The sequence below is a fragment of the Lactuca virosa genome, chromosome 6 (genome assembly GCF_052849685.1).
Source record: "Lactuca virosa cultivar CGN04683 chromosome 6, Lactuca_virosa_CGN04683_v6, whole genome shotgun sequence".
Lineage (NCBI taxonomy): Eukaryota > Viridiplantae > Streptophyta > Magnoliopsida > Asterales > Asteraceae > Lactuca > Lactuca virosa.
In genome coordinates, this window is record NC_136431.1 from 23,030,255 (window position 1) to 23,173,282 (window position 143,028).

General features: G+C 35.4%; 13 protein-coding genes and 3 long non-coding RNA genes across 24 annotated transcripts; 4 read left to right on the plus strand and 12 right to left on the minus strand.

Moving 5' to 3' along the window:
- Nucleotides 1–12,958: 12,958 nt before the first annotated feature.
- LOC145122623 (large ribosomal subunit protein eL37z) lies at nt 12,959–14,239 on the plus strand. The gene is made up of 4 exons (XM_079058190.1): nt 12,959–13,065; nt 13,172–13,307; nt 13,882–13,983; nt 14,071–14,239. The coding sequence occupies exons 1-4, from the start codon at nt 13,063–13,065 to the stop codon at nt 14,115–14,117; spliced, it is 288 nt and encodes a 95-aa protein (XP_078914316.1). The 5' UTR covers nt 12,959–13,062; the 3' UTR covers nt 14,118–14,239.
- Nucleotides 14,240–15,341: 1,102 nt separating this feature from the next.
- LOC145118666 (P-loop containing nucleoside triphosphate hydrolases superfamily protein) lies at nt 15,342–16,884 on the minus strand. Its single transcript, XM_079054361.1, has 4 exons — nt 16,351–16,884; nt 16,019–16,088; nt 15,719–15,881; nt 15,342–15,642 (listed from the first exon to the last, which is right to left on the minus strand). The coding sequence occupies exons 1-4, from the start codon at nt 16,841–16,843 to the stop codon at nt 15,424–15,426; spliced, it is 945 nt and encodes a 314-aa protein (XP_078910487.1). The 5' UTR covers nt 16,844–16,884; the 3' UTR covers nt 15,342–15,423.
- A 6,668-nt stretch (nt 16,885–23,552) lies between these two features.
- Nucleotides 23,553–28,126, minus strand: TKI1 (TSL-kinase interacting protein 1). Of its 4 annotated transcripts, none has more exons than XM_079056599.1 (12): nt 27,896–28,126; nt 26,239–26,463; nt 26,057–26,139; nt 25,794–25,951; nt 25,628–25,712; nt 25,420–25,531; nt 25,191–25,313; nt 24,978–25,120; nt 24,658–24,899; nt 24,163–24,538; nt 23,990–24,085; nt 23,553–23,917 (listed from the first exon to the last, which is right to left on the minus strand). In XM_079056599.1, exons 2-12 carry the CDS (start codon nt 26,354–26,356, stop codon nt 23,705–23,707), a joined length of 1,749 nt encoding a protein of 582 aa, XP_078912725.1. In that variant the 5' UTR covers nt 26,357–26,463; nt 27,896–28,126; the 3' UTR covers nt 23,553–23,704. The 4 variants fall into 4 exon arrangements, with proteins under 4 accessions (XP_078912725.1, XP_078912721.1, XP_078912722.1 ...); XM_079056595.1 differs by having other exon boundaries at nt 25,191–25,334; XM_079056596.1 differs by having other exon boundaries at nt 25,191–25,334; nt 26,239–26,477.
- A 3,687-nt stretch (nt 28,127–31,813) lies between these two features.
- OXP1 (oxoprolinase 1) lies at nt 31,814–36,474 on the minus strand. Its single transcript, XM_079054646.1, has 2 exons — nt 36,315–36,474; nt 31,814–35,774 (listed from the first exon to the last, which is right to left on the minus strand). The coding sequence occupies exon 2, from the start codon at nt 35,767–35,769 to the stop codon at nt 31,984–31,986; it is 3,786 nt and encodes a 1,261-aa protein (XP_078910772.1). The 5' UTR covers nt 35,770–35,774; nt 36,315–36,474; the 3' UTR covers nt 31,814–31,983.
- Nucleotides 36,475–50,063: 13,589 nt separating this feature from the next.
- LOC145121373 (uncharacterized) lies at nt 50,064–60,423 on the minus strand. Its single transcript, XM_079057128.1, has 4 exons — nt 59,020–60,423; nt 58,855–58,948; nt 50,510–50,807; nt 50,064–50,439 (listed from the first exon to the last, which is right to left on the minus strand). The coding sequence occupies exons 1-4, from the start codon at nt 60,421–60,423 to the stop codon at nt 50,064–50,066; spliced, it is 2,172 nt and encodes a 723-aa protein (XP_078913254.1).
- Nucleotides 60,424–62,881: 2,458 nt separating this feature from the next.
- On the minus strand, nt 62,882–64,024 carry LOC145118697 (uncharacterized). The gene is made up of 2 exons (XR_013713418.1): nt 63,821–64,024; nt 62,882–63,130 (listed from the first exon to the last, which is right to left on the minus strand). It is a non-coding gene; the product is annotated as an uncharacterized LOC145118697 (long non-coding RNA).
- A 2,320-nt stretch (nt 64,025–66,344) lies between these two features.
- Nucleotides 66,345–67,912, plus strand: LOC145121011 (pentatricopeptide repeat-containing protein At3g61360-like). Of its 2 annotated transcripts, none has more exons than XM_079056797.1 (2): nt 66,345–66,650; nt 66,789–67,912. In XM_079056797.1, exons 1-2 carry the CDS (start codon nt 66,436–66,438, stop codon nt 67,786–67,788), a joined length of 1,215 nt encoding a protein of 404 aa, XP_078912923.1. In that variant the 5' UTR covers nt 66,345–66,435; the 3' UTR covers nt 67,789–67,912. The 2 variants fall into 2 exon arrangements, with proteins under 2 accessions (XP_078912923.1, XP_078912922.1); XM_079056796.1 differs by having other exon boundaries at nt 66,793–67,907.
- Nucleotides 67,913–67,949: 37 nt separating this feature from the next.
- On the minus strand, nt 67,950–69,714 carry LOC145121012 (uncharacterized). Its single transcript, XM_079056799.1, has 3 exons — nt 69,232–69,714; nt 68,842–68,930; nt 67,950–68,530 (listed from the first exon to the last, which is right to left on the minus strand). The coding sequence occupies exons 1-3, from the start codon at nt 69,385–69,387 to the stop codon at nt 68,125–68,127; spliced, it is 651 nt and encodes a 216-aa protein (XP_078912925.1). The 5' UTR covers nt 69,388–69,714; the 3' UTR covers nt 67,950–68,124.
- A 3,346-nt stretch (nt 69,715–73,060) lies between these two features.
- Nucleotides 73,061–75,321, minus strand: LOC145118620 (Rhomboid-related intramembrane serine protease family protein). The gene is made up of 7 exons (XM_079054316.1): nt 74,957–75,321; nt 74,457–74,581; nt 74,275–74,360; nt 74,140–74,180; nt 73,897–74,063; nt 73,753–73,815; nt 73,061–73,345 (listed from the first exon to the last, which is right to left on the minus strand). The coding sequence occupies exons 1-7, from the start codon at nt 75,168–75,170 to the stop codon at nt 73,181–73,183; spliced, it is 861 nt and encodes a 286-aa protein (XP_078910442.1). The 5' UTR covers nt 75,171–75,321; the 3' UTR covers nt 73,061–73,180.
- Nucleotides 75,322–84,761: 9,440 nt separating this feature from the next.
- Nucleotides 84,762–89,943, plus strand: LOC145120025 (potassium channel KAT3-like). Its single transcript, XM_079055811.1, has 13 exons — nt 84,762–85,058; nt 86,419–86,634; nt 86,947–87,108; nt 87,388–87,445; nt 87,539–87,856; nt 87,955–88,194; nt 88,337–88,435; nt 88,518–88,550; nt 88,727–88,912; nt 89,055–89,132; nt 89,215–89,281; nt 89,368–89,514; nt 89,647–89,943. The coding sequence occupies exons 1-13, from the start codon at nt 84,871–84,873 to the stop codon at nt 89,748–89,750; spliced, it is 1,896 nt and encodes a 631-aa protein (XP_078911937.1). The 5' UTR covers nt 84,762–84,870; the 3' UTR covers nt 89,751–89,943.
- Nucleotides 89,944–100,722: 10,779 nt separating this feature from the next.
- Nucleotides 100,723–101,990, minus strand: LOC145120911 (uncharacterized). The gene is made up of 2 exons (XR_013714416.1): nt 101,542–101,990; nt 100,723–101,006 (listed from the first exon to the last, which is right to left on the minus strand). It is a non-coding gene; the product is annotated as an uncharacterized LOC145120911 (long non-coding RNA).
- Nucleotides 101,991–105,098: 3,108 nt separating this feature from the next.
- On the minus strand, nt 105,099–106,380 carry LOC145121375 (uncharacterized). Its single transcript, XM_079057131.1, has 2 exons — nt 106,158–106,380; nt 105,099–105,544 (listed from the first exon to the last, which is right to left on the minus strand). The coding sequence occupies exons 1-2, from the start codon at nt 106,378–106,380 to the stop codon at nt 105,099–105,101; spliced, it is 669 nt and encodes a 222-aa protein (XP_078913257.1).
- Nucleotides 106,381–120,734: 14,354 nt separating this feature from the next.
- On the minus strand, nt 120,735–123,536 carry LOC145119066 (uncharacterized). Its single transcript, XR_013713645.1, has 2 exons — nt 122,994–123,536; nt 120,735–120,968 (listed from the first exon to the last, which is right to left on the minus strand). It is a non-coding gene; the product is annotated as an uncharacterized LOC145119066 (long non-coding RNA).
- A 2,274-nt stretch (nt 123,537–125,810) lies between these two features.
- LOC145119575 (branched-chain amino acid aminotransferase 2, chloroplastic-like) lies at nt 125,811–128,637 on the plus strand. Of its 4 annotated transcripts, none has more exons than XM_079055248.1 (10): nt 125,811–126,105; nt 126,308–126,405; nt 126,499–126,676; nt 126,772–126,948; nt 127,059–127,190; nt 127,278–127,376; nt 127,820–127,936; nt 128,016–128,111; nt 128,181–128,293; nt 128,419–128,637. In XM_079055248.1, exons 1-10 carry the CDS (start codon nt 125,971–125,973, stop codon nt 128,534–128,536), a joined length of 1,263 nt encoding a protein of 420 aa, XP_078911374.1. In that variant the 5' UTR covers nt 125,811–125,970; the 3' UTR covers nt 128,537–128,637. The 4 variants fall into 4 exon arrangements, with proteins under 4 accessions (XP_078911374.1, XP_078911376.1, XP_078911375.1 ...); XM_079055250.1 differs by having other exon boundaries at nt 126,311–126,405; XM_079055249.1 differs by having other exon boundaries at nt 125,813–126,105; nt 126,502–126,676.
- Nucleotides 128,638–128,661: 24 nt separating this feature from the next.
- PPD5 (PsbP domain protein (Mog1/PsbP/DUF1795-like photosystem II reaction center PsbP family protein)) lies at nt 128,662–131,288 on the minus strand. Its single transcript, XM_079055252.1, has 11 exons — nt 131,190–131,288; nt 130,914–131,083; nt 130,654–130,762; nt 130,367–130,416; nt 130,166–130,233; nt 129,970–130,068; nt 129,705–129,764; nt 129,576–129,635; nt 129,382–129,436; nt 129,095–129,144; nt 128,662–128,930 (listed from the first exon to the last, which is right to left on the minus strand). Exons 1-11 carry the CDS (start codon nt 131,255–131,257, stop codon nt 128,832–128,834), a joined length of 888 nt encoding a protein of 295 aa, XP_078911378.1. The 5' UTR covers nt 131,258–131,288; the 3' UTR covers nt 128,662–128,831.
- Nucleotides 131,289–135,044: 3,756 nt separating this feature from the next.
- Nucleotides 135,045–141,819, minus strand: LOC145121041 (SPOC domain / Transcription elongation factor S-II protein). 2 transcript variants are annotated; one of them, XM_079056820.1, is made up of 6 exons: nt 141,666–141,814; nt 139,963–140,460; nt 137,528–139,213; nt 136,767–136,887; nt 136,152–136,211; nt 135,045–136,071 (listed from the first exon to the last, which is right to left on the minus strand). In XM_079056820.1, exons 3-6 carry the CDS (start codon nt 139,150–139,152, stop codon nt 135,181–135,183), a joined length of 2,697 nt encoding a protein of 898 aa, XP_078912946.1. In that variant the 5' UTR covers nt 139,153–139,213; nt 139,963–140,460; nt 141,666–141,814; the 3' UTR covers nt 135,045–135,180. The 2 variants fall into 2 exon arrangements, with proteins under 2 accessions (XP_078912946.1, XP_078912947.1); XM_079056821.1 differs by lacking the exon at nt 139,963–140,460 and having other exon boundaries at nt 141,666–141,819.
- Nucleotides 141,820–143,028: the final 1,209 nt, after the last annotated feature.

Genomic DNA, 143,028 nt, shown 5'->3' on the forward strand with positions numbered 1-143,028 from the left:
CAAAAAAAACCGAATAACTGCTTATTATTTATTTTTAATATATATCTTTAATCATTTATAGAATTACTAAATTATTTGTTTAAGTATTATAAACTTTCATCCAATATAATACCATAATATATACTTTTTATCAAAAGTTTTTTGTCAATGAAATATTAAACTATAATCAATTTTTCTTAATAGTTGTTTATAAATTATATTTCATAACTAACAGCCTTTTTAGTTACTTTTATAGAGTTGGCTAATACTTTATGTTATATATTTTTAAAATGTCTCGCCTCTTAAAAACCGAACTGTAAAAACTGATCCAACTGAAATGTAATCTGGTTGGATCGGATCGGATTTGAATTTAGTTTGGACATATTCGGATTCATGTTTTGAAAACCGAAATCAATTTGGATTTATTTGATCAGATCGGATTAAACTGATCCATCCAAACGAACACCCCTAATTGGATCTATCCACCGATCTTAGCCAGATTCACCGTTCATTTCATGTCTCTTAGTTGCGGAAGCGTGTGTCTGATGATTCCGCAGTGGATTCACTGGATTATATTCAGGTTGATGAGCGTTTGAATTATGTGAAGAGATTGGTGGCAATTTTAGATAGAAGGATGAAGACTTAGCTTAACAAGGTAGTGTGATTATTTGTAACACCGTCATTTTTCACCCATTTTTTTATTTTTAAAACATTTATTTAACATAATACGTTGGTGGAAGTCTTATTATGAGTTTTATGAAAACATCACCAATGTTACTTTTATTTCTAAAAATACCATTCATCAAAATTAAAGTTGCAAACCGGTACCAAAACAAGTACCCAAAAACCAAGTATAAAATGAAAACATCAACCCATGTCTCGAACTGGTATTATCTCTAAACAACATAAATGAAACTACCCAAAAAGACCCAACCTCACCAAGCCATCAATATCAAGCTACATGTACCAATGCAAGCCACAACAACAAGCAAGAAACAAGTGTCAGCATCAACATAATGAGTCAATCTCAAGCACATGGATAAGGAAGTAAACATACTTCATATATTGTGTTTAACCATGCGATCCATCCATACCAAACAACAAACATCGATATAATTATTAATATAATAAGCATATATTAATCTGGACATTCTTTCATCGCGTCTATTCCATCGCTAAAACTCCCCAAATAAAAACCCCCGTTCGCTATTAATGTGAAATGGTGACCCAGTGTGCCAAATGGGGCACGACTCCCACCCGTAACATTGTCCCTCGTTCTCAGTCTTCACTACTCCGACTATGCATGTACGAGCATGATGCTTTGTCGTTCGAGGATAGTAATCGGCACCACCACGAGCATACCTACACCCAAACATGACGATTGATCCGGCGTCTCTGCGTAGCCTGCATTACTCTAGTTCCCGTACACAATGTCCACCAAAACCATGTTTCGAAATGATTACCTAGAAAACCACTTGATATCGACTTGGCTTAAGCTCTTTTCTTCCAACGATATCCTTTCGTTGTGATATCCCATAGGGGACGTACCTAGTTTAGGTTTCTATCCTTTTTCCCCTGCTATGTGTATTCCCCTTTTATTTTAATTAATTTTATAATTAATTAATACTCTCATATGGGTATACACACACCTCACCAATATCCTTATGTAATCATGCTTGTTTATTATTATTATTAATCCAAGGCATATTACATCTCATATCATACATCAAATGTATATTCTCAAAAATTACCACATAACATCAATTTGTAGCATATAGAGAGTTACACCTTTTAACAACCAACTTCTTTGACCCTCTAAAGATAACTTTAAACAAATTAATATATTAGTTTAATAATAAAACTTAACGGAACACTAACAATGATGACAAATAGAAATTCGGTCGTTAAATTATTGAAGGTGAAATGGCAACAACGGAAGGGTTCAGAGTGGACCTGGGAACCCGAGGAAAAGATAAAGGAGCACTATCCAGAGTTATTTGCAGCAACGTATTTCGAGGACGGAATCTTATTCAAGTGGTGAGAGTTGTAACATCCATTTCCAGGTAATGCTTTTCCCAAGTTAATTATTTTAATTATTAATTGTGAAAGTTTTTGGTGGGCCACGACGTGGTGGCTAAGTCCCCACGGCGTGGAAATTATCCGATTAAGAACACGAAGCTGCGTAGTGCCACAACGTGGCAACCTATTTGTCACGACATGACGACCATTTTGGTGCAAACCCTAGTCTTCGGGTTTGTATCCTATTTAAGGGCACTAAATCCTAGGGATGCCTCATTTGGTAGCCTCCATCCTATGAAATCGACCCCCACCCCAAACCTTAGTCTATTTGTGTCCTTTAAGTATGTGAAGCCATCTTTGTGAAGTTTGAAACAATAAGAAGCTCATCTTGTGGTTTGTTAGCTTGGTTCCAGCTTAGATCCAACATTCTCATCTCATTTTAGACCTTGTTGATGTGTAAAGTCTCAACCTTCGTCCTTGTTTCTCTAGATCTTGTTATAGGTATTTTATGAGCTTTTTAATCCCAATATTCTTGTCCTTGTACTTTAAGTGTACTCCAGAGCCTTTGGGTGCATATTTGGCTTATAGACCATGGTGTTGGTTGAAAAGTGGTCTTCATGAATCATATTGGTGTTTATGCCTTTGGTGCAATCATTAAGAACTTTGGAGTAGAGATCTTGACTTATTGGGGTGTCTTAATGGATAAAGTTGAAAGTTTTATCCATCAATACCTTGAAGAGATTCAGATATGATCTTTGGAGCTCTTAGGATTTGGAGTTAAGAGTTTAATCCATTAAGTTGTCTCTGTACAATTTCCACAGCATAACGACTTGCTTGTCACGACGTGGAGACTGGTCTGGTCGCGACGATGTTGTCTGGATTCTACCACGACATGATAGCATGTCTGGCACAACATGGTAAGCGGAGTTTAACCGGGATCAAACTGAATGACCACGACATGGCCATTTGTTGGGCAAGACGTGGAATGTAGATAGTTGACTTTGACCATTGACTTTTGACCTAGTTTGACGTTTAGTCAAATGGATAGCTTTAGAAGGTAGATTGAGAGTTTACCTTGTGTGATTTTTTAGGAGGTGTGTAGCACCCTCTTTTTCTACCATGTGAGCCTGCTAGCTGTTGGCTGCATTTGTGAGGTGAGTCTTCTCACTATACTATTTAGGGTGCTAGTTGTCTTTGTGACTCTTGCATGGAAACCAGGATTTGGCCCCTGGAATTTGTATCAAGACCAGGGGTTATCCCCTGACATTTGCATGAAAGACTAGGGATTGGCCCCCGATAGTTGTATGGAAGACCACGATTCGACCCTTGACACTTGTGCAGGTAAAGACCATGATTTGGCCCATGATAGAAAGTGATGGTAAGACTATGATTTGGTCCATAACATTTATTTAGGTTGAAATAGACCCATTATGTTTTATATGGTATGTGGTATTTTGGGGAACTCACTAAGCTTTGTGCTTATAGTTTTGTGGTTATGTTTCAGGTACCTCTGGTTCCAAAGGGAAGGTCCCGACATGATCACACATCATCCCCTGAAGTTCATTCCACACTATTTATCTAATTCATTATGATGTTTGAGAATACTTTATACATTGGTTGGTTTTGGAAACAAATGGTTGTATCGTTTTTGGTGTTTTGAAAATGAAAATGTTTACTTGTATTTTGGGACATTACATGAATGTCCATGAACACACTATATTAATAATCAAAATTAAAGTTTATGATAATTAATCATGAGTAAAAATAGCAAAAGAAGCGACACCTTCATACACGACATGCAATGGTTTTCCTTTGGTATCCCTAGTCTTAAAAACTATCCTAGTTATGTGGAAAGGATTGGCTTTGTAAAATTCAGATGTATATATGGTAATGCAATGATAAATGACTGTCACACCCCCGAAACCAGACGGCGGAAACGTCTGAGGGCTCGCGTGACTTAAATTGAATATCATCACAATGAATATACATGAATCATAACATAAACATCACCATGCATCAATACATTACAACTGATATTGTTCACATCCAGTACATTGTTTTAAATATTACACGTCCACAACCCTAAATTGTTTGAGAGTTTTCAAAACATAATATCCTAACATACTTGATATTACCCTTCAGCTTACCTGTTACCTGAGAATGCCAGTTATTTTGAAAAACGTCAACATATGACATGTTGGTGAGTTCATAAGCAAGGTTGTGATAAAAATGATTTGTGTAGTTTGTAAAACCCAGAAAATCCGATATTTTCTAAAAGGCAATAGTTTATCAAAGTGTGAAGATCCATAAGTTGATGCATGAATGATTTCAAAACGTGTATATAAAAGGGAGTTTTGTATTATAGTTATAGAAATTACAAGCGAGTGGTGTTGATTTCCTCGAAAAACCCGATGTTTTCCGATAACGCGAAATATACTTGTTTACGAATTGCTACACCGCCACAACAAATGATTTTTGATTACTCTTCCTTGATTACTCGGGTGGTGTTGGATTAATTAATTCCGTGAGTCGTTATAACCATGCATGATAATGACTAGTTATAACTACAGACTACGAACGACCCTTAGAGGTGTCGCCCGTTATTACTCATTTAATCCAAACAACATTGATTACTATTGATTAACGACCTGAATTTGTTTACTTTGATTACACATAAGCCTAACAAACGAGGTGAAGAGGAATACAAAGTCCTGCTACTTTTGTGAGTTATTTTAGGCTGTTGGGTATACGAAGGACACGTTGGCCCATTTCGCATTTGATTACTTGGACCTTACTAGCAATGCTAATGGGTCACTAAGGTCCAATAGCACTTAAAAGCCATTGAGGGTCCCTTTAATATGAAATTGGGTCATAGAAGGCCCAATAACATTTATTATTATTATCCCTTGGGCCCAAAGATCATGTTAATGGATCACAAAGGCCCAACAAGCATGATTGGAGCTTTCAAGCCCAAAGTTTTGAATGTTTACTTGTTTTAGGTATTGTATAATTGTTGGAAGGTTTGATTAAACGATTGATATTTTTGGATTGGCACGAGGCCGTTCGGTTGTTTATAACGATTTTTGGAATTATACATATATTCCTCTTCCCATTTTCATGAGTTGTAGTTTTTGGTATTTTTGACTCAAAAATCTTAATAGTGAAATTATTGATTCAAAATATTGGTTTGACCTATTCCACCTTTCTTTAACAAAAATGACAATTTTAGTCCCTTATATATAAAAAAAGGACATTTTAGCCCTTAAACCATTTTCTTGACACATTTGACCCATAGACTTGTTCAAGTGATATTTTTAGCTCAAAACTTATTTTTTGGCAGTTTCAGCCCTTCCGGAAAAGTGTTTTTCGGTTAAAGTCCAAACTTTTTGCAACTTTTACAATTTTGGCCCAAAATCCAAAAACTTTACATTTTTTATCCTTTTTGGAAAAGAAAAGCATTTTAACCCTTGAAATAGTTTTGTTTAACTTTTTATCCCTTGTTTTGAGGAATTTATCATTTCATCCCCTTGAAAATCATTTTTTTCGCAATTTTGGGCTTAATGGGCCGAAAAGCCCAAAATTTGGCCCATTAAGCTACAATTTACATTTCAAGTCCCTTGAAAAGCATAGTATTCATAAAAACATTTATTTTAACTGATTTGACTCTTTTGACCCTTAAGAAAACCGTGAAGGGCAATTTTTAACCCAACTTTTGTTTATTTGACAATTTAAGCCCAAAAATTGGTTTTATGTTGAAATGTGTTTATCATAAACTTAGAGGGTAATATTCTTGACTTGTTTAGTGTGATATTTCATAGATCATGTTTGTTTTCCTTATTATGCCATATATTTTGTGATTTATTCCCTTTTTGTTACATATTTACCACATAAACACATATAATCTCACATACATGCATAAAATCATACATAACATACACATACACGTAGATCTACACATTTTACTTGTATTCTCCCCCATAAAACTTATGAAAACCGAAAAGAGAGGGGTATGAACTCACCTTGAGTTTGTGGGTTCGGTTTTGAAGAAGAATGGAAGAAGTTTGATGCTATTCTCGGCCTAGCAAGCTTCTTGGAGGATTTTTGGCTTAGATGTGTTCTAAGAGGCAAGATCACAAATTTTGTATGAGTTAAGGGAAGATTTTTAAGGAAATCAAGAAGTTAAAGTATGGATCAAGCAACAACTTACCAAAGATTTGTGATATTAAGAAAAGATCTCATTGTAGCCCTTGTGATTCTCGAAATTTTGAGGGAAAGTATAAGGATGTTCTTGTGAGTGTTTGAGAGAATTTGGAAGAGTGTGAGTGTGTGTGATGTGTTCTCGGCCGAAGAAGAAAAGAGAGGGGAGAAGAGAGAGTGTGAAGTGATAGGTGCTTGGAAGTATGAGATGTTGCATGGATATCCTATGTGTAATTGTGAGGTGGCATGTAGGAAAGTCAACTCTTTCCCCCCCCCCCCCCATTTGTGTAGTTGGGCCGAGAGAAGGAGAAGAAAGAAAAGGAATTGGGCCTTTTTGTGCTTAAGTCCATATTTTGGCCCAATTAGTCTTTGGAGAGCGTTCACGGCCCAAAATAAGTCAAGGAATGAGTTTTATGGCCCATTAGGGCTATTTAAATTTGTTATGGCCCAATAAGGCCCATTGAATATATCCTAGTTCATTTTAGGCTTATAAGGCCCAAAATATTAAGTTTCATGCATATGGGTCCAATTAGGGTCCCTTTAAGAGTTCTAAGCCCAAAATAGTCAAATTGGAAGCTTATCGGTCCATTAGGCCCAATAAGAAAATCCTAGTCCAAAATGGACTTAAACCGGGATTTCTAGGGTTTCCAATTCTTTGTTGACTATTTGCAGTGCTTGTATAAAGTGTTTGATGGAAGTTTTGTTGTTATTGAATAAGCATCATACATGCTTTCACATTTTTGGTTCACAAATGTTATCATTGTTGTTGTTACAAAGCATCAAAATTCCTAGTTGAGACAATGACCTTCCCTATCCCTGATTCCATATCAAGAATCACTCCCACATGTATGTCCTTGTAAGTAGGATCTTCATGTGTTGTTAAAGGCTTTGAAAGCTAAGCAACATCAATATCAGAAATGGAAATAACCTGCAATTCACCATTGGTAAACGAAAAGGAATCTTAGCTAGTTATGTGTGTGAGAGAGAAAGAGGGGGGGGGGGGGCATGGACAAGAAGTGAAGAGGTGAAGTGTATTTAATTTAACTTTTTAATTAAGCAAAAGTGATCTGGTACATGAAATTGGTAATGGTAGGTTATAGGGACCAAATAAGCAGGTCACTAACAACTTTGTTCTCTCATAAAGCATAGAAATAACTTAAGGGACTGAATGAGCAAATGTGTAATACATTGTAGGGCCAATGTGTCATTTTCCCCTTCAATAAATAATCATACTATAAAAAAAACCACTTAAAACATTTTATGAAAATTTTATTATTAATTATAATTATTATAGTTATACGATAACAATAATGATATAATTTTTCTAACTAACACACTAAAGAATGATGCATTCAAAAAACACGCACATTCAACGAGCTCAACTCGTTAGTGGTTTTTATTTTATTTATTCCAGTGGACAGTGGTGAAACATATAAGATTAGGACTTGAGACAGTCCTATTGAAAAATTCAAATCTTAATTGATCACCGTTATGTTAACTTGTATGTGGTTTCGCTAGCCTAAGAATCTCATGATCATCGAGAGATTACACAACCTCCAAAGATAAATATTGGAGACTTGTGATTTTGCTTGAGTTGTATATAAGATCAAGACTTCATTTGGTTTCTATTGACGAGCAATACAAGTTTCCTCTCAATTTGGTTTAAGTTGTTAGGTTGCCTTGTTGTTAAAAAAATGATGAAAAATTTAAATTATTTATAAAAACTAAGGTGTGCATCAAACCACATAAACCACCCGCACCACATAACACGGTTTAGAATTAGTGTGGTGCGGTTTGCAGTTTTTAATTGTAAAACCGTGGTTCAAACCGCATGACACCGGGTATAGGGTGAGGTTCAATAGAAAACCATAATTAACAAGTAACTAATAAACCAATCGTAAGCGTCGAAAATCATAATGATTAACGGCCAATGAAATAGATGTACACTTTTATATGAGACGCACACACACCGGATTATACCAAAAAATCCACCTCCTTACCAAAAAACTCGTTTAAAATTTTTTTTAGGCCACATTTTTTATCAAAAAAAAAAACCGAATATACCGTTGCTCTCGATTTTTCGTCATCTTTCCATAGAGATCCATGTTAATATATAAAAAAAGAACTTTTTTTTTCAAAAAAAACTCCACTTCATTTTGTTAGTTTTTTCAACATTTAAGTTTATTTTTATCAAAAAAAAAAAACTAATTATACCAAAAATATTAATTTTTTGTACTTTATTAATAAACATCAACACCGACTAAAAAAACCCTAAACTGTAAATATTTCAATTTTTAACATTCACAATGTGAAAAAGCTCGATCAGTTCAGATTCACATTGTGAATCTGACTTGCTATTATGCACACTATGAATCTGAGAAGGTTCACAAAAAAAAACTCTATTAGTGTAGATTCATACTGTGAATATAAACTGTAAATATTTTAATTTTTAACATTCACAATGTGAAAAAACTCGATCAGTTCAGATTCACATTGTGAATCTGACTTACTATTATGCACACTATGAATCTGAGAAGGTTTACAATGTGAATCTGAACAGGTTCATAATATGAATCTGAACAGGTTCACAATGTGAATCAGAACTGAAATAACGTTTTTTTTTTCAACATGAATATGAATATATGTTTAAAAATTACAAAAAAGTATAAATTTTGATATATTTATTAATTTTTTTCTATAAAAAAATAGACCTTAACTTTTCAACAAAAAAAAATGAAATGAGTTTTTTTCGAAAAAAAAAGTTCGTTTTTTATATATCATCATAGATCTCTATGGAAAGAGCACGAAAAATCGTGAACAACGATATATTCGGTTTTTTTTTTCGATAAAAAACATGGCTTAAAAAAAATATAAACGAAAAAAAAATGAGTTTTGTTATAATCCGATGCATGTGCGTCAATTGTAAAAAGTCTACAACACTTCTTTTTGCCGTTGATCGCTTTAAATTTCGACGTTTTGGATTGGTTCGTTGATTAATAATGGTTTTCTATTGAACTTTTATATATATATATATATATATATATATATATATATATATATATATATATATATATATATATATATATATATATATATATTGTAAAAAATACAAACACAAAATACACACATAATCATATGAATTTGGTTTATTACTAATGAATTTATATGTAATTTATATGTAAGGAGCATTGATGCTTTAATAGGGTTGATACTTTAATTTTTGTAAACAATAGTTTAGCAAGTTATTAATTCGGTTTGTATTGAAGGGAGTGTTGATTCCATCAACTAGCTAGTATATTTGTGTATAAAGTATACACTAATTCATGTACAGCAATATTAAAAATATGGATGTTTCTCAAACCGCACAAACCACAAGCACCAAACCGCACCACATAACGCGGTTTAGAACCTTCGCGACGCGGTTTGCGGTTTTCAAAAATCTCAAACCGTACATGCGCTGCGGTTTCGACTCGAAACCACACCAAACCGCATCACACACCCCTAATGAAAACTAGGTTTTCAATTACATGAAATCCAAAATCAACAAGTTAGAAGCATCTATCAAACTTCAAAATTTCAATTTGCTACCCCACAATCAATTACGCAAAATATTAGCAGTCAAAGATTATATCAAAGCACGTTCACATGCATTGTTCATTTGTATACTTTAAGGCATATCTGTACAAATCATGATACATGTTAAAACGTGAGGGAAACAAGAAAGGTAAGTGATTAACAATGAAAATGAAAGGAGATATGAACATTTACTTGAAACTACGACTTTTGCCTCCAAACAAAATAATAAAATACTAAAATTTATTATGGTTGTTGGAGAGTTCATATCTTGGTTATGCTCATTGTACAACACTTGTGAAGTCTAGATTTTATTAAATAATTAGAACTGCTGAAAAGGAAGGATTGTAGTGGTTGTATCACAAGTCGGCATGAATTTACTATTTAAATCAATTATTTTTATAATTCTACTCTTCTTTTTTATAGTTCTACTCATTGCCTAATAATTTTTTAAGTTTCACTACATAATCTTATTTGGTGTCCATCATTGACTTGTTATTATTGAGTCTGGATAGGTCGTAGCTACGATATCAGGGGAGTTTTTGGTTTAAAGGTTGTGTCGTGTACCTTCTATCCGGTTGATCAAAAGTTCGAATCCATGAAAGCTGATTTTCGTCGTCGTTCTGAAAAAAATAGTATCAAGATCAATCTTGTTCGAGATATCTTTATCCATACATAAAGTAGTCAAATCATTCAACATTTCGTATGATATCGATGACGTAATCTTTGATAACTTTAATTTTGAAAAACTTCTATACGAATGCTATAGTGACACGAATGGTTAATACGATTCTATATGCAACGAGACTCTAACATTTGAAACTTAGGAATTAAGAAGAAATAATTGATTAATCAATTCTATCGTTACTTGATTGCTTCATAAGCAATGAGTTTACAATTCGTCGATTCGATTTTCCACATTTTGATTGCACCTACCCACCTTCTTTATGAACACTGATTCGTATGATATTGCTTCTTCCTGCTTAAGTAACATACAAAATTTAGGCCTTTGAATTTGTCCTCTTTATGCTTCTTGTAACTTATATAATTATTTCTTAAAATAGACTAATGAATATATATTAATATTACATAGCTCATAAAAGTTTTAGGCCCCTTGGAATGATGGACCCTAGGCGGTCGTTCCTATCGCCCACCATCTGGCCGGGCCTAACGGCTATGTGAACATAAAGGAACACAATATATAACATTAGATGTCACGGTTAATGCCACATAAGGTATTGAATACCATTTTACCAGGTTGAAATCCACTTTAATGGTGTAAGGGTGAAAGGAGTCGAGCGAGGGGATGGAGATGGGTTGGCTGAGGTGGCACTCCGGTACCGATGTATACACCACCCCACCTTACCGGTACTGGAAAAGGGTGTCTCTTGTGGGTTCAACAAACTGCTTGAGGTTTGAAGAAAAGAAAGAAATAATAAAGACACGTTGGGAGGGAGCCGACTTGGGCAGGTTCAACGGGAAATCCAATACATCTACCATGGGTCCGATGACTTCAACGACTTTAACCGATTTGGCGGGAACAACTCCCTACACCCTAATGAAACATAGAGAAAAACTTTATTTCCCTGTTGAGTATAACTTAAAAGATGAGTGACTTAATAAGTAAATTGAGAGTTATCGATGATCATTCTGCAACATTAATCCTTATAGAAATTATATTATTATTATAAATAGATTTTTTAATAAAAAGTTATTTCAAATGTTGTAAGTGTTAAAATAAATTTCAATGACTTTCAACTTGTTTGACATGTTTCTTTTTATCTATTTTTTCTTTACTCGTTTGAACCATAAGTAATAAAACATAACTCAAATCGATCATGACTTCCCTAAAGAAGATATTATGATAAAGGCCAACATGTAAGGTAGAGGTGAGAAAAAAGTTGGTTCTTGATCTGAAGCTGGTTTGAAAACGAAACCCATCTAAAAAATAAAATCAGTTTGGGTGAAACCGGATCTGTTTGAAACGTATGAGCTGGTTTGGACCAGTTTGAGAATTTTATACTTGAAACTAATTTAGGTGAAACGAATTTAAAAAAATTGGTTTAGAAACCAGTTTTCAAACTTATAAAAAAACTGATTTCCATAAAGTAAAAATATATTGTTTTCATACATTATTTCTTCAATTTGTTGTTTATACAATGTTTTTGTAGGTTTCTCAAGACCAGTTTTCACCCTTTGTACTTTCCCGGATGCCCAAAAAATACTTTTATAAAAACTCAAAGTTGAAAAATACCGCTTTGAACCCCCTAAACGATCTTGATTGCCCAAAGAAACAATTGAAAACCCGAAGATTTGGTGCAACTATGATTTATGCATAATATCGAGCGGTCCAAATAAAGCGTGATGTAAGAAATGTAGTGCTTTTAAAAAAAAACGGAATTCAACATTGAAAACTCATATGAACAAGATATGCCCATCGGTGAAATTTGGGCTCGGGCATAATCAAACAATGACGAATGATACTACATTGTGGAATTATGAAACAACTAAAGTCTGGAATAGTCCATTGCATATATGCCTACTGTTTTTTTTCTTTTCTTTTTAAAATTATGAATGGATCAGTTTGAAGTAAATAAACAAAACACACTACATCTAGTATCCAAACTAACCAAAAACAAAAGCCAAATGAAGAATAGGCGAATGCATCGTTTTTTTAACCAGTTTCGACCGAATCGAACCGGTTTGCAAAGTTTCGTATATTGTTATTGAAGAACCGGTTTAGCCTTGAACCGGTGTTAACTTCTTTGGCTTGAACCGAACCGGTTTGGAATAAAAAAACGGGTTTTTTCAGGTCTATCTCTATGCTTCTACGAGTAGCTACTAAAATATTGTTTGCAATATTTTTAGCATATGGCAAATAGTAAATGAAACAATGAATGGAAACAATTTTTGTTTTTGTCGATTTTTTTGTAAGTTTGAAAACCAGATTCTAATCCGATTTGATCCAAACCAGTTTCTAAATTGGTTTGGATCTCAAACCGGTTTCAAAACCAAATCTGTTTTTTTTTTTTTTTTTTATGTACCTCATCATAGTTACAAAAATAAATAAATAAATTGAGTGACACGAGAAATTGAGAATAATAAAATAGCCCAATATAAACATGAACAAACAAGAAGCAGCCCAAAAATCTTATTGGCCTTTTAAACCACGACAAGGAAACCCTAGACTAGTTCCACCGCATCGTATAAGAGCCATAAATGTTTTCAGTCGTCTTCTTTTCTTATTTGTGAGATCAGCTACCGCTAGGGTTTTGGTCATCTTCATTTCGAGACATGGTAGAACCCTCATTTCTTTACAGATCTTCTGATTACATCTAATTTGAAATCGTTCGATTTTCAGTACTGATTTTCGTGGTTTTTGTTTTGGAATTACTAATTGAAGGGTAAGGGAACCGGGAGTTTCGGAAAGAGGAGGAACAAGACACACACATTGTGTGTGAGGTGCGGCCGCCGCAGCTTTCACCTTCAAAAGAGCCGCTGCTCTGCCTGTGCCTATCCTGCTGCCCGCGTCAGAAAATGTAAGTCTATCGAACCTTTAAATGTATATACCATATAGTTTGCTTTCTCCGATCTACAGTTATTGTTTCTTTGGATTTTAAGAACATGTATTCTCATCAATCCGTGGATCAACTATAAATTTTGTTTAAAACTTTGTTAATGAAATCTGTTTGCGTTTCGATTTTGATCTGTTGTTTATTTGAACTCGTATGATCAACATGGAAGCATCACTGCTATCGTCTTTATCTTGGTTTTGACTTTTTTTCGTTATCGCGTTGGTTCTAGTTGATGCTAAATTGTATTCGCAAAATTAGCAAGTAGATATTTCTCCATTATAACTTGCACAAATCGTATTAGTTTTTTTGATTCCTCACTCACTAAACTCTTGATGGCATCACCAAACAAAAATCCATTGCACAGTGATGCAAATCAATCCCTAGTTTTGATATGATTGTTCTCTTGTTTCCTATTTTTTCCTCATATTGGCTTATTTATCTTGGTGTGAAGTAAATAAGACACACCCACTTTCAAATTGGAGTGTAATCTTGAAAAGTAGAAGTCTTGATTGATTCACATATGTCTTATTGGATACAGACAACTGGAGTGTGAAGGCAATCAGAAGGAAGACAACAGGAACTGGAAGGATGAGGTACCTTCGTAATGTTCCACGTAGGTTCAAGAGCAACTTTAGAGAAGGTAAAAACTTGTTATGCCATAAAGATTTGTAATTTGATCTGTTTTTGGATATTGATTTTGTTTTTATGAATGATGTTGGTTAAACAGGGACTCAAGCAACCCCAAGGAGCAAGGGAGCTGTTGCCAGTGCTTAGGTTCAAATGAAGATTTTCATGTATTTTAGTATCGGAACAAGTTTTGGATTTTGATGATATGTTTGTTTGCTTATGAGATTTTACTTTTGATATGGAAAAGAAAGCAGCTACTTTCTATTTGATTCTTGCTTCATTGTGCACTCTATGTTTTTAAGCCTTTAATCTTTAGAACGTTGTAACTTCATATTGTTGAAATGCTGGTTTCTGTAATCTGTTTTCAAATTAAAGTCGAGAGATATTCACAAAAGTCGCAACATTATTACAGGAAATGTAGGTGAAAATTTGGTATGGTTTAGTTAAATTTTTACGTGTGTTTGATCTCATTTTGATGTTTGGTTGTTTGTATTATATGTATGAACTCCTTAGTCAGTAACTTTGGGGAATTTTTTTCCTACGTGGCAAAGCAACAAAAAAAAAGTTTATTTTAACCTTTTTCTGTCACTAAGTTAATTGCTTATGATCCTGTGTTCTTGGTGAATCTTCGTTTTGAAAGATTTTTGAGAATTCAGTTACAATCTGGTGTTCTTTAAAGTCGGTTTTGTTTTAAAGTTAAAATAATTTATTTATTTTTCTCATTCAAAAGTTCAACAATCTTTTCAAACAGCAATGAATCATTAAGACGTTTGAATCATTTAGTTTCTACTATAGACTAAGAGCCAAAACATGTGCGGAATATACTCATTTTGGGCATATTGATCAATTTTGCAAATGGTTTGATTATAAGGAAATAAACTTGTATTTTAAATGGTCATTTTTCTGATTATCCCTAAAATTAAAGTTGACCAACAATTCCCAAATTAGAATTAAAATGTTGGTAACCAGTTGTGAAGCAAATCGCTGACATCTACCTCCTTTATCCCGTTTCAACGAGATTCCCTGGATATGTTGTTGCATTGTAAAAATTTGTGGTACATATTTTATTAAAAAAATAAAACAAGTTTATTGTAGTAACAATTAAGAAATAAAAATGTTATTACAATAACAAACATTTAACACTATAGTTATAGATAGAAATTATGAATTTTTGGTTTAATGGGAAACAAAAATGGGATTGCATTTGGTTAAGTTAAATTAGTTTGTTTTTCTAAACAAATCAAAGGGTGTTTTGATTGGAATGAAGCTCTTGTTAAGCTATGAAAATTAATATGTTTTGCTATACGATATCTTTGGATTGTTGTGGGAATTGCTTACCCTGGATATTGTATTTACTTGGAGAAACTTGAATAATGCAAATGGATAATATCATTAAAGTCTAAATTTGTAAACCAAAGCAACAAGTAAATAATGAAGAAAAAAAACATGTAATCTAATGATTGAGCCAGTAGTTTCTAAGCTGAGACATGTGCAACAAAATCTCATCCCGACCTTGATTTGTAAGACTGCTGGTCATAATCCAAGGTGGCACTGCATCAAAGTATTTGCTAATCAAGTCTTGAAAATCTTGCACGTTTTCTTCCGGATGCTTTCCACCATTCTTTTTCTTTTTCCTCTTGTCACATTTTGTAAATACTATTGTCATTGGCACCTTAAACAAATTAACAAAAGCGTGTTAATAAGAAGAAAGACGAGTGATTATCTTATGACATGTTTTAATGATGTACCTGATTCTGACCCAGCCAACTTGCATATTCTAGGTCAATCTTTTTGGCAGGAATGCTGGCATCAATGAGAAGGAAGACTGACACCAGTGTTGACCGGTTTAAAAAATAGTCTTTTGTGAACTTGTTCCAATCTTGTTTAAGTTCATGTGGTGCAGATGCATATCTGTAAAAACAATAATCAATTTCAGTTTCAGTTTCATGTCAAGCTACTTTATCATCATTGATAAGCTGAAATACAACAAAAAATGACTATATTTTTGCAGGATAATTACATTTAGATGTTACTAATAAAACTCTTACCCGTATCCAGGCAAATCCACCAAGTACCAACTGTCATTAATTCGAAAGTGGTTGATGCATTGTGTTTTCCCTGCAAAACAAATGAAAAGCACATGAAAACAAGATGCAATTCTTCTTCTTAGTGTTTAACTTAGTGGAAATGGCCATGAAGGTATCAGAAGGGCAATGGATCAGACCCTAATAACTGAAGTTGATCCGACAGGAGGAGGAAGACAACAAACTAGTACTACTATATTCCTAAAAAGACGATTGATGAATCATTCGGGTATAAATTGTAATTTGCTTGTTTTTTCACTCTCAGAGACATAAAATCAAACACATGGTATGCTCACCTGGCTTCTTTGAAGTAAGCGCGAGCTTCTTCCTCCTAACAATAGAATTAAGCAAAGATGATTTCCCAACATTAGAACGCCCAACAAGAGCAAACTCCGGCGACCCATCAGACGGACACGCGTCTGTTTCAACACTGCTCTTCACGAATTCGGCTGAAACTATTTGAGCATCTCTAGCGTATTTGCTGAGGACAATGTTGGAACCTCTCAAGATTCTGGGAGGTTTTTCGGAAGATATTTCGGTGTCTGGAGGAATAAAAAGCTTCTCTTGGGCAATCTGTAAGGGGGTTTCTTCTGGAAGTGAAATTTCTTGAAAGGTTTCGAGAGAAGAAGAAGGAGAGGGTATTATTGTGGATGTTGACGAGAAGTGAGACGGAGAGAGTGTAGCGAAAATTAAGAGGGTTTTGGGTTTAGGAGAAAGGAAGAATCGGGTGAAGAGAGAAGACGAGTGATGATGAATCGGAGCAACAGGGAAATGAGTGAGGAATGCCATTGTTGATTGTTTCTCGAATTTTTCGTTTATCTATCAAGAAAGCCATGGCATAAATATCTTTTAAGCACAAATTCATATTTTATATCTTAGGTAAAAAACCAACTGAATGAACATAGAATTAAAAAAATGATTTTTTATTTTATTTAATATGTATACATCTTTAACTTGGTAATTGATAGGCATTCACGAATTGACAAAAAAGTTCACGAAATATTGTTACATGGTTTACAAGTTTTATTTTTCTCTTTTTGCATAATTATATGATTAACATTACTAATACATGCTTCACGGATTTTCATTTAATCTTTTATTCCGTCAATTTTAGTCTTGTTTGTTTTTTACTGAATGTGCAAACAAAGTCAAATAACCAACTCACGAAGATACCTTAATGTAATATTGAGAAAATGGAGAAATCTGAATAATTTATGAAAAGGGGTAATGAATTAAAAGAGTAATATATTTTTTAATTTGTCCACGTTTGGTCACTAAGTTTTTTTTCATCCATATTTACTTTCAACTTGTTAAACTATATACATTCAGTCCTTGTGACTGGTTATTCCATGTTAGCTGAGAAAAATGACTTAATTTTTTTTTTGGAAAGGGAACTTCCCTAACGAGGGTTTCCTGGCCAGCTTTCGCGCACCGACTAATCCCCCGCTGCAAACATGAGACTTTGCCTCATGCCTTGGAGTCACTGCAGACGAACTTCCATGACCACAAGGGCTGAGTAGTGCCATGATTTGAACATGGGTCAATAGGTTATCAACCATATCTTCCACATGTCTTACCAAGTCACCACAACCCAAGTGGTTAATATTTTTGTACATATTTAATACTTAATATTTTTGTAATATATTTCACATGCCTTACCAAGTCAATAGGTTATCCACCATATTTCAATAGTTTATCCACCATATCTTCCACATGTCTTACCAAGTCACCACAACCCAAGTGGTTAATATTTTTGTACATATTTAACACTTAATAGGGTAATATATTTCTCATTTGTATATATTTAATCCTTAATATTTTTGTACATATTTAATATTTAATATTTTTGTTTCAAAATAAGTCTTTTTTGTTTTTGTACTCATTCAGTACTTATGAATGATATTTTTAGGTTTTTTTTTCACGACATCTTACGTAGGATAATCATTGATGAGGTGTTTGGGGCTATCGATTCTTATGTCGATCGCGATCTCGACTACTCGGTTGCTTAGGTCATGTGTTCTGAACGTCATAATTTCTTCATACGATCTCGGATTTTAACGATCTTTATATCCATGCGTTCATATTTTAGTCAACTACAACTTTCGTTTAGATTACTCCCGTTAAAAAGTAATATATTTTTATTTACGATCTTTATATCCATATGTTTTTTTATTAATGCATGTATGAATGTTTTTTTTTATTTATAAAATTGTAAGTAAAAATATATTACATTTTAACGGGAGTAATCTTAACGAAAGTTGTAATAGACTCAAAAAACGAACACATGGATATAAAGATCATTAAAATCTGATATCATCTGAAGAAATTACGACGTTTAGAACATAAGCCCTAAGTCAAACTACAAAACATACGCAACCAAACAGTCGAGATCGCGATCGACGTAAGCATCAATAGCCCCAAACACCTCATCAATGATTGTTCTACGTAAGATGTCGTGAGAAAAACCTAAAAATATCATTCATAAGTACTGAATGAATACAAAAACAAAAATGACTTATTTTAAAACAAAAAAATATTAAGGACTAAATGTGTACAAAAATATTAATGACTAAATGTATATAAAATGAGAAATATATTACCCTATTAAGTCATTTTTCCCGGCTAACCTGGAGTAACCGGTCACAAGGACTGAATGTGTACAGTTTAACAAGTTAAAGCGGTAAATGTGGACGAAAAAAAATTAATGACCAAATGTGTACAAATCAAAAAATATATTACCATTTTAAGTCATTATCCCTTTATGAAAACTATAACGATGCAAAAGAATGTCTATAAATAGCAGAAGTGCATGATGCTTGTACCAAAGGTTATAGAGGATCTTTGATGTCAACAATTTTCCTCCTTGTGGTGGAACTATCTAAATTAAAAGTACTAAAATGAAAATATGTCAGAAAAGGAAGAAATTTAGATAATTTTGTTAAATTAATAATGCACATTTCATGAAATTTATAATGGTTGTAGTTGGGTCAGCCTCTCGCAAATTAGTTTATCTCGTCGTTCGCAAGCCATAAATATGGTAGTTGAGTTGACATAAAGTGAATTTATAGATATAACATCTCGTAATGATCTTACGGACAGGCTTTTGTTAGAAAATATTTCATTACGAATTTACAAGACATTTTTAGCGAAGTTGATGGTCATTTTGTGATAGAAGACGAAAGTATGGTCATCTTGATGCATTTGACTTCATCATATAATCATTACACCTCCCTCTTATACAACGCAGTGTTAGATCATTCACATTAGTGCAATCTTAATTATATTTCGATTGTGCCACATCAGCGTTTGCAATTAATTCTACATCAGCGCAATAACAATCGTCTTTCAAAAATGATCTCACTGCCATATCAACAACAACTTTTGTAAAACATTATTTATTATTAATAATAAGTAATTATTCGATAATATTAAAATTTTATTTTAATTTAATTAAAGAAAGAAACGTTGAGAAAGTTTCTTATGTTATGCTAATATTGGTTATAATATATAAAACAATCGATTTTAAACACATAAATAAATGATGTTTATTATATAAATATATTATATAGAAGTAGATATATTAAAGTAAATTGAATAGTAGAATAAAGTTAAAAGTAAAAAACAATCTATTATTATTGTTATTTTTGAACGAGGGGTAAACAATTTATTAATATGTTTGCACTTCTTTCAAGTTTTTAAAGATGTAATTAGTGGCCTTTCAAATGGATTTGCAAGAGCCGGTGGGGTGTGGTATATTTGTGTAGGTAATAATATTCCTGATAAATTATATATTTACATTTTAATAAATATAAATTAAATAATACATAATTTCTTTCTTAATTCGTAATAATTGGAAATAATAAGAAATTAGAAATTGCCCTTTATCCCTCTTCGCGGGGAAGCACGTCAGTAATCTATCTATGTCCGATTACATATATAATTTCTATTAGGCACTGACCATAGACCTTTTTATGTAAATTACATAGACAATTTTTGTAATTGATTTTCTACATAGGGACTAAACCTACCAACATATAAAAGTATTGTGGTCAAAGTCGAAAATTCAAAGGTAAAAAAATGAACATGACCTTCTCTATAAATTATAAGGATAGTTTTTGTAATTTATTTTCTATATAGATACCAAAAATGCCAATATAAAAAACTATTATGGCAAAAGTGTAAAAGCCAAAAGTATATATTGTGGCAAAAGTGTAAGTATGGTGGCAAAGTGTATAAAGACAAAGTATATGTTGTGACAAAAGTGTAAAAAGGAAAATACGGTGGTAAAATTGTGAAGTCCATAAACTTTACTATTGCTAAGAACTTTTGGTTTAATATATAGTATAATTTACAAAGGAAGGCCACCAAATGATATATAACCATTGTAACGTGACATTCTTTGGATTGAAATTAGTGAAACAAAAAGTATAAATTAAGATTAATAAAAACTAGCAATTATGAGAAAATTGACAAAAAAATGGTGATATCCAATATGAATGATATGTAAATTTATAAAATATGTTTCCTTTGGATGTGAAATTGTCCATCTATCAAAAGTTCATAATAACATCAAAGAAATTCATTTAACTACAAATGTTGTGACTTTATTACTACAACATCACAATCAAATTAAAATAGAACCCCTAATACGGAACGTGCGCTTGGTGAATCAGAATTCACCGAATGTTAGATTGTTCATCCACCTATAGGGAACATGAGTTAGGTTTAGACGGTCGTGAGATAGTTTTATTTTACCATTCTGATGAAAATGTCATAATAGTAATTCAACCTAGTACCAAAGAAACCCTTGATTCACACAACAGGTCATCACACTTGGTTGAAAAGTCAGTGACGTGAAACAACCATGAACTAGATTATGATCGGACGTCTTTAAGTCAGAATTCGGGATAGAAGCGAAGCGTGTGCCCGCCGCCTGTTTGTCGACCAACAGTAGGGGCCTCGGCCGTCAAAGACACATGTCGTGGCCAAGCATATGCGACAAATGAGTCGTGTAGGCTGCCATGAAGTATAATTTTCATCAAGCAGATGGTAAAATCATTTGTAGACGGCTTAAATACGCGATGAACTATTGTAAGTCACAGAGTGACCTTGCTGCCAAGATCCACTCTGCATCACTCAAATTCTTCACTCGCTCTCCCCCTTAAAACAAGCCACTTAATTTCATTTCCATGTATATTGACAAGAGGTTGTCTCCATACACTTAGTAAAATAATAGGCTATGGGAAACGGCCCAACGTGGTGGCTTAGTTTTGGGTGTTATGCATCCTCATGGAAATTAACTCATATTCATGTCACCACGCTCTTTGTGCAATATGTATATAGGGGCACCATAGGGACCACCACCCATTGGTGCTCGACAAGGGTATTTGACGACCAAGGCAAACGAGGTTGGCAAAGCTTGGCCATGCGGTCAAAGGAACTAGGCGTCGTCCTAGCATAAACCAGTTAATGAACTCCATGCAAGCCAAACGTTCAAGGGAACATGGGTACTTAACGACAGGGCATGCGAAGTTGGCAAGGCTTGGTAATGGCAAGCCAAACAATCATGGGAACTAGGTGTCGTCTCATACACAAACCAGTGAACGACCCTCATGCAAGCCAAATGTTCAAGGGAACATGGGTACTTGACAACCAATGCATGCGAGGTTGGCCAGGTTTTGTCATGGAAAACCAAACAGTCAAGGGAACTAGGCGTCGTCCCACACACAGATCAGTGAACGCCCACCCATGTAAGAAAAACATTCAAGGGAACAAGTCATCGTCCCACACACCGACCCATGAACAATCAAGGGAACAAGGCTTCTTCACAAATCTATGAACGAACCAAGCCAAGCCTAACGATCTAAGGAACAAGGCTCGTCCCACTGACAGGCCTATATAAGCCAAACATTTAAGGAAACAAGGCGTTTTCTTCCCACACACATACTGATGAACGACCCCAAGAAAGCCAAACGATCAAGGGAACTAGGCGGCGTCCCACATACAGAGTGTAGGCTTACTCTGAGCGCTCTAATTTCTTCAAAGTAACAATATCGAAGGCACAACCAGACCAATTAAGGTTAGAAGCGCATCGCTAATAGAAGGGACGAGGAAACCAATGCACACCTAAATAGACCCATCGACCCAACCCAAAGTCCACCTACAAGCTTTTTAACGACAATAACTTAAATATACGCCATTGGAGCTGGAATTACCGTGGATCTGAATCTTACATTAACGGATTCACATCAAGCTCTGTATCCATTTCATGATAACGACATAGGTTGTACAAGAAAGTTTTAAATGAGAGGTGAGTGAAGCTAGAGAAGATGTAAAAAGGGGAACGACGATTATGAGGTCAAAGAAGAAGGGGAAACTTTACGAATCTTCTTTTGGTGCATGGTAGTACGACATGTTTGTTGATTCTATAGATGTAGATGTGTCGAAGGAATCTGTGATTCATTGAAGTGAAGTCGTAGAGGTGAAATTTTTGTACTGCTTTAGTTTGGGTAAAAAAAACGAAAACAGAAATATAACACTATTTAAATTATGTTGGTGAAAGAGACGAACATAACACATGTCTTACTTAGGGTTGGCAATCCCACCTGACAATCCCATCGAATCGAATAATCAAAAATAGATTTTTAATCCGTTTAATTTGTTTAATTGAATGGATTAACTTCAATTTAACTAAATAGGTTGATTTAGGTTCAATATGATTTCAATTCGTAAGCACTTTAAAACTCTTAATGTTTTTAATTTATATTTATTAAGTATTACTATGTAATCACTATTTTTATAATTAAAAGCTTTGAAAATAGAATAAAAATATAGATAATACAGTTGCATACCAACCCTAATTGCACACAATCTTAGTTAGTTAGTCATCTACTTTGTTACTCTCACTGTCTCACATAGTCCTAATCGCTATTATAGATGCTCTTCCATCTTATAAATAACCTTGAACATAATAATCACAAAATCGTATTAGGTAATTGAAACTCAGCCAATCTCAAACCCGATAAAAAGGGTGTAATATGATCAAAGCTGAAAATGATAGTCAAGCTACATAGAATTTAAAAATTAAACATTTATAATGTTTTGCGAACACTTAAATTGTGTTTGTATTACAGTTGTACTATTTTCAAACATAAATGATTATTCGAGTTTTAAGTTTTGAACGACTTTTGGATTTTTAATGTTTTTTGGAAATTTAAATGGATTAACCTATATTTAACCCGTTTATTAAACATGTTGAATTTGAAGAAAAAAAAAGTTGGGGTTGGGTTGGAAAATCTCAACTCGTTTACTTAAACATGTTGGGTTGGATTGAGATTTTCAACATGTTTGAACTGAGTGCATTACATTACAACCAAAATAACATCATGTTTGATAAGAAAGAAGACATTCTATGATCCGGAACAAAAAAAAAAAAAAAAAAAAAAAAACTGTGTGTAAATACAACTTGACAAATTATGAAAGATGCTAGGGTCAAATATGTAGAGCATGAAACCCCTGGAATTAACAGTTACTTTTGTACAACATTAACAAAGTCTCCTATGATTAAAAAACTTGTGTTGGGTTTTAGTAAGCAAAAGGTTAAAAGTGAGATGATGGGATATTATATTAACAGTAAAAAGTCAACAGAAGTCAAACCTCCCCATGTGAGGAAGAAGCAGGAGGTCCTAGAGTTGTTAATGTGGTGGTGTCTTTCTTCTCGAGCCCAAAAAAAGAACAGCTTTGAAAAGCATCAAGGCTGCAATTCAATCCACCAAGTCCAAGACTATCACTTAAAATAACATCACCAGTGTCATGATATCTACACGATGCTACATCCAAATCTAATGCTCCTAAAGACTCCGGCTGCAATTAATTAAAATCCATTATTTCTGACTAAAAGATAACTAACATTTAAGACAATACAACAATACATACCCAATACATATCAGTAAGTGAGGTGAGATCCTTTGGGGGAGGAATATGATTTTCATCAAACTCACATTCTTTCGGCTCCTCTGGTTCACGTGATTTCTATCGACACACAAAAAAATAAATATAAAAAGAAATGGTGAGTGGTGAAAAGAAAATGATGATAAGTTTTAGTTTACCTGATTGAGAGAGGCTGATGGAATCATCTGTGGTTTCTCAGTATTATTCTTAGGGAAGGAAAAGGCATCACATGTTTCCTCTGCATCATAAATTGAAGATTGAATGGCGGTGCAATGGAATCCATTATTTTTGGCATCATGATTTTTGTTAATGTGGGCAGCAATTGCAGCATCAAAAGAATCACAGCTGTATGAAATCTGCTGATGACATGGAGTGGGACCCACTGCATTATGAGATACCTCAGAGAGCAGATCACCTACACTTATGTTAGTAAGACTATCAACCCATTCCAATGTAGACAATCCCATTCCCACACTTCCACCAATACCATTGTTAACATTGTTACTTTCTTCACCCTTACCAAACCAACCATACCTTAAAAAACACAAAAACCATGATCAATAATTTTTCTTAGAATGTTGTAGAAATTGTTGTTAAAAAGAAATGAAAAATTAAAGAGAGAGAGAGAGAGAGAGAGAGAGAGAGAGAGAAACCTTAAACGGAAAACCGGAGGGCTTCCGATTAGGGCGTATACATCTCCAGCAGTTAAAGCGGAATCCTGATTCCATTTCTGAGAATTGGAAAGATTTGATGTTTGAACATCATAAGGCACCAGTTTTAATTCTCCAGATGCTGCTACAGTAGAGCTACCCCATTTACGTGTCATATGTTCCAAAACCGATGATATTTTCTTTCGTGTACTTAGAGTCAGCTCCAAATGCGGGTTGTGATTGTCCTAACAAAAAAAAATATTATTATTATTATTTTATTATACAGATAAAGTTAAAGTACATAATTTATTATTGTTTCTTACCATTTCCAAGGCTCTTCGTGTAGTTTCATCAACAGGGAAGAGTTGAAGTTTAAGTTTCATTGAAGACAAGATGTTTTGATGAAAAATTGGCACAGGGGGGATGATACTTTTGGTTTTGGGAATAGGATCCGAACCTTTGTCTCCTGAAAGCCAAGATTAAATATTTAAAATTACAGGAAACTAAAGTGTGAGTTTATTATTTGGTCAACTCACCACCCTGTAAATCCTGTACAGTATCAGCTAATTTATCCAAGGCTGTCCTTTCCAAATGTTCAGCAGCATCAGCAACTAAAGAAACACCAGCTATTGCAGCCTTCTCCCATTTCTTATACGCATCTGTGGTGGTGGGGGCAGTACCTTTAATATAATTAGAAAGTAGAAACAAAACATTAATGAATGACTAAAATACCCTTGATGAGAAACTGCGAAGATAAGATTTTACCTGATCTACGGCGCTGTCTTGGTGGTTTAACAGGATGTGAACCGTTTCCTCCTTGTGTTGTTGTAGATCGTTTTCTTATATTCTTCTTTCTGTCTTTCAGTAGTTGGTGCTCCTTCATGGAAAAAATAAAATGCAAAATTAAACATGATATATATATATATATATATATATATATAAGTAAATATAAACGTATAGAGAATTAACTAACCAATGTCTCCAAGAACATCTTAAACCTTCGAGGCTTTAAGTGAAGTTTTGAGGCTTTACAGCTATGTTTTTCAAGTAACGACCACCTGTCAAAAGCAAAACAAAGACGTTTTATCTTTTATAATTAATAAGAGATGAATCACGAATATTGTTATATTGTAGTATACCATCGAAGCATAGCAGCATTAGTATCCTTAGAGTTTTTGGCATCAAGAGAAAGTTCGGGTCCCAGTAACTTGTTCATACGCCTTACAAGACGATAATAATAATGTCTAACTTGATCCTTGTTTTTACTTTGGACACGAGAAGTTATCTTCTCAAAATTCTGCAACAAATATTGGTAAAAATTACTTCCTTTTTAAAAGAAATCAAATGATACATGCATATAAATATAAACATAATAATGGAGAAGAGAAAACTTGTTGCTTGCCTTGCCAACTTGGCGTAGTGCAGTAAAGAAGCTTTCCTCTTCCTGACGTGTCCAAGCTGCCCATTGTCGTGTTGCTTTTTTCACTATATTAAAAATTATTAAATAAAATGTGTATACAAATAAAATAACAAAGGCAACTTGATAAGATAAGAAAAATATAACTATTCCCTTTCTTAGTATACCTGGCTGACTAGAAGCAACATGGTTTGTTTCAGATGTGATTACGTCTTTAATGAATACATCATCATGTTGTTGTGTGGAAGTGGAAGCCTCTTTGTCAAAGGGAATTTGTGACTCCATTTTTGTGTATTCTTGTCAAGGGAATGTTGGTGTTTTCATGACCTTCAGACCTGTAAACTTGTAGTGAAATGCCTCCTTCAATGTCCAGTTGAATCTCGATGCAAGATCTAATTCATACAAACTACATATACATTAGCATTCATTCATGTTCTTGATGCCCTATAAAATGCCACAAACAAATTCCTGGAGTGAAATGCAAGTAAAGGCTCTTATTGGAAACTAATAATGCAATATAAAAGCACAATACATCATCATTCTGGAATCAAAACTTTGGTAAACACAGGTGCAATGGAAAAAATATGGACTAAAACTGGTGAAATGTAAGCTAACAGTTCCATACAATAATTTAAATTTGATTTTGGGGGGTAACAAGTAGGATATTGAAATTTGTGTGTATTTTACTTTCCTATTCCTATTCTAGATTTTTCTTTCTGTTTGGATGGATATTGAAATTTCGATTTGCATTCTACTAGGAAAAGGGAAAGTCACATGTCTAAAGATAAATGTTTGGATAATTTCCAAGGGTCAATCAAATCTACATGTTCAAATAACACATACCATAACATTTTTGGTAAGCTTTGTTTCCTCTAATTTAGGATTGAAACCACATGAAAATACATCCCTCCAAATTAAATGTAAGCCATTCGAAAATATAGATATCAAATATCAACTAAATCCCAATTGCATAACCAAATAAATATATTTTAGTATCTATAGCTAGAGAAGAAAACCTGACCACTTACACAGCCACACATGTATTGATTGATACACTACGATAGATATGAATAAGAAAAATAGCATATGAAAGCAACCAAATAAGCCCTAAATAAGCTCACAAGGGTAACGAGTAAATAATTTAATTGAGAAAAAACAATACATTTGGTTGTTGTAATAAGGAATGATATGGATGATTCAGGGAAAGAGATCTTGACTCTGTTTCTCTCTATGAAGATCGAAAAGTGCAAAAATTGATGCGTTTGCTTCAAAGAACCTCATGAAGACATCGTTTTAGGTAATGTTCGTAACTTTTAATTTGCATAGATATAGATTTTTTCAAATAAAAAAATACGTAGCATTTTCGTTTAAAGAACCTATGTTGTATATGGTTTAGGGGCATTATCAAGTGTCTTTGCCTGGGGTGTGAAATACCTATAGACCTGCCATGCTAACATTACATATTGAACATTGTGAACACACAGTGACACAGATTACTGATTATACACAGTAACCAAACAACTATTACAACTGTCATATGATATCACCAAATCAACTATTCAACGTTAGGTTCTGTAATGCATGATTTCTAACTAAGTTATATATATGCCGAATTACTTATGAGAATGGGTATGAGTTTATGATTATGGAAAATTTAACCCCTATAATGTTGTGTAGATCCCCAGCTGACTTATTGAACACACACACAGTGAACAAATTGAACACATACACATATTCAACACACATAATGACACAGATTAAACACACAATTGTACGTTGTAATGGTGATTTGTGAAATGCTCGAAAAAAAATAGTACAAGGTACCTTAAATTCTTAATAGATCAGCAGGAAGCCAAGAACAGCCACTGAACACGACGGAGGAGAAGCTGTGGTCGGTCGACGGTTGCTGTCGCTGGTGGCGGAGAGCCGGCGACCAACGAAATTAGAGTTGCGACTTGCGATTTGGGGTATTTTGTGATTTTAGGGCAATGGTCGATGAGGCGATGAAAGCCTGTGAGGGGCAAGAGTTGATCGATTGATTACAATACAAAGGCAGGCACATGAGTCTCAGCCAACCCCTTTATTTATTTAATAAATATATAATTTTTTTAACTAATAATATAAACGGGTCATGGGTCAACCCGTAATTTTTTTGGGCAAACCTGAACACGACCATATAATAAATCGGTTGGTGGGTCGGAAAAACTTCACCCAAATTTGTTTATTTTCGTGTTGGGTTCATGTCGAGAATTCACGGGCATAATCCTTATATACTTGTTGTATTTCAAAAGTCATCTCGCTTGAGAATTGTCGGGCCTAATTTTTAACTTTGTAACAAAGTAGGAATTACCATTGTAGTGTCTTGTGTATGGATATTGAAATTGATACAACAAAACGTACAACAGACAAAAGATAATAACCACCAAAAAAAACATGATTACAGGAGTGTGTTAAACAAAATTAATCAACCTATAGGATATTAGTTATCATACCTCATACAAAGGACATTGTGTTGATATAGAATTAAAATTCTAAAAACAACACATATATTTTGTCCACATACCTAACAACATATATGTACATTACTCGTCAACAACATTCAAACCAAGAGTCTATAAAACTTGGTGTTACGATAGAGGTAAGCATGATCTATATCGTCTATGGTTTTATGTGTAGTTTAATTTTGATGACTATGACACAAATCCCATATAGTTCACATTGAGATACAAAAAATAAAATCTTCATGAGAAAACTTGTTCTATTGTCCTTGTTATTGAGATCTACTAGTGATAGAACCATGTCGACCTTAATGGGATGCACATAAATATGATCTTTAAGGTCAACATGGGTCTATCACTAGTAGATCCCAATAATGACACTAAAACAAGTTTTTCATAAAGATTTTATTTTTTAGTATCATAATGTGAACTATATGGGATTTGTGTTATTTTAGACAAAATTCTACTACACAAAACCATACACTATATAGATCATGCTTACCTTTATTGTAGCACCAAGTTTTATAGGCTTTTGGTTTGAATGGTATTGATGAGTAATCTAATGGGTTTTATAGGTTATAAATCTATGCATAAGGCGGAAAATTACTTAACTCTTAAGTTCACATGCAACCTATTTGAATCTATGTTTTCTCTATTGGTAGCAATAAACTTTGAACATTAAGAACCCTAAAGGAACTCTATAATAATAGAAATAAACATAGAGTTAGGGTTTACATACCTTTTGATCATTATAATAAATAACCAAACAAATTTCTCTCTTGAAAACCTTAGAAACAAGCACCAAAAATTTAGTGTCTCTAATGGTTTGTATCCAAAACCTTGGAATGATGAGGAGAGAGAGAGAGGAAAAAGGTAGAAATTTCGTTCCTATGCTTCTTAGGAATGTCATGAACGAAAATAATGAGCCAATGGATCCTATTTATAGTTTAGGTAACTTGCAGACAAAGCTGGATTTGAATTAATTGAATAATAGATTTGATCACAATTCTAATCATTTCCTTATCTGCATCCAGGAAGCTTCCAGAAACCCTAAGAACCCCTCCAAAACCGTCCATGTAGGGCTGTAAACGAACTGAACGTTCGGCGAACCGTTCATGAACTGTTCGGCGGGAAGTTCGTTTATGTTCGTTTATTTAATAAATGAACGAACATGAACACAAATTCTCGTTCGTTTAGTTAAACGAACGAACATGAACAATGGTCTTGTTCGTTCATTTACGTTCGTGAACGTTCGTTTATGTTGTTAGTTTACGTTCGTTTATGTTCGTTCGTTTAAGTTTTTTTTATGTTCATATATTTTCAATTGTTTTTTTTATTACATTACTATATTATAGTTCGTTTATGTTCATATATGTTCAATTGTGTTCGTTTATGTTCGTTCATTTATGTTCGTTCGTTTATGTTCGTTTAGCATGTTCACGAACATAAACAAACGAACATGAACAAGACAATTTGTTAAACGAACGAACATGAACAAGAAAATTTTGTTCGTTTATCCGTTCGTGTTCGTTCGATTGTTCGGCTAACTTAAACGAACGAACATGAACAAGCCTTTGTTCGTGTTCCTTCGGTTCGTTTACAGCCCTACGTCCATGTCATGGAGGGTTCTAGAATTGTTTCTTTTATTCAACTATTAAACAATTATAATTCACCCCTTGCACCTTTAATTAATTGCAATTAATCCCAAATTAATTATTGATTAATTATTGATTAATAATTAATTAATTCTTATTAATTTATTAATCATATAAATTAAAAAATCAATTATTTAACTATTGATCTCATGTTAATTTATTAATCACATAACAAATTAACATATCAATTATCTATTTCCAATTACTACATTAATCATATAATATATTAACAAATTATTTTTCTCTCTCACTCTCCTAATACCATTTCTAGTTATTTCTGGTTATAAGGATAACTCAAAAAGGATTTTGCTTCTATTTACAAATTTATACAAATTTAATTATGAGCTTAGGCACCTTAATCCAATATAATCTACATATATGTTGTTGCAAGTGCATGTATGTGGACAAAATAGGCATGTTGCTTTAGTGGAAGTACATTACTTTAATGAGAAATGTGGGACAAGTATGGTATTAAAGATGAGAGAATATTTTGTTGCTAATTAAACACAATTAAAAGTTAGATTATGTTATCGGATGGTTTGTAAGGGTTATAAATAGATACACTTGAACTTGTATGTATGTTGAAGTTCATGATGGAATTGACCATAGTTGAAAGTATAATGCCTAAATTGGAGGAAAGAGTGATGTTTGTATGGTTTGGGGGATTTAATAATGTTAAGAAAGGTTGTAAAAAGGGTTAAATGTGGTTGTATAAAGGATCAAGAGGATACAACTTGACACCAATGTAATTACATACTAAAAAACATAATATTAGGGCTTTGAATATGATGTTGTTATTAAGATAAACCCACAAATATAAAAGGATCCTTCCATGAAACACAAACTAATTACTGATATCAATTTCACAATACAAGAAAAAAAAAGTTGACCGAAACAAATTCACATTCACTAAACATAATAAACAAAACATATTCACATTTAATATAGACATATGTTCATATCTAAAAAGTATGCTCATAAATGAACATAAGTTCATATTTTATAGAAGAGTGGATGAGAAAATAGAGAAAACAATTGGAAGAAGAAAAAAGAAAATGTGATGTTCATAAATGAACATATATTCATACAGGGAAAGACAGAGCATATACATTGTATACGAACATATGTTCATTTATGAATATTTGTTCATATAAGAACATAAGTTCATGTGGGTTCATGTATAGCGTTGACTCTTTAGTTTTTCCGCCTTCACTTAATTAGGAACCGCATGCTATTCTATTCTAGATTCGCCGGTGAATGACAATATGACAAAAAAAAATAGATATAAGAAAGAGAGATTTTGTCTTTCAGATTGTTCAATTTATGAATTTAAAATGCAAAATTCATGAAATTAATAATGTTGGTGAGCCATAAATATGGTAATTGACTCCACACGTCATAAATTAGTTTCTACTATCGTTGACGAGCCATATTTATGGTAGATGAGTCAATATGACAGAAAGTGAATTCATAGATATAGCATCTCACAAAGACCTTACAGACTCGTTTTTGTTGGAAAATGTTTCAATACAAATTTACAAAGTATTTTTTATGGAAATTGATAATCATTTTGTGATAGAAAATGAAAGTATGGGTCATCTTGATGCATTTGACTTCACAGCATATAGTCATTTTAATGACTATCAAAAGTTCATAATAACATTAAAGAAAGGGGGAATCCATTTAAAAAACTACAATGCCATAACTTTATTACTAAATTTGAATTCATCTTCTCCGTCATAATAACCATAATATGAAATCAAACAGAACCCCATCCACCTCCACCAGGAGTAAAAATCTGAAGAATTTCACCAGCTTCAACCTCAACCGTATTTTTACCTCCAAGATTCACCACCCGTTTATCTTTCTTCACAAGATAATTAACCCCACGTGCCCCATCCATCCCGCCCTTCAACCCCCTGGGCGCATGCACCCGCCTCTCAGACAGCACACTCACCACCACCCCCCGCCTGAACTCAATCTCCCTAACCACCCCATCACCGCCTCTCCACACCCCACCACCACCACTCCCCTCTCTCAACCCAAACCTATGCAAAACAACCGGATACCTCTGCTCAAATATCTCCGGATCCGTCATCCTCGTATTCGTCATATGACACTGGACCCCACTCGTCCCCTCCCACGTGGGCCCCGCCCCACTTCCACCCGCAATCGTTTCATAATACCCAAAAGTGTCATCACCAAAAGTCAAATTATTCATGCAGCCTTGTGAACAAGCGCAAGCTTGAAACGCCATGAGAACGACATCTGTAATCCTCTGTGATGTCAAAACATTGCCTCCAACAACAGCAGCTTTATCACTAGGAGAGAGAAAGGATCCGGAAGGTATAAAGATTGTCACAGGAGCCAAACACCCTTGGTTTAATGGAATATCGATGTCTACCAAACACCTAAGACAGTAAATAACCGCAGCTTTTGTCACGGCTTCCGGAGAGTTCCAGTTCCCGTACACTTCAGGGGTAGTTCCGGAAAAATCGAAAAAAGCTTCGCCTTTTTTCGTATCGATTGTGAGTTTTAATCGGATTGTAGAACCGTCGTCCATGTAATCTTCTTCTTTTATTACGATTGAATCGGTGGAATTGGAATCATCGGAATGGAATTGGAGTTTCCCCGGAATTGACTTTAGCATTTCTCTTACGGCTTCTTCCGCGTTTAATTGAACGTAAACCATGTAAGCTTGAACTGTTTTTAACCCGTAATGATCGATTAGCTCTTTGATAAGAACAATTCCTCTTTGATTTGCTGCTACTTGTGCATGAAGATCCGATAAATTATCTTGAATCCTTCTAGTCCCTGGAATCTTGTAACCCAATGATTCCTCCGAACTCGGGAATTGAAGAAGCTTTGTGATTCCTTCTTCTTGAAAGATTCCCTTTTCGACTAGTTTGAATGCTTTTATAGCAGCTCCTTCCTCGTGTATAGATTTTGAAAAAGGCGGCATACTTCCGGGAGTGATTCCGCCTATTTCCGCGTGATGCCCTCGACTAGCAACAAAGAAAACCAACTCTTTTTCATCAAAAACCGGGGTTATAACTGTAATATCAGGTAAATGACTCCCACCAGAACACGGATGATTTGTAACAAGAACATCTCCTTCGTGTAAGTTTTCTCCCCAATATTTTAACTGCCATTGAACAGTGCTAGACATGGCTCCTAAATGAACAGGGACATGAGGTGCATTAGCAACTAAACCTCCATCAGGGGCAAAAAGGGCACATGAAAAATCCAATCTTTCTTTTATATTTGTTGAAATTGAAGTTCTTTGTAACGTACGCCCCATCTGTTCAGCTATACCCATGAATCTATGGTTAAAGATAGACAGCTGGACGACATCAGCAACTTTTTCAGATACTTTGACATTGACCGAAGTTGACTCTAGCTCAATCTTTATGTTTCCATATTTGGTGATTATGGATTTGCAGTTGGGTTCAACTATCACAGTGCTGTTTCCATTCATGATAATTGCGGGACCCGGAATGACATGGCCAGATCCTAAAGTTTCAAGCTTGAACAGAGGTGTATTATGCCATTTATTTCCGAAAAAGACCTTGTATTCACCTTGAGATTTAGGGGTAGTGATGGAATTTTCTTGTGCTCGTGGCTTTAAGATATTTGTCACTCCAATCCCACGAACCCTAACATCACATATCAGAATGTTTCTGTTTTCAAGTTTAAATCCGTATTCCTGCTGAAAGAGTTTGACAAATTCAACAGCATAATCACTTCCTGACTTCCCTTTCACCATTATAGCAGTATCAGTCCCTTCATACCTCAAATTTAAGTAAGATTCTGTTGTGATACTACTTTCTCCAAATCCTTGATCTTTAAGCTTCTGCTTCACCTGTTGTAGCAACAAAGTTTCTCTACGTGAAGCTTCTAGAACAGATTCATGACTATAAGCTGCAGAATACGGCTCTTGTGCTTCTTCAATAACATCTGCTAATCCCATTCCATATGCACTCAAAATCCCACAGAATTTATGTACTAAAACTTCATTCATACCTAAAGAACGTGCAATGGCACACGCGTGTTGTGGGCCCGCACCTCCAAAACAAGCAAGAGCATGATTTTTCGTTTCATGTCCTTTCATTTCTGTTAGTTGTCGAATTGGGCGACACATTGTCTCATTAGCAACATTAATAAACCCTTGTGCGATCTCTTCAACTGTCATTTCTTTTGATAATGGATCTTGACTTTTTCTATAAAGATTAATTTTCTTTGCAAGTTTTTCGAATTCTTCTCTGGTTTTGTTGATGTCTAAAGGCTGATCTTCATTAGGTCCAAAGATTGATGGGAAGTAATCGGGGATTACATAGCCTAAAACAAGATTAGCATCTGTAACTGACAGCTCACCTCCTTTTCGATAACAAACGGGGCCCGGATGTGCACCCACGGATTCTGGGCCGACCCGGAAAGCTCCAAACTGAAACTTCAACTTAGAACCACCACCAGCCGCCACTGTGTTGATGTCGAGCTGTGGTGCTTGGATTATAGCTCCAGCTATCTGTGTTTCAAGAACTTGTTCATAGCTTCCTGCATATCTGCTCACATCAGTAGAGGTCCCACCCATGTCAAATCCAATGAGGGGCTTTTTGGTCTCAAGCCCAAAAAGTGTCTGAGAGTAGCCAACAACACCGCCAGCTGGACCGGATAAAACCGCTTTGTGGCCAGAGAATCGACTTTCCGGTGCAAGACCGCCATCTGATTGCATAAAGAGAACATTCACTTTTCCTAAATCATCATCGAATTTAGAAATGAAGCCTGATAAATACTCTTTGATAACTGGAGTCAAGTATGCATCTACACTAGCTGTTAAACCTCTAGGAACAGCTCGAACCATTGGAGTCAAAGAAGAAGATAAAGAAACATGTTTGAATCCCATGCTTACAGCTAATTTGTTCACAGCAATTTCATGATGTGGGTATGTGTAAGAATGCATCAAGACAACTGCTAAACAATTGATTCCCTTTTCTAAAAGACCATTAAGTAAAGGCCTCAAAGTTGCTTCATCAACAGGCTTCACGATTCTAACCTGCTCACCTGAAATACCTGTAACTACATTTGATCCAGACTCTTTTTCATCCTCAAGAACAAGTTGGATTCTTTCATCAACTTCTATAACCTCTTCATATAGATTAGAAGGTTTTGAAACAGTAAGATCAAAGATATTTGGGCGAGCCTGGTTACCAATTTGGAGTAGATCCCTAAATCCATTGGTCACACACAATGCAATTCTTTCTCCTTTTCTCTCCAAAAGTGCATTTGTTGCAACAGTAGTTCCCATTCGAATCCACTCAATGTTGTCAGTAGGGACTTTTGAAGTCCTGGGGATTTTATTCCCTGTAAATTCTTCCAAAATCCTCCTGATTCCTTCAACTGGAGCATCTTCATAGTTAGATGGATCAACAGATAACAACTTCATTGCTTTGCCTTCAGGTTGACCAGGTATTTCAGCATAGACATCAGTGAACGTGCCTCCTCTGTCTATACAGAACCTAAGCTTTCCTTCATTCACACTTCCCATGGATCCTAGATCATAAAACATAATATCAATACAACAAAAACTTAGCTTTGAGGATATAGATGAATTTATACTACTAGAACCATTCAGAAGTGATGAATTTTAATGAAAGTAAAACACCATAAAAGCATCTTTAGATGTCGTCATTGTCTATATCTGCTTCATGGATTTGCAGGTGCAACCCGATCTGATTTTTGACAGTTAAATCAATTTTACAAACTGAATATTGAAATGAACTTATTTACAATTTTCAAAAGCTAAAATTTCCAATTTCGACCAGTATAAAATTACTAAACACTATTGAAGGAAGCCTTCGCCTTGACAATTGACATTTTAACAGGTGCCATGACGGTGGACAATTCTTAGAACAAATAGTGCTCTAATGGAACAGAAAAAGTAAAACAGGAACTCTTGCGATGACATTTGAGTATGTCGATCAAGAAATCGTATTCATATGTAAACAGTCGAGCAATCTAATACATAATCCATATTTACTAGAATCGATCAAAGTGTATTGATAAATATCGACAGTGGAAGATTAAATTAACCTTGATGAGGTGGTGATTTTGAGTTCTTGAAAGAGGTTAACGCTCTCGATTAGATGAAGATGAGGGAGTAGTATAGAGAAGGGCCGCGACGACTGGTAGAGGAAGAAGCTGTGAGGTAGTGCTAGTCGATTAACTCGATTTTGTGTGTTTCTCCGCCGCCGTGTCTACTTTCACTAAATAACGACAATTATTAAATTATTAAAGAAATAGACAATTTTGATAAAATTATTCTATGCATTTTCCAGAAAATTTAATTAGAAATATAATATTTTTCGGAAATAGCCATCAATTTCATACGGGTTCTGAGAAACTGGCATAACCCCTTCAAAAATACTAAAAGGCTGTCAATGTTTTTTTAATTTGCATAGGTATTCTCAATGACCTTTGTGAAATTGAAGGTCCTGTACTTTTTTAACGTATAAAACCTTGATTTTCATATTTTAACTTAAAAAAGGGATAATAACTTAAAAGGGTAACATATTATTGGTTTTGTACACACTTAGTCCCTGATTTTTTTTTTATCCACATTTTACTCTTGAACTTGTTATTGTGTATAAATTAAGTCATTATTACCGGTTGCTTCCATATTTGCTGACATGGCTGCCTATGTGGACACTCATTAAAAGAAAACACTCCTACGTGGATCATCTCTTAGTTCCGTTGATTATAATACGATGCCTAGCCCTAACTTCAGTCAAAAAACATTCGAACCCATACCCAAAATCGAAGAAGAAGATGTCGACTCCCAGTTCATCTGGTTCCATCGCAAAGAAAGAGGAGCTATGTGATTGTCAACTCCCAGTTCGAATATGCACATCCAAGACTAAAGACAACCCTAACAAAAAGTTCAAAGTTTGCCCCAATTCTTTGGTATGTCGATCTTGATTTCCCTCTGTACTTTTGATTTTCCTTCTAATAAATAAAGATTTTGAGGTTCTTACAATTTTTATATTTGATTTCAAAGAAACCAGGTAAGAAGTGTAAGTATTGGGAATGGATTGATGAACCTGTGACTGGGAATCCGGATTTAGAACAAGAACTTGAAGCAGTTAAAGAGGATGTTGCATGTTTGAAGAAAGAAGTTCAAGAGCTGAAGAATAAAGCACATAGTTATAGGGTTGAAATTAGTTGTAATATTATCTGAAAACAGTTTGAATAGAGTTTTGTATGATGTATTGAATTGTGGTATTTTGAATGGTTTATATGGAATGTACTGAATAGTTTATATTAAATGTAATGAATGGAGTTTGCATACTGAATGAAGTGTTACATGGTGAACATTTGATTGTAATTTACATTGAATTTGGCTGCAATTTCAACAGCCAAAAGACAAGGACAATGATAATTGAATTTGTCTGCAATTTCAACAACCAAAAGACAAAGGACATTGATAGAAACAAATAGGGAATATGATTCCCAATAGACAATTGACATATGATTCCCATTATGACCTTCTTAATAAACTAATGCATTAATACCAATAAAGATTGAAAAAGACAAAACACAATTGACATAGGATATCATATCTGATTCCATTACTTAAAGACCATAAAAAGTTGCTAGGTTACAAGCAAGGGTAGTACTGTCAATTACATCAAAAGTTGGCCCAATTAACAAAAGAAAGTCACCATACACAGTGTACTATTACATACTTCCAAAGTAAAAGAAAACAAGTAACCCTAATCAGTCTAAATCTAAAGTAATTGGGTTGTCCTCAGTCACTCCTTTGCCATCCTTTCGGAAAACCTGCTTCCTGATTTGTATCTTGTTGATTCTCTCTGAAGGCTTCCTTGCTCTAACACCAAGTCTCTTAGGCACTCTAACACCAAGATTCACAGGCACTTGGTTAACAGGTACTGGAATCACAAGATCTTGGTTGATAGGTACTTCATTCACAGGATCTTCATGCACAGGAACTTCATTCACATGATCTTGGTTGACAGGAACTTCATCCACATTCTCTAGATTCACAGGTTCGTCATTCACATGCTCTTGATTCACTGGGACATTCACTTGAATGACAGGCTCTTGATTCACAGGGACATTCACTTGAATGACAGGCTCTTGATTCACAGGGACATGGTCTTGAGTCAAAGGATCTTGATTGACATGTGTTGGAGCACTTGGAGCTGGAGTGCTTGGACCTGCTTGTGAAGGACAGTTTCTTGCATTACTCTTCTTTCTTGCTTTACTTGGACCTACTTCAGAAGGACCCCACATTGGACATGTAGCTTTGTTGTGTCCAGTTTCATTACAAAAATTGTACATCTGCGTTGAACACCTGCCCTGCTTATAGTATGCCTTGTGTTCTGTAACGCCCCGATTCTCAGGTATTGATTTAATGTGTGAATTCTTGATTTCAAGGGCTACTCGACGAGTTGATTGCCCTACTCGTCGAGTAGCAGCGGGTTGGTCCACGTATTTTAATGACCTACTCGTCGAGTCCAAGAAGGGGCTCGACGAGTAGGAGCTGGCAGATGAAACCCTAAATCTCGAGGTTTTGCACCCTATTTAAAGGATCATTGCCCCCCCCCCCCAGCCTCCCCTTTACTGCTTCTTGTCCCTCTCAAACCCTAAATCGTGTGTGTGTGTGTGTGTTCAAGCTTGGAGGAGGAACTTTGGAGAAGGAAACACTTGGGGAAGCAAGGAAATCAAGGCTAGGAACTCGTGGGGAGCTAAGAGATTCATCAGTTGTCACTCTCTGGAAGGTATTAAGCTGTTCCTTTAGCTCATCTCGCTTTTAACCTCTTTTGGATGGGTTTTATGAAAGGCTCCCCATGTTTAAGCTAAGATCTGAAGTTGTAACTTCAGATCTGGACTCCCTTTGACCTCTAGATCCATAAAGTCATCGGCCTTGCCTAGTAGGAGCCTTCCCTCAAGTGTGAGACTTCATTGCAAGCTTAGTTTGGCCATTTAAGAGTCTTAAAGCTTTGCATGCACGTAAAGTTTGCGACTTTACGTGATTAACATGCCCTAGAAGCTTGGATCTGTAATCTGGAACCTTGTCATGGCTTAAAAAGCGTCTGCATGGATAAAGGTCTGCAAGGACTCGGCGAGTTGGATGAACAACTCAGCGAGCCCGTTGAAGATGGCCATGAACTCGACGAGTTGATGAACAACTCGGCGAGTCCGTTGAAGATTGCCTTGAACTCGGCGAGTCGTTCGAAGACTCGGCGAGTCGGCTAGGGTTCTCCCAATTCTTGGACACGTATGAACTCGGCGAGTTAAAAGGGAACTCGACGAGCCAATCAAGGATTTCACGACTTCTCGAGTTCAGGAAGGACTCGACGAGTCGGTGAACTGCACTCAACGAGTCGAGTCAACATGGACTGTTGACTTTGACTGTGGACTTTGACTTGGACCAAGGGTTGACCAGTTGACTTCTGAGGGTATTCTGGTAATTTAGAGATTTATGAAAAGGGTTTTATGGTAACTATAGGTGGTGGAGTTCGTGTTGGTGATCCGTGAGTTGAGCTTTCTAGTTTCAGACGACAGTTGCAAGGTGAGTTATCCTCACTATACTAAGGGGTCTAATGCACCAAGGCCGGCCATTGGATACATTATCCTAGAAGTGTTAGAGGTTGAGTACGAGTTAGTGTTGCATGCTAGTGTTATGACAAGTTAGGTAGATCTGTAGGACTACCTGTGATGTTATGTGATTATTGCATGCTCAGTGGTTATGTTATGTGTTTGTTATATGGGATGGGTTGAGGTTGTACTGCTTCGTGCGGTAGCCAACAAACCCTAGGAGCATTCCAGTTACGGGCTAAGGGAGACTCGTATTGTGGGCTCGGGAGCATTCCAGTTACGGGCTAAGGGAGACTCGTACTATGGGCTCGTGGGTATTACAGTATGTAGGGCTGTGGACCCGTTATATGCTGTTCTGTTTAGTGGTTATGATATGATAATGCTGACATGGTTATGTGGACTGTATGTGTATCAGTATTTTGGGGGAACTCACTAAGCTCTCGGGCTTACAGTTTCAGTTTATTGTTTCAGGTACATCAGGGGATCGCGGCAAGGCGAAGGCATGATCGTACAGCTCCTCACTTTATGTTTTGTTTCTGGGATATACTCTGATAAATAATATATTGAAAACAAAGTTGTAATGTTTGACGAACTTGAGGTGTTTTTAAAAGTTTAAATTTGCTTGAAATTTTTGGATGTTACAAGTTGGTATCAGAGTCTTGGTTTGAGTGAATTGGAGGAACATTCGTGTGAATCCAGTCTCAAATCAAGGAAAGGTTTTGAAAATAATTTCTAAAATGGTTTTCAAAATAAATAAAGGAGGATGCAGGGTGTACGATCAGCCGGAGCCAGTAAGTAGACCCCAAAATACCATACAAGTTATTTGATTATGTGATATGTTAGAACAACATGTTAGTACTAGGCTAGGGATCTTCAGAAATTGCATGATAGAATTGTCTGATTTCATGATGCCTGCTAGCCTAGGGTTTCCTTTATATGAAATTGACATCATTACTGTAGTTGCTTAGTGTATGCATCACCGTTATACATAATTAAGATCTTATAGCCTGAGAATGTTTGATTTGGCCTTATGTTCTGTTCTTGTTTGATTGAGAGCTTAGGGTAGGATTAGATATTCGAAAGTCTATAGGGTCCAGCGTTATTTATGGCTAGCATACACTAGTGTTACAGGGTTGGTGGAAGTTTCATGGGTAGGTGGGTTGAGTGAGGCCGGGAGGCCAGTTATGAGATGTTTATCATTCCTATAGGGTGAGGGTTGAGCGCTCGCCATGTTGTGTATTCAGTTAGGGCATTGTGATGATGCTTGAGACAAATATGGGTAGGTGTGGAAGGTAGTATGGGCCTGTACTACTGAAAGCACAGGACCCATACGCGTGTCAAGTAAGTCACAATCCCTAGGGTTAGTAGGGAGTTGGCTCCCAGTTATTTATATGGATTATCTGATAACTTGTGGTATGTTTCAGAATGGTGATGACGAGGCGCTTTGTGGATGGATCCGGTTCGGGATCAGGATCAAGGGACAGAGGCCAGGAGGGGCCGACAGCACCTGAGCCGGTGGTGCAGATGGGTACAGAGGAGTTGGATGCCAGGACTCGAGAGATCCTGCATGACGAGGTTGCTGCTGCATTCCGTGCTCAGTTACCGGAGATGTTCGGGTCGATTAAGACCGCCATGGTGGAGTATTTTGACGAGCACTACGCAGCCCTTGCAGAGACAACCGCCGCAGCAGCTGCATCAGCTGTATCAGCGGCAGGGGGAGGAGTTGGTAGAGGTTTTCAGTATAGGGACTTCGATAACACGAAGCCCCCTACTTTTGATGGGACACAGGATCCCATCAAGGCTATAAGATGGATTTCAGATGTGGAGGGGTGTTTCTTCACCTGCTCGTGTCCTGCTGACCAAAAGGTCAGGTGTGCTCTGAACCTGCTTAGGTCTGGGGCCAAGGACTGGTGGAGACTTGCGACTAGGTCGTATACTGATGATCAGAGAGCTGCTGTTACTTGGGAGCAGTTCAGGGACATGTTCCGCGCCCGTTACATTCTGCGGGTTGAGCGGGATCGGTTGGCACAGGAGTTTCTGAGTTTGAGACAGGATGGGGAATCGGTGACGGAGATCACCTGTAACGTCCGCAGATCCGGGCTAGTCAATTTAAAGATAATAGGGGTCGAAAATGACTTTTCGACAAAAGATTATTTAGAATAAATAATCTTAACCAAGTTGTAGAATATGTCTCAAGGGTTCCGTACATATGAAGAACGCCGAAATCCGAGTTATAACGAAGAAGTTATGGCCCGTCGAAGTTTTACGGCAAAACCGGCACGGCACCGGGAGACGTAAATAGTGAATTTTTGATAAATGACTTTTTAGCCTTAGAAATCTAAACAAAATTTGTAGTTTACGTTAAACTGAGAACATACAAAAAAAGAACGCCCAAATCTGACTTCGTATGAGGAAGTTACGAATTTTCTAAGATTTGGCATAGCAGTGCACGACCCGAAACTCGAATTTTAGATTGAGCGGTTTTTGGCCTACGCGACTTAAATGAGAATTGAAGATCTCATTAATAGGAACTCAACGGTAAAAAGACAGACGAAAACAGAGTCCGTATGTAGAAGTTATGAATTTTACGCGGACATTTAACAGTATAATCTCCTCGTACTGTTAAATTTAAGATCGGTCAAGAATTAGCCGACGGAGTCAAAATGAAAGTTGTAGATCTTATTTTTACCTACGCGTGGATATAAAGAACGTCAAAAACGGAGGTCGTATGTGAAAGTTACGGATTTTAGAAGTCGGAAGTGTGCTGTGCGGAAATGGGTGATGTGGCACAATCTTGGTCATTGCTTTCTCCCCAAGTCTTGCCACTAGATGGTGACATGTGACACCAAGTTCAGCCATTTTTCACCCTATAAATAGAACCTCTCCCACCCTCATTTTCTTCACACATTTCCCATTCCTTATTTCTCTCACTAGTTTCTCTCTCTAACCCCCCAAACCCCCCGAAAAGCCTAGGGAACCTCCCCAGCACGAGGCGGAAGCCCCGGAGTGCTCGACGGCTCCGAGAAGAAGAGCTTTTCGGCTCGGGAACGCTGCTCCAAGCAAATCCCGGTTTTCTATAAAACCCGCTGTAAGTGAGCTACGCCTACGCTATTTTTAATATATATCGTTTATTTAATTATAGTAGCGTTATTAGGAACTTATAATAAGTACTTGGGATATTATTATGGGTTATATAAGTATTGTTTAACGCTTATATAATAGTAATAATAGCTAGACTATTAATTAGTCTCGGCGAATAATATACTAAACTCTAGTGGTAATAATACTAAGTTTCGTCGAAGGAAATTATTTTTAAGAAGCGAAGCGCTGTCTGAGTTCGGATTCACCGCCTTTTCAAGTGAGTGCATGGTCCCTTTCATCTTACACATAGATATGCAGTATTTTATATAAATTACGTGCTATGTGTGCATATTATCTGAATACTTGCTGTCTATGATGGATGAATGATTTTATACATGTTTTAAATGATTTAAATATATATTTATTTTATATCTACAAATACGTTGGGATAAAACATGGGTAGATGAAATAGTTGGTGTGTGATGAAATAAAATGATGAGAGATAGGTGATGATAGGAAGGTGATGATAATTAGGTGATGGATAGGTGATGATGAATCGGTGATGTAGGATGAAAGATACTATAACCTTGTCCGACAATTTGGAGATGTAGTCATCTACTAGAGTATAGATGGCGACCACGGAATATTCTAGACAACCCCGTGGAAACACCAGCAGACTTATAACTTGTAGGTGATGAATTACGAGTTCAAGCGATGTTGTGACTGCCTATTCATGTGATGATACTCTAACCCTTACTATGAATTACGAGTTCAGGCGACGTTGTAACTACGTATTCATGCCTTAGGAACGAGCATATAAGGAAATGTGAGGTAAAAAGATGAGAGGTAAAAATGATATAGGAGATGACCCTTAAGATAATTCTTTAAGGAATATTAAAGAAGATAACGGGGATGGGTAATTGGGTTGATTGTTTGATTGTTTAAACATAATAATTATATTATTGTGGGTTGAAAACCCTATGTACTCACCAGGTTTCCCAACCTGACCCACTCAAGCTTATTTGTATCACAGGTGTCGATATGAAGCTACTTTAAACTGAGAGATTTAAAAGAGATGTAGATCACTAGTGTAAATGAATGTAAGTTTTGTTTATGCTTATGTTTCTGTATTGACGATGACATCCCAATGTTTTGAAAATGAATGAAATACATTTCTTCGGAAATGATTTGATAACGTATTTCTCATGTTTTTCTGGGAACAAATTCCACAACATTTTTATTAAAAGAGGTACTCTGATTTTTATAAAGCATAAACAAAATCGGTCTTTTCTGGCCGTAAAAATGGGGATGTCACATCACCCGTATGTTCACTGAGCGGGCGATGTTCTGCCCAGAGTTTGCTTCCGAGCAGTCTCAGATGACCCGTTATCTGAGTATGCTTAAGACTGATATCCGACAGTTTGTATCTACCCAACGATGTGATACTCTTCTAGAGTTACAGGAGGCCGCCAGGCGCCGGGAGTTAGATATTGAGTTGCAGCTGAGGGAGCAGCGGCCGGCCCCGACACAATCGCAGCCGGTGCCGAAGCGGTCTAAGACCGCTGATTTGAGGTCTGGGAGTCAGCAGAGCCGCTCTTGTGGGAAGTGCGGCAGGGTTCATTCTGGGATTTGTCGAGCCAGTAGTGGGTGCCATAGGTGTGGCAAGGAGGGGCATTATGAGAAGGATTGTCGCCAGGCCGCTCCGATACCGAGTATGAAGTTATGTTACCATTGTGATCAGGTTGGCCATTTGAAGGCCAACTGCCCGTTACTCGCCGCCAAACCGGCGCAGGCTCCAGCGCCGGCTACTTTGAGGATCACGGATGGGAGACCAGTCAGGGCAGAGCCTCCGAAGGCTCAGGGTCGTGCTTTCCAGCTTACAGCGGAGCAGGCCAGAGCAGCACCAGATGTGGTTGCTGGTATGTTTCTATCCTTTATCTCGTTTTCTATATCTGTTGTATGCTTATCTGTTGTACCTGTGATTAGGTACGTTTTTAGTGAACTCTTTGCCTGCTTTGGTCTTATTTGACTTGGGGGCGAGTCGGTCCTTCATATCTCAATCATTTAGTAGGGAGTTTAGTGCGCCAGTGGGCGAGTTAGAGTGTCCGTTGTGAGTGTCTATCGCCAACGAACACGGGGTTTCTACTTCTTCAGTTTATCGAGGGTGTGACTTGGAGATTTTCGGGGTGTCCTTTCCGATAGATTTGATTCCGATCCCCATTGGGGAAGTGTGCGTGATTGTGGGCATGGATTGGCTCAGTCGGTTCGGTGTTATGATTGATTGCGAGGGCCAGCGAGTGGTAGTTCGAACCCCAAGTGGGGGAGAACTGACTGTATATGGCGAGGGCACCAGAGTGGGATCAGGGTTTTGTTCAGCTGCCAGGGCTCGGTAGTACATTCAGCACAGGTGTGCGGGTTATCTAGCGTATGTGGTAGATACGCGAGTCAGGGATCAAATTTCGGTTTCCGATGTATCGATGGTCAGGGAGTTTGCAGATGTGTTTCCGGAGGAGTTGCCAGGGATACCTCCGGAGAGGCAGGTCGAGTTCAGGATCGACCTGGTGCCAGGTGCGGCCCCTATCGCTAAGGCGTCGTATCGATTGGCACCACCAGAGATGCAGGAGCTGTCGTCGCAGCTACAGGAACTGTTGGCCAAGCAATTCATTCGACCTAGTAGTTCTCCATGGGGAGCACCGATTCTTTTTTTCCGGAAGAAGGACGGTTCGCACCGGATGTGTATTGATTACCGGGAGTTGAATAAGTTAACGGTGAAGAACCGTTACCCACTCCCGAGGATAGACAATCTCTTCGATCAGTTGCAGGGCGTATCTTGGTTTTCCAAGATAGACTTGAGGTCTGGGTATCATCAGGTCAGGGTCAGAGAGGAGGACGTGGAGAAGACCGCGTTCCGAACTCGTTATGGACATTACGAGTTCGTGGTGATGCCGTTTGGTCTCACCAATGCGCCAGCAGTGTTCATGGACCTGATGAATCGGGTCTGCAGGCCGATGCTTGATCGCTCGGTCATAGTGTTTATAAATGACATCTTGGTGTATTCCAAGTTCCGAGAGCAGCATGAGGAGCATCTGCGAGAGCTGTTGGGAGTTATGAGACGAGAACGGTTGTACGCCAAGTTCTCGAAGTGTGAGTTTTGGTTACGAGAGGTCCAGTTCCTCGGACATCTCGTTAACCAGGAGGGGATTTTGGTCGATCCGGCCAAAATCGAGGCGGTTATGCAGTGGGAGATTCCGAAATCTCCCTAAGATATTAGGAGTTTTCTGGAGGTTCATACGGGATTTCTCCAAGATTGCAGTACCCCTCACTAGTCTGACGAGGAAGGGGGTGGATTTCCGGTGGGGCCCCGAGCAGCAGAGGGCGTTTGAGACCCTCCGTCAGCGTTTGTGTGAGGCACCAGTCTTGACACTCCCAGAGGGAGTTGAGGATTTTGTGGTGTTCTGTGATGCATCCATCATAGGTTTAGGGGCGGTCCTCATGCAGAGAGGACGAGTGATAGCCTACGCATCGCGGCAGCTGAAGCCGCATGAGACGAGATACCCTATGTATGACTTGGAGCTGGGGGCGGTGGTGTTCGCCCTCAAGATATGGAGACATTACCTCCATGGGGTCCGTTGTACCATTTACACGGATCACAAGAGCTTGAGACATATCATGGATCAGCCGAACCTGAACATGAGGCAGCGCAGGTGGCTGGATGTAGTCAAGGACTACGATTGCGAGATCCTTTACCACCCTGGTAAAGCGAATGTGGTTGCGGATGCTTTGAGCCGCAAGTCAGCTGGGTCTTCCACCCCCGCTGTATGTATGAGGATATCGGTGGATTCTCCGCTTGTGAGTTTGATCAGGGGTGCCCAGGTAGAGGGCATGAGACCGGAGAATTGGAAGTTGGAGAGGATCAAGGGTGAGAATACCCGGTTCGTGCAGGATAGTCGGGGACTATTGACCCGATGCGGTCGGGTTTGGGTTCCGATGTCTGGTGGGGTTAGGCAGACGGTTATGGAGGAGGCTCATAAGTCTCATTTCTCTATTCACCCGGGGGCCACCAAGATGTACCGGGATTTGAGTTTGAGCTATTGGTGGTCGTGCATGAAGCGAGAGATCGCTTGGTACGTCGAGAGGTGCTTGACCTGTAGGATGGTCAAGGCCGAGCATCAGAGGCCGCATGGAAAGCTGCAGCCTATCGAGATCCCCATGTGGAAATGGGAACAGATCACGATGGATTTTATTACCAAGTTGTCGAGGACGGCGAAGGGGTTTGATGCTATATGGGTCATCGTGGATCGATTGACCAAGAGTGCCCATTTCTTGGCTATACGGGAGAGCTCATCGGCCGAGAAATTGGCCGAAGTGTACGTTCGCGAGACCGTGTCTCGCCATGGCGTTCTCGTTTCCATTGTCTCTGATCGGGATGTCAGGTTTACCTCCCGCTTATGGCAAAAGTTTCACGAGGAGCTGGGCACGCGGTTGCACTTCAGCACATCATTCCACTCGCAGACAGATGGCTAGAGCGAGCGGACTATTCAGACCCTCGAGGACATGTTGAGGGCGTGTGTCATCGATTTCGGTGGGAGTTGGGATTCTCACCTACCGCTTGCGGAGTTCGCCTACAACAACAGCTATCATTATAGCCTTGGCGCCCCGTCATTCGAGCTGTTGTACGGGCAGAGATGTCGCACCCCGGTTTGTTGGGGGGAGGTTGGCCACAGGGTGATGGGTAGGACGGAGGTGGTCTTGCAGACTACCGAGAAGATTCAGCAGATTAGGCAGCGGCTGCAGACCGCTTAGAGTCGGCAGAAGAGTTACGCCGACCGGCGCCGCTCCGAGTTAGAGTTTCAGGTCGGTGACATGGTACTCCTGAAGGTCTCACCCTGGAAGGGCGTGATCCGCTTCAGGAAGAGGGGAAAATTGGGTCCCCAATATATTGGGTCGTTCAGAATCATTGCCAGGGTTGGCAAGGTAGCTTACATGCTAGAGCTGCCGGAGGAGCTTAGTCGGATACACAACACTTTCCACGTTTCGCAGCTGCAAAAGTGAATTATGGATCAAGAGGAGGTGGTGCCGCTGGATGATATTCAGGTTGATGAACGCCTGAATTACGTAGAGAGGCCTGTGGCCATACTGGAGAGAAAGATGAAGATTCTGAGGAATAAGGAGATACCTTTGGTGAAGGTACAATGGGAGCATCGGAGGGGGTCCGAGTGGACGTGGGAGACGGAGGCTGAAATGTGGGAGCATTACCCGGAGTTATTCGTTGCAGCAGACTTCGAGGACGAAGTCTTGTTCAAGTGGGGGAGAATTGTAACGCCCCGATTCTCAGGTATTGATTTAATGTGTGAATTCTTGATTTCAAGGGCTACTCGACGAGTTGATTGCCCTACTCGTTGAGTAGCAGCGGGTTGGTCCACGTATTTTAATGACCTACTCGCCGAGTCCAAGAAGGGGCTCGACGAGTAGGAGCTGGCAGATGAAACCCTAAATCTCGGGGTTTTGCACCCTATTTAAAGGATCATTGGCCTCCCCCAGCCTCCCCTTTACTGCTTCTTGTCCCTCTCAAACCCTAAATCGTGTGTGTGTGTGTGTGTTCAAGCTTGGAGGAGGAACTTTGGAGAAGGAAACACTTGGGGAAGCAAGGAAATCAAGGCTAGGAACTCGTGGGGAGCTAAGAGATTCATCAGTTGTCACTCTCTGGAAGGTATTAAGCTGTTCCTTTAGCTCATCTCTATTTTAACCTCTTTTGGATGGGTTTTATGAAAGGTTCCCCATGTTTAAGCTAAGATCTGAAGTTGTAACTTCAGATCTGGACTCCCTTTGACCTCTAGATCCATAAAGTCATCAGCCTTGCCTAGTAGGAGCCTTCCCTCAAGTGTGAGACTTCATTGCAAGCTTAGTTTTGCCATTTAAGAGTCTTAAAGCTTTGCATGCACGTAAAGTTTGCGACTTTACGTGATTAACATGCCCTAGAAGCTTGGATCTGTAATCTGGAACCTTGTCGTGGCTTAAAAAGCGTCTGTATGGATAAAGGTGTGCAAGGACTCGGCGAGTTGGATGAACAACTCGGCGAGTCCGTTGAAGATTGCCTTGAACTCGGCGAGTCGTTCGAAGACTCGGCGAGTCGGCTAGGGTTCTCCCAATTCTTGGACACGTATGAACTCGGCGAGTTAAAAGGGAACTCGACGAGTCAATCAAGGATTTCACGACTTCTCGAGTTCAGGAAGGACTCGATGAGTCGGTGAACTGCACTCGACGAGTCGAGTCAACATGGACTGTTGACTTTGACTGTGGACTTTGACTTGGACCAAGGGTTGACCAGTTGACTTCTGAAGGTATTCTGGTAATTTAGAGATTTATGAAAAAGGGTTTTATGGTAACTATAGGTGGTGGAGTTCGTGTTGGTGATCCGTGAGTTGAGCTTTCTAGTTTCAGACGACAGTTGCAAGGTGAGTTATCCTCACTATACTAAGGGGTCTAAGGCACCAAGGCCGGCCCATTGGATATATTATCCTAGCAGTGTTAGAGGTTGAGTACGAGTTAGTGTTGCATGCTAGTGGTTATGCCAAGTTAGGTAGATCTGTAGGACTACCTGTGATGTTATGTGATTATTACATGCTCAGTGGTTATGTTATGTGTTTGTTATATGGGATGGGTTGAGGTTGTACTGCTTCGTGCGGTAGCCAACAAACCCTAGGAGCATTCCAGTTACGGGCTAGCATTCCAGTTACGGGCTAAGGGAGATTCGTACTGTGGGCTCGGGAGCATTCCAGTTACGGGCTAAGGGAGACTCGTACTGTGGGCTCGTGGGTATTACAGTCTGTAGGGCTGTGGACCCGTTATATGCTGTTCTGTTTAGTGGTTATGATATGATAATGCTGACATGGTTATGTGGACTGTATGTGTATCAGTATTTTGGGGGAACTCACTAAGCTCTCGGGCTTACAGTTTCAGTTTATTGTTTCAGGTACATCAGGGGATCGCGGCAAGGCGAAGGCATGATCGTACAGCTCCTCACTTTATGTTTTGTTTCTGAGATATACTCTGATAAATAATATATTGAAAACAAAGTTGTAATGTTTGACGAACTTGAGGTGTTTTTAAAAGTTTAAATTTGCTTGAAATTTTTGGATGTTACATGTTCCCACTGAGTTCATTTTCTGCTTGGTCTCTTTTTCTTTTCACACATGGCCTACCAGGTAACCTCCTCCTAATAGGAGGTAATATCTGGTGAAAATCAGGCATATGGAGCCACAAGGTACTATCATTCAGGGGATGTATGGTGTACTCATAGGCCCTATGAAATGCAGATTTAGTAAACCACTCTGCAACAAATTCCTCTGGATCAAGATTCAAGGAAGATATGGCACATATGGCATGTACACAAGGAATTCCTGTCAATTGCCAACCTCTGCATCCACATTCTCTCTTCTCCAAGTCAACACCATACCTTTCATTACATTGCACAACTTCAAACTGCTTGTATCCACTAACATATGATGCCCAGAATCTGTCAATTCAAAAAGTTAGTTAGCACTAGCATGTACAAAAAGTAAGTAAAAGTGTTTGTAACAACTAACCTTCTCAACTTCTTTAGTTCACCAAGTTTCCTTCTGATAGCTGGACAAATTGCCAAATACCAGCACAATCCTTTCCCTTTCTGCATGTACAATCTCTCCATCACAAATACCCTTATGTCCTCCAACATAGTGATCAATGGCTTCTTTCTAGCTTCTTCAATAGCAGCATTGAAGCTCTCAGACACACCATTTTCCATTGCATCACATCCCATGCCAACCTTAAAAAAAGCCCTTGACCAACAGTTGGGGTCCCTTTTAATGAGATAATCATATGCCCCTACATCAAAGCTCTTGATTTCTGATGGATTTTAGGTACAACAAATAAACTAGAAAACAATTCCTAAGTTCACATGCAACCTACTTTGGATCTATGTTTTAACTATTGAACATACAACTTTGAATTGCAAAACAAGAACCCTAGAGGAGAGAGGCTAATTTCGAAATTAACAAACTAGGGTTTAGGGTTTACATACCTTTCAATTGATATAGCAAACAATTGATATTCCCTTGATCTTGATCTTGATCTTCTTGGAAGCTTTAGCACCACAAGTGTAATGCCTCTAATGGAATCACACCCAAACTAGCAAGAAGGGAAGTAGAAGAGAGAGGGGAGAGGGAGTATGCAAAATCTCGGCCTTAGGGTTTCTTCAAAAGAAAGAGTGACCAAAAACATGAACCAGGAGGCTCCTTATATAGCTGAGGGATCTAGGGTTTAAGGGAAACCCTAGTTATCCTTTGCTTAGGGCCTAAGCAAACCCAAGGGCCTTATCCAAGCCCCTATGGACGAAATTATTAGGGTTTCCCCTAAAGATTTCGTCCACCCTCTTCCAAGGGGGTTCTAGAGCCTTCCACTCAACTATTAGATAATTGCAAACTAGTCCCTGCACCTTATAATTAATTCTTTTAACCCCAAAATCAATTCTGATTAATTTCTGGCTAACAATTAATTAAACATAATGATTTCTAATTAATATATTAATCCACTAACATATTAATAAATCATTTATATATATATATATTAATTTATTAATCTTATAAATTAATATCTCTCCTTTCATAATTTCCTTGTCCAGTTACTAGGTTGAGGGCAACCCAAAAGGACTGTGCTGCTATCAATTCAAGTACATACCAATTATAGTTATGGGCTTAGACACCTAATCCAACAGTCTCCCACTTGGATAAGTCTGTAACTATAATTGCTAGTATGCCTTCTAAATTTGACCAGCAAATTGTAGCTTCCAAAAAGCTGCTGCCGAACTCTGACCCAGTCAGTTACGTGTCCTAAGATAAGTGATCATATAACCCTTCGTTCTGCTTGATATCCCCAGACAAAAGACATGGAATGTAATCAATCTGTTTGTCCAGAATCTATGTTTCCCGATTCCTGATTTGTGATGATGTAGGACTTCTAATCGAACATATCAATTTGGCTGGGCCCAGCACATAAGTCAACACCAAATCATCGAGGGGCCCACAGATATCGCTTTTCCTGTTAGGGCAAAAGGAACGAATAAACGTTGACTCATATGCTTGTATCTTTTACTCATCAAATTATGCATGACAATACGTTTTATAACACCAAGTTACTGATGCGTTTTCGTATCACCAATGCACAACCGACTTGTAAATTACAACTCATATATCTTCGTTTCAAGATTATAAGATATTATCGTCTCAGTATTACTCGTGATGAATTCCATGAAGTAATACTTTGAGCGAGGGTTTATCCAATACTCAAATCTCAATTTCTGAGTACTCATGAACGTTGCAGCAATTCTATTGCCATGTCTATCCTTAGACAATCTGCAATCTAATTCATGACAGTCTTAATTCACTACTTACTTCCAAGAGTACGAGCGACTGTGGAGTTTGAATAATCTCATTATTCAGGAAGTAAAACATGCAAAATATGAAACACAATAATAAACAATTGACAAAAGGTAGTAGCCAAACTTATAAATAATACTTTATTATTTAATCACCAAAAGTCAATTACATTTACTTTGTTACAAGTTTCAAAAACTAATCTAACTACTAAAACTAATATCATCTTTCAGTCCTATGCTCCGAGCATGCTGAATATGCTTAGCCATACTCAGACCCTTTGTGAGAGGATCTGCTGGGTTATCTTCAGATGACACCCTCTTTACTATAAGATGGCCTTCTTCTACTCTATGTCTGATGAAATGGTACTTTCTGTCGATATGTCTGGTCTTACCATGATCTCTTGGTTCCTTTGTCAAGGCAACCGCTCCTTCATTATCGCAGAACAGTTCCATAGGCTCCTGGATGGTTGGAACAACTCCGAGATCCCCGATGAAGTTCCTCAACCAAGCTGCTTCTTTCGACGCTTCACTTGCTGCTATGTACTCTGATTCACAAGTAGAATCAGCCACCGTATTTTGCTTGGAACTCTTCCAAGTAACTGCTCCTCCATTCAGTAAAAACACCCAGCCTGACTGAGAACGGAAGTTATCTCTATCCGTCTGAAAGCTGGCATCACTGTAACCATCTACTCTCAAAGTATCACTGCCACCAAGCACAAGAACCCAGTCCTTTGTCCTTCGCAAATACTTGAGTATATTCTTAACTGCTATCCAATGAGCTCTACCTGGGTTTCCCTGATAGCGACTGACCATGCTCAAAGCAAATGCCACATCAGGGCGAGTACATGTCATAACGTACATGATCGATCCGACAGCGGAAGCATAAGGTACATGACTCATGTCATCTATTTCAACATCTGTACTCGGGCATTGAGTCTTACTCAATTTGGTATTGCTCTGGATAGGTAGCTCTCCCTTCTTGGAATTTTCCATACTAAACCTCTTTAGTACCTTATCCAAGTATGTGCTCTGACTAAGTCCAATTAGTCTCTTCTTTCTATCTCTCAATATTCTAATCCCAAGAATATAGGCAGCTTCTCCAAGGTCTTTCATGGCAAAACACTTTCCAAGCCAAGACTTAACTTCTTTCAAGGTTGGAACGTCGTTACCAATGAGTAATATGTCATCGACATACAACACCAGAAAAGTTACTATACTCCCACTAGCCTTGATATACACACAGAACTCATCTTCACTTCTAGAGAAACCAAACTCTTTGACTTTCTCATGGAAGCAAAGATTCCAACTGCGAGATGCTTGTTTCAATCCATAAATGGATTTCTCAAGCTTGCACACTCTATTGGGGAACTTTGCATCAACAAAACCCTCTCGCTGACTCATGTAAACATCTTCAGCCAACTTCCCATTAAGGAAAGCAGTTTTGACATCCATCTGCCAGATTTCATAATCATGAAAGGCAGCTATGGCGAGCAATATCCTAATAGATTTAATCTTAGCTACTGGTGAGAAGGTCTCATCATAGTCAACCCCTGGGGTTTGAGTGAAACCTTTTGCAACCAGTCGAGCCTTGAATGTGTGCACATTTCCATCCATGTCTGTCTTCTTCTTGAAGATCCATTTGCACCCAACTGTCTTACGACCTGGTGCACTATCAACCAAATTCCAAACTTGGTTGTCATACATGGACTTAATCTCGCTGTCCATTGCCTCTTTCCACTTGGAAGCCTCTGGGCCTGCCATTGCTTCCTTATAAGTGACTGGTTCATCTAAGTTTACCAGTGTTCTGTCACTTATGAATGTGTCACCATCTGAAGTAATATGAAAACCATACAACTCAGGTGGCACACTCACCCTAGTGGATCTTCTAAGAGGTAATGAGTTATCGATTGGTTCAACAGGAACTGTTTCCTCTGGTTGAGTGCTAGTGTCATCTAAGGTTCCTTCATTGGCTGACTCTTGAATTTCTTCAAGGTCAATAGTGCTCCCACTGTCCTCTTTGAATATGAGCTCTCTTTCAAGAAAGACTCCTCTTCGTGCTACAAAGACCACGTTCTCACTAGGCCTGTAGAACAAATATCCAAAAGACTGCTTTGGGTAACCAATGAAAACACATTTCTCACTTCTAGCTGCTAGCTTGTCGTGAGTCTCTCGTCTTACGAAAGCTTCACAACCCCAGACTTTAATATGTGCTAACGAGGGAACTTTCCCTGTCCACATTTCGTGAGGTGTTTTGGCAACCTTCTTTGTAGGGACAAGATTGAGGATGTGGGCGGCTGTCTCTAAGGCATACCCCCAGAAGTGAATGGGAAGCGAAGCCCGACTCATCATAGAACGAACCATGTCTAATAAGGTTCGATTACGCCTCTCAGCTACACCATTTAACTGTGGTGTCCTAGGAGGAGTCAATTGTGAGACTATCCCACATTCTTTCAGATAGTCGTTAAACTCGATACTAAGATACTCCCCGCCTCTATCGGATCTAAGTATCTTTATCTTTCTGCCCAATTGATTTTCGACTTCATGCTTAAACTCTTTGAACTTTTCAAAAGTTTCTGACTTATGCTTGATCAAGTAGATATATCCATATCTGCTATAATCGTCAGTGAAAGTCACATAGAATCGATTAGCATCTCTTGTAGTTGATCTGAATGGCCCACACACATCTGTGTGTATGAGATCCAACAGACCTTCACCTCTTTCACAAGACCCTGTGAATGGTGATTTTGTCATCTTTCCCAAAAGACAAGATTCACACATATCATTTGATTTTAGGTCAAATGATTCCAACACTCCATCCTTTTGGAGTTGGGCTATGCGTTTCTTGTTAATGTGTCCAAGACGACAATGCCACAAGCATGCCTTGTCTACACTATTAGACAAGTCAATATTAAGTACACTATTTCCTAGGCTATCAACACAAGTCACTGTTTCATACACACCATTACAAGGCAAAGCTTCAAACATAAAAACACCATTCTTATAAACAGAAATTGAACCATTTAAATCATTAAAAGAATATGTAAAACCTTGTCTGAACAATGCATGAAATGAAATAATGTTTCTCGTCATCTCAGACGAATAGCAACAATTTATTAAATCTAATCTAACATCATTACTAAGCAGAAGCTGATAAACTCCGATCTTGGTTACTGGTGAAGACTTTCTGTTTCCCATGATCAGGTTTATCCTTCCTCGCTCTATCTCCTCACTTTCCTTTAGACCCTGCAAATCAGAACAGATATGAAAACCACATCCTGTATCAAGGACCCATGAACGAGAAGATAATGAGTTATTAGCAGAAATAGTGTAAATACCTGCCGAAGATGGCTTCACTTTGCCATCCTTGATATCTTGCAGATATTGTGGGCAAGATCTCTTCCAATGCCCCTTTTGGTTGCAGTAAAAGCAAACTGCCTCTTTTGGATCAGAAACATGGGGAGTGGAACCATTGGGCTTAGCCTTTGGGCCATTACTAGATGACCCAGCTTGAGCCTTGCTCTTCCAGTTTTGTTTGGGAGGACCTTTCCTCTTTTTCCCCTTTCCCTGTCCAATAGCCAAAACAGGGGCACTCGTAGGTGTGGAGGGTATACTTTTACCCTTCATCCCTGCCTCAGCTGTCTGCAACAAGTTGTGCAATTGGGCCAAGGTCTGCTCTGTATTGTTCAAATGGTAAGTTAGAATAAACTGACCATAACATTCAGGAAGTGAGTTCAAAACCATGTCAATGGCCAATTCCTCATCAAAGTGAATATTGAGCTTGACCAAACGCTCTATGTAGCGTTGCATTCTTTGCACATGTGACACAACTGACTCCCCATCTTTCATCTTGCAAGCCATGAGTGACTTGACTACTTCGAACTTTTCTTGACGAGCTCGCTTATGGTACTTTTCCATAAGGTCCTTGTTCATCTCGAAAGGCCAGTAGTCCTCATAGTACCTCTGCAGTTCTGGGGACATAGTTGCCACCATGATGCATGCCACTTTGGTAGCATCATCGTAATGTTTCTTGTAGGCAGCAAGATCTTCAGGAGTAGCTTCATTCTCATCAAGCTCTTTGAGCTCCTTTTCAAGAACATATTCTTTGTTCTCGAAACGAAGAGCCATCTTGATGTTGCGCATCCAATCGTTATAGTTTGAGCCATCCATAACGACTTTGGAGCATATATTGAGCAAAGAGAAGTTTTGGTTGGAGGAGGACGAAGCAGAAGTGTTTCCAGGAGTAGACATCTGAAAAGAAAGAAAGTTTTAGTTAGATTTCAAGATACCTTAATAGAATAACCCAAAGATATAATATCAAGGTTAGGATCCAACTATGAAGATTCACAACTTAGAAATGGGATGCCGAGATCCAAGTGCAAATTTCATAAAGGTAGGTGAATGACGATTCACCAATTCCACCATTAGACGAAACAAACGAAGTGAAATTCCTAATTCTTTTGAGATACATTGAAACTATTCAATGGCATGTTTTATTCTCAGATTATGCTCTTCTATTTGTGACTGGGATGCCGAGGATCACAAACAAGATGTGAATAACCATGCAAATGTGCTTGGTAACCTCATTGTCTTTATCATTAACTATTGATGTGCTGGTAAACCACACACGCTCCATCAAAATGACAATTATGAGATGCCCATTACTACTCTTTATTAGTGCCTTTTAGTGTGCTGGTTAACCACACACGCTCCACTAACGACCAATAAAGCATAATGTGCAATTTCATGGATTAGCATACTTTTCACATTTTTCCTAAAGTAACTAGAGTTGGGATTTTGAAAATAATGTTCTAGTACTTTCTTTAATATCATTATACTTTTAATGAGAAGTAGTTGTCCTATCAAATCCGTTCTGCTAACGACCCTCCACTAATCAAGGAAGCGGTGGGTGAGAGTGGACACCCATTCAACTACCATTTTATAGGCAGTTTCCTTATACCCCCCTTATAGATTAGCTTCGTGAATGAGGCATACTAGCGATTTGACTGACCATATTCTTATACATATAATATTAAACCTTTAATTATAATATATATAAGGTGTGTTTTAAAACCTTTTAAAACTTCAAGGGTTTATATAAATTTCGAAATTTAAGCTGTTAAATTCAAATTTAAATAAACCAATTAACTAGATTTAATATTTATCTATTAATTAACTATTAATCAAATTATTAAATCTTGTAAGGATTATCTAATTAAATTAATCAATTAATTTAATCCTAATCCTTATCCCTCTAATTTCGAAAAATAGGGTAAGGATAATTATCCAATTAATCTAATTAAGTAACAATTATCCAAAAACAAGAAACCCTAGTTATCCTCTTAGCATATTTCGAAATTCATAAGGGAGGAGGCTAGGGTTTTCAAAACCCTAACCCTAATTTCGATTAGGGTTCTTTGGAGGCTAGGGTTTTCGAAAAAACCCTTTGATCCAAAACCCTAAAAATCGAAAAATTGGCCTTTAGGGTTTAATAACTATAAACCCTAATTTGCAATTCAACAATTGTAGCAGTTCAATTTAAAACAACAATGGCTCTGATACCACTGATGGATTTTAGGTACAACAAATAAACTAGAAAACAATTCCTAAGTTCACATGCAACCTACTTTGGATCTATGTTTTAACTATTGAACATACAACTTTGAATTGCAAAACAAGAACCCTAGAGGAGAGAGGCTAATTTCGAAATTAACAAACTAGGGTTTAGGGTTTACATACCTTTCAATTGATATAGCAAACAATTGATATTCCCTTGATCTTGATCTTGATCTTCTTGGAAGCTTTAGCACCACAAGTGTAATGCCTCTAATGGAATCACACCCAAACTAGCAAGAAGGGAAGTAGAAGAGAGAGGGGAGAGGGAGTATGCAAAATCTCGGCCTTAGGGTTTCTTCAAAAGAAAGAGTGACCAAAAACATGAACCAGGAGGCTCCTTATATAGCTGAGGGATCTAGGGTTTAAGGGAAACCCTAGTTATCCTTTGCTTAGGGCCTAAGCAAACCCAAGGGCCTTATCCAAGCCCCTATGGACGAAATTATTAGGGTTTCCCCTAAAGATTTCGTCCACCCTCTTCCAAGGGGGTTCTAGAGCCTTCCACTCAACTATTAGATAATTGCAAACTAGTCCCTGCACCTTATAATTAATTCTTTTAACCCCAAAATCAATTCTGATTAATTTCTGGCTAACAATTAATTAAACATAATGATTTCTAATTAATATATTAATCCACTAACATATTAATAAATCATTTATATATATATATATATATATATATATTAATTTATTAATCTTATAAATTAATATCTCTCCTTTCATAATTTCCTTGTCCAGTTGCTAGGTTGAGGGCAACCCAAAAGGACTGTGCTGCTATCAATTCAAGTACATACCAATTATAGTTATGGGCTTAGACACCTAATCCAACAATTTCTTCCATTGCAAGTTCAAATTTTGGAATTGTAGTTGCCTTTACAGCCCTTCAAAAAGGTTTAATGTAGCACTCACCCTTCAACTTTTTATGGAAGTTAGCAAGGATGTGCCTAACACACAACCTATGCTCAACTTCTGGACATCTTTCTTTCACAGCCTCCATTATACCCTGCATTGATTTGGAATGTTAGTTTATGTAAAAAGTAATTTTTGTAAAAGAAAAGTAGTGTATATATGTACCTTGTGTCCATCTGACATCAATGTGATTCCATTACCATTTCCCCCTTCATCTATGTCTTCCATTAGATTGTCTAAGAACCACTTCCAAGTATTCTTGTTCTCAACATTTACTACTGCCCAGGCTATTGGGTATATGTTATTGTTTCCATCCCTGCCTACTGTTGAGAGGAGCTCCCCTTTACAGATGCCCTTCAGAAAACATCCATCTATCCCAATTACCTTCCTACACCCATCTAACCAGCCATCAACCACTCCTTTAAAACTCACATAAAACCTTTCAAACACCACAGTAGAATTATTTTGGGGCTGCACATACACTTCTACATGAGATCCTGGGTTGGCCCTTTTAATTTCAGCTCCATAATCCCACAGCTTGGAATAATGATCCTTCAAATCACCCTCAATTTCACACAATGCAAATCTTTTTGCATTCCTACATTGTCCAACACTAACATTTATGTTGAATAACTTGGATACCATAGCTTTCATCTTCCTCAGACTCATTTTAGGGGACTCCAAAATATCAGCAACAAATTGTTTCCCTATCCACTTGTAGGTAACAATTGACCCAAGTTTGAATGCCCTTGAACAACTATGGTCTTCTGTAAGGGACTTTATTTGAAATGTTTGATCATCTTTCATCCTGGAAGCCCACAATCGAAAAGGGCATTGTGGTCTTTTTCCTTTACAACACTTTACAAGCAACCTATCCTTGTCATTCTTCTCATAATATAAGTCATATCCATTTGCAACTGCATAGTTACTAAGAGATGACTGAAGTTCAGAAGGAGATGAGAATCTCATACCTAGTTTAGGCTTCATCTTCCTCCATTCCTGAGTAGCATCATGCCTAGAGTAGACAGCTGGAAGTTCATTGCCTTTTTCATCTTCATCTTCAACAACTACTGGACATAACTTGTTCAAAAACTTATCATTATAGGTTCTTTTGAAGATTCTTTTGCTTGATGTAACTGATTCATCCTCTTCATGTTCACAGTTCCCATCATCTGCCAAAACAGAGTCGACATCTTCTTCTGAATACACAAGATCTTCATCGTCTGGTTCTTCTTTCTGAATCCACTCAAATATAGGTTCATTATCATGGTCAATATACACATCCACATGTCTTTTATCATTTGCAACCTCAAGAAACTTAGAGTAGTCACATTCATTTTGTAGTGTTTGGAGCCCCTCACTCAATCTCACTTCAGGTATACAGTAATACACATGTTTGCACTGAAAATCGATAAGCTTCTCAACATATTTGATGAAATCGGAGAAACCAAACTCGTTTGCATCTTCATTCAGACGTAGTACTTGTGGAGCAAAATACCCTAACGGATTAGGCACAAAAGTACCATTATAGTGTACATCGACTTTTGGAAAAGCTTGTTTTTCCTCCATTGAATCAGAATGGTGTTTTGAGAGAAGAGAAGTGTGAGTAATGTGGAACCGATCAAGAACGAATTATGAGAATAAAGACAATATAACCCTAATTGATCTTCGTTAGTAAATGAGGTTTCTTGATAAATGAGGGTGGAAGAGGGTAACTGCCACGTAATTGCCACGTAAACCAGTAAAACAAAAAATGACCGGCTTAACCGGAAGCAACCGGTAATAATGACTTAATTTATACACAACAACAAGTTCGAGGGTACAATGTGGACAAAAAAAAGTCAGGGACTAAATGTGTACAAAACCAATAATATGTTACCCTTTTAAGTCATTGTCCCCTTAAAAAATGCAACTTCAAAATGCTCTCAAACCTAATTCCAACGCTAAACTCTCAAGCCCAATCACAAACATAGATTTGGGTTCAAAGTTCATATTTGGTATTGATCCAAGTTCATCGTTTTGTATAATTTTACTTTAAACGTAATGATTTTTTGTTGTAATATAATGTGGAAAATTGAAGGGAACACAAGCGAAAATGTCATTTTCCACTGAGAAATAATATTTTCGCGGGGAACACCTAGGAAATGTCAAAGAGATGCTAAAAATGTAGAAATTACCATTAGAATATTTAACAAATAGTAACAAGCTTTCAGTTTTTTGTATTTTTATAGCAACTTACATTCTGATTTTTCACTTGTTATAGCAATTGTATTTTTTTGTTTTTCACTTTTTACAACATCGTTTTTATTTCTATTCATTTTGGACCATTATGATTAACTAACACTAACCATTAACCAAACCATTATCCAAGTAAATCTACTAACCAAAATCAATATTAAGTAATACCCAACAGCTATTTAAATGCATTAATTGATTGTAATTGTTATGGTTCGGTTTTGGATATTCGAACCAAACCGTCTCGTACACACCCTAATTTTCACAACGGACTTATTAACCTGTAGTTACTTTTTTTTTTTTTTTTTTTAGATTTTAAACACTTGAATGTACAGACGTCCATATGCCATTGTTGGAAACTCAGTAAAATATGAAGCAAAAAAGCCCATATGACCCTGATCATTGATGGTCATGGAAATAGTTAGATATGACTAGAAAGATTGAAAATATTTATGTATTGGGTTCAAGCCACAGGTAAAAAGAAAAAAAATAATATTAATAAATAAAAATGATAATGAAAAATTAAATATTTATAAGATTTTATTAAAGAAAATGAAATAAAGGAACGTACTCTTATGACACCCAAAAAATTATAATTTATCGTTCTTTTATTTAATAAAATAATAATATTAACTATTTTTTCACAAATATGACAGATTTAAAAATTCAAAAGTATACCGAGGGCATTTGTATAACATATGATAAGAAAGATAAAGATAAATTTCTTAATTTCTTAAAAAACTTTTGAAAATGTTAACGATAAAGATAGTTTGTAACAATAGTTTTTTAAAAAATAAAAATTATTATAAAACTGATTTGAAAAGTAATAACCTTTTGAAAGATTAATCATTTGAGATGTTCTAACGACACATGAACATTAAGCATATGAACATTAACCGTCTTAATAACTATTACCAAAAAAGATATTTGTTGCGGTTATACGACACTTTCTTAGTTTCTTTACCTTTTTATCTTTTACCTTTTTGAGATCGGAAGTTCGATTCTTTTCTTTCTGTTTTTTATTTTATTTTAATTTTTCTATAAGTTTTTATATATTTTTTACAACTTTAATTTTTTATGAAATTATTTGTATAAATTATATTTTTTATTAAATTACTTTTTCCAATAAATTTTTTAGATGCTTGTTTTTATGCATGTTTTTTTTATTAATTTTCATTTATAGATTTTTTTTTTAAATTACCTTTTTTTACATATTCATTTTCATAAATGTATTTTTGTTTTTTTATAAACATAAAATGCATTTTTATATACCACTAACTTTATTAAAAAAAACGTGGTTATATCTGATTAAGGGTTTTCAAAACCAAATATCCGAATTTTAAACTGGGTCACATTTAATTCATGTTTAAAATAGGTAACCAAAAAAAAAAAATCAGCTTGACTTCATGTAAAATTGGTTTTTATTTTTTTCAATGAGATCAATTCTTGAAGTTAATAAACAACTTTCAAAAACTAACATTATTGTTTCTTAAAATTTATAAAAATCTTATAGAATCAACACTCCTTATATTGTATACTTAAAACGCATGAAATGACTCAAGTTATTAGTCGTGTTCCATTTGCACTAGACCTAACTTCACAAAATTGGATCAGACAAACTTTCCAACTTTCCAATGTTATTTTTGATGATGAGAATGATAAGGCATCTTTTGTATATAGAACAAATGTCTCAGCCCCGCTATTTTGGGTGGGACAAGAAGTTGCAAATTTTGTCCCATTGACATCAATCAGTCTCAGAGTCACAAATGCAAGCCAAATCCAATACAACAAGTTGCAAATGAACACGGTCAATAGTGACAGTTAGCTATCAAGATGACCACAAAAACCAATGTAACAAAATCATATTTGGAGTTTCACATTATTCAAATCAAAAACCTGCCTACAGCTTTCTCATCAGCAGAAAGGAAACAAATGGCAAAAACAAGAGTTGAGCCATTAGAATTAGAGATGGATCCCACACCTCTAATCAATTTTCTGGCTCTGGTTTCTCAAAGAATGTCTTCCTCACCCAATCAAATGGCTGCAAAAATTCAACACAACACACTTGTTAAAACATATGTTTTTCTCTATGAATATACAAGAGAAATTTTGAGCATTTAAACAAAACAATACCCTCATACTCAAAGAAATCTAGGCTCAAGGAAAACACCCATAAACTAGCCATGAAAGGGGGAGCTATTGGGTTATGAATCAAGATCTAACCAATGGTTCCTTTCAAAAAATTGCAAGAGATGGCAATAAAGGACTGTTTTACAGCTTCAGACTATGATAAATCTTGAAACTTCAGTAGTTTAGAGTTTAAATCTAAGTCGTTCTCACCTTCAACAACCAGAAAAATTATAATTTCAGGCATTATTTTACATTAATGGTCATCTAGGTATAGCCAGGTATAGTTTGACCATAAAGGTCAATGTTCTTCGAAAGATTAATGTCACAGAGCCAAGATCCAGATCTAATCCCTAGCATAACATTGATTCGAGACTCTGATTTACGAGAAAAACAAACAATTGCACAAAGCATAAACGAAATAAATCGATGATATACCATCTCTACGAAAACAGAATTTCATCGAGATTAAAAAAGAGATTAACGAACTGATTGAAAAAGATATAGTACAACGAGATCCTAATTTTATTATATGATAAATTGAGTTAATCAAGCGATCAATAAATCGAAGAAATGAAAATCGAAATATTAGGGGGAGAACGACCTGAACCACCCAAATAGCGCCCGTAAGAGCAACGACGCCCCAACCGGCGGCTGCCTGGATATCGGTGGCTTGAAGGCGTTTGGTTGGCTTGATGAGCTTGGTTAAGTTTGAGGCTCCGGCCATTGTCTTCGATGCTTTTCAACCAAAACCTAGCGAAGGGAATATTGTTTGGTGTTTGGAGTTTTCGTTCTTTTGTAAAAAAGCGATAACCAAAATTCAAGATCCTCCCTCTATAAATACACTCACACCCGTAAATACGAGAAAAGCATTAACCATAAAATTGATATATGATGTTTTTTTAGAGTAAATTGAAGAAATGATCCCTATGGTTGTATGAAAATTGCACTAACACCCATTTTTTTCCTTTCTAATTATTTGATCTTTAAGTATTTGTTTTGTTACGGAGATGTTCCATTTGTTTTGAGATGTTAACTCAACCCACATGCCTCACACACAACGGCAAAATTGTTGTTATTGTTGCTTTTTCATATCTTTTTCATTACTGCCACTCTCACGTGATAAATTAGAGTATGATCATTCTTATGTTAACTTATCCCCCCAAGCTTCAAGTGTTCATCTTCTTCTTCACTTACAACCATCACAAAGATTAGTAGGGATTATCATCTTGATCAAATCAGTAATGCAATAGTTGGTCGAAGCTAAAAAATGGTGTTGACAGGTTGGAAAATACGAGATTAATGGATAGAGGACGAAGTGAATGCTATTATGGTATGTTTGATGTCTTTGACAATGTTTGAACCCATTTTTGTTTTCGTTATTTGTTTATTTGTGAAAGATGTATGATTTGTTAAGTAGCTCATTCGTTTTTGGTAGTCTAATTGTATTCTATTTTGTGTAGCTATCAATGAAATCTTTTTGGCATAGAAACATGTCATCGCGAAGGAAGTGCATGAAGAGTAAAATGACTATGGTTGATTTCTTTGACATTTACATTTTTATTGCTTATTGAAGTAGATGCAATAATGCATGAACTAGGTTATTTAAAAGAAATCCCAATATATTTTCAGTTCACAAAACCAAATGAGGTTTTAGTTTACAAATTTATTTCTCTTGGAAATGATGGAGGTGTATATTTTTTGTGAAATTGGTGGTTAAGCATAAGGTTTTACAAGTTTATATTAAACACGGGATAACAAAAACTGACACTTACTTTACAATCCCTAGTAATGTGATCATTGATGAGATCATTAAAATCACATCTCAAAGAGCTCCTAGTTTGTTTCTAAAAGTTAAATTGTTATCTACCTCTTTATAGGAAGAGCTTATTCTAATGTTCTTATAGAAATACATGTGATGTATTCATTCCCACACTTATTTATGAAAAAGACAAACCCGTCCTCATATTTGTGGAGTACATGAGGTCCTACCACCTTATTAGAAGGTTGTATGGTGTCCAACACGTAATAGACAAACGCCCCGGCCCACTGACACCAACAAGAACCACATTTTTTAAGAAGGTGGAGAAGGATGCTTCGACCAACATCATCAATAACACATGTAGTAACGTTGTCAAAAGCAACATACTTATGATTTTGTGGAGAATATGTTAAATGGGTTATAATGGTGTTTTATATACTCGGAGATATTAAAAAAAATCATTGATTGTTGCTTTCTGCATGTGATAGATTTCCACCGGACCCTCTTCTACTAAATCAATTTCCATCAGACCCTCTCTTAATAGATTATTTTTCGTCAACATCAGATGCATTCGTTGTAGTAGATCTACGTATATGTGGACAATATACACAATACATATGTACACAGTTATGAAGTGTCATTACGAAGAACGATTTACAAATGCTTGACATCACTCTTGTCATTTATCTCTATATCATAACGTTACTCGGGATGTTATGAATGATAAACTTACCTTAAAGCTATCTTTAAAAATTATCTTCATTGACACATTTAACACACGTTTAACAACCCATAAATATATCATATACGAGGGCTAATATAAATTGTAATTTCAAACCTTTGGCATGATATATTGAGTTTCGCCATGAACATCTTCCACGACCCTCCAACACAAAGAACTATGAAAAAAATCATAAGATGAACTTATTTTTATTGAAAAAAAGTTGTTTGAAATATGTTTGGCTACTAGATTAAAACTAAACACTAAATAAAGAAAATTTATGAAATTTCACAATAAGTTTTCGCAATGGGCCCATTTGGTTGTACCACAACCATTTCATATTATGGGCCTTTCGAGGGTACGACCATTCAACGATAAGGTTTTCACAATTTCATAGTATGGCTTCGGAATAGTCCATCTATTTCCCAGTGAGGATACCATGTTTCAGCCAAAACCCCATTCCACAATGGCCATATATCACGATGGACCCACTACAAAATGTGTGGCTATATGGTTGAAAAGTGCTTATATTTTGCTCATTTTTCTTGAAAAAAAAGTATCTAAGAAAACTAGCTATATGTACTATCATTTTCTAAAAAATAAAATTTTAAATATAAAAAATAAAGTGCTTTGCTAATAGGAATAGAATTTATATCACTGGAAAGGTTTGCAAATAGGTCCATCACATCAACCAGGAGCCGCAAAAAAGCTTGACAAATGATGGGAGTGCGAGTGAATGGTTTATCATCTGCCAAACGGCTGTACCAGACGATCCTGTATCAATCCTCACGAACAATTGCATCCAATAGATTGCTTCAGGAGCCAGTTTCTCGAATCAAGACAAAACTTGATTCAGAAATGGTGGGAAAATCAGGCATCGAAAACCTCGACCTTTCATGGGATTCGCTGCTCACCTCTATTCATTCTCCCTCCCCTCACAAAGCTCAGCTCGTAAGAATTCTTTTCCTAACCCTAATCGTCTCGTTGTATTGTCTGAAGTTGTAATTAATTAGAAATTAAGTATGCCTCAGATAGTGAAATTTAAAATCAAATTAGTTGTTGCTAATCCAAAACCTATTATTTACTTAGGCAGGTTCTTGAATGGGGATTACAGAAGTTGCAAAAAGAAAACGAGAAAAACCATGATATTTACTTGGAATTGATCCATCTCTGTGGGAAGATCCAAAACACACAAACAGCAATGCGTGTTTTCACTTTAATGGAGAATCAAGGTCTAAAGCCAACTTCCATCATTCTCAATGCCCTAATTTCTGCTCACTTATCTTCAGGTAATGTCATCACTGCACTTAGCATATTTCAGCTAATGCAAAACTCAGAGGACTATAAACAACCTACTTCTCACACATACAATTTGTTCATTTCGGGATTTGCAAACATGGGAAACAGTAAGGCTATGGTGGCATGGTATGAAGCCAAAATGGCCTTCGGGTTTTCAGCTGATTTAGATACCTATGAGGCTATCATTTTAGGTTGCATAAAGTTAAAAAGATTCGAAGATGCTGATAGATTTTACAGAGACATGTTAGTAGCAGAATTCAAGCCTAACACATCAATACTACATAATATGCTTGTGGGGTTATGTGAACGAAAAGATCTGGTTAAAATCAGAGGGTTTATGCAGAGTATATTGGATCATAAATGGGGGATTAACATGTGTATGGCTGATAAGCTCGTGGGGTTTTATTGTGAGTTAGAATTAGTGAAAGAATTGGAGTGGGTGCTAGAGAAGATCAGGAATACGAATCTCGATTTTGATGTTGTTTCTCAATTTCATAATGGTTTGATTAGGGTTTATGCTAAATTGGATAGATTGGATGATTTGGAGTATTGTATTGGGAGAATGTTGAAAGAAGGAGTGTCTTTTAGGTCACATAAAGATGTGGAAATGGTGGTGTGTTGTTATTTTCGTGGGGATGCTTATGATAGATTAGAGGTGTTTTTGGATTTTATAAAGGATTCACATAAACTTGCAAGATCCACTTATGAGTTGTTGGTTGCTGGTTATCGTAGAGGTGGATTATATGAAAAAGTTGAATTTTTGATTAAAGATTTGGATAATGTTTGTTGATGAAGGAAAAAGTACATTGCTATGATATGTAGAAGCTATTCACATTTAAGCCAAATGTATGTTGCTATATCGTTGAGGTTCATAATCTTTTACTTTCTACCACATAGTTTGTATGAACTATGAACATTGACATTTCTTTAATTCAAGAAAAACGAGAAAGATATTAGAAGAATGAACTATATATATACAATCAACCATACAAAAAAAAAATCAGAAAGTAACATCCATATCATGTCTTCAAACACAAGCCTTAACATACAAAATCAGTCAAGACTACTGAGTCACGAAGGTTGGATAAGAATCAGTAGTGAGTCAACTCGGGAAAGGAAAAAAATTTCATCCATCTCGACTTTTTTGTTCTTTAAAAGAAAAAGTCTTGAACCATTGTTTCCAAGCAGCATCTTGTTGTTGTTCAAGCCATGAAAGGAAACAGCTATCCAACAAGCAGAAAAGATTGACATATAAAAGTTGGTATCTCACGGGTATAAACCGGAAATTGCCCACTTGAACAATGGGCCATATCCCGCCTTCTACAATTAAGGCTGGTAAAAAATCACGTTTCACTTCTTCTTTCACTTGATTTACGTTTTTACCGGATGCAAAACCCATGTAAGTAAAAAATACAAATAAATCAACCGGACCGAATATGATCCCATCTAGGGCTACTTTCATGGCAACAAATCGCATCGATTTTGGTGGGTAATTGAATCTACACTTTAGAAAACGATCTAAGCCTTCGTACCTACAAAAAAAATCTCATAACATCAGTTCAATGCAACCCCCCAAACACAATATAACAACAACAACAAATACCCAATTTCCATAACGGGGCTTGATGTGTTAATAACTTAATCTGGACAATTATGCATGTATGTTTATTTCTAACTTATTCTGGACCGAATGACTTACCGGGTTAAGCTAAAAAAAAACTGGCTTAATGTATTAAGACGTTAACTTCTCTCTCGCTCAAATTGGTGAATATTGTGACATTTGTTTAGTGGAATGTAAGGGTAAATTGGTTGAAAAAGATGCAAAATAAGAAAAAAAACTAACCAGAAGTGACCAATTGGGCCAACAAACGCCATCCCAAAAATGCTTGTGGTAACAACTCGTCTCCAATTGATATGTATATTATCTTCATCCTGTTGAGTAAAGGATATATTATCATACATGTTAATCAAACGAAAAGTCGTCCAATAAAACCCTCTATGATATTAATTAACAAGGCGAAGATAAATGGTGACAAATATGTGAAAGATAGATAGTTATCGGATGAGATGAAATTTAAAACCATCCAACAAACAAAAGATTATCTTCGCAAATAAAAGAAATAATCGCAAAGAGCAGGAACAAGAAGACGAAGAACAGCAGAAACATAAAGGGAAATAGGGAATTGTTAGAATTGGAGAAGAATGATGGGGGGGGGGGGGGTGGGAAACTTACGGAAAGGAAAAGGTTTTTTTTCTTAACAGCGGTGGCGCGTGTAACAGCCTGAGCGGCGAGATCACCAAGTCCCCAAATTAAACCGGAGCTGATAACCTGTGTTTTCACCGGATGAACAGCTAAACAATTTGTATACCATCGCCAAATCTTCAACATTTCATTAAACTTTCTTGTTGAAGGTGGTGGGATTGGTTGTTTATGTGGTAAATTGAATTGAAATTGCAATAATGTATGAATAATAATAGTATGAGAGAATATTCGATGATAGATACAAGTTTTCTTCAATTGATAAACGAATTATGTTGAGGAGACAGACGGAAACGAGCCTTTCTTCTCGCCATGATAATGTTGATATTGTTTTGGATTGTGTGAATCTATACGGGGTTTGGAATCAGAAATTTGAAACCTCTGCTAATTACGTTGGTTGAGATTCAATTTAGGCAGCCGTGGGATTGTGATTTGATTTGTGCATGAAGCCCATCATTGCCCTTTTTCTTTTATGATAACCCGACCCGAAATTACAATCACATTATGTAATCATATAAAACGTTTACTTTACAAAGTCATCTCTTACCTAGAATTTAGTATTCGAGTTATATAATTAATATCAAATTCTTTGTCGGAGCATTCTTTAATAATATTGTACGTTCTGATTACTTTAAAAAAAATTTAAGACTATACGAAGTGGCTGTGTAATGCCCTCCGTAAGATGAGATGACATAGGTTGACTTACGTTTCGTTACAAGGGAGAGAGAAAGAGGCAACAGTCTTTTTTTTTTTATCATTGGCAAATGAAAGAAAAATAAAAAACTTTTTCTTAAACTATCTAATATTTACCTATAAATGCATCTTATTTCATACACATTTTTACATAACATTCACCAATTCTTTCTCTTTAAACACACTATTTCTCATTCACCAAAAATCCAAAAATAAATCAAAATCCAAACACACCGAACACTTCACACACCCACTTCACCCACCGCCACATACATACTCAACACAACACCTTGCAAATACTTATATTTCGAATCACCAATCAAAGGGTTCATTAACATGCTAGTTCCAATAACCTCATTTATTCCACAACCACCCATTTTCCAACAAAACTATTTCCAACAACCAGACCAATACCAAATACCACATTAATTCCAACAATTTCAACACTCTCAAACCTAATCTTCCCACCAACCACATTCCCAACTCCAATCTCCCTATGATGATGACATCAAAAAGGTGTTGGAAACTCAACCACCAAAATCTTCAAGAAGAAAAATAAAGAAAATGGCAAAACTCCAATCTCCCTGTGATGATGACATCAAAAGGATGTTGGAAACTCAACAATTTCAACACGCTTTCAAAATCTTGGATTTCAATATCTTTATATGGGAAGACAGGTAACGTCCAAACCAGGACAACATTTGGAACTGTGTTCTAGCACACTTCCACTCGCAAATGGGAAATGGTGAATACCAGAGTTACAATGGTGTAACGACAAATACCGCAAGCTAATTGCTACTTGCACAAGTTTTAATGAAATCTTCCCCAACCTCACAAACATGCGACGAAATGGGTGTAATGAATTCAACCTTTTAAGCACCGCTCTTCGGCAATACAAAACCACCCATGTTAGTAGACCTTTTAGCCATAAAAAACGTAGTGTATTATGCGATATGATCTAAAGTGGGTACTTGATTCGAGCTCGCTTAGTTAATTGCAATCCATTGGCTCCAACAAACGACGAAGAACTTTGGAGTTGGACGTATGTTTTGGATTTGACCTCAATGATGATGGTGACGAGGAGTCGCAAGAAGTCACCATTCGACACCCAATGGAAGGGACAAAGCTAAAAGGGGAACATCATCAACAACAAGGGACAAAGGAAAAACTGTCACCGAAACAAATGTCATGCAAGTGCTTTCACAAAAACTTGACAATCATCTTATCTATCTTAAAATAATAATAATAATAATAATAAGAGTTGGAAAATTCAACTCGAAAAGAAAAACAAATGCTTAACGACTTTAAATTTATAAACATCTCTCCCCATCCAGATCTTCCACCTGATCAACTCAGTCTTTTTAAAAAGTTTCAACGCAAAATGAAAGATAAATATAAGGATTATATTTTTTAGGTTATAATGTAATTTTTAATTTTTAGTGTAACGTTTTTTTAAGTTTTTTTAAAGATTTTTAATGTAATTTTTTATTATCAATTTTAGTAATATAGTTTTTATTTGGTTTAATGAAAATTTTATTTTGTTTCGAAAAAGGTTGTATTTTTATTAATATTGTTTATTTAAAATAAAAAAAAATGTATATAGATGATATGAAGGATGAGTATTTCCAATGGTTAGTAAGAATATAATAAAGATGTAGTGAAATTGATGTGATATATTTTCTAAGTAAGGAATTAGGTTAGAGAATAATATCACTCCTAGCACCTTGTTACATCACTTTTTTTTAAGTGTCACGTTATTTTTTGTCTGCCACTTCACACTAACACCTAATTCTTAGCATTTTATAAGGAGTGGTAACACTCCTAGCACTCATTTTTTTTTCAAATTTAATTAAGTTATATTTTTCAATACACAAACATTTAATATTAAATAAATTCTATTGTTTTAAAGACAAACACTTAATATTTTATGTGCGGGAAATGTGGAGAGTATAGTTTAATTTATAGTGGTTGATAAAAATTTGAAATTTTAATTTTTGTTGGGGTAAAATTCGGATGTTTTTAACAAAGAAAAGGAGAGATTTTCTTCTTTTTTGAATTTGGTCAAATGTGAAGTAATGAATCCAATCAATGGTCAATCCACCAATCACAACAAAGTCAGCTCTCTCTTTCTCGCTCCTCTCGTTAAGCCTCTAACGTGTTGACCATAGCGAACCCCCTAGCGAGAGCCAAGGGGAGGTGTTCAGCGAGCCTAACAACCCCTTAGTGAGCTCCGTAGCACCTCCACTCCGCCTAGCCTTAGTGGATCACTCCTTAGGTTACCCGGTATGGCCAATTTCACGCATAGAAGTTGACGTGGAGGGGAGTTTCCACCGGTGAACACTGCCCCAAATTCTAGTGGTTGTCTTGTGGAGTGACGGTTTCCACTAGCCTTTACGGAATCCCTCTCTCTTCTTCACCAACAACCACAATTTCCACACCCTTGTGAAATGGTTGTGGAATGGTGAAATGATGATGGCTTGCTTTTCACCCGTGAGGATACCGGGTGGCCTTATATCCTAAGAATCAGGTTTGAGTAATCATACTATTTTTCTTAGTACTATGCATGCCACTCTAAAGTAAAAACATGTGATATTCGAACTAGACAATTTTTTTTTGAAGTTTAAACTGCGCAACTGATAACTGAAAATCCTAAATAAATTTAACTCCATAACAATTCATGAACGACATCCAATCAAAAATCACCTACAACAGCAAAAATATAATATACTAAATTACATGCAAACATGATAGATCTCTAAAAGGATTTCTCTCTAAGGCAATCCACTCTAATCCTTGCTACCTGAGACAATCGAGAGAAAAAAAAAACGTTTTCCTGGAAGCCTAGCTGTATGTTTTGTTATACACAATTATCAAGATATAAATATCACTAAAAGAAACCGTGTAAAAAACCACTGTCCTCGGAGGGAGGGACAGTGCTGTTAATTGGTGTGGATCCTCATTGATTTTGGTGTGGATCCCATTGATGGTAGCATGAGCAACTTAAAGGGCACCTATATACAGATCTTCTTTAAGATAACCTTTTTATTTTTTTTGAGATACAGATGGATGATAAGTCAGTCGTTGGCTTGTGTAACCAAAATCCAAAATATGGGATGCTATGAAATCTATGCATTGAAACAGCAGCAAGTGATGGTTTAATATGTAACAGAGTTAGTAACGATTAACAAAACAGAAGCAATGGTTGAAATGGAATGTTATGAATGCATAATCATTTTTTATTATCATGGTCCACAGATTGAGAAGGAACTCTGCTGAGAAGCCACACCAAAGTCGCACCCACAAGAGCACCAGAAAGATGAGCAATATGATTAACATTCTGCATAGCACTATTACTGCTTGCAAAACTTGTTGAAGCTTGAGCTGCTTCCATCACCTGTCAATACCATCACTTAATCCATTAAGCTATATATGCGTGTTACTTTTTTACTTGATACATTAAAATAGCTTATAAGCTACCTTTTTAAAAAGCTAGTAGGGCTTTTCCACTAGTTTTCAAAATGTACCCTTATATGTTAGCTTTTACCATATATCCAAATGTCTTTTTATGTCATTTTACATTTTCCATCTACTTTTTACCAAACGTTATTACTTTATCAGCTAGCTTATCAGGTCCTGCTAAAGCTAGTTTTTCAGCTAATCTGCCAAACACAACCTGAGTCCTAACCTTTTACAAATTTCCCCAATTTACTTTTTCCTTCTGTTTCCCAAAAAATACTTTCACTTTCTTAAAGATTTTTAAGCATTTCCCATTCATACATCACTATATCCAGATATACATACCCTTTCAATAACAAATTGACCGAGTATAAGGACTTCAAGAATCTTCCTCCAGTCAAACGAGAGCTGCAATAAGTAAAAAAAATTAATTATTAATTAATAAAGTGCCTGGATTTCAAAACTTTTGAAGAAAAAAACAACATGTACCTTAACAAGAACACTAATTGCAAAAAGACCAAACACTGCACCAGAGGCACCAACAGAAACCGCATTTCTTGGAAGAATAAGCCAAGAAACAAGATTTGCTCCAGCACCCGTTAAGATATAAGAAAGCCACACTCCAAAATTCCCTTCTTCTTCTTCAACAAGCTTTCCTATTTGACAAAAAGATTCAAACAATAGAACCCTAAAATATACAATAAGGAAACAGTAAATAATTCTATCCCTTACCAAATATATATAAGAAGAAAAGGTTGCTAGAGAGATGATTCCTGTAGTATAAGTGTATAACATATTAAGATACAGAATAAGTAAACTTCTTGGATTAAATTTAAACCACATTAATAGTTTAGGTTTAGGCCTTACCAATCAGCATGACAGAAAGTTGAAGTCACAAACTGGTACCAAACTGGAAAATTGTGGTATAAATACAAAGCTTTAATCTCACGAACCTGGTTCAAAATATAATTTTTTGAGTTAACTCTTTATATTTTGGATGCCATGTATATGTATCAAACAACATTATAATAAGTTGATTCAGTTTGAACCTGAAATATGTGATCTGCTACATAGATTCCAATATTAAGTAGTAAAATCCAGAATATCCCATTCACTTGCTTCTCTGGCTTCCTCTTGTCGCTATATTTTCCGATCTCCAGCTGCGATATCATATCTAAAATTGTAATGAATCAGTTTAACAAGTCTTGTTTCATTCCACAAAAGAGCTACAGCTTAACTATAGGCTTCAATTTTATGATTTTTGACATCAAAATTGGTATGAATTTCGATCTCAGTGGAGATATATTGCTACCTACATTTAAGTTTAGGTGGACAATCTACTTAACAATAGGTGCAGATAAGGTGTTTGATAAAACTCCTCAATAAGACAAAGCTAATCAAACAGAATACTTCGCCTCAATTCTTGGAAAAATTGGGTGTTCATCATCTCACTCTATAACTAAACAATTAAACAGCTGAATTGAAGCTACAAGCATCAATCAGATATATGTAAACCTAAGCAGGACATTTTTAAGCAACAAAGAATTACCGGAGTCTTGCATCTTGCACAGCAGACGAGATCGAGGAATCGGATGAATGAGAAGGGGGCGGTTGAATCTGCTGAAACTTGGAGAAAGAGATTGAGGATTATAACTGAATTTGAAGGGTTGGCGATTAAGTATCATAGGCATTAGTTTACATGATGGTGAAAAAGATAAGGGTTTGGCGAAAAGCTGGTTACGTATAACTATTAACTCCGCCATTGTTGTCAGCTTAGTGCAGCTAAACAACCAACAGAAGAGAAACCCCGCCAATTGTACTTCCACACTTCCCTTTTGGCTCTCAACGCACAAGGTTCGTGTATTTTCGGGCAACGAACACCGTTCTACAGTTATTGACTTGAAAGAAAGGAAGAAAAGAAAAGACTATTCTCTTAAAACAAATTAAGGGAGGAAAAGTGTGAAAATGAGGTTACAGTTAATTGATTTGTTTTATAAAATGGTTAATTTTAAAATTGAGTACAGAAACATTTAAAATGTTAACAAATTAAGTGAATTAAAAAATTATATTAGACACTAATTAAAGTGTTCAAAAAAAATTTAACATAATTTGATAAAGAACTATTTTAAGAGAAAAATACCAACCATCTTAAGTCATGTTTGATAAACATCTTTTCAGACCCATAAAGATCTTTCTAGCTGAATGAGCCTATAAGATATTTGATTTGCACAAAAAAATTCATCTTTTCCGGTAACATGGGTCTTTCCCACAAAGCCACAAGCCCAAGTATGGATGGAAAAGAAACACACATAAGACAATTATGCCCTAACAAAAAAAAAACACCCTGCCCTCGTTTCCATCTGCGCCTCCAACATTGTTCTTTTTTTTTTTAACCGAAGATCAACATCGGCTTTTCCCTTCGCCGAAGATCAACATCTTCTTCATCAGTCTACTTCGTCACCGGCTCCAACCAGGTTCGCCCTTTTCTTTATGATGTTGTTCTTCCGAATCGGTTTCCATCAGGCATCGTTTCTTTTTTTCTTATGATTTCTTTCCAACCTATGAATAATAGTTTGTTACTTCATGGATATATATATATATATATATATATATATATATATATATATATATATATATACTAGGTGTGAGACCCATGTATTACATTAGTTTATTTAAAAGAAAAACAAAATACAAAATTCTAAACATTTGAGAAGTTTGAATTTATAAGAAAAGTAAGAAAATATTGAATTATAAAAATTAAAGTGTTTTGTTTTCTCTTTTAAATTTAAACAAATAATTTAGATAAATAAATAAAAATATTAATGAATCTTTAATTTAGTAAATTTAAAATTAGAAGAAAGTTCATTAATGAAATTGATATGCATTTATTATTGAATTTAGAATACTATTTAGAATTTAATAAAATGAAAAAACCATTAAATGACATGTGGAATAAAAATTAATTTAGAATAACCACAAATTACATGTGGCAAAATAAATGAGAATGTGACATGTGGCAAAAATATCTTTATTTATTAGGAGGATATATATATATATATATATATATATATATATATATATATATATATATATATATATATATATATATATATATATATATATATATACTAGGTGTGAGACCCGTGTATTACACGAGTTTATTAAAAATAAAAATTTAATATCAATATATAAACATGAAATATTTTATAAAGTAATACTTTACATAACATAATGTAATCTTTTGGAACATTTGCAAAAGAAATTAAATCGTTTGGAGTATTTATGAGAATTTATTATCAAATTAATAAGATGATTTTATTTCCTTATACAACCTATTACAATTTTATGGAATTTTATTTTAAGAAAATGAAAATCCCTAAAAAATGACAAGTGGAAAATAAAAACTCTAAAATTCTCACAAAATGACAAGTGTCAGAATGAAGGAGAAGATGACACGTGACAAAAAAAACCTTCATTTATTAGAGAAGATATATATATATGGAAAAAGTGAATATGCGACTGTTATGTACCTAAACTTAGGTATAAAATCTTTTAAATGGCGTAGTTTTTACCAAAACAAATATAGTTTCATTTTCTCTTAATTTAGTTTTAATAGAATACCATTGAATTGAGTTAAGTTATGGAATGAAAAAGACCAATTATAAAGTGTTTTTATTGCAAAACATCTTTGAAGGTTATAGGGAAAATAAAAAATCAATACTTTTTAACGAATATAACTCAAAACTTTTGTCCTTCAATTGAAAAAACTATATCAAATGATTTGTGAAAGCTTGATTGAGTTATTGCATTGTATTCTTTTATCTTTTATTCTATTGGTTTTCATTTAAAATTTAGTAGGGCTCATTAAATGGTCATGACTAGGGCTCATTAAATGGTCATGACTTTTAATGTTTAGTTCTCAGACACAATAAAGAAAAAAAAACATAAATTCGATCGGTTTAGTAAGTCACATGGTTAAGGAATAATAGTAAACAAGATATTGATTAGTTTGGATATATATGGATCAAAACTACATAGTTTGGAGGGTTCTATATATAACCTTAGGTACATAACAACCACATATTTCCTAAACCCTATATATATATATATATATATATATATATATATATATATGCTGGTTTTTATGTATATATGATATTTTTTGAACATACATGTTGAATTTATAAACATATATGCTGAATTTTGTGTATATGTTGTTTTTAGTACGAAAATGATGAATAATATATAAATATATATGTTGTTTTTTGAACATACATGTTGAATTTATCAATATACATGCTGAATTTTGTGTATATATGTTGTTTTTTGTACAAACATGATGAATTATATATACATATATATATATATATATATATATATGTTGATTTTTGTACATACATGATGAAGTTTATATATGCATGTTGTTTTTTATTCTAGACATGTCATAAATGCGAAGACGGCGGGCTTTATCTAAAGAAGAAATGTTCAATAATGCTCATGCATAACTTAGAAATGTTAATGAGCGTGCTTATGGTGTATTGAATGCGAGATTCCCAATCTTAAAACAAATGGGTCCTTATCATTTTCCAATACAAAGAGACATGGTCATTGCTTGTGTCGCGGTCCATAATGTTATAAGGAGATACAATATCCAAGATGAGTTATTTGCAAATTTTGAAGAGAACGTTATGGTAATCCTGATGTGAAAGGCGGAGGAATTGAGGGCGAAAACACACAAGACATAGAATGGGGTTCAAAAGTCGTTGAATACATGGCTACTTTGCGTGAGCAAATTGCTAATCAACTACTTTCACATGGTTTACTTTAGAGTTGTATGCAAATTAGTATGTTATTTTCAATTTCAGTATGTTTTTAATTGGATTTTAATTGATTTATGTTTAGTTACTTTATATGACAATTTGTATTTGGATTTTTAAATGACTATTGTATAATTTCGATTTTGTATATTTTTATGTTTTTATAATTATTCAACAATTTTATCCATCACAGTATAGAACAGAAGGGTAATACGATCATTTTTCATCATTCAACACAGTCAGTCATATGTACAATCAAACGACATGGTTTTTTTCTCAATCATAAAACTTTCTCAGACAACATTTTCCCAGACAACAACTATCAAACGACCCTTTAATCTTATCTAGTCAAATTATCAAAATAGTGAATTACTACAACAAATGCAAATCATAAAAAACATTGTTTAAATTAAAAACGGAAAAGAATTTCCGCCATATTCAAAATCATAGGTTTTATTTGCGAACACGAGGGAAAAACAAATTTTATTCATGAGTTTGGAACATTAAATATGTTGAAAGACCTTAGACTCTTAACCTTGCCTGATTAAATTTATGTTGTATCATATCAAAACTTTATGTTGTATCGAACTCATGTCGGTTTAAAGTTTGCACCTTGTAAAAAGGGGTGGAATTGGTACGGTACCAATTCGTTTTTCCTTAAACCGTGTACCGTGCCAACTATAACCGGCACAAATTTTTTTCTACCGGTACCTTACCAAATATACTTAGTACCAATATATTTGGCTATCAACAAGTTTGGTTGGTACAAATTGGTAATGATATATCCCGACTTCTTTTAATTTTCTATTGTAACATTTTAAATAAGCAAATACATCCGGTAATTTTGACGTTTAGTGAAGAAATTAGTTACACATTTCTTTTAAATTATAAAAGAATTCTATTGAAATAATGCTAAAATAACGTTTTAATTTTGTGCTTTAACGTGGTAATAACTATTGACTAATGCGGCCAAATAACTTATATAACGTTCTTAATATTATAAACACTAAACACAATTAACGACTGAAATATAAGATTTCGTTTATATATATATATATATATATATATATATATATGAATTGGTTGGTACGATATTACCAGGGTATTCAAATTTTTGTATCATTATCGTACCAAAATTGTTCAATTGATACGGTCCTACCAACCAAACATGTTGGCTACCAACTATATTGGCTACCAACTTTCTTGGTTCGGTTGGTAATATGTTGGTTGGTTTTCCGTGATACAATTTTGACATCCCTACTTGTAAATATGAGATGTTGTGTCGGTTTGAAACACTAAACATGTTGAAATAATAGAAATTGAGGTGGTGGATGAACGGAATTCATAGTAAGTTTAGAGGGAAAATTGAAAGATTAGGAGTTGCAAGGAGGAGGGAATGAGTGAGTGAGACTATAGACTATGGGAGAGAAAGGAAAAAAAGTAAAAAACCAAAATTGAAATATTGATGTATGGGGCTAAGCAAATTCCAAATTACAAAATCGTCCAACCAAAAGTGTTTTTGTTTAATGTGGTTTTGGCTTTGGGTCTTCCCAATTTACTTAAAGAATAATAAAAAAAAAACTTGCATATAAAAAATAGCCATGTTCGAGTTGAAGTCTTAATCTTAACTTTACACCTCTTGTTGTGTAAACCTATTTATTTAAACAAAATAAAGATTTCTTATCAAAATTCATTTATCATAAAAAATTAGCATTAGCATGTTATATCGTCTTTTTGTCTGCTCACAATATTTATGATACAAGGCTCTTTAGGGGATTTGTGTACTGATTCTGCTGGTCATTGTTAAGGTTATGTTTTGGGGTTGAAGATATGCTTTTGGAGGTTTTAGGGGATTTTGATGTAATAGACTTGTTGTGTAATTCTTGTTTATGTAATGGATGTTGATGTACTTTATGTTTATGTAATGGTAAAGTTTATTGCTATTATGTATGGATGTTGATGTAATTAAGTCAGTCAAATGGAGGTAAAACCAAGACAAATTACAGGAAATATTTTTTTATAGACGATTGAATGTAAAGACAAATAAAAGTGGCTGACAAAAGTCATCAAGCCATTTAATAATTACAAAAAATAAGCCCACCAGGAGGAGTAATACAGTAATTTAGTTCAAAATATTCGACAAGTACATCAAAAGTAAACAACTAGTAGGGGTAATATAGAAATTAAGTTCAAAAGATTACCCCACAGTACATCAAAATATATATCACATGCATTACCCCACTACACCAAAACCTAATTACTCTAAGGTCACAGGTTTGTCTTGGCTGCATCTAGTTCCATCCTTGAGTTTAACATTTTTTTGAAGACCAATTTCTGTGATTCTTTCTGAAAACTTTCTCACCCTACCAGCATCATTCAAAGGAACCTTCTTCATAGGACTTCTCTTCACAAGAGCCTTCTTCACATGAGCTTTCTTCATAGGAGTTCTCTTGACAGGAGTTAGAGTTGATTGACTTGGACCTGTTGTGCTTGAAGCTAGAGTTGATTGACTTGGACCTGCTGTGCTTGGAGCTGGAGTTGGCTTACTTGGGCATGCGGCTTTGTTGTGGCCAGTTTGGTGGCAAATGGTACATCTTAGAGGAATGTCTGCCCTTGACACAGTATGCCTTGTGTGCCCACTTAGCTCTCTTTCTGTCTGATCTCTTTTCCTTTTGATACATGGCCTGCCAGGTAACCTCCTCTTTAATGGAGGCAAAATAGTATGAAGTCCTTCAACATGTGGCCACTCAGAACTGTCATTGAGTGGGTGGATGTTATACTCATAGCTACTAAGGAAAGAGGCTTTAGTATAGGAGTTTGATACAAAAGCCTCCACATCTAGGTTCAATGATGAGATTGTTGATTTGACATGTACACATGGAATGCATGTGAGTTGCCAGCTTCTGCATCCACATGCCCTCTGATTCAGATCAACAACATACCTCTCATTTCCTGAGAACACTTCAAATTCTTTGTAGCCACTCACATAAGGTACCCAAAATCTGTCAATATACAAGAAGATAGTCAGTTACCATTATAAACCAAAGTATAACTAATGAAATTGTTACTAACCTTTACAATTCTTTCAAATCCTCTATCTCCCTTCTGATACTTGGGCATATGTCCAAATCCCAACTCAAACCATTTTGCTTCTGCATCCATAACCTCTGCATTGCCCAACATCTTATGTCCTCCAACATTGTTATCAATGGTTTCCTTCTAGCATCAAGTACAGCAGAATTGAAAATTTCAGAAACTCCATTCTCTACTGCATCACAGTCCATACCCTCTCTAAAAAAAGCCTTTGACCAACACCTTGGATCCCTGTCTATGAGATAGTCATAAGCCCTGCTTTCCAAAGACTTAATCTCATTCATTGCTGCTTCAAACTTTGGTACAGTTGTTGCATTCACAGACCTCCAAAATGGTTTAAAGTATTGTTCTCCTTTAAATTTTTGTGGAAATTAGCTAGAATGTGTCTAGCACATAATCTATGCTCCACATCAGGAAGTATTTCCTTCACAGCTTCAAATAATCCCTGATTCAAACAATTAAATGATTAGTTAATTAAATGATCAAAACAATTAAAGTTAATTGAAAAAAATAGAATGATTACCTTGTGGCCATCTGAGAGGATTGTAATGCCATGACCATTCCCCCATCAAATGTCTTCCATCAGGTTGTCCAAAAACCATTTCCATGTCCTTTTGTTCTCATCATTAACTACTGCCCAAGCTAAGGGATAGATGTTATTATTAGCATCTCTACCCACTGCTGATAGGAGCTCCCCTCTACAAACACCCTTAAGAAAGCAACCATCAACCCCAATTACCTTTCTGCATCCATCTAACCACCCATCCACAACACCTTTAAAGCTAACATAAAACCTATCAAACACCACAGTATTATCAGGTTGTGGCTCCAAGAACACCTCAACATGTGAACCTGGATTAGCCCTTCTGATTTCAGCTGCATAATCCCACAATCTGGCATAATGTTCTTTCAAACTTCCCTTAACTTCAGACAATCCTAACTTTTTTGCATTCCTACACTGCCCAACACTCACATTAATGTTGTATCTCTTAGATACTAGGGCTTTCATTTTCCTCAAACTCAGTTTAGGACTCTCCAAAACATCATTCACAAATTGTTTCCCTATCCACTTATATGTTACAATTGACCCAAGTTTGAATGCCCTAGAGCACTTGTGCTATGTTATAAGAGACTTAATATGAAAAGTGTGTTCCTCTTTCATCCAGGAAGCATACAATTTAAAAAGGCATGTCAGATTCTTTCCTTTACAACATCTAACTAGCAACCTAGTCTTGTCATTCTTTTCATACCACAGATCATAACCATTTGCTACAGCATAGCAACTAAGAGAGTATTTCAGTTCAGCAGTACTAGAGTATTTCATACCTAATCGAGGCTTCATCTCATTCCATTCCTGAGTATGATCATGTCTTGGGTAGATAGGTCGTATTGCATTATGATCTTCTTGAACCAAGTCATCATTCTGTATTGGACAAAGTTTGTTGAGGAAATGATCATTGGAGTTTCTTTTGAGAGATATAACTTCATCGTCCTCTACATGTTCAACTTTCAGACCATCTTCTAAAATGGAGTCAACATCATCAATAGAAACCAAATCTTCATCTTCAAGGTCTGCTTCTTCCTCCTGAATCCAATCAAACAAAGGTTCATGATAATGATCCACATACACATCCAATCTCTTCTTTTCATTGATATCTTCAAGAAACTCGTTAAAATCGCAGTCATTCTGAATAGCATGTAATCCCTCCGACAACCTCACTTCATGTGGACAGTAATACACATCTCTGCATCTTCCGTTAGTAAGCTTTTCAAGAAAGGGGATGAAATCAGGGAAGTTCATCTTGTTTACAACCGTGTATGGTACAGAGGCTTTTACTCCATTAAAATACATCAATGGGGTAGGTGTGAACACCCCATTATAGTGTACATCAACGATTGTATCTGCATCTTCTGCCATTGTTGATGGTGATTGTGAGTCAAGAAGTTTGATGGATTATCGACTGAGTGAATGGAGGAATGGCTGATTAAATGAGCCCTAATTGTCGTTTCAATGTGGTGTAATTTAACAATATCCACGTAAAGTGACATGTGGATGCCACTTGGTTATTTCATTTCAAGAAAATAAAATAAAAATTATATATGACCGGTAAACCGGCTATAGCCGGTCAAAAGGATTGCATAATTACAAAAAATCGGGTATAAGGGTTTAATTTACAAAAAAAAGAATAAGGACTAAATGTGTACATTTCAAAAAGTAAGGTGCTGTTTGTTTTTTCGAAGCGAAAATTAATGAAGTCTGCGGACCACCTCTGCAATCCTCTGTAGCAGAAGAGGTGGAACAAACGGCTGCAGCCTATAATAAGAAGCATGTTTGTTTTTTAACATCTGCAGACTGCTGCAGTAAACTGAAATTTAAATAAACTAATTTTATAAACTGAAAATAGTTCTCAACACCGAAATTTAATAATTCTAGTCTTAAAACATTGAAATAATAATAAAAAGAACATGTAAAAAAACAAAAATATAAAACTTTTTTTTTAAAAAAAAAAACTTAAAAAAATGTAAAAGAAGCTAATAGTTTTATTCTAGAAAAAAAAACTAATTTTAAAAAACATTAAAAAAGAAAATAATAATTTAACTAAGAAAGTATTGCAAACGATATCTACAAAGTTCGTAAAAAATTACACACGTTAAAAAAGATGCAACTGAAATTGAAAATATTATTAATAAAACGGTAAAAAAAATTAAAAAAATCAAGTTAAAAAAAACCGTGGAAACTATAAAAATAAATTGTATCACATCCGTAAATAAAAATTTAAGAAAATCAAAGTTTAAAAAAAAGTTAAAAAAAAAAAGTTATACAAAAATTCTTAAAAAAACACTTGGAAAAAATGAAAGCTGAAGAGGTTAGAAGAGACAAGTCAAGTGCTGCGCCACGCAGCACACGCGCAGTGGTTTTGTAGTCTGAAGTCTTCCAAAAAACAAACTGCTGCGAGAGGGAAAGTGCTGCGCGTATGCTGCGCCGCGCAGCAATAAGTGGTTTAAAGAGGTTTTTATAAAAAAACAAACATCACCTAACTTACCCTATCAAGTGATTATCCCATTTTTAAATTAACCTTTGTAAAATCTTTTTGCGAAGATATATAAACCTTTCATTTTAGCAAAAAGAAAAAAAGTGTGTTTGGGTCAATCGGGTCAACCCTATCCATAAACCCATGATCCAATTTGATTCAAATCATGACATCAAACCATGGCCAATCTTTTAACATCTGTTGTTCATTTTATCAAATCCAAACACACACACACACATCAAAGTCAAACCATCCAAGGGCCAGCAAGCAACAAATTTAAAATATAAATTTTGTATTTACCAATAAAGTCAAACCCTATCACCAATATCTTAAGCAAAATGTAATTATCGTTGGGGTTTTTGTTTAATTAATATATTCTACTCCGAATTGAATAATGCAATTATGCAAGGCAAACCCCAATGCCTCCTTCCTTAATTGCTGGTTTAATCCGAATCTATTTATTAATCAACATCACCTAAAAATATAGATCTAATCTCTCTCTGTCTAAAGACTCACCGGAGATGAAAGAGAAGTCACCGGAAAACCGATCTCCGGTGCCATTACTGTACCGGAGACATTCGAGTGGAGATATCATGAACAATCTGGCATCAGTCTCAAGCAGTCTGTTGCCAGCTTTTGGAACTGTTGTTGGCGGCGATTCGCCTCCCCTTAGAGACTATGTCATTGCACCTTATGATCGACGCTACAGGTAAGTTAAGTGTTTATATGTTTGAATGTTGTACACCGTGCATCAAAATGTGTACGATTGCATGTTCTTTCGCCATTGAAGAAACTTCCAAGATTATTTTCATCAAATCTTCAAATGTTTTGTAACTTTTTTTCTTCTTTTTTTTTAATAGTTTAAGCCTTTGGAATTCAGTTATAACAAAAATCTTATACATCGGATATGGTATTTTTGATTTTTTTTTAAAAATAATAATAATAATATTTTTTTTTTCCTTTAAAGTAAATTGATTAGAATTACGTTTTATGATAGATCAAACGAGTAAAAAATAAAAAGATTGATTTATCTTTTTGTCCGCATATAAGAATTTATTTTTTTAAATATTGTAATGTACAACCCTATATATAAAACATGAATTATTGTGTATAGAGAATTTTTTTTTGTACAACCAATTTCCAAAATAAAACAAATTAAGTGGATTTAAGGAGCCAAAAGTTTGAGATTCGGCATTTAATTAATTTTATTTATTTGTAATTGTCTAAAATATTTAATATCAGCATCTCGCACGAAAATTACAAGGCTTAACCTTGAAGAAAACAAGAAAGTTTGAGATTTGGCATAGATTTGTTGTCTGCATAAAGTACATACATTTGAAGAAAACAAGAAACTGTGAAATTTAGCATATATGGTTTAATTGATTTTCGTTAAGGGATGTTATTTTGGATATTAACTTTCGGGTGCAAGTTTATTTTTGGATATTAAATTTGTGTAAATACTAAATAATATTATTTTTATATGTAATAATTCTATATTTCTCTGTCATGCTATTTAATTTAGTATAACAAAACAACAATTGAATAGCTAAAAGTCAAATATCAGATCAATTAATTGAATATAATATTGGTATTTTTTTAATAAAATCAATAAAAAAATTAAAAATTCACGCCGCTTGATTGATAGTATTAAACCAAAAACGCAATTAAAGGGATCAAGTATTATCTGACCAGTGACCACCCCCCTCATCATGGCTTTCAATGATCTATGGAAGTCGATTGAAAATATTTTATTTTGGTTTCTTTAAAGTTATATTATTACAAAAATATTGTAATTTGTTGAAGGAAACAGGGAATAATGTTTTATGGACTGAGTATATATTTTAGACAACTTTTAACACGCTTGTCCGATGTGTTTCTTTTTAGGTGTTTTTTATTTTACTGATTGTTTTGTATGCATAAGGTAACTTATTTTTTTTTATTTCATTGGAATGTAGTGTTTGATGAGACTATTAATAGAGCTTATAAGTCAACTTTTCAAAAAACTATTTGAGATAGCTTATTGATCATAAAGAATAGGTCATTGATTACTTTGATGTAAATGTATGTAGGTGGTGGCAAGCATTTCTAGTGGTACTTGTTATATATTCCGCATGGTCATCCCCGTTTGAGCTGGCTTTCAAGAAGGTGGCCACAGGATCTCTCCTATACGTCGATTTAGTAGTCGACTTCTTTTTTGTCGTTGACATCTTCTTAACTTTCTTTGTGGCCTATTTGGATAAGTCAACATATCTACTTGTCGATGATCATCAAAAGATAGCCACAAGGTATCCTAGACAAACCATTCTAAATGTATCCAAAACATGCATTATTGTACAATTGGTTCCAATATGGTATACTTACAGTCAAACGTTCCGGTCTCAACAGTATCAATTTTAATTTTAATATGGATTGGGCTCCTTGTGAGCATTGTGCTCCTATGTCAACCACCTAACGGGCATCTGTTTACCTGATTTACCTCTCACATGATGCTTCTAATACACAGGCAGTGTGGGCTAACTCATGACAGAATAACTTATTTTGCAAATCAAAAAATGCATTATTTTCCATTATACCATCTACTTTGTGTGTTTTTTCAGGTATGTCACTCATATGATGTTCCCAATGGATGTGGCATCAACACTCCCATTTCAAGCAATATACAGACTCTTCACCGGAAAACTACATCGTGGGGAAGTCTTTGGCTTTCTTAATCTTCTTAGGCTCTGGCGGCTAAGGCGTGTTAGTGAGCTCTTCTCAAGGTACAAACCACCAAAATTGTTGAATACGCATTTTATATATTTTGCCAAATAGTCTAAAATTCAAAATACAATACATTTGGGACAAGGGTTCGAGCCTCAGCAACCACAATACTAGAGTTTCAATTCCAACATGAATTGAGCTCCTTGTGGTCCCGCAAATCTTATGTCATTAACCTAGCTAACAGTGCGAGCCAGCTCAGGGGTTGGTTGCCAGAAGAATGATCCTTTTAGCATAATTACAAAAATCCACTATAACAAGCTATTTTGTTGTCTAAACAGACTAGAGAAGGATACGCGCTTCAGCTACTTCGGTACAAGAACTCTTAAACTAATATGTGTTAGTACTACTTCTACTAAACCTATTTATTCAACCACGTTGCTACTAAACTAAACCTAATACAAATGCTTCTGTATATTTGGATTATGACAGGTTACGCTTTTTGCGGTGCACTCAGCTGCATGCTTTTACTACTGGATAGCGACTCATCATGAACAGTCGGATGATACATGGATCGGATCTATTATTCACAACTTTGAAGACAGAAGCATTTGGTTAGGATACACGTATTCAATGTATTGGTCAATTGTGACCCTTACAACTGTTGGCTATGGTGACTTACATGCAGTAAATACAGGAGAGAAAGTATTCAATATCTTCTATATGTTATTCAACATCGGGCTCACCTCTTATCTAATTGGAAACATGACCAATTTAATCGTCCATAGTGCTGTCCGAACTTTTGCCATGGTAATAAGTTATTCTTCTTCTTTTTTTTTTAATAATGATTATGTCACTTAATTATGTGTTTTGTGCTGCTATTTACTTTTGAGTACTTTATTCTACAGAGGGATGCAATTAATGAGATTTTAAGATATGCGAGCAAGAATAGGCTTCCGGAAGGATTGAAAGAGCAAATGTTGGCACATATGCAACTTAAGTTTAAAACAGCTGAGCTACAACAAGAAGAAGTTCTAGATGATTTGCCAAAGGCGATTAGATCTAGTATTTCTCAACATCTGTTTCGTAAAACTGTTGAAAAGACTTATCTTTTTAAAGGCATTTCAGATGACCTTAGCAGACAATTGGTATGGATTATTCTTCTTTTCATATATTAGTAGCAATTTATCCATCACATAATACTTTCCATTTAATAAATCAATAAAGTATGTTGTTATTTCTGCATGGATGTTAACCTGGACAATGATCTATTGTGGTTTTTGTTGGCAGGTTACAGATTTAAAAGCAGAATACTTTCCACCAAAGGTTGAAGTTATATTACAAAATGAGATACCAACAGATTTCTATATTGTAGTATCTGGAACAATGGTATATAAAATCTTTAATAAATTAAATCTCATGTTATTTACTTATCTGGGATTCTAAATTTCTAATGGTTTATAAAATCTAGGAGGTGCTGACACACAAAAATGGAATGGAGCAGGTATATCATTTTCTAACATTGCGATTAAGTAATAAAAAGAAATGAATGTGAGATATTGTAGTAGAAAAATAAATGAAAGTACGTTGATATTTATAGAGTTTAAATTTAAAAAGATTGTGATTTGTATGTGTATTGATGCTAGGGTATTAATTAACTAAGGCTCATATATGTTTCAGTTTTTGATAAAATTAGGCCCAATGGATATGTTTGGTGAAATTGGTGTACTCTTCAACATTCCGCAACCTTTCACTATAAGAAGCAAGAAACTTTCTCAAGTAGTCCGAATTAGTCATCATCGTTTCAAGCAACTAGTGGAGCCACTTGATGATGATGGAAAGACCATAATGTCCAACTTCACACAGGTATTTAACTAGTAATGCCTCATTTATATTTCTCTATATTGAAAATATAAAACTTACAGGTAATAAACCTAAGGGTTAAAGTCATTTCATGCCCTCTAAAAGAGCATAGATCTTTAGTAAGCTGACATTTTTATGTTCTCAGTATCTCAAGGACTTAAAGAAGGAAATGCAAGACGAGATGCCATTTTTGTCAGAGCTTTTATTGGACTTGAATATTGAGGTAAAACATTGTATTGATATTGCTATGAAATTTTAGCATTAGCAAATGAAAGCTAACATTTTTTTTTCCATCCTCATTATAGCAAACCAGATCAGTTAATCAATCAGAAAACCGTGAAGCATCGAATTATGGTCGAGATGATAGAGAAGGTTGGTGATAATCTTATTTACTTTTTCTTTTTATTTTCTATTTGGGTAAATAATCTAATAAAAAAAATTAAAAATATTATTTTTAGGAACACCCACTTCTGTTCTCTCAAACACATTTCCCTTAAGGGTGGTAATCCATGGACATCATCCACATGAGAAAACAATAGATGGAAAAAGGACAGGAAAACTTGTCCACTTACCAGACTCAATAGAAGACCTTTTGAACTTAGCAGGTAAGCAATCCAGCTGCAAATGGTGTATTTTGAGCTATATGACTATAATACATTACTTAAATGCCATAATGAATTTTAGATTGTAAGTGAATGAAGATATCTTCTTCAATTTATAAAGTTGTTGTCATGCAGAGAAGAAGTTTGGGAAAAGAGGAACTACAGTTCTCATGGCTGATGCATCTCAAGTGGAAGATCTTAATGCTTTAAGAGAGAATGACCACGTGTTTATATCTTGAATACATGATAATATTAAAAAAAAAAACCCAAGTTTCTTTTTCCAGATAAGGCAGTTGCTTTAACTTGTATACATTTTAAATACATACAAAATGTTGTCTACAGACAAAGATGCAGAATGTAAGACCAAAATAAAAAACACTGTTGTTTGGAGAATATTAAAAGAAGTTAGCAAAAAGAGATGATTACCATGAATTTTAGCTTTTAGCTACTCTCTCTATTGTTCAGCATGTTTAGAACAGAGTAAGCTGCTTGCTTCTTGGAATCACTCTCCGTTTTCCTCCAAACTTCATTTCTCTATTTCTTCTATGATTCCACCTGAAGTCTTGTCAATTTCATTGAGTACAAAAGAAATAGGCAGAAAAGACCATGAAAACAAATGGTTTCATGAATATAATCATTTCCATAGACTAAAGTATAGTAGCCACTAAAATCACTTGGTTAGTATGAATAGATAATTGAGATGTTGTGAGGCCTTAGCACAAAATGGTGATATATTAATGGAGAATTATGATTCTAGGGAGCAAGAATTCACTTGGCCAAAAGAAGAAGTATATATCCTAAGTCCAGATCTGCATCTATTCATCTCGCTATCATATTAACCAAATACAAGTGAATAGAATGAACGCCTTTGAGAATGAAACATTGTATTCTGTATCACTTCATCCCATTTTCAAATGGTAAGAATCTCCATCAACAGATTCGCTCATATCATTGACGTCACAATAGAAATCGCACATACAATTTATATAATCAATCATCTTTTTAAACATACATAATGACATTTGAACCAAACTTTTTCTAAAAACTTAACTAAGTAGGACCAATATTCAACGTGTATGGCCGTAGTATAGAGAATAACCACATAAGAACACACTCAAACTACTATAATAACCACACGCAATTATCGTATGTTAAATGAACTCCAAATGAATACCTAAGCAGAACATTGTTCATAGAATTCTGTTACGAATTTGGTTCACATCAATGCAGATTTATATGAAAACATGGAATATTCGTTGGTTTAGAAAATAATTACCACTGAGATCAATATACAAGTGTGTGTAGGGAGAGCTAGTACCGTAGACGACAAAGGAGATAGAGGTCTGACCATTGGAAACTGGAAGAAGTTGCCTATTACGGGAGGCAGATGTCAGCGGTGAAGAAGACGCCATCGAAGCTTAAAATGGTTAAAATAAATAAATAAATAAATAAAATAAACTATCTAGTTTCTGTTTTAGCGCCCTCTCTAATAACCCGATCCCGAGTTCAGCTTAATAAGATAATAGAAAGGAAATGGATGGATACCAGAAAAAAAAATGAAAGAAATTAGTGTTTCTAGTTTAAAGGAAGAAAGTGGAAAAAAATAATAGTTTAAAGGAAGAAAGTGGAAAAAAATAATAGTTTAAAGGAAGAAAGTGGAAAAAAATAAAAGTTTTTGAAAGAAAGAACAAAATTTTTATTTTTTTTTCATTTCTTTTTTCCAACTTGAGAACACAACATAGAAGACAAATTTCTTTTGATTTTTTTTTTCTTCTTTTCTCTCCTTACTTCCTTTTCCCTTTTCTTTTCTCAATGGGAGTAAAATTGTGGAAATAAGTCATTTTGAGTTTTTTTTTTTTTTTTGAGAAGTGTAAGGAAAAATTGAGTGTTTTTGAGTTTTTTTTAAAGGAAGAGGAACTAAGGAAAATGGAGAAAATATTTTCTTAACTTTTTATTTTAGGAGGGAAAATGAAAGAAATACAATGATCAAAAGAAGAAAAAAAGTTTAGTTTTTATAAAATATTTTTGCTTTCCTTTTGATGACGGCCATAGAGAGATTGTTGAGAGTAGTAGTCTCACGGACAAAAATGACAAACATAACATGATGGTCATCACTCAAGTGCATGACCCAAATGCATCACTCAAATACAACCCCATGAATCGCACCCATGATGTGGTGTTCCTTGTTGAATAAAGGATTGATTGATTTTCAAAAGACAATTATATAAGAATATATAGAGAATACTTAAAGACCAATGACTAAACCTTAAAGGGCTTGACCTAATCACTAACATTCCTCCGCATTTTGATCGGGTGGAGACGATTAAACTGAAAAAATAAACAAAAGAAGAAAACATAAAAGCTAGATGAAGATAGCGGCATCGGCGGTGGTAGAGCTCTAACTGTTGAGTGTGAATCCACGTCAAAGTGGTCCACAGAAAAGTTAATCAACCTTTTTTGACTAACTTTTCTGTGGACCACTTTGACGTGAATGATTAAAAAGGAATGGTGATCCGGTTCTTACGGACCATGTTTTGTGGCTTTCCTTTTCTCCATTCAATCCTATATAAGATTGTATTGTATCTGTAGTTTGATAACACATAGAAGAAGAAATAAACACTCCTAGTTACCCTCGTGTGGACGTAGGTCAGAGAAAGACCGAACCACGTTAAATCCCTCGTGTTCATCATTGTGTTCTTGTTTTTCTATAATTCGTGAGTTGTGCGTGTGTTTAGAGTCGTGTGTTAAGTGTCTCGATCCTAACAAGTGGTATCAGAGCGTTGGTTTAGCTCCAGAAGGTGATTTTCAGTTTTTTGGTCGAAATTTATTTTCGTAAAAAAAAACGATTTTGGTGTATACCGTTGGAAAGGTCTCGTTCCGAAGATTCCGAAAATATTTTTTTCTGAATTTTTCGACCACCGGAAGACGTCCAAATCGCCGGTCAAAGGTTCGCCGGAATAGTCACCGGGAAAACCAGTTCGCCGGAGAAGACGACACTGTAGCGCCGGAGCCTTGCCGGAGAAGACGACACTGTACGTCGGAGACCTGCCGGAGAAGACGACACTGTAGCGACACTGTAGCATCAATGTAGCGACACTATAGCGTCACTGTAGCAGAATTTGAAAAACTCAGATTTGGTCCCTAAAGTTCCAGAAAATTACAAAACAGGTCCCTGTTCTTTCAGAAAATTGCAAAAATGGCAGAAAATGGTAAAATCAAAATTGACAAGTTTGATGGAACCGATTATGGATTTTGGAAGATGCAAATTGAAGATATGTTGTATCAGAAAAGTTTGCATTTGCCTATGTTGGGCGTACAACCGGATGACATGTATGATGAAGAATGGAAGTTGTTGAATCGACAAGCCTTGGGTGTAGTTAGGCTTTCATTGGCAAAGAGTGTTGCGTATAACATTGTTAATGAAACAACCACTTATGGAGTATTTAAGGCTTTGTCCAACATGTACGAGAAGCCGTCCGCTTCCAACAAAGTGTTCCTCATCAAACAATTGGTTAACACCAAAATGAAGGAAGGCATGTCAGTTACCGCTCACATAAACGAGTTTAACTCGATTATCTCTCGTTTAGCCTCAGTTGCAATAAAGTTTGAAGATGAAGTACAAGCGCTCCTCCTTTTATCATCTTTGCCCGATAGTTGTTCAGGCACCGTCACAGCTGTTAGTAGTGCATCCGACACTATTAAACTCACTTTCGAGAGTATTCGTGACTTGATTGTAAATGAAGATACCAGACGGAGAAGCAATGGTGAGACTTCTAGTTCTAGTTCTTTATTGCATACAGAAAGTAGAGGAAGAAGAAACGAAAGAGGACGTAGTCGAGGCAGATCAAAGTCTAGAAAAAGGGGGCAGTCCAAGAACCGAAAAGATATTGAATGTTGGAATTGCAAAGAAAAATGTCACTTTAGAAACCAATGTCCAAAACCACAAGCTGCAAAGAAAGAAGTACACAATATATCCTCTGAAGAATCGGGAGATTGTCTCATATGTTGTGTTGAGAATTCAATGGAATCCTGGATTATGGATTCGGGTGCTTCTTTCCATGCTGTCTCATGCCCAGATATTGTCAAGAACCTACAGACAGGTGACTTTGGCAAAGTTAGTTTGGCCGATGATCAAGTGCTTGATATTACGGGTATAGGAGACGTAGATTTGAAGACCTCCATGGGAACCACCTGGACATTGAAAGATGTCAGGGTTATCCCAAACTTAAGGAGAAAGTTGATTTCAGTTGGTAAGTTGGATGATGAAGGACTTGATGTTCACTTTGGGGGTGGACAATGGAAAGCGATCAAAGGCAACTTGGTGATTGCCAAAGGAAAGAAGAAAGGCACTTTGTACATGGTAGAGATACATGGTGATGGTGTTCATGCCGTAACCACCAATCCGAGTCCATCTAATTTATGGCACCAACGACTCGGACAGATGAGCGATAAGGGATTGAAGATGTTGGCTCAGAAAGGAAAGTTTCCAGACTTGAAGAAAGTCGAAACTGAATTTTGTGAATCTTGTGTTCTCGGGAAACAAAAGCGGGTTACTTTTGTAAAAACGGGGAAGACACCGAAAGCTCAGAAGTTGGAGCTTGTTCACTCGGATGTATTTGGACCAACACCAGTTTCATCTCTAGGAGGCAAAAACTACTATGTAACCTTTATCGATGATTCAACACGCAAGGTATGGGTCTATTTTCTTAAAAATAAATCTGATGTATTTGATACTTTTAAGATATGGAAATATGCTGTTGAAAATGAAATTGATTTGAAGGTAAAATGCCTGAAGTCGGATAATGGTGGTGAATACATAAGCAAGGAGTTTGTTGACTATTGTGCCAAGCAAGGGATAAAGATGATCAAGACGGTCCCAGGAACCCCTCAGCAGAATGGTGTAGCTGAAAGAATGAATAGAACTCTGAATGAAAAGGGCTAGAAGCATGAGGTTGAATTCTGGTTTACCTAAGACATTTTGGGCTGATGCAGTTAACACTGCAGCCTACTTGATCAACCGTTCACCGTGTGTTCCCTTGGATTTTAAATTACCAAAAGAAATGTGGCAAGGGAAGGAAGTAAGTCTCAAACACCTGAAAGTTTTTGGTTGTACTGCTTACAGTTTGTTAAAAGATGGTGACAGAGATAAACTTGATTCAAAGACCAAGAAGTGTACATTCATTGGTTATGGGTCAGACGAAATGGGTTACAGGCTTTGGGATAGTGAAAACAGAAAGTTAATCCGAAGCAAGAACGTCACCTTTAACGAAACTGAGTTATACAAAGACAGAAACAACAAAAGTCCAGAAATTCAGAAGGAGTATGTTGAGTTTGAAGATGATGAAAAGAAGAAAGAAGCTTCAGTCGAAATCCCTGAATCTGGGGATGACTCAACTGACAGTGGGAGCTCAGGGGATAATTCCAGTAATGATTATGAAGATGATGAAACCAGTCCTCTAACTCCAGAGTCCCCAATCACACTTCAAGTTCAACTAAGAAGATCTTCCAGAGTCACCATATTTAAGTAGATTTACAGAAACAGCTCGGAGTAAAATAAATTGACATAAATGGGTATTTTAGAATACAAAATACCTCTTGAAGCCATGTTTAACTAAATAAAAAATGAGTCAATAAAAATATATAAAGGGTGCGAGATTAAAAAAATTAACATAAACGAGCCATATTTAACTAAATTTACAGAAACAATCATTGTTAAAATAAATTTACAAAATGTTAAATTTATAAAATTCTTTAAACTGTCATAACTCATTCATTTGAAGTCCGAATGATATAATATTTTTTGTAACATGTTTACTATTTGCATTTCATTTTATACTATAATTTCACTTTATTTGGTAACATATATATTAGAGTCCCCTGAAGACCGGGTATGAAAGCTGAAATATTTTTAGTTTTTCTGCATAACGTTGAATATGTGAAATTTTTTAAATTTTCATAACTCATTCGTTTGAAGTTGGAATAACATGATATTTTTTCCGACATGTAGTTTATTGTGTGTACATCACTTTAGATTATAATTTTACATTATTTTGTTACATATTCAATAAGTTACAGTTCCTTAAAGACGAGATATCAAAGATAAAATATTTTCAAGTTTTTTTTTATAAAATGATAAAACAATCTCAACAAATTAATACAACGGTGCGTCGTTTTTTTATTAAGTACTGCTAACAATACTTGACTCTCAACTTTTTTTTATTGACAATTAAATGTCACTAGATCATATAGTATTATTATTTTGTTATATTTTTTTTATTTATCACTCGAAATATATATATATATATATATATATATATATATATATATATATATATATATTTATATATATCGAGACTATAGTACGATGATAATTAAATTTAAAAGTAACATTTTATTTAATTAGTGCTTAATGTTGTTCACATATGAGATACACAAGTGCCAGACTATGGTTTACACATATCTAATTTATTTCAACAACAAGTGTTCTTTTTCGACTCTATGTGTCTAACATAAGCTGTAGTTCGTTTATATCATTTTTTTTCTGGTTTTACGGGAATATTAGAAATAAAATAATACAAACGAACCAAAACCTAAACACCAAGTACTATTTGCATTTGTGGGTGCACTTTATGAGACAGAGCTTCAAATCGACTCCAGCTGCAAAATCAAGTCATACAAACATACAATAAATAAGTCAACATTAATGACAACAAAAATATGTATTAATTCCTCTTTACTTACTTCATATTTATGAAAACCTTGTTAATATACAAGACATATTAAATAATATGTTTTCCTAGAGATTTTCAACTTGTTACCTTTTGTATATTACGCACAAATTACTAATAGTTTTTGCTTCAAAGCCAAATTTGGTTTTTGATTTTATTCTAAAAAGTTTAATCACCTCTATTAACTACAAAATCTAAAAGGGACTATAGGGTTGAAAGATTCATTGCAGTGGAAGCTAGCAATGAAAGATGAAATGAAGTCGCTTGAGAAGAACAACACCTGACACTTAACAAAGCTTCCAGTTGGGAAGAAGGCTCTTCAAAATAAATGGGTTTTCAGGGTCAAAGATGAACATGATGGTACCAAACGGTACAAAGCAAGATTAGTAGTCAAGGGTTTTCAACAGAAAGAGGGGATCGATTTCAATGAAATATTCTCTCCAGTAGTAAAGATGACCACTATCAGACTTGTTCTCAGTATTGTAGCAGCAGAAGGTTTGCATCTAGAGCAGCTAGATGTCAAAACAGCTTTTCTACACGGTGACCTAGAAGAAGACATTTACATGACACAACGAGAGGGTTTCCAAGTTAAAGGCAATGGAAACTTGGTGTGTAAATTGAAGAAGAGTTTGTATGGTCTGAAACAAGCACCCAGACAATGGTCTTTGAAGTTTGATAACTTCATGAGAAGAGTTGGTTACAAGAGATGTGACAATGATCATTGTTGTTACATCAAGAAGTTTAAGGGTTCTTATATCATTCTACTACTCTATGTAGATGATATGTTGATTGCCGGTTCAGACATGTCAGAGATCAAGAAGTTAAAGAAACAAATGTCTGAAGAATTCGAGATGAAAGACTTGGGAGCTGCAAACCAAATACTCGGGATGAGTATTTCCAGAAACAAAGAAGATGGCTCTTTGACACTCTCTCAAGAGAAGTACATTGAGAAAGTGTTAGAGAAATTCAGCCTTAAAGATGCCAAGATCAGAAGCACACCTTTGGGAAGTCACTTTAAGCTTTCTAAAGTTCAGTCACCCAAATCAAATGAAGACAAGAAAGAAATGGCTAAAGTTCCGTATGCATCTGCTGTTGGTAGCCTCATGTATGCAATGGTATGCACAAGACCAGATATCGCTCATGCAGTGGGAGTTATTAGTCGGTTTATGTCCAATCCGGGGAGAGAACATTGGGAAGCAGTTAAATGGTTGCTAAGATATTTGAAGGGGACTTCAAAGATGACATTGCATTTCAAGGGAAAAGAAGTCATTCTGAGGGGTTATGCAGATGCAGACCTTGGTGGTTGTAAAGAGTCATACAAAAGCACCACAGGGTATGTCTTTACAGTGGGAGGCACTGCGGTAAGTTGGATGTCCAAACTACAGAAAAGTGTTGCCCTTTCAACCACAGAAGCAGAGTATATGGCAGTTGCTGAAGCAAACAAAGAGCTTATATGGTTGAAGAATTTTCTCAACGAACTTGGCAAAGAACAAGATGATTGTGCATTATTTTGTGACAATCAAAGTGCAATTCATCTTGCAAAGAATCCCGTCTTCCATTCGAAGACAAAGCACATACAGCTGAGATATCACTTCATCAGAGAAAGAATTAATGATGGCACTCTGAAGTTGAATAAGATCAAAGGAACTGAAAATCCAGCTGATATGTTGACTAAGGTTGTCACCTTAGAGAAGTTGAAGCTTTGCATAGCTTCAACTGGCCTTCAGGATAATTGAAGAGAAGGCCGGGTAACTAGGATGGAGTCAAGATCAAAAGTTTTTACAGAAATACAGATACACAGTTGAAGCTATGGTAAAGATTGTTTCGTGGCTTCAAGTGGGAGATTGTTGAGTGTGAATCCACGTCAAAGTGGTCCACAGAAAAGTTAGTCAAAAAAGGTTGATTAAAAAGGAATGGTGATCCGGTTCTTACGGACCATGTTTTGTGGCTTTCCTTTTCTCCATTCAATCCTATATAAGATTGTATTGTATCTGTAGTTTGATAACACATAGAAGAAGAAATAAACACTCCTAGTTACCCTCGTGTGGACGTAGGTCAGAGAAAGACTGAACCACGTTAAATCCCTCGTGTTCATCATTGTGTTCTTGTTTTTCTATAATTCGTGAGCTGTGCGTGTGTTTAAAGTCGTGTGTTAAGTGTCTCGATCCTAACACTAACAATGGCGGTTAACATCGACTAGTCGTCGGAGAAGAACAGAGAAGAAGCGGCAGCCATAGTTGATTCCGTTGTAGAAAAAGAGAAAAAGGGCAGCATCGGCGATGATCATGCAACCACCACCGACAAAGGAGTCCAGAGAAAGGCAGCGAGAAAGAAAGAAGGCTCGAGCTGAGGCGGACGGAGCCAATTCCGATGAGATTGGCAACTGCAATGTTGATAGAGAAAGAAACGACTACATATCAGAGGTTGCCCGACGGAGAATGTGTCATCAGAGGAAGGCAACAACAACATCAGAAGGGGCTGAATCGGAAAAGAGATATGAAGAAGTGGTCAGCCGAGTAGGAGGCAGAAGGCCCAAAGGCAGGGGTCATCTGAGGAGGAGGTAGAAGTAGACGAGACAGTGGAAGAAACTGATGAAAGAGCTCTAGTTTGGTGCCGGTGGCTATTTTATTATTTAGGCGGAAAAGAAAAGAAAATGAAAAATATGGAACATAATAAAGACATCTCCGACGACTATTAGAGAAAGTCGTCGAAGGTGGAAGGCGGTGACTGTGGGTTGTGGTCAGCAACAAAGTTTTAACCTAGAGCTCTGATACCATTTTGAATAAATGATTGATTGATTCTCAAAAGACAATTACATTAGAATATATAGAGAATACCTAAAGGGCAATGACTAAACCCTAAAGGGCTTGGGCCTAAACCCTAATCACTAACATTCCTAGGTATGGTTCCAGCCACCACACCATACGGTTAGACCCACATCGTGAAGCTTTATGTCCAAAAAAAACAATTTGATTTATTCTCTCTATAATTTATGACACCTGTTGTATTTATTGTCGTCCTAGAAAAGATTTGGACCTCATAGGCACTAAAGTTGAGAGTCAAATATTTACCGGGAGGCGGTAGTATTTAATAAAAAACCATGAGCTGGTGTATTAGTTTGTTGAAATTATTTTATTAGTTGTCTTTATTTATAAGGTTAGCAAGTCGTGTATAACACTAGCTGAATATAAAAAAATGTTAAATAGTTAAGTGATGAATATTAAAGATTTATAAATCGATAATTCAAATAATAAATGATTGAAATTATAAATAAATAAGTACATCGATATATAATAGTTTTGAAACGTAATTATAGTAAAAAAAACAAAAATAAGCAAACAGAATCAAAATATTTTAGCGGCAAACATACATACACATACGATAAAATACACACACTGACACACACAATCACATCTATGAGAGAGTGAGACAACTTCTTTATAGTCAACAAGACATCAATTTTGGTACCTGATTAACTACATTTACAGAAATGGTCCATTTTAAAGTAAATTTACATAAACAGTCCCTCCCTAATTAACTAAATATAAAAAATAGGTTTGGTATTAAAAATTGCATAAAAGGCGTGGGATTAAAAAAATTAACTTAAATGGTCCATATTTAAGTAGATTTACAGAAACAGCTCGGAGTAAAATAAATTGACATAAATGGGTATTTTAGAATACAAAATACCTCTTGAAGCCATGTTTAACTAAATAAAAAATGAGTCAATAAAAATATATAAAGGGTGCGAGATTAAAAAAATTAACATAAACGAGCCATATTTAACTAAATTTACAGAAACAATCATTGTTAAAATAAATTTACAAAATGTTAAATTTATAAAATTCTTTAAACTGTCATAACTCATTCATTTGAAGTCCGAATGATATAATATTTTTTGTAACATGTTTACTATTTGCATTTCATTTTATACTATAATTTCACTTTATTTGGTAACATATATATTAGAGTCTCCTGAAGACCGGGTATGAAAGCTGAAATATTTTTAGTTTTTCTGCATAACGTTGAATATGTGAAATTTTTTAAATTTTCATAACTCATTCGTTTGAAGTTGGAATAACATGATATTTTTTCCGACATGTAGTTTATTGTGTGTACATCACTTTAGATTATAATTTTACATTATTTTGTTACATATTCAATAAGTTACAGTTCCTTAAAGACGAGATATCAAAGATAAAATATTTTCAAGTTTTTTTTTATAAAATGATAAAACAATCTCAACAAATTAATACAACGGTTCGTCGTTTTTTTATTAAGTACTGCTAACAATACTTGACTCTCAACTTTTTTTTATTGACAATTAAATGTCACTAGATCATATAGTATTATTATTTTGTTATATTTTTTTTATTTATCACTAGAAATATATATATATATATATATATATATATATATATATATATATATATATATATATATATATATATATATATATATCGAGACTATAGTACGATGATAATTAAATTTAAAAGTAACATTTTATTTAATTAGTGCTTAATGTTGTTCACATATGAGATACACAAGTGCCAGACTATGGTTTACACATATCTAATTTATTTCAACAACAAGTGTTCTTTTTCGACTCTATGTGTCTAACATAAGCTGTAGTTCGTTTATATCATTTTTTTTTCTGGTTTTACGGGAATATTAGAAATAAAATAATACAAACGAACCAAAACCTAAACACCAAGTACTATTTGCATTTGTGGGTGCACTTTATGAGACAGAGCTTCAAATCGACAGCTGCAAAATCAAGTCATACAAACATACAATAAATAAGTCAACATTAATGACAACAAAAATATGTATTAATTCCTCTTTACTTACTTCATATTTATGAAAACCTTGTTAATATACAAGACATATTAAATAATATGTTTTCCTAGAGATTTTCAACTTGTTACCTTTTGTATATTACGCACAAATTACTAATAGTTTTGCTTCAAAGCCAAATTTGGTTTTTGATTTTATTCTAAAAAGTTTAATCACCTCTATTAACTACAAAATCTAAAAGGGACTATCACAAATTCACAATATATCATAATTTACATGTGTTTATGTTCGGAAATTAATTAAACTCAGAGAGAGAGAGAGAGAGAGAGAGAGAGAGAGAGAGAGAGAGAGAGAGAGAGAGAGAGAGAGAGAGAGAGAGAGAGAGAGAGAGAGAGAGAGAGAGAGAGAGAGAGAGAGAGAGAGAGAGAGAGAGAGAGAGAGAGAGAGAGAGAGAGAGAGAGAGAGAGAGAGAGAGAGAGAGAGAGAGAGAGAGAGAGAGATTTACCATGACCATGGATAACACAACTTCGCAAAGAACAACCGATGAAGCAATAATACTTTTTACCCAAGCCAAAATGAGGAAATGTGGGTTTGTTATTGATAGGTATGGGAGGGGTATTTGGTAATGAAGATCCAGCAATTTCACTAGCCGATGATGAATGGGTTGAAGAAATTTGATCTGATTGAGGAAAGCATTTGGCTAAACAATTCCAATAACATGGTGATTTTTCTTCAGGCTTTTTGTCAGCGATAAGTACACACTGATTGAGACACCCACCCCAGCACCCGTACATCCCAGCCCTCCCCGGATGTATTAACAACGTTAGAACAACCAAAGTAGCGATTAAAGCACTACCATTCATCATCCTTCTCGAAGTATAACTTATCCCCATTTGATGATCTACCTCTCAAGATTCAAGACTCAATTAAAGCAATTTCTTGCTTAATTGAGATTGAAATCTGTTGACTCTCAAAGGGAAAAGTTATAAGCCATACATGCACCAAACTCAAATCAATGCTCATAAATGTGGTTTTGACTTGTATCTCTAAAAAGAAGGTGGCAGTTATCTTTTTTCTTTATTGAGGTTTTCCATGCGGTGGAAATAAATTCTAGAAAATAAAGTTTTATCTCAAGTATAACAAATATAGTCATGTTACACATGTTATTTGGTAGTTTATTGGAATTTTCAAAGTATGGATTTGATGTACGTAATAGTTTTATTTAATTTACGAAAATAAGTTTACTATCATATCATGGGATAATACTTGATTTTTAATTCATCAGGCCACCATAATTTGTACATGACTTGTAGATGGTTATAACTTATAAAAATATTAGGCTCCTATAAGGTTACAAGGAGTGGACTCGGGAAGGGCTCGACACCTGTTGATCAGTCAGCTCGGCAGGCAACACACCGACCCTCGAGCTCAGCGTGTCGAGTTTGGCGAGGACTTTGTAACCAGTTGTAGAGGAGTGAGAGTTTATCTTATTCTCCCTCACTTCTTCCAACTCGACAATCCCTTGTGGTAAAGAGTTGTTTGGCTTAGGTAAAGCTCGGTGAGCTCAACACCATTCACTCCAACCTAAAACATGGTTATTAGATGAATATGATTCCAACATTATGATCGAGTTTCTTGGATCTCTCACAAATTCGAAATTTTTTTAACTTGATTTTCTATTGAAGCACTTGTTGCTATCATATGGATCTCATTGAACCTCTTGTTGCCTAACTTGAATTTATACATGATCAACCACTATTGTTCTTCAAAATCATTAATACATATCCTTTATATCCTTTGATCCCAAATAAAATTATTCAACCATCCAAACCTTTATACGTCGACAAATTAGGGCCAAGCTAGACATTTTAGAATAAATTATATTATTACTGATATTATATTGTTACTGATATTGATTCAAAGAGCCAAAGAAATTAAAAGATAAAAAGGAAATAGATATGAATGAAAGTTAAAGAAAGTGTTGTCAATATTTAAAACCGGTTCTTTTGAATAGGACAATATATAGAAAAACCATTATATTTTGGCCATTTTTTGGTTTAACCACTTACTTCAATTTGGTCTGTTAATAGGGCAAACATATCTAGTTTAGGGACGAGTATTAGAACCGCCGGAACCGAAACCGGACCGGAATTGGTAATAAGGTCCGGTTACCGGTTCTCCATTTTTATGAAAACTGGTCCCGGTTCTAAAAACCGAAACCGGAATTGGTAATAAGGTCCGGTTACCGGTTCTCCATTTTTTCCGGTTCTAAAAACCAAAATCGGTTTGACATTTTTTCTGTTTTTTAAAATGCGCATAACTTACTCATATGAAGTCAGAATTAGTTGATTTTTTTCCAACATGCAATTTGGAGTTTGTAATTCATTTTTTACTCTATAAACATGTATTTTGGTTAGATATTGAATCAGACACATGCCCCGAAAGAAAGAATATCGATGCTACGTTTTTTGTATTTCAGCTTTGTTTTTGTGAATTTTTTTTTTTTGAATTTTTTTTTCTAGCATGTAATTTGGTGTTTGTAATTCATTTTAGACTGTACAAACACATATTTTTGTTAGATATTGAATCAACTATAGACCCGGAAGACAACATATCAATGCTGCATATTTTTTGTTTCAACATTTTTTTTTTGGAATCTGTCCCGCTTTTAGAATGTGCATAACTTACTCATATGAAGTCGGAATTACTTGATTCTTTTTTCATCATGTAATTTAGTGTTTGTACTTCAATTTAAAATGTAAAAAGTCATAATTTGGTTAAATATTGAACCATTTACAAGCTCCAGAAGATAACATATCGTCTACAACATTTCAGCCGATTCTAATTTGAAAAATAACCGGAAAACCGGGACCGGAACCGGCGGTCCGATTCCCGGTTCTGATATTATAGGAAAACCGGTTCCGGTTCCGAACCGGTCCGGTTCTAAAGCTCATCCCTAAATCTAGTTTTTTGTCCGACTGGTTGAACCATCGAATAGGTAAGGTAGGTGGTTTGCTAACCGATTCGTTTCTCAAAACAATGTATAAAACATAAATAATAATATAACATTATAATTTATAAATTAATACTTAGATTAATGCTCTACATAATAAAATTTTTAATAATTATTAAATTACATATACATTAAAGTTAAATGAATTTACGTGTTGATAATTTTTACCCAAATTATCCTATTTAATTAAAATTTTGGGTTAAGTGGATTGACTCATTTAACTTAAATGAGTTGAAATCTCAACAAACATGTTAATTTTAGGTTGGTTCGGACTGAGTTTGATCAATTTTATCGGTTCTATTTGTTTAATAATAATCTATAAAAAATAAAGATAATTATATTATTAATAGATTCAACCCGAATTGATAACTTGTATCTTTTATGTTACAGCTTTGTGAATTTATAAATAGAATTTCGCTGTAGTTTTTTTTTATGATCAGAAATACTTTTCTAATTCTTATATATATTTACAAATTAAAAATCTCATTTGGGGCAATAGCCATCACATGGGCCTTGATTCGTCACCTAAGTTGTCCATCTTTCTTGGGCCAAGCCTGATACCCAAAATAAATAATTTAGACTTTAGAGTCTCATAATCGAGTACACGATATTCATAAGAGAAATTCGGCATATTTCTTTTTCTCCGAATTTTCAATGATCATATACGCATCAAATACACCGATAAGTGACTGAGTATCACGTCCATGGTTTCTTAGGCTGGAGGGAGTGGTGTCGCGCTCTATCATGAAACCGCATTGACACATAGGGATCATCTCACTCATTACCACAAAAATGTGGTCTCATACCACATCCAAGGAGTGATGCCACACTTTGGGTTTTTTTTTAATTAAATAAAAACTATAATTTTAATAAAAATCATTCATTTCATTACTTCAAAATAAAAATAACATTACCTTCCATTACCCAAATAGAAATCCTACAAACTTAAAAATAATAAATAATAAAATAATAAAAAAAACACACACACTAGAAATTTTAAAACCTACAAACTCAAAAAAACATACATTAAACAATTTAAAATAAACGCACTACATGGAGTCGTCCTCTGAGAACTCGTCTTCCGGGTCCTCCTTCGGATCCAAATTGAGGTCAATGTGTTGCATCCTGTAAATGTGTTCCACCAAATCTATACGAAGATTGTGAAATGTTTCATTGCAACGAACCTCTACTCTCTTTTCAATATACTCGTCGCCCCCAATTTCTATTCCTTGTGTCGCGGGAATGGTTTCCTCTTCATCATACTCATATATCGCTCTTCCTTCATTTTCGATAATCATATTATGCAGTATTATACATGCATACATGACTTCATGCATTTTTTCCTCGCTGAAAAAAATTGTTGGTTTTTTCAATATAAACCAACGTTTCTTGAGAGCTCCAAAAGCCCGCTTGACATCCTTCCTAGCTCTTTCTTGAGCTTTCTTGAATTTTTTCCGACGAGCATCATTCGGGCACGTAAACGATTTAACAAAAACTGCATAATCATGATAGATCCCATCAACTAGATAATAACCATATTTATATGGTGTTCCACGCAATTGGAAAGAAGAATCCGGTGCAGATCCGTCGTATATGTTGTTAAATATAGGTGACCGATTAAGAACGTTAATGTCGTTGAGGGATCCAGGAGAACCAAAAAAAGCATGTCAAATCCACTGATCCTGTGATGCCACCGCTTCAAGTATGACCGTTGGATGCCCATGATCACCTCGGGTAAATTGACCATGGTGTGAGGCGGGACAATTTTCCCATGCCCAATGTAGACAATCTAAACTTCCTAACATTCCAGGAAAGCCATGTACGCTAGCATGATGATAATGCAATTTTATGATGTCATTGCGTGTAGGCTTACGTAAATATTTTGGACCATAAAACTGAATAATAGTTTTGCAAAAATAATGTAGACTATCTCATGCGGTCCTAGCTGACATCCTAAAACTCTCGTCCAACGCATCAAGAGGGATGTCATATGCTAACTGACGAAGTGCACCTGTACATTTTTGTAAAGGGGTGAAACCGGGTGTAACCCTAGCATCGGGTCGTTGCTCGAAAAAAATCACACTCCCTCGTTACATCTTCGACTATACGTTCGTACAATGATTTGAATATTCTAAAGCGCCTTCTAAAGTAGTATCCTTGAAAAGTGACATTTTCTTGAAAGTAGTCGTGTATCAGACGTTGGTTTGCATCTTCACGATCTCTAAAAATATATCTCCGTGTTCTCTGTTCAGCACTGGCAGATGCCCTATTGCATGCTGCTTCACACATTTGTTTAGCAGATGTAGCATCAGCGACAACAAAATCGAACATAACATCAAACTCTTCAGAAGAATCGGACGAAGATATTTTTTGAAAGGTAATGTAGTAGATAAGTATAAAAAATGAGAAGGGTTGAATGGTTTAAATAGGTGTTAAAGTTTAAAAGAGAAAAAAAAATTAAAAAATCAGATTTTGGACCGTTTGCAACGGTCAAATGTGAGCAGGCAATTAAAATCGTCCATAGATCGCACCCTCCGAAAGCCGCAGTGCACCCTAAGGTGCACCCAGGGGGCGGTGTTGAAGGCTTATGTGGCAGAGGGAGTGTGGTCCATGCCGCACCACTCCCTCTGGTCTTATATCTACATCAACAAAACTACAAAATTGAATCATTAATAGATATACTTTGTCATATATATATATATATATATATATATATATATATATATATATATATATATATATATATATATACTAGAAAAGTTTGAGGCCCGTGCTAAGCACGACCCATGGAGGGTAATCTGGGTATATATTTTTTACCGTTATCTAAAGTATATTGTGCTCAAAACCAAAAAAGGGAAAGTAAAATGCTATAAATGGGTGGATTGTCAAGAGTTAGAAGTCGATTCAATAAAACAGAAAGAAACAAATTTTTTTTGGGTTGGAATTTCATCAAACACCTAGTGGTCATCCTTATTGATGATTGACGAGCACCAATCTAGATTTAAATCCATCTCCTTTCTTCCTTAGCACTTGACTTGAAATTAATCGTCGCTTCTTAAAAAACTAACTTTCCCATCTTCCTTCTTTACCGGTAACAAAAGATGGATGTTTCCGTTGTGGGTCAATGTGGAAAAACTTTGCCACATCTGGTTGTTTTCTATAAGTTCACTTCATCTTCTTCATTTGAAGCTATAGACAGTTCGTCACTCTCTGAAACCTTCACAAAATAAATCATGATATAATGTTAGATCTGTAAAGATATTTGACAAAATGTCAACCTTTAGCACTATTTTTCATTTAAACTTGCTAAAATTGAAAATTATAAATCAAAAACTCAAGTGTAAAAGAGGTTATACACCAAATATTCCACAAAGGCCACAACTATTGGCGACTCTCCGATCAATATACAGTCAGCTTTCACTAACCTGTACTCATAAACCGAAATCAAGAAAACTTGTGATAAAAATCACAAATTTATAAGAGAAAGAAATTTAAGCATCGGTAATCATGTGTCAGGGTAGTGATTTCGATTGCAACAATAGTAAGAGCATCCAACACACGCGAGGAACCAGGATTGCATTTCCTTTTGACAAAATTAAATTCTTTAAACTAAAAAAAGGTTCTAACAGATCTTGAACTGTGTCGTAAGTCTCTCGGTATCTACCTTGCCCCCAATCCAATGGCCATATATTCAGTCCATATAATTATGTCCAACACTTCGAAGTGTCTTCCCTTTTGAAATGCACTCCACTGATCAAGTTTTTACATGATAGGATTATTGGGCCTCCTTCATGTTCAAAACTACAATTTGAAGTATCATGAAAAAAAATTTAAAAATATAAAATCAAACAATTATGAACTTAAATGGCTCATTACCAATGTTGACCATGTAAAATTGTTTTAACATGCTTGTAATTAAGTAGTTATTCTTTTATTTGATAATGGTAACAATACATTTACTTACGTGAGGATTTGAATTACATTTTTTATTCAAATTTAGTTTAATTTTAGAAGAGTGTGTTCATTTGGTTGTTTTTTCTTATGGGGAGAAAACGCATTTAGGTTTCATTTGATGGTCAGGAAGCTGATGTGTAAATATGTTCAGTTTTATATGTTGAGGATGTTATTATGAAACCTAACTTCCATGTGATTTGGGTTTTAGTTAATTCTTGGGGATTGATGGATATTTGTCCAACCTTTTAATAGGCCAGGATGTAGTTGACAATATGAACTATGAAATTTCATCGAAGGGTAACATATCCCAAATCTTCAAAGAAAGTATGTAAATAATCTAACATTTATAGGTATTGTCTTGTATTCAACACATGGATCAACGATTAACATATTTACATATGTAAAACTTCTTATAAATAATTTAATAGAGATGAACATGACAATAAACAAAAGATTGAAAGCAAATGTACAGTAAATCTTGTTGTCTTGGTTCATGAAAATGAAAGTGCATTGCTATAACGGGTAAAAGCTAAAGTACATTAAAATTGTAATTCAACATTGAACATGAAATGCTATAAATGTTGCAATACAAAGAATTGAAATTAGTATGATATGAAAGAAAAATAAATGAACTTATGTTTTCTTTAACATTTACCATTTTTACAAATGCACATAGTTTTATGAGAAATAACAAATACACAAAAGTCTTTAGAAATGGAAAGATTTGAAATAATGATGAAACTTGCACAGATTGGTCAAATCAAAAGTAATGCTTCAGTTAAGTATACTTTGTTGGATTAGGTGTCTAAGCCCATAACTATATTTGGTATGTACTTGACCCGATTGTAGCATGGTCCTTTTGGGTTGCCTTCACCAGAACAACTTGACTAGATGATTAATGGAGAAAAAGGTTATTATGGTTTTATATGAATAATATATTAAAAGAGAAATCATATTTGTTAATTAATATTGGTCAAGAATTAATTAAGAATTAATTTTGTGGTCAAAAGATTGTAATTGAACCTAGGGGAATGGAATTGCAGTTATAAGATAATTGGATTTTGGGCTGTGGATCCCTTAGAAAGGGGTGCACGAAATCAAGGGGGAAGCCCACATTGAATTCGTCCAAGCCCTGCTTTTGGAAGGTTCATGTGGACTGCTTAAGGCCTAACCAATCCAATTAGGGTTTTGACTGAAACCGTAGCAGCTCACCTATATAAAGGACCTTAGGCTTCACATTTTCGGCTACCACTCGAACCCTAGAGATCAAGAGCCGTTTTTGAGCCTCGTTCCCCTCTCTCCAAGATCATCCAACTTGCTTTGGTGTTTGTGATTCATTAGAGGCATCGCATTTGAGGTGCTAGGTTCTCAAAGCTCAAGATCTTTAAGCTACAATTGAAAGGTAATTTCTTAACCTTGGTATAGTTATGATTTTCGATTTTTGTATGCTAGAATTAGGGTTTACAAGCTTTGGATGATTTGCATGTACAATTAGAGAAACCTAGATCCAAAGCTTTAGGGTTTGCATGTGCACCATAGGATTGATGTTATGCTCAAAACCCATCAGTAGTATCAGAGCCTAGGTTGTTTTCTGTTGTCTTTGATGCCTTGTTTGATCATTCATTGCTTGAAAAGTCGAAATTTCTGCCCTCTGACAGATGAACTCACTGAGTCACTTGATGAACTCGACGAGTCCAGTTAGTGACTCGGCGAGTTGGAGAGTCAGAGAGCAGATCTTTCGGGATTTTGGCCTTTTTTGGATTGGGATAATTACCAAAAACGTTTTTTGATTAATAAAATCTGATTTTTATTAAATTGATATGATTATCCTTACCCAAATAGAAGATAATTGTCAATTAATTAGATAATCATTGCCTTATATGATAACTTTAATTATTTGAATTATTTGATTGTATTATCTTGCCATGAAATTGAATTAAGTCAAATTTAGATAATCACTAATTAATTGTTTAATTAAATTATTTGTAATTTGATCTAGAAAGTTTTGAAAAGTTTCAAAACTTGCCCTCAAGTTTTGGATTTTAAATTTTTATTAAAAGTTTAATTTTGAAATATTTAAATTCTAAACCCTAGAATTTTACAAGTTTAAAATTCAATCCTTATACTATTATAATATTATAAGATTAATAATATATATATATATATATATATATATATATATATATATATATATATATATATATGTGTGTGTGTGTGTGTGTGTGCGTAAGATTAAGCTAGTCTTACCGTTAGTAGGCCTCATTCACAAAGCCGATTTATCAAGGGGGTATAAGGTTGCTGCCTATAAAATGATAGTTTAATAGGTGTCCACTCTCACCCACCGCTTCCTTGATTGGTGGAAGGTCGTTAGCCGAACGGGTAGAATAGGGCAACTAATTCCTCATTAAAAGTATAATGTTTAATAAAGTAACAAAATGTTTTTTATAAAATTCTCAATCTTAGTTACTTTAGGAAAAATGTGAAATGATGCTATTCCATGAAATTACACTTTGCACCCTGCCAAGTCGTTAGTGGAGCGTGCGTGGATAACCGGCACACTAATATGGACTAGCAATGGTGGCAAAGGGTGGATCGATGTTTATCATAGATCAATGGAGCGTGTGTGGTTAACCGACACATTGATTAGGTGGTAAATGACATCGAGAGCACCAAGTACATTTGCATGGTTATTCACACATTGTTTGTGATCCTCGGTATCCCAGTCACAAACTTGAAGGGCATATCGAGAATTAAACATGTCATTGAAAAGTTCAATGAATCTCAAAAGAGTCTAGGAGTTTCAATTCATTTAAAACTTAAAACCCTTTTTCATTTTTCATGGTGGAAATTATTGAATCGTCATTCACTTACCTTCAAATTATTTGCAATTTAGATTACGGAGTCCCTCTTCTAAATTGTGAATAATTGTGTTGGGTCCTAGCCCTAATTTTTCATTTGGGTGTTAAATTGGGGATTCTTATCTAATCTAAACTTTGTTCCTTTTCTATTTTAGATATCTACTTCAAACAACAACAACGCTTCTGGCTCGACCCCTTCCGGCTCATTCTCACTCATGAACTTGTGTGGGAGGGTGATATTCGATGGGTCCAACTTTAATGATTGGATCCGCAATATCCGAATGGTCACCTGTTACGAGGACAAGGAGTATGTTCTCGACAAGGAGCTGAAAGAAGTCAATTTCAACACTGCTACTCCCGAAGAAATTACTGTCTATGGGGATCATGAGCGAGATGCTACGAAAGTTCATTGCATCATGCTCATGACAATGACCACTGAACTCCAAAAGTCCTACGAGGACTACTACCCCTACGAGATGCATCAAGATTTGATGGATAGGTACCATCAAAGCGCGAGGCAGGAAAGGTACGAGATCATCGCTGCGATGATCACTACTAAAATGAAGGATGGAGAGTCCATCACGGCCCACCTGCAGAAAATGCAAAGATATGTGGACCGCTTGCTGAAGTTAAATGTTAACTTCGATGAGGAGTTGGCCATAGATATCATTCTACACTCCTTACCTCCTTTTTACAACCAGTTTCGTATGACCTACCACATGAACAAGGAAGAGGTCACTCTAAGCAAGCTTCAAGGCCTGCTAAGGACTACTGAGAGTAGTTTGAAAGACAAATTTGTTGCATCAACTCCTAATGGAACCAAGGTTGGTCCCGCTGCACCCTCCTCCAACCCGAAGGATGCAGAGTGTTACTACTGCCATGAGAAAGGGCATTGGAAATGAAGATGCCTGAAGTACTTGCAAGATATCAAGGATGGGAGGATAAAGCCATCCTTCGTAGGTATTTATACTATTCATTCTAACAACTCATCACATGTTATGTCTTTGGTCCTCGATACAGGATGTGGTTTTCACATTTGTTCTGGTTTGCAGGGTCTAAGAAGAAGTAGGGATGTGGAGCATGGGAAGATAAACTTGATCATGGGGAATAGGAAAGCGTCGCATGTCACCAAGATTGGAGTTTACTCTTTAGTGCTTAGTAGTGGGTTAGGTTTAGATTTGAATAATTGATGTTACTCGTCATAAATGACACGAAACATTATTTTTTTTCATGGTTTGTATAAACAAGGTTTTAGATTTTCGTTTGATAATGAAAAAGGTTCTATTAATGCTTTATTTAATGGTTCTCTCTATTTTGAAACATTTCCTTGTAATGGTATATATGAAACTGTGATGGTTGTAGATAACTTAGGAAATGATGTGTTGCATATCGATTCTTCCAATAGTTTGGACAAAGCATGCTTGTGGCATTGTCGTCTTGGACATGTTAACAAGAAACGCATAGCCCAACTCCAAAATGATGGAGTGTTGGAGTCGTTCGACCTAAGGGACGATGACGTGTGCGAGTCTTGTTTACTTGGAAAGATGACCAAGTGACCATTCACTGGTACTTCTGAAAGGGGTGAGGGTTTATTGGATCTCATACATAACGATGTATGTGGGCCCTTTAGATCCACCACAAGGGATGCGAACCGCTTCTATGTGACTTTCACCGACGATTATAGCAGATATGGGTATATCTACTTAATCAAGCACAAGTCAAAAACCTTTGAAAAGTTCAAAGAGTTTAAGCAAGAAGTGGAGAATCAGGTGGGCAGGAAAATTAAGATGCTCTGATCCGATCGAGGTGGTGAGTACCTTAGTCTTGAATTCCACGACTACCTCAAGGAATGCGGAATTGTTTCATAATTGACACCACCTAGGACACCGCAGTTGAATGGTGTGGCTGAGAGGCGCAATCGAACCTTGTTAGACATGGTTCGTTCCATGATGAGTCGTGCTTCGTTACCTATCTCATTTTGGGGGTATGCCTTAGAGACTGCCGCCCATATCCTTAATCTAGTCCCTACTAAGAAGGTTGCCAAAACACCTCACGAAATGTGGATAGGGAAAGCTCCCTCGTTGGCACATATCAAGGTTTGGGGTTGCGAGGCTTTCGTAAGACGAGAGACTCACGACAAGCTCAAGCCTCATAGTGAGCGGTGTATTTTCATCGGCTATCCGTAGAAGTCCTTTGGATATCTCTTCTATAGACCGAGTGACAATGTTGTCTTCGTTGCGAGGAGAGGGGTTTTCTGAGAGCGAGAACTCATATGTCAAGAGGACAGTGGGAGGAAAATTGATCTTGAAGAGCTTCTAGAATCAAGAGATGAAGGAACCTCTAACACTGGCGCTCAACCCGAGGAGGAAACTCTTGTTGAACCGATTGACGAGTCCTTACCTCTTAGACGTTCCAGTAGAGTTAGTGTTCCGCCTGTGTTATATGGTTTTCATATAACAAGTGAGGGTGATAGGTTTATTAGTGATATCACACCAATAAATTTGGATGAACCTAACAACTACAAGGAAGCCATGGCAGGCCCGGAGTCTGCAAAATAGAAAGAGGCCATGGACATCGATATTCAGTCCATGTATGACAATCAAGTTTGGAACTTGGTTGACAATGTATCGGGTCGTAAGACGGTCGGATGCAAATGGATCTTCAAGAAGAAGACCGACATGGATGGGAAAATACACACATATAAGGCGCAATTGGTTGCGAAGGGATTTACTCAAACTCCCGGAGTTGACTATGATGAGACCTTCTCACCAGTAGCGAAGATTAAATCTATAAGGGTTATGCTAGCCATAGCTGTGTTTCATGATTATGAAATATGGCAGATGGATGTCAAAACCGCTTTCCTAAACAGGATGTTGGCTGAAAATGTTTACATGAGTCAGCGAGAGGGTTTTGTCAATGCAAATCACCCTAATAGAGTATGTAAGCATGAGAAACCCATTTATGGATTGAAACAAGCATCTCGTAGATGGAATCTTTGTTTCGATGAGAAAGTCAAAGAGTTTGGTTTTTTGAGAAGCGAGGATGAGTCCTGTGTATATGTCAAAGCCAGTGGGAGTATAGTTAGCTTTCTCGTATTGTATGTGGATGACATACTGCTCATAGGAAACGTCGTCCCAACCCTGCAGGAGGTTAAGTCCTGGCTTTGGAAGTGCTTCGCTGTGAAGGACCTCGGAGAAGCTGCTTATATTCTTGGGATAAGGATATTGAGAAATATGAGTAAAAGACTAATAGGACTTAGTCAAAGTACTTACTTGGATAAAGTGTTGAAACGTTTTAGCATGGAAAATTCCAAGAAAGGGGAGTTACCAATCCAAAGCAATAGCAAGTTGAGTAAGACTTAAAGCTCGAGTAACGAAGCTGAAATAACGGAGATGAGCCGAGTACCTTATGCTTCCGCTGTTGGCTCGATCATGTATGCTATGACGTGTACTCGCCCTGATGTGGCATTTGCTTTGAGCATGGTCAGCAGATATCAAGGGAACCCTGGTAGGGCACATTGGACCGCAGTAAAGAACATTTTCAAGTATCTACGATGGACTAAGGAATGGCTCCTTATCCTCGGTGGGAGTGATGACTTGAGAGTGCGAGGGTATAGTGACGCCAGTTTTCAGACCGATCGGGATAATTTTCGCTCGCAGTCAGGCTGGGTGTTTACCCTGAATGGAGGAGTAGTGACTTGGAAAAGTTCCAAGAAGGAGACCGTAGCTGATTCAACGTGTGAATCAGATTACATAGCAGCAAGCGAAACGTCGAAGGAGGCAATATGGCTAAAGAACTTCATCGAAGACCTTGGAGTTGTATCGGCCATAAAGGAACATATCAAGATTTTCTGCAATAACGAAGGTGCAGTTGCCTTGACCAAGTAACCGAGGGATCATGGCAGATCCAGAAATATTGACAGAAAATATCATTTCATTAGACATCGGGTAGGAGAGGGACTCCTCGTAGTAAAGAGAGTATCGTCAGAGGAGAACCCAACAGATCCCCTTACGAAGGGACTGAGTAGGATTAAGCACTTGCAACACGCTAGGAGCATTGAGCTGAAGGACAATATTAGTTTTAATGGCTAGATAGCCTTTAGAAACTTGTAATAGATAAATTGTAATTAACATTTGATGATTAAATAAAGGAGTTTTATTTATAAGTAAAGTTATTGTCTTGTGTTAATCATTTGCTATTGTTTCACTTTGCATGTTTTGATTTCCTAAATAATAAGATTATTTGAACTATCCACAATTGATCATACGTTGGAAGTAAGTATTAAAGAAGATTTTCATAAATTGGCTTGTAGATTGTCTAAGCGTTTAGACATAGCAAAGGTTTGCTGCAACGTTCATGAGTGCTCCTGAAATAAGATTTGAGTATTGGATTAAACTCGCACTCAGATGAATCACTTCATGGAATTTAATCACGAGTGATTGTGAGACGATAATATCATATAGTCTTTAAACCTATATATATGAGTTGTTGTTTGTGAGTTGGTTGTGCATTGATAATACGTAAACACATCAATAACTTGATGTTATAAAATGTATTGTTGTGTACGATTTGATGAGTAAATAGTACAAGCATATGAGTCAAAGTTTATCTGTTCATTTTATCCTACGAGGCTAAAAGCGATATCTTGGGCCCCTCGATGATTTGGTTTGACTTATGTGTCGGGCCCGGTCAGGACTGGATTGATGTGTTTAATTAAGTTCTATGTCAGATGAATCAGAGATCGAGAAACAAACTGCTGGACAATAAGTATGACTATGTTCCATGTGATTGTCCACACGATATCTTGAGAACGGAGGATTATACGATCCCTTATCTAAAGGATGTGTTAGAGTTCGACAGCGGCTTTTGAGAGCTACGATTGCTAATCGGATTTTGAAGTCGTACTTGCATCTATAGTTATTAGACTTATCCAAGTGGGAGACTGTTGGATTAGGTGTTTAAGCCCATAACTATATTTAGTATGTACTTGACCCGGTTGTAGCATGGTCCTTTCGGGTTGCCTTCACTAGAGCAACTTGACTGGATGATTAATGGAGAAAGAGGTTATTATGGTTTATTAATATATTATATGAATAATATATTAAAAGAGAAATCAAATTGGTTAATTAATATTGGTCAAGAATTAATTAAGAATTAATTTTGTGGTCAAAAGATATTAATTTAACCTAGGGGACTGGAATTGCAATTATAAGATAATTGGATTTGGGGCTGTGGATCCCTCAGAAAGGGGTGCACGAAATCAAGGGGGAAGCCCACATTGAATTCGTCCAAGCCCTGCTTCTGGAAGGTTCATGTGGACTGCTTAAGGCCTAAGCAATCCAATTAGGGTTTTGACTGAAACCCTAGCAGCTCACCTATATAAAGGACCCTAGGCTTCACATTTTCGGCTACCACTTGAACCCTAGAGATCAAGAGCCGATTTTGAGCCTCCTTCCCCTCTCTCCAAGATCATCCAACTTGCTTTGGTGTTTGTGATTCATTAGAGGCATCACATTTGAGGTGCTAGGTTCTCAAAGCTCAAGATCTTCAAGCTACAATTGAAAGGTAATTTCCTAACCTTGGTATAGTTATGATTTTCGATTGTTGTATGCTAGAATTAGGGTTTACAAGCTTTGGATGATTTGTATGTACAATTAGAGAAACTTAGATCCAAACCTTTAGGGTTTGCATGTGCATCATAGGATTGATGTTATGCTCAAAACCCATCATACTTACCATTCATAGTTCCTTGTTCATGAACCAAGATAGCATGATCCTTAAAATTTTCCTTTACTCCCCTGCAAAAAGCCAAAAATAACATGGAAATGTTACACAGGTAACCTGCAACTTTTTTATTATTATCATTACATATACCATCAAGTGAAGAACTTGCCTTTTGGAGCCGTGACTACATTAAACATGACTTTGGGCCATTGATAATAGAAATCAATCATTTATTTTCTTCTTTTCATTTAATCATTGAAGTTCAAAAGATGAAACTTCTCCTAGGCATTTCATCAAACACACTATGTGCATAATCAAATTCTTATTTGGTAAGACATAATGAACATCTTACTAATATATATGTATACTCCCTATAAAGAATTAATCATCTTGAAACTAACCTATGGTACAAATTCTGATTACACACGTCTATAAGACACAATCACACAAAAGATTACACACTAAAAATAATCAATCCAAAAGTGGAAATAAAAACTTAATCCATGAATCAGTTAGATGATCTACCTTTGTGTTTGTGTAGGAACATCGATAATCCAATTCATCAAAAAAGAATGACAGAAGTAGGGGTGTTTTTGAAATCGATGTTTTAGATAAAAAGTAGGGATATATATGAATTACCTTTCAAAGGGATGATGAATACCTGAGAATCAAGAAAACTGTTTGATTCAATTTTGGTGCACCAAAAAAGAAAAGAAAACTCAATCAAGAAAAAGAAAGAAGCAGGTGTAGTCATAAAACTACATAGCACATCAAGGTGAAGGGTCATCTATGGCGGTGTATTGGAAAAGGCGATTAGTGAAAACCAATTGTCCCCAAGGAATGTGTTTGGTGGAAGAAGGCAGAGGCGGTAACAGACACATCTATCTCAATGGTCGATTGTTAGGGGAGGAACCGAATCTGGAGTTGCTCTTAGAGGGGAAGGGGAGTCGCTGAATCGGTGGGCTACTTATGTGGAGAATGTGAGAATTTATAGGCGAAGTTAAAAACGCCTCTTGTGGTACGTTGCATCGTTACGAAGGTAAGATACGTGGCGTGAAACGAACTCTATAGATTTGACTTTGGTGGAAGGAAATAAACAGGGTGTTTATATATATATATATATATATATATATATATATATATATATATATATATATATATATATATATATATATGGGAAAATTGAATATACCCTTAAGGGTATATAAGCTTAGGTACCCAAATTCACCATACTACGTCGTTTTGTATCATATAATACATTCTAATTGTCCAATGTTCTTATAATTTAACTTCTAACTTGATTTACTTCCATGATTTTTATATATTACACATTTATCTTCGTCTTACATAATTTTCATTTTCAACTACAATATATATAGCGTAGTAGGTGTTCGGCAAAAAAAAATGTGATGTAAGAGAAAGATAATAGTGAAATTTCGAAAATCTTGAAAGTAAATCAAGTTAGGGACTGAAGTTTAAGAACATTATAATGAATATATCAAACAAAATGGCATATTATGGTGTGTTTGGGTACCTAAACTTATATACCCATAAGGGTATATTCACTTTTTCCTATATATATATATATATATATATATATATATATATATATATATATATATATATATATATATATATATATATATATATATATATATATATATATATAGGAGTGGTTCAAATGAGAACCACAAAAGATTAAGAACCCTAAGAACCCATATTTCATAAATAAATATGTATTGTGAATACTTATTAAATATGTTATAAGTCATGATATTTGTCTTTTTGGTAAGAAAATGGCAAAATCTTAATTTTTATAGTCTAAAGCTTTAATTTATACTTTCATTCTTATTTTAGCACACAAATTATGTAAAATATAACTTTATACGGTCCATTTATAGATTTATATACAAAATTCACAACTTAATACAATCTATTTTACACTAATTCACGTATTCAGAAAAGTTAAACCAAAACTCTATAACCGCCACCATACGCTGCCATCAACCATTTATGCTACTGTTGCAGCCACCATTCATTCAAAATCATATATGTATATAAAGTCATGCATTTACAGCTTAAATACTATATTTACAGTTTGATAAACATATTAATTAATTTAATTTAAATTTAATGCATAATAATTATCTAAAAACTAATACATTCTTACATACTTATACAACAATATATATATATATATATATATATATATATATTCTCAAGAAAATTAATAGAAAAATTTATACACAAATCATTAATATTTTAACACAAAATTATATCAAAATTCACAACTTAATACAGTCAATTCACAATTTAATACAATAAATTACAATTCAATACAGTAAATTACAATTTAATACACAAAATTCACAACTTAATATAACAAATTCATAATTTAATACACATAAAAGTTATATGTTCGTAACTTAAAACTTATATTTAAAATTTCAGATAAAACATTTACAGTTTAATAGAGTCAATTCACAGTTTAATACACAAAATTAATAGTTTAATACAATACATTCATAGTTTTATACACACAATTATATATTCACATCCATATTCTCAACTTAAAACTTATATTTTCACGTTCATATTTGGAGGAATTTATGTGTATTAAAATGTGAAGTTATTATATTAAGCTGTGAATAAAATTCACAACTTAATATACAAAATTCATAGTTTAATACACTACATTCACAACTTTTTTACATGTACAAAATTCACCGTTGCAGCCACTATTCATTCAAAATCATATATGTATATAAAGTCATTCATTTATAGCTTAAATAATATATTCACAGTTTAATAAACATACTAATTCATTCAATTTGAATTTAATACATAACAATTATCTAAAATCTAATATATTCTTACATACTTATACAACAAACAATAAATAAATATATTCACAAGAAAATTAATATAAAAATTCATACACAAATCATTAATAATTTAACACAAAAGTATATCAAAAATTCACAACTTAATATAGTAATTCAAAGTTTAAAATGTGAATTTATGCGTATTAAAATGTGAATTTATATTTTCACGTTCAGGAGACATTTATGTGTATTAAAATATGAATTTATTATATTAAGCTGTAAATAAAAATCACAACTTGTAACATCCCGATTTCCAAGAATGAAATTTAGGGATTTATGCACTTTAGAAAGTATACTCGATGAGTTGGAGGCCCCACCTCGTCGTGTAGAAACGAAGAAGGGTCGTTTATTCCGGAGAACCTACTCGACGAGTTAGAGGACCCAACTCGACGAGTTGGAGCTGATTATGAAAAACCTTAATTTTTAGGGTTTTGCACCATATTTAAGGAACTTATAAACCATTGTAGCCTCCTTCACCGCCACCCCCACCCACCTCCATCACACATCACCACCCCCACCACTACCGCCAACCACCACCACCCATCACCACCATCTGTCACCACCACCTCTACCCATCAAAACCACTACCTGTCATCACCATCACCACCCATCACCATCACCACCCACCACCACCCATCACAACCACTCGCCACCACCACCAATACCCACTCACCACCCACCGTCGCCACCAACCCTCACCCACTACCACCCACCACCCACCAAACACCACCATCGCTACCACCCCCCACTAACAACCCCCACCCACCACCCACCAAAACCACCACGCACCACCATCACCACCACCCGTCACCACCATTACCACCAAACATCACAATCTGCCACCACCACCCGCCACCATCACCCCCATCCAACATCCACCAAAACCACCACCCACCACCATTACCAACACCCCTACCGCCAACCACCAACCACCACCACCACCACCACCTACCACCACCACTATCACCACCCGCCACTTACCACCACAAACCACCACCATCATCTATCACCACCACCACCACCAAACATCACCACCACCCATCACCACCACACGCCACTACCCACTCACCAACACCACTACAATCCACCACCCTTCACTGCCCACCACCACCACCTACCACACACCACCACCACACTTATCACCACCTATTGCCATCACGCCCTCGAGACCCACCATCCATATAAATCATATATGATTAGATACATATAATCACATGTGATTAAATGTATTTAATCACATATGATTAATGTTGATATAGAGGAATTATTGAATCGAAAAAGCGGTAAATAATCTTGACCATATAAACATTGACGGAGCTTATATAGGGCCAGGGGGCTGTGCCCCCCCCCCCTATTTTTTTAATATCTAGTCCTTTACTATTACAAAAATTACATATTATGCCCAAAACTATAAAATTTGACTTTGGCCCCCCCGTTCTTCAATTTTTATACATATTCTATTTTCGGTCCCCCCAAATCAAAACTTCTAGCTCCATCACTGCATGTAAATCATATGTTATTTGATACATATAATCACATGTGATTATTAGTATTTAATAAGATATGATTTATGTGGACAATATTTATTTTTGCGGTTTTGATTGAGTAGTTGGTATCATGTATTTAATCACATGTGATTATATGTATTTAATCGCATATGATTTATGTGGACAAGATTTGTTTTCGCATCCTTGATTCAATAGTTGTTCTCGTGTATATAATCACATGTGATTATATATATCTAATTACATATGATTTATATAGATAAGATACATTTTTTCCAAATAAAATCATATGTGATTAGAATCATATAATTACATGTGATTAACTATATTTAATCACATGTGATTAAAGTGAACAAAGAACAATTTTTGAATTGAGAACACAAAAATGAATATTCTCCAAATAAATCGTATATGATTGGATACATATAATCATATGTGATTATATGTATTTAATCATATATGATTTATATGGACAATATTTATTTTTCACGTTTTTATTCAATCATTAGTCTCGTGTATTTAAAAAATGTGATTATATGTAATTAATCATATATGGTTTACGTGGACAAGATTCGTTTTCACGATCTTGGTTCAATTGCTTTTATCGTGTATTTAATCACATATGGTTATTTGTATTTAATATCATATGATTTATGTGGAAAATATTTAATCGCATGTGATTATATGTATCTAATCACATACGATTAATGTGGAATAGAACAACTTTTGAATCAAGAACAAAAAAGAAAATCTTGAACACATATGTCATATGTGGTTATATACATATAATCACATGTGATTAAATACAAAAAAACAAATATTGAATCGAAAACGCAACACGAATATTGTTCATAAATCATATGTGATTAGATACGTATAATCACATGTGATTAAATACAAGAACAATTATTGAATCAAGAATGTGAAAATGAAACTTGTGTACATAAATCATATGTGATTAGATACATATAATCACATGTGATTATATGTATTTAATCACTATGATTTATTTGGACAAAATTCATTTTTTCTTTTTCAATTCAAAGTTAGTCTCGTGTAATTAATCACATGTAATTCTATGTATCTAATCACATATGATTCATGTGGAAAAAAAATTATTTTCGCGTTCTTGGATCAATAGTTGTTCTTATGTATATACTCATATATGATTATATGTACCTACTCACATATGGTTTATATGGACAACATTCGTTTTTGCGTTATCGATTCAATAATTTTTCTAACGTATTTAATCACATGTGATTTTTTGTATTTAATTACATATGATTAACATGGACAAAGAGCAACAACGGAATCGAGAACGTTAAAACGAATCTTGTGAACATAAATTATATATGCTTAAATACATATAATCAAATGTGATTAACGAGAACACAAAAACAAATCTTGTCCTTTTTTTTAATTTACATTAACCTAAAGATCTATGTTTAAATTAGGGTAAAATTGATTTGCTGCAATGATTATATAAGAAAATATTTTACTCAAAATATGGGACGTTCAATGGCAAAACAAATTATTTTACTCAAAATATGAGAGGTTCAATGGCTATTGATGAACATACATACGCTCTTGTTGATTTAATTATTTTACTAATATAATGTGCGATGTGCCTGCATGAGGATTTAAGGAGAATAAAATATCATGGCTTTGTTTTTTTATTTGTCAATTACATGCTTAATAATGACTATATTTTTATATTCTTGGCTGTGTGTGAATATATGGTTCTAATTAAATATAATCATATTTTATAGTTTGAATTCAAAAAGCTTTGTACTATTTATCTTTAGAGTAAACTATCAGCTTTTTGAAGATGAACAATGTACCTTTCCTATATATTATAAATAGCTTTTTCCACCTACTAATTCGTAAATGTTAATCCACCCTCACTCTCATTAACTACAAAAAACGTATCAGATTTCTTAAATTCAGTCTACTCTAAAAAATGGTATATGTTAGTTTTTTGGATTTATTATGAAAGAAAAGATAAGTTTTATAACCTCAAGACATCACAACAACAATGGCTTTTCATCAATGGCGCAAGCCATGATTTCACCTTGATCATCGATGGTGCCGTTCAACTTCTTCTCCGTTGACACATTTTTCTAAGATCCAAACCTCGGGTACAAATCTCAGTTCAACGGTGGTTGGTGAAAGCAGATAGAAAAACGCCTATATCGTGGCAGCGGTGGCAAAATTAGATCTGGTTGCCTTCTACTTCAGATCTGTAACTGATTAAACCAGATCTGGTGATGAAAACGAAATCGTAAATTAGACGATAAGGAGGTGATTTCTGCAAAGGTAGTTTCCGACGAGGTGCTTTTCCGATAGAGGAAGATGAGAGGTAGAGGGAGCTTGTTCAGGAAGAGAAGACACGATCGGAGGTGGTTCAGGGCGACGATTCACGAAGATTAAATGTGGCGACGTGTGGGTGATAGCCAAGGGTGGTCTGGCGGCCGGCGGTGGTGGTCCGTCGACGGCTCTTGGAGGTCCGACAGTCTCAGTGGAGCATCTATGAGATGTAATATTATGAAAGTGATAGATATAATATAGGGGGTGGGGTATTCTTTTCTAAATAATAATATTAATAAATAAATGACTGAAAATTGTTCTCAAATGTTCTCACAAAATTTTCTCATTTGAATATATATATATATATATATATATATAAATAAAGCATTGTAATACTTTTAAAACTAGAAAGAAGAGAAATAGTGTCACAGAGTGAAATTGCACGATATAGGGAGACCACACCCAGGGGCAGCTCAATGAGTTTGGGGTTCTAAGCAAACCAAAATTTTGAGGCCCTTTGTATTCACCTTATATTGCACTCACCTTATATTACAGTAAAAGTTGTCCTACTTTTGTAATCTCCTTGACTCTTCAATAAGGACCTAAACACACTCTCTATATTTAGTGTACACATTATTACCTTAAACTAATATTTAGCATCTTCCGGTTTATAACACCAAATTAAATAATTATGTACATTAACTTATGTTCATTTTTTTAAATATGTATTTGGAGTTAGTTAACTTTTAATTAGAATGTTAAATACAGTGACTTATAAATTTTAATAGTCCACAGCCATCCATTTTGCAAATTCAGTCCATAGTCGCATTTTATATACATCTCCTATTTACTTTGCACTTTTAAGTAATATTCAACTAATTAATCATTTAAGCCTAATCGAAACTTACTAAATTGGGTTAAATGGGACCCCTTAAAATTGAGGGCCCAAAGCAAGGGATTAATTAAGTTAAAGGTAAGGGAGGGCGCCCTCCCTCACCACACCCCCTTACAGTGTTATATTATATCATTCCACCATATCGTAGAGTGGAGGTACTCCTAGTTTAATAAATATGAAGTGTTTGGATATTGTACTTTATAAATGTCAACACCGGATATAAAAAAGAAAGAGAAGAAATAATATGTTGTTGCAAGGTGCTTTCGCTTCATTTGTGGAGGATAACGCACACATGCGCCCGAGGTGATGTGGTTTTACCCACCTTTCCACAATGCCACTTCACACCACTACATAGGTGCTGTTTGTTTTTTTGAAGCCAAAATGTCTGCAGTCTGCGGACCATATCTGCAAGCCTCTGCAGCTGAAGAGGTGGACCAAACGTCTGCAGTCTACAATAGGAAGATTGTTTGTTTTTTAAAGTCTGCAGGCTGCTGAAATAAACTGAATTTTAAATAAAATGATTTTACAAACTTAAATGATTTTTCAACATCAAAATTTTAATAATAATAGTCATAAAACACTCAAAGTAAAATTCATGCAACTAAATTAGTCATACAATAAAAAAAAAATGGTTTTACAATAACAATTCATATTAGAATCGAAATGCAATGCTTTTATAAATACAAAAATTATTAATGGCTTATATAATTCATATTAGAATCAAAATGCAATGCTTTTATAAATACTTTAATATAACTCATTGTTTTGGTCTTAAACAATAGGCATATCACATTTTTTTTTTAAAATTCTAGTCGCACATCATAAAAGTAGAAACATGGTTTTAATGTTCTATTTTTTTTTTCTTTTAATATTATTGAAAAAAATCAATAAACAGATATATATATTAATAATTAAATAAACATAAAATAAAAAAGTTATAATAACTTATACTTTCAATATGATGGATTGGGAGGTGCTGAAAGAAAAAAAAATATGTATGTTTTTCTTTATTTGTTTTGGTTTAGGTTTATTGGACTTGTGAAGACCTTAGAAGACATTGGTGCATGTCTGCGCCAAGAAGACCTCGCGCAGATGTCTTTAAGTCTGCGCACTTTCAAAAAACAAACGGTCTGCGAAGGCATATGTCTGCGCGTGGTCTGTGCGGCGCAGACAAAAGTGGTCACGCAGATCTGCAGACAAAAAACAAACAACACCATAGTGTCGTGGGGTATACCGTCTACCCATATCCTGACACATATGAATTTTAAAACTAAAACTAAAACTGATTATCTTTTATAATATTTTTAAGTTTAATTACCGTCATGTGATTAACTCAAATTAAATATGACTAAGAGGGATGATCATATTCGTGAATATTCCTATGAGACTATTGCCAGATTCTCTATTGAATGCCCAGAGTACTTCCAACCAGACAACATCTCCTGTTTACTTTGCATTCGGTCTTTTCCATTTCTGACATTAAGCCCAGGTATCGATTATAACCTTAAGTTTAGCCAATTTAGCCATTTTATCCATTATTTTTATTTTTATTTTTATTCTGTCATCGTCCCTATATATTCTATGACGATTTAGGACAACAAACAAGGGTTCAGATTTGATATAATAAAGATCAACGGCTAGAAAACAACGGACAAAATCATGTCTACTTTCTCCTATCGTCCTGTTCGTAACATACATTTATAAATTGCGATTAATGGTGCATGAGTCAGACTCCTCCGACCTTGAATACAGAGAGTAATCGAACGAAAAGAGGCAAATTCGAGCAATAGATGGAGACCTCCACCGTATTCTTAAACGCCGCCACCACCATCGGCGGTGGTTTTCGTAGACACACGACCAGTGCTACTCTTCTCTCCCGCAATCCCTACCTGACGACTCCTTTTTCCTTTCTTCCTCCTAACAAGGTAGGTTTATGGTTGTTTTGATTGTTGGCGATTTGTCATCTAAGTTTTCGGATTTGTAGCTTTTCTCATTATCGATTCTAGTCATAATTATCATGTTTTACAAAATTGAAACTAGCATGTCCAGTTTTTGAATTTCGAATTTGATGTCACATTCTGTTGTAACTGAAATTCGGATTTTCTTCTGAATTTATGGCTATGGCAGCAGCTTCAACATCAGTCGCGTTTTAATTTGCCGAATACCACCACCACCACTTGCGGCACTAACATTGCACCGGCTGTTGGAGTGAATTCTCCCGTCAGGTGCCTCTTCTAACTGTTGTTCGAAGTTCAGTTTTCTCTGAGTTTCTGTAGATTTTTGTGAGATTGTACAATAACTACTCTTCTTCAACTCAGCAGTGTACCAAGTGATACAGTTGACATTAATTGGGACACCATTGGATTTGGGCTTGTGCATACTGATCATATGTACACCATGAAATGTTCTCTAGGAGGGAGCTTCTCTAAAGGGGAGCTCGTGCCTTTTGGGAACATCGAGCTCAGCCCATGTGCTGGAGTCCTCAATTATGGCCAAGTCAGTTCTTAAAACCCTTACAGAATCTTTTAATTTACTCTACTATTGTTGTAAGCTTTAACTAAATCAAAATTTTCCCTTTTGTAATTGCATAGGGATTGTTTGAAGGCCTAAAAGCATATCGTACAGAAGATGATAACATTTTACTCTTTCGTCCTGAAGAAAATGCTAAAAGGATGATGATGGGGGCAGAACGAATGTGTATGCCTTCTCCTTCTGTTGATCAATTCATTCAAGCTGTTAAGGACACTGTATTAGCAAATGAAAGATGGGTAACATATGTTTACTTTTGGAATATAAACTCTGTACATAACTTCACATAGATTCTAATATGCTACTAGTATATGATAAATTGATAATAGCATCTTGTGTCTTGTTTTAGATACCCCCTCCTGGAAAAGGCTCACTATATATAAGGCCACTGCTCATAGGGAGTGGAAGTGTACTTGGTCTTGCACCAGCTCCAGAGTATACTTTTATGATCTATGTTTCTCCTGTTGGTAATTACTTCAAGGTATGTTCATGTTGTTTACAAATGAGTCTATTTTTTTCATAAGATTTTTGTTATTTATGTCTGCTTTCTATGAGTTTTCTGATGCAGGAAGGTTTATCGCCTATAAACTTGATAATTGAAACTGAAATGCATCGTGCAACCCCTGGTGGAACTGGAAGTGTAAAGACGATTGGAAACTATGCTGCGGTAAGCATGTCTACTATCACTGCTAGTTTCTGGTAAAGTAGCTGAATGAGTGATGATGTCTGAATGGATAAAGTGATCTATACACTAACTCTGTTTTTTTTTTTTTTAACTGAATAAACGGTCTGAATGAGACTAAATGACCATTTTACTCTTACACTCCAACAAACAGTTTTCACAGTATGCATCGATTTTAACATGAGATGAGTTGGGTGGAAAAAAGAAGGAAAATGAGTAAAGGGTTGGTGTCTTAATACATTAAGCCAGGTTTTTTGGTGTAACCCATTATGTCATTATGTCCGGATTATTTATAAAAAAAAAATCACCATTTATAGCTGTCCAGATTGGGTGTTTAACACATTAAGCTCGGAAAGTAAAAAGAAACAACCCCTAAAAATCTTTTATAAAAAGATTTCTAATGTTTTTATATAAAATAATGTTTGTAGGTATTAAAGGCGCAAGGTGCAGCAAAAGCAAAAGGTTATTCTGATGTGTTGTATCTTGACAGTGTGCACAAGAAGTATTTGGAAGAGGTCTCCTCATGTAATATTTTTATTGTAAAGGTATATAAAAATTGTTCTAATCATTTTTTATTTTTTTTTTGTAAATAAACTAATATTGTTATCCTATAATGTGGTAAAGGGAAACTCTATATCTACTCCAGATATAAAAGGGACTATCCTCCCAGGTATCACACGAAAGAGTATTATTGATGTGGCTCGTAATGAAGGATTCCAGGTACTTCAAATGTCTAAAATACCCCTTCAATAATCCAAAAAAATAATGGAATATTTTGACTATACCCAGGTTGAGGAACGAGAAGTAACAGTAGATGAGTTGCTTGATGCTGATGAAGTTTTTTGCACAGGAACAGCCGTGGTTGTATCCCCGGTGGGTAGCATAACTTATCTTGGGAAAAGGTAAAAAGAGAATATGGGCCCATTATAAGCCTTTTTAAGTTATGGGCCACCAATCACTGTTTGGTTTCGGGTGTTTCATTAATATCAATTATTATCATCATGTGTGTGTGTGTGTGTGTGTGCAGTGTGACTTACGGAAGCCATGGTGTAGGACTTGTATCGCAACAACTTTATTCTTCATTGACAAGGGTACAAATGGGCCTTGTGGACGATAAAATGGGTTGGATTGTCAAACTCAAGTAGCTTCTTTCATCATTTGTAATTTGACTATGTGGGTAGCGTTTATGTTGAGCATTGGACTGACTCTCATATCAATGAAACATAATTGAAAATAGCCTTGAAAAGTTTGTCTAGTCTCGTGTAACAAATGGTACTGAAACGGTTGCTACATTATCATTTGACAAATCAAACTAAATACAAGAAGCTAAACGCCATACTCGCTATGGGATTGCAGTTTCAAAACCCTAATCTAATGCAACATTGCAAGGGTTAATTAACCCACCAAAATTTTACAAAAAAAAAAATGATTACAAATTAATCACCAAAATCTCCACGGATCCTTGTATGGTGGAACATAGTTTTCAGTGGGAGGGAGAAGTCTAAACGAAGCTACGGTTTTCTCCAGTACGGGCCCCATCTGTTTTGAAAAAAAAAATAACAAACTCGATTAAGATCTCTAACAAGTAAATAAATTGGAAATAAGCCCCTAACAAGACATTTACTATTTTGTATTATTCATATGAATCTAAACATGGAAATAGACAAGTAGTAATAAGAAAAGATGGAGGAAGAGACAATTACCATGTCCCATTGCTTGTTCAGTGTTGAAGCATTCAAAGTGTATAAAAATCCTACACAAAAGCACTCAGAGTGTGTTAACAAACTGTAATGTCATTGGGATTCTTGTTCATTTCTTTCTATTACAACATTGTACTTTTAACTGTTTTTCAAGTTAAGGCATTATATGAATGAAAGTAAGTTGCTATTTCTTGCACTTAACCCAAAAGAAAAAAGAAAAAAGAAAAAAGAGAGAGAGAGAGAGAGAGAGAGAGAGAGAGAGAGAGAGAGAGGAAGAAATATTATCACACCATCGCGTTCAACAGATGCAGCTACATAATGCCGAAAGATACTTGAATCTGTCACCTGTATTTTTTAACATTAATAAACACCCTTTAGCATATATATTTTTAAGCTAGAGCAAGAACAACCATACTAATTACAGCACAAAAAAAAAAAAAAAAAAAAAAAAAGAAAGAAAGAAAAGAAATAAAGAGAAACATACAGTTTTTGTAGGGGATTTGCGAACTAGGTATTCATAGTACCAATATGGTTCACCATCAATCTATAATACAAAACAAGAATAAATATTAAAAACAAAATTAACACAAAATGCAATGCTTCCAGAACTTACTTCTGAAGTGTGAGCATCAAGAACCGAACTTTCTGCCATGCGTTGACTCGAAGTAACACGCTGTATGCACAAAATTATATTAAGATTTCATTAAAGTATTTAAAATGGTTGTTATCAATCCAAATATAGTATTGTACTTTCACTTTTTTCTTATTAAGACACCATACTTTGATAACAGTGAAATTTCTTTTGTATAATAAACAAGTCAATGAAAGTACGTTGCTATATCTTGCGTTAAACTTTATGAAGTAAATTGGTAAATTACCAAAGCAGACTTGTCGGATAAAACAGAATCAGCAACATCCTTTGCTTCCCATGTACTCTTATCATTTGATTTCAAGAATATTGGATTTGGGGGACCTATCTGAAAAATAATGCAAATAGGAGCGAGATTCAGTTACAAGAATTCATCAATTAAGTCGACTTTTTGACTTTTTAAGAGTAAAGTTCGTTGTCAATACCGTTACAGAAAGAATGAGATTGTCAAAAAAATCAACACGTTCAGCCACAATCCGTAGTCGCGCGTTAGCTGTATCATAATGGAGAGTTTTCTTCATCAATATGTATGTATGTATGTATGCATGTATATATGTCTGTAAACACACACACACACACACAAGTATGAAGGTTCAATTATGGAAGAAAGCAAGCTACAAACATACGGGAAAGAGGTGCTGCAGATGAGTAGCGTTCGGGTTTTCTTGATTCCACCCTTGAAAAGAAAAAAGGATGAAAAACCATTAGATAGATAACCACACTCATAGAAAAAAGTCAAAAGAAAGGAGACTTCCCTCATTTATTTTTTCCTTCCATTAGATATTTTTTAAACATCATTTATTACAAAATATAAAGGAATCTTGTGTACCCAAATCAATACCATGAATTTATGTGTAATGGTGGTAATGGGCAAATTTATAACTTAAACATGGTTTGAAGATAAGATACAAACCATTTAAAGGAAAAGTTCTTGGAAGGCATTTCCAATGGAATCAAATATGAATATGCATTTAGGTCATCAACTATTGGAACCATTTTAATCTCTTCATCAGCAACAGATCCTGAAAATTATAAGGAAATTAGGGAAGATGATCTTATAACATACACAAAATACTCACTCTGTCGCATTAGACTACAAAATTTAAACAAATTGAAAATCAAACGCCAAACTAATGCAGAAGATGAAACAAGGAAATTTTAATGGTTGTTTACCTTCTACTGGGAAAACTGTAGCAACCGAAGCAGCAAACCCGAATAGAACAATATCCCTCCTGCAAAATCCATTTTGGGAGGTGGGTTCTGAAGATTCACAGCAACAAGCTACGAATTTCTTGTTAGAATTACATATCTTTTGGTTTGATGAACTTATCTTAGCTTGGTCCCTGAAGAACACACAAGCACGCACTCGTTACACAAGGCCCATTGACATAATATCTATGAGATACATACATAGCTTTATATATAGAGAGAGAAATAAAATGAGAGAACCTGAAGAGTGAAAGCTTGGGATGATTGGATATGGCGCGAGAATGTGAGGGAGAGAGGACAGTTTCCATAGCTCATCCACTTCGCTTTGTAGATTGTGAAAAGAGGGTGATCTAATGAATAGAAGAAGAATATAGCCTTTCTGGTCCTTGTAGTTTGCCATCTATACATCTAATACCCCTTATAATAAAGAAATTAAATCAGGGATATGTATAGTTGTCTACCAAAAGATAGGAACAAATTACTGAAATCGTCCCTATGGTTTGGTAAAAATTACTAGTTTGGTCCCTAAGTTTTTTTTTGCACTCGGACCGTCCCTAAGTTTTGGTTTTATTACGTCTTTCATCCTTGTTACACATGAAAAGACTATAATACCCTTTTCTATTTTCTTTTTCATTTATTTATTTTGTTAGAGTTATTTATATTATTAATTAATTAAATGGGTCTCATCTAATTATATCCTTACACTTAACATCCCCATCACCAACACTTAACCTCCATGGAAATCAATTCCAGGTTCTCACTTCTCCGGTGAACAACCATACGCCACTACCATCTCCATCGGAAATCTCTTGCCTCCAGCAAGACCAAAACTCCGAGGAGACTAGAACACCAGCAAACAATAGATCCCGCTCCTATTTTTTTTCTTCCTGTCCATTATCAAGCCTGATGATAGAACACCACACACCACCACCATATCTGGCGGAACCAGAACTCCGACGAACACCATACGCCATCACTCGCCACCCCACACCCACCTCCATCATCTCTTCCCCCTAAACCAGTAAACCCTCATCAGTACCCTAACACTCACCCTCACTGTGATTTTTTTCCCTCTCGTTCCTCCATTGAACTGCTGAAGGAGATCTTAAATCGAAAATGGAGATCTGCAATATAAGATCTGGAACTCAAATCGAAGATCTTCACTGAACCTGTATCTCAAATCTCCTATCACCATCCCCGTCTTACTGAAGTTAGAGCCACCACCATCATGTTACTGACCGGGTGATTTTCTGAAATAGGAATCATCACCGCCATAGGTGGAGTAAGGTATCAGAGAATGAGAAAATCGAATTGTTTCCTTCCACCACTGCAGGCGGCTGTTTCCTTCCACCGACGCAGGAGGTTGTTTCATATGATTTTTCTTTCATCAACGATTTTGAGGGTAGGTTTTGGGTTCTGTCTGATTTGGTTCGTCTTTCATTTTTGGGATTGCATATGATTTTTCTTTCATCAACGATTTCAGGGTAGGCTTTGGGTTTTGATTTTCTGATTTGGTTTTGATTTTGGGATTTGATCTTGATCTAGTTTTGATTCTTGGCATTTAATCTTTGGATATGACCTGATGAAACTGTTTACGTTGGCGGTGGTGGTGCCGGAATAAATGGATGGTGGTGGTGTTGGTGACTGGTGGTGATTGCCGGTGAACAATGACCGGTGGTGGTTGTGCCGCAAGTGGGAGTTGGGTCCCAATAAATCACTTAATTGATTTTATTAAATCAATAAATAATAAAAAAGATAATAAAAAAACTAAAAAAAGAAAATACAAAGGGTAATATAGTCTTTTCATTTCTAAAAGGGATGATAAACGCAATAAAATCATAACTTAGGGACGGTCCGAGTGTAAAAAAAAACTTAGGGACCAAACCAGTAGTATTTGCCAAACCACAGGGACGATTTCAGTAATTTGTTCAAAAGATAGTAAGTGAATGCAGGGTTGAATCCAATATAGGGTTGAATCAGGGTGGATTAAGACAGATAAATTGTTAAATACCTCATTGTTGTAAGATATAAAATCTTCACATGATAAATAAAATATAAAAAGTAACAAATGGAGGTCTTTTGTTATTCAAAAGACTAAAGTAATAGCATGAAAAAAAGACTAGTTTTTTAGAAAATCAAGGAATCAAATTCGGTTTCGTGTTCTACTCATCTATAATGTAGGTTGGAATTAACGTTTAAATCATTATTAATAAAAGTTGGTACTAACTACTAAGCAACACTAACGAGCTCTGGTGTCATTTTATTTGTCAAATTATTTAGTTAAAAGCAAGTTTTTTTTTAAATAAACCTAACTTTATTACCTTAATTTAATCATGCTCTGAGATTCAGTTGAAAAGTTGCATTAAGTTTTGTACTAGTATTCCAAATATTTTTGGTACGTCTTATGATCGGAAGTGTAAAAACATATGATTTCATGTTTATGTTGAGATTAAATCCAAACAAAGAACCAATTTATTGTTTGTTACTAGTTTATGAAACAATCAACCTAATTCAAATGGTCATTCATGAATAAAGTATAAACACAAGTACTTTAAATTAAACAAAACATGAATCACTAGATTAAAAATGATTCCAAACTTCAATCCAACGAAATCAACCACACACAGACGAATGTTGAACAAGAAACCAGAAAATAAGAGTTTTTAGATAATCAAAAGTTTAATTCAACAAGTTTAAAGTGTTAATCAAACTAATAAAATACCAAAAAGTTGTTTCTGGATGAGATCTTCAAAGTTCTTTTTTAAAATTTGTCTTGATTGCGACCAAAGTCGAGATGGATAGCAGATCTGATGAAAAGTGGTATTTAAAGACCAAAAAATTGTCAGTTGTCCCAACTTGATCCAGTCAGCTCAAAGTAAAAGAGTGACTCGACCGAGTCAAGCCTCCCATGTCCAACTTTCTCGTTCTTGGTCCGATCTTCTTGAAATTTGGACTGCAACCCCCTAGCATCATCCCAAGCATAGTCAAACCTTCAAACACTTTGTAAATCATCCAAAAAATATGCAAATGACAAGATTCTACCAATATGAATAAATGTCCCAAAAATATTAAAATGCATGAATCATAACACTTAAATGCAATGCAAATCCATGTAATGAACACACTAAATGATACATAAAATGCATCTACCACTAGCCAAGATACTACCTGTTTTAATATCTTATAAAGTTGATTAGTGTTTGAATGTGAATATTGTTAATAAATTACGAAGTTAAGAAAAATGACGTTACATTACACCATGTAGCTTACATGGTACATAACTATACATATATGTTAGGGATTCTTTGTGAGGGAAAGGAAAGGAAATGGAAGGAAAGTTCCCCTTCATTTCCTTTACTTACTTTTCCTTCCTTTCCTTCCCCTCAATTTTAAATTCAGGAACAGGGTGTTAGGGTTTCTTTGTGATTTTCGCAAATATGGATGATTTTCGCAAATATGGATGGAGAGGCCACCGACGATTTTTGTTATGTTAATTAGGGAGAAACCAATAGAAGTTCTCTATTGATAATTGGAACTTAGAGACTATCGAAAACCCATTAGATGCCAGTTTTTCTCGTGATATTCAATGGTTTTCATTTGATGTAAATTGAGGGTGAAAGCTATGGATTCCCATATGTGGGGATGAAGGGATTGATTTTGGCATAGCGTAATGATTAAGAACACAAAGTAGGCGAACCTTGTTTACTGTACTTTGCAAAATATCACGTAGACCTTAGAAATTGCAAAATGGGAAATTAATATGAATACCCCTTTGATAAAAGGGTGAATTTGGAGTTATATCATATCATTGATGTTCACTTGTGATGAGTCATGCACCCTCTAATATACTCCTAACTGCATCCAGAGTTGAGCCCTCGACCACTTGGGCTAAGAGACACCACGTCAACACTAAATACCCCTAGGCTTTATCTTTGGTTCGTATATAATCAATGACCATAATCTTGTATCAACTTCTGGATCATAAAACAATCCATTTTATTTAAGTTAAAAAATAAGTGTCGGGCTGATTTGCAATAAAAGAGTTGAAAACTTGAAGAAAGAAAAAATCTCTAACCATCCAACAAAAGCCCAAAATACAAAACGATAGATCCTAAATGATTAGCATAATATACTAAACATTATTTCAAGTACACAAAGTAAAATGTTACAAAACTCAACTACCACAAAAAAGAAAAAGCAAAGCTAAACCTAAGCTAACTATCTACAACAATCAAAAACCTCTACCCCTCGGCTCCTCCGGGCGCCACTGCCCACCATAAAGCCGGGCTGGCATGGCGGCATTAGGCAGAAGAGCATGAGGGCCAGGCGGTTGCATCCATACATTTTGCATTAAATTAGGTGGCGGTCGTACATGCATAACAGGTGGTCCCATCATGGGTCTAACTTGGTTGACCATATGGTTAGGCAATTCCGCCTGATGATGGATTTGGAGTTGCTGTTGCGGTTGCCATTCCGGTATATCATCGTCCTCATCACGATTCCAAGGTCTATTTCCATTCCAGTGTGTATTATTATTACCATTATTATTATTGCTATTATTATTATTATTATTGTTATTATTATTTCCGGTTTGACCATATTCATGAACAAGATGTCTCATATGAGCTACAGGTCTAGGAGTATTATTAGACTGAACCATTCTTGAAAGCTGCCTGACTTGGGCAGAATTTGAATTTGACCCGCTGCCGGAAAAACTAAACTCGGGCAGGTCATCCTCATCCCGGGCAACAACTCCGGGACCAAATCCCGGTGGAATATCATCATCATCATCATCACCATCACCACCATGATCTGGTGGTGGAGGCAACTGTTTTGAATTTGTATTGGTGCTGATAGTTTCTTGTCTTCTAGATGAGAGAGTGTTTTTTCTATGGTGTTTATGGTGAGGCGGCAACGTGGCGGCAGCAGGCTGAGGTCTGCGCCAGACCACCACGCCGATGAGCCCGTTGTCGGTTGACTTTTGTATATCGGTCTGGTCTTTGGAGAGCAGTCTGCTGAGCATTTCTGTGATTCTTTTATGTGGTGGACAGAAATAAACTTCGGTTCCTGGACTTGGTTCTCCAAATCCTACTCTTTCTTCTGCTACATATGAATCCATAGACTGCAACAATCAATGTATACAAAAAATTAAAAAGATGCCACACTGTAAAAGGACCAGAATACCCTCTTTGATAAACTCACCTCAGAAAGACTGGCTCTGTGGAACTCTGGAGAATTATCCTTCAGGTTGAAGTGTACAACCTGCAAAAGAGTGTACTTTCGTTAAAATGATTCCAATGCTACAAGCAACTTTCAATAACTGGTTTCTTTAGTTGATCAATGCCATTTGCTTTAAAAAAAATATTCCCAAATACGTGGATAATAACAAATTTATGGGTTTTTTTGGTGATACTTTAAACACCCAAATTAATAAATAGTCTCATCTCATTGTAGTTTGACAATTTTATGTAGTGAAAAGATTTTAGGATTTCTTGTCAACCACATCCTTCTTTGTACACAATTTCAAAATTTAACAAAATAATATATTTTTTTTTCCAACTTGTTTTGATCTCATACCATGGAAAAGTAAATGTATATACCACACAACACCATCAAAGGGGAAACAAAGATCCACAAAGTTGAAAAATGTTGTAGTGTCAAATTTAAGGGTTCATTATTCCAAAATGGTGTAATAACAAAAATAATAATAATAATATGTTGTACAAATTGTTGCATGGATAATTGAGAGATATCATCAGCTATGTAGTTGCAATGAAAAGCAACAAGATGACTTGGTAGTTGGTAGCATAAGTATACCATGACAGCACGGCTTCTTGACATGGGAAGTTGTTGAAGGAATTTCTCAAATGCTTCCAGTCTCACTCTGCCCTTGATCTCAATAGATCCAGGCCACTCTTTTGTTGATGTTTTTTCACCACTATACAAATAACAAATAAAATATCAGATAAATGTAACTGTATATGCCCACCATTCAGTTTATAAACATAACCTAATACATCTAAATCCATCCAGCAATTTAGACATTCACACAGACTAAGCAGAAAGGTTATATATAGTATAGTCAATCATATCATTCTAGTGATGGAATCAGGGAACAAATGGAATGGAATGGTTCACTCCATTGGAATGAAAAAAAAAATATCCATTTGTTTAGTGTAATGGAATGGATCACTCTTAAGGTTTACATTTGACTCATCAATCACACAATACTTATTTTTCAAAAAAGTATTAACGTTTAATAACATACATCTTTCAAAAAAAGTTTACAGCTTTGATTTATTTAAGAAAATAAAATAAAATATCTATTTACTAAAATATTCAAAGCTTTAATAAGATTTTGTTATGTTATTCTTTTACTACTATAAATTCAAAAAAATTCATTCATTACTATCTGAAGTGGAATTAATCTCAATACTATATCTAAAAAAAAAAAAAAAAAAAAAAAAAAACTGTGAATAAATACTATATCGACATATATAAATACCATGACAATACAATGTAATCTTGACATATTTCTCATCATTAAGAACTTAAAACAAACAACTTGGCAGACATACCTTCTGAACAGTCCCATAACAGACACAGAAGAAGAGATGCTGAGCTGGAGGTCACCTTCCCATAAACATTCACCAATTGCTACACTAGGAGCCATAACTTTTCTCTCTACAGAAGCCTCCCCACTTTTCACACTTGACAATTCCACCTCAGCACAAGTGGGCCCCGAAGACGGCTTCTCATTACCAGTTTCTTTTTTGTCCTTCTTATCTGAGACACCAGCACCCTTCATTTCCTTACCATCTACACTTAAGTTTTCAAATGGAGGCTCGGTATCAAGAGATTCCATAAACTCATCCAATGAAACAATCGGTGGCAAGAATCCCTCATCTTTAAACTCTTCCACAATCAACTCTTGCATGAAATCAGTCCCCTCTGTAGAAACAGTAACCCGATTACCTGTCTCCTCTCCTTCTTTCACTTCTTCACCTTTGACTTGTTGACCATCAGACTCCACTTTCTTCTTCTTTGGTCTAAACTGATTAGCCATAGAGGTTGACCCTACAGCCACCTCAACAGAAATACCATCATCTTGTTCAAAGTCAACCACCTGATACTCACCCTTATGTGTTTTTTTAACCAAACGCCTCATATCAACATCGGAATCAGGTAATACTATCATTTTATCCAATTCCTCAGCTTTTGCCATTCGCCATTCCGAAAGCTCCTTAGAAGCAAGTTCCTCTGGTGTCATTGAACACAGTCTTTCAGGAGAGATTTTACCGGATAAAACTTTCTCTCTAAGCTCAGGGTTACTTCGGTCTTTTAAATTGAACATCAAAGACCTACCCTTTTCTTTATACTTCTTATTCACACCTCCAAACAGCTTAAACAGTTCACCTTCAATCTTCAAACCCAATTCTTGAGGAGAATCAACCGCCTCTTCAACACCATTACCATTTCCATTTTCATCACCTTGACCCTGTTGACCTATTGCCACTGAATTTGACTTTTCATCTACTTCCATATCCCATGCCCATGACAACCCGTTTCCCTGCAGAAGTTCATCTTTCACAAAAAAAGTGTCCCCAAATGAACTATCAGTGTCAGGCATTACATAGTTATACTGAGGCTTTTGTCCCTCACTTGTCTCCTTGATGTCCACGTCAGCAGTAGGTGTAGACTGAGGGCCCACATTCTTATCTTCATTTGAAAGTTCCTCTTTGTTCTGAATGCCAACAGACAAAGCAGCAGCCAAAGTTTCCCTCATTTTTGTGCGTACATATGACTCACTTTGAACTTTTGGGGACACTTCTAGTGGTGCAGTCTTGCTCTTTGACATTTGTACCCTTGGAGAAACGGTTTTATTTGACATTGACTCATTTCTCATCATTCTTTTATTTGGTTGACCATTAGCCGTGGTTTGTACTTGCGTTTGTTTCTTGTTCACAGAGAGTGGTGACACACGAGGTGAACTTGAATTTACATGAGCATCTATTTGAACTACACGTTTGTTTGGAATTGATGAATGAAGAGGTAAGGGATTATTGGAAAAGGATTCTGATGTAGCTTTCCTCTTTGAAGGTAATAATGGCTTCTGTTGGCCTACATTAAGTGATGAGTCTTGATTGGAAACCGGTTCCATTTGAAGAGGTGTTGATAATGGCTGAGATGCAATGCTGCTCATGTCTACTGGATTTGATGATAAAAGCTATCCAGCATACCCCATCAACTTCCAGAATTATAGTCTACAATAAAAAAGAATTCAGGGATATGAGAAACTTCACTCAGGTAATGTTTTATCATATGCCATAAAATTCAAATAAGTGCCAATCCAAAACAACTTAATGAAGCTCACATATATTTAGCACTTAGACTATACACATAAGACACATATAGCAAGGAAGTTCAAGAATGCCCAAAACATTGTATCATATCATCATATGATTCGGCATTGATAATTTGATTAGTTCCTGGAAGACCCTTGAAGGAAAACCTATTTCTGTTCAACCTTCCAAAGGAAAACCACTATTAAGTCAATTATCAACTTCATGTATGTTACAAACTACTCCATATACAAATAATAGTTATATCAGTTCTTTCCCATCTGATTTTCATTGTCAGTAGCAATACTGCTGGAACAACTTGATTTTGATGTTCTTACTTGATCCAGTTATCAGTTAAACTTGACAAAAATGGTTTCAAAATATTGTGGAAAACAATCTTGGAAAGAATAATCTTGTAGTTTTCTAATTCTTGTGTCAAATTTAAATTATGCATGTTTGTACATCATTTATAGATCTCTATCTTGAAAAAAATGTGTTCATTTCAGATTTTCCTTCTTAGACATTACAGATAACAAATTTGTGAAAAGGTTAAAAGACGAAGATACCCCTGTGCATAACGAGTAAATGTAATCTTTTTCTAATTTTCTATTTGTTATGAGTGGAGGGAGGGGGTTTTGGAGAGTACTAATGGTGTTATTATTAATAATGACCTTGACTGGATCCTAAATATATCCACAAATGTTAATTGTCAGAACTTCCAACAACTTTCCAGAACCCCTTGACAGATACTCCATCTGCTGCTATGTTTTATTAATGCCACATCATCCCTTGGCCTAAAGACTGGATATGCAGATCTTCTTGCTATGCCATTTGGTTCACATCCCCATCAATTTAGTGGTGTAAAATGATCAAAAAACACCATGAAGATCAGATTCTTGTGGTAAACACTCCTGAAGTTGGAACACTAAAGCTCTATGCAAGAAAATTTACATCAAAATTACATAAACAGCATCCTAAACTACAACAAAAAGTAAGAACTTTGGGCATAACAAGTTCATAATATCAGCTGTAGCTGATATGACCCTCCGACTTCAGATGAAGTGATTTTTAAACCAATTGAACACCAGATACTGCGAAGCTCATGGGAAATGCCTTGACCAATGGCAAGAGAGAAATCATCCAGTTATGCTAATTATACACCAAAGCAACTGAAACATTAACAATTTCAGGAGGTTAGGGCACAGCACTGGATCATTTTTGCCCAAATAAAACATATGAACCTCTCATATTTTGTTTTAAATAGTCCTAACTATCTTTTTCCACTAGAAAAACAAGTCATATTAATCACTATCGATTGTAAAAAGATAAAATTACTCATATCTTGTTTTAAATTAGTTGATACATCCCATTTCCGGATCATAAGCTTGCCAGCTCCATGCCAATCATTGCTTGATAACATTAATATACATCAACAGAAACAGATATGAAGAGCAGGTGTAAGGTAACCCAAGGAAAAATGGAGGGAGAGAGAGAGAGAGAGAGAGAGAGAGAGAGAGAGAGAGAGATGGATGATTAATATATAAAATCAATGCACAAGCAAACCACTACAAAGACCTCACATCAATGTGACCAGCGAGTACCTCAATGAGCAAGCAAACAAACAGCCCAAAAACATAATATCACAGAAGAGAAAGAAGAAAAGGTATAAACATTGGCTAGTGAACCAAACACATTAATCACGTGTAGGAACATTTCTTCATAAATAATAACTTTTTCATAAGAAAAAAGAAGTAGTTACAAGAAACTTATCTAACAATAATAATATAGATGACTCTTTCAGTTGTTGATTGTTTATGTATTTATTTATTTTGGGTGAGGATATAGAAGTCATCATAACTCTAATAAGCATACTATTGGAACGTCAAAACCTACATGGATATGCAACACTAACAGGTTACAATTTACTAAACAAGAAAACAGTTTATGAATTATCCCCTCAATAAAATTAGCGTTACTCATAAGAAACCAGATACTGATCTTGAAATCGAAATTAAAAACTTGCATCAACTGGATTCCATTCCCAAATCCCCTTGACGCTAGCAACCAATAAAAGCTTTAATGTGAACTCAAGCAAATATAATAAAAACCACCGTAAAAGCCTTAACAAAAGGCCCCAAATTTCATACATCAAAATACAACTTTCCAAAGGAACAAATATTAATTCACTTAAAGCCCTAATACAAACTCCTATCATCGACGAATTCAGAAACAAAACCCAAATCTTTCTACGCTAAAACAACCGTCGACGAAAAAACAAGTAAGTTTAAGAAAATTCGCATACAATCATCAATCAAACAATCACAAAACACATAAATCCACATAGATTAGACCATAATAAACAAGAGACGCTCACCTGAAATGAAAATACGCGGATTGAGTTGAAATTTATAAGCCAGACGTGCCCTAATCCATAGATGGAGAAGATAGAGAAAGATTACAGTGAAACGTTAACCCTAGAAAAAAACGTTAACACACACAATAGCAAAAACTTCCGAGAGGTGAGACGTGTATGCATTGCATTTATAGAACAGATATGGGGCCAAATTTGGCGGTGAGCCCACTGTTATCATCTTATCTTGCAACTTTTCAAACACTTGGGCTTATTACGATTAATTTAATTTTTTTAATTTATGAATAAAAAATATTTTTAATATGATAAGACCTACCGGTATGTGCAACGAAAAACGACCGTACACACCAGCCCGACCATTCGTGGTAGAGCAATTTCGTGGTTTTCCGTGGTGGACATCACGAATGTAAACGGCCAATGGTCTTCTTCTTTTCTCTATTCTTTCATTCTCTTCTCTCTCTTCTTTTCGGTATTGGAGAGTACTCTGGTGGTTCGTGGTGGCCTGAGGCGGCTGACCTGGAAGCTCTCCACGACCCTTGGCGTGGAGAGTATACATGATGACCTAATTTAACATTTGAAGTCCTACGGTGATATAGATTTATAAATAAAAAAATATATATGTTAAAATAAAAATTAAACTGTTTTTAAGTTTTTGTTAAATAACAAAGTAGTAAGAAGAAAGGTAAAATAAAATAGAGAAGGAAAAAAATCATTTTTATATCCTCGAGTTGATAACAATAAAAAAGACAATTATAAAATTATTCGGTAATTTGTTTTTTTGTTCTTATGATATACATCTCCAACCTATTCTTATTTTCCATATTTTTCCTTCATTTTTTCTCCAACTCTACCTTATTTTGGGGAATATGAATAGTATTACACCATATTTGGTGTAATATTATATATATCCCTCAAAATATGGATGAACTTTGAGTTGTCGGTTTTAGTACTTTTTAATTTATTTATATACTTTTAGTTTATTTTTATCTATTAATTATAATTTAAATGTAATATTTAATATATATAATATTTTTTTATATATTAAATTATATTAATCAATTATAAATATAAAGTCTGTTTTTTTTTGTGTATCAAATTTATATAAAATTTTAAATACATATTGAAATTTTAAAATACGGTGACGTAATTTACAAAAACTTATAATTAAAATATATATTACAAACACGATAATATATGTTATTAAACATGCAATTAACATATATATTACAATGATAATCTAATAAAAATCTACAAGTGCCAATATTATTAGCCTAGTAACAAGGTAAACCACATACAGATCCCCTAAGACTATTAAAATATTGTCCATGTGATAAATATGTTATAAATGCATATATAATATTTATTT

What these genes read in the sequence shown, in the direction of transcription:
- LOC145122623 (XM_079058190.1), top strand. An exon ending in TGCTGCCCGCGTCAGAAAAT is followed by an intron (nt 13,308 to 13,881) that starts GTAAGTCTATCG and finishes TATTGGATACAG; the next exon opens with ACAACTGGAGTGTGAAGGCA. An exon ending in CAAGAGCAACTTTAGAGAAG is followed by an intron (nt 13,984 to 14,070) that starts GTAAAAACTTGT and finishes TTGGTTAAACAG; the next exon opens with GGACTCAAGCAACCCCAAGG.
- LOC145118666 (XM_079054361.1), bottom strand. Translation starts at nt 16,843, where the DNA reads ATGGCATTCCTCACTCATTTCCCTGTTGCTCCGATTCATCATCACTCG. An exon ending in GTGGATTTGCCTGGATACGG is followed by an intron (nt 15,882 to 16,018) that starts GTAAGAGTTTTA and finishes TTGTTTTTACAG; the next exon opens with ATATGCATCTGCACCACATG. An exon ending in GTTGGCTGGGTCAGAATCAG is followed by an intron (nt 15,643 to 15,718) that starts GTACATCATTAA and finishes AATTTGTTTAAG; the next exon opens with GTGCCAATGACAATAGTATT.
- TKI1 (XM_079056595.1), bottom strand. Translation starts at nt 26,356, where the DNA reads ATGGAGTCACAAATTCCCTTTGACAAAGAGGCTTCCACTTCCACACAA. An exon ending in CACTACGCCAAGTTGGCAAG is followed by an intron (nt 25,952 to 26,056) that starts GCAAGCAACAAG and finishes TATTTGTTGCAG; the next exon opens with AATTTTGAGAAGATAACTTC. An exon ending in TGTACAGGATTTACAGGGTG is followed by an intron (nt 25,121 to 25,190) that starts GTGAGTTGACCA and finishes CTTGGCTTTCAG; the next exon opens with GAGACAAAGGTTCGGATCCT.
- OXP1 (XM_079054646.1), bottom strand. Translation starts at nt 35,769, where the DNA reads ATGGGAAGTGTGAATGAAGGAAAGCTTAGGTTCTGTATAGACAGAGGA.
- LOC145121373 (XM_079057128.1), bottom strand. Translation starts at nt 60,423, where the DNA reads ATGGAGGAAAAACAAGCTTTTCCAAAAGTCGATGTACACTATAATGGT. An exon ending in TGATGTCAGATGGACACAAG is followed by an intron (nt 58,949 to 59,019) that starts GTACATATATAC and finishes AAATCAATGCAG; the next exon opens with GGTATAATGGAGGCTGTGAA. An exon ending in CTTCCATAAAAAGTTGAAGG is followed by an intron (nt 50,808 to 58,854) that starts GTGAGTGCTACA and finishes AAAATCCATCAG; the next exon opens with AAATCAAGAGCTTTGATGTA.
- LOC145121011 (XM_079056796.1), top strand. Translation starts at nt 66,417, where the DNA reads ATGATGGGAGTGCGAGTGAATGGTTTATCATCTGCCAAACGGCTGTAC. An exon ending in CCCCTCACAAAGCTCAGCTC is followed by an intron (nt 66,651 to 66,792) that starts GTAAGAATTCTT and finishes TTACTTAGGCAG; the next exon opens with GTTCTTGAATGGGGATTACA.
- LOC145121012 (XM_079056799.1), bottom strand. Translation starts at nt 69,387, where the DNA reads ATGTTGAAGATTTGGCGATGGTATACAAATTGTTTAGCTGTTCATCCG. An exon ending in AAAAAAACCTTTTCCTTTCC is followed by an intron (nt 68,931 to 69,231) that starts GTAAGTTTCCCA and finishes TTTACTCAACAG; the next exon opens with GATGAAGATAATATACATAT. An exon ending in GGCCCAATTGGTCACTTCTG is followed by an intron (nt 68,531 to 68,841) that starts GTTAGTTTTTTT and finishes TTTTTTTTGTAG; the next exon opens with GTACGAAGGCTTAGATCGTT.
- LOC145118620 (XM_079054316.1), bottom strand. Translation starts at nt 75,170, where the DNA reads ATGGCGGAGTTAATAGTTATACGTAACCAGCTTTTCGCCAAACCCTTA. An exon ending in TTTCTTCTTATATATATTTG is followed by an intron (nt 74,064 to 74,139) that starts GTAAGGGATAGA and finishes TTTGTCAAATAG; the next exon opens with GAAAGCTTGTTGAAGAAGAA. An exon ending in GTCAATTTGTTATTGAAAGG is followed by an intron (nt 73,346 to 73,752) that starts GTATGTATATCT and finishes TGGTATTGACAG; the next exon opens with GTGATGGAAGCAGCTCAAGC.
- LOC145120025 (XM_079055811.1), top strand. Translation starts at nt 84,871, where the DNA reads ATGAAAGAGAAGTCACCGGAAAACCGATCTCCGGTGCCATTACTGTAC. An exon ending in GAACTCTTAAACTAATATGT is followed by an intron (nt 87,446 to 87,538) that starts GTTAGTACTACT and finishes GGATTATGACAG; the next exon opens with GTTACGCTTTTTGCGGTGCA. An exon ending in CTGTCCGAACTTTTGCCATG is followed by an intron (nt 87,857 to 87,954) that starts GTAATAAGTTAT and finishes TTTATTCTACAG; the next exon opens with AGGGATGCAATTAATGAGAT.
- LOC145121375 (XM_079057131.1), bottom strand. Translation starts at nt 106,380, where the DNA reads ATGTTCGATTTTGTTGTCGCTGATGCTACATCTGCTAAACAAATGTGT. An exon ending in ATTCAAATCATTGTACGAAC is followed by an intron (nt 105,545 to 106,157) that starts GTATAGTCGAAG and finishes ATGATTATGCAG; the next exon opens with TTTTTGTTAAATCGTTTACG.
- LOC145119575 (XM_079055248.1), top strand. Translation starts at nt 125,971, where the DNA reads ATGGAGACCTCCACCGTATTCTTAAACGCCGCCACCACCATCGGCGGT. An exon ending in CTGTTGGTAATTACTTCAAG is followed by an intron (nt 127,191 to 127,277) that starts GTATGTTCATGT and finishes TTTCTGATGCAG; the next exon opens with GAAGGTTTATCGCCTATAAA. An exon ending in CTCGTAATGAAGGATTCCAG is followed by an intron (nt 128,112 to 128,180) that starts GTACTTCAAATG and finishes GACTATACCCAG; the next exon opens with GTTGAGGAACGAGAAGTAAC.
- PPD5 (XM_079055252.1), bottom strand. Translation starts at nt 131,257, where the DNA reads ATGGAAACTGTCCTCTCTCCCTCACATTCTCGCGCCATATCCAATCAT. An exon ending in AAGAACTTTTCCTTTAAATG is followed by an intron (nt 130,417 to 130,653) that starts GTTTGTATCTTA and finishes TTTCTTTTCAAG; the next exon opens with GGTGGAATCAAGAAAACCCG. An exon ending in ATCTCATTCTTTCTGTAACG is followed by an intron (nt 130,069 to 130,165) that starts GTATTGACAACG and finishes ATTATTTTTCAG; the next exon opens with ATAGGTCCCCCAAATCCAAT.
- LOC145121041 (XM_079056821.1), bottom strand. Translation starts at nt 139,152, where the DNA reads ATGAGCAGCATTGCATCTCAGCCATTATCAACACCTCTTCAAATGGAA. An exon ending in GTTATGGGACTGTTCAGAAG is followed by an intron (nt 136,888 to 137,527) that starts GTATGTCTGCCA and finishes TTATTTGTATAG; the next exon opens with TGGTGAAAAAACATCAACAA. An exon ending in ACAGAGCCAGTCTTTCTGAG is followed by an intron (nt 136,072 to 136,151) that starts GTGAGTTTATCA and finishes TGATTGTTGCAG; the next exon opens with TCTATGGATTCATATGTAGC.